Raw genomic sequence first — 144,179 nt, 5'->3', positions numbered from 1 at the left:
AGAAAAACTGCAAAGTAGCTTCAAAACATCCAAACCAAAGATTTCTTCATCTTTAAACCTGAAGAAAAATATCTCCCATTTTTTTTTTTGCTACCTTACAATTAATTACCAAGATTTAATGATTCATACCTATTCTTTTTTTTTTTTTTTTTTTTTCCACCAGGGAAAAATATAAATGTTTATTTAAGGAGAATTTTCACTCACATTTTAATTACAGGAAGAGCACTATATGGAATGAAAGTTGGGACATAAAAACAAAAAACATTATACTACATGCTAGCATTAAATTAAACTTGATTTGAAGGTACTATAAGAGACTTTTTTCTCCTCAATTTGAAAACCCAAGAGTTGTATGCTAATGATTTCCTGAAACATACTACCGTAGCAGTGAATTACCAAAAATTTCCTATCCAATGTGCTTAAAGTAAGAATTGCATAAGCAATATTTATCCATTGATTCCAAGTTGCAAAAAACCTGAAACGCAACTTTTATGATGAACTTTCAGCATAGAGACGTCACAGAATCTGGCCTGTGCTTGACATATGCATGCTTTTGTAAAACTTTTAATGAAAGAGGAAACACTTCCCTATTTCTCTACCTCTTGCAAAATATTATCTTTCTTGGAAAGCAGCCAGAGGAACCATGTGGCGGTTACGACCCACAAACCACATCCCCAAATGTTAGACATAAAACAGAGCATATGAAATACACTTCTGCAGGTGTTTGGGTCCTTCCACCCACTGCTGCATTCTGGGTATTGTACACCCGTGTAAAATGCAAAATCTGATTGAGAAAGATGAGTTACTTCACACCAAATACTGTATCTCTTAGTATTGAATATCTCAGGTTACTGCATGGAACTCAACAGAAGAAAAATGTTCCTATCATGATTAAAGCCACCACCACATACCAACAGATTATTTCATAACTATTATCATTAGGATCAGTCAAGAAAAATAATAAAAAAATTAATTTCTTTCATAATTTAAGACATATGAGCAGTTACATTAATCTCAAGTTACTGTAAGAGAAAAGGCACTAGAAAGGCTGCACTAGCAAAAGGATATACTGTCACAAGAAACTGTTCTGCATTCAGTCCTTGCTCTGTTCCACTGTCAGCAGTCTATTAGCAGTAGCCATGCCAGTATTTCAAGGCATTTGACTGACTTATAGTGATTAATGGAATTTTAAAGAACATGCTGATTTGCATTAGCTCTCATAAAAGTTTTCACTTTTTTCTATCCAATTCTTGCCTTTCAATTTAAGTTTTTTCCCTTGGTTAATTTCTCTCTCTTTTTCCAATCACAGCCCTTAAACACAGTAACGTTTTACCATGAATTGTCATGGCAGATGAAAAACTGAGCAATCTCCTATTCTTAAACATTTAATGTAAAAACTGCCTGAAAATCTGTGGAATTTAAGAAAAAAAGCCATGCCAGAATCCAGAATACCTCTGTTGCAATGATAATTTGGAGCCAATAAACATTATTTTTTAAAAATCACCACAGAGATACAAACTACCCAGCATGTTTCTGGAAAGGAGAGAGCAATTTACCCAGAACAGCTTCTATTTAACAGAAACCAGTCACCATTTTAGTACTTGAACTTCAGTGTTAAAAACCAAAAATCTATTGAGACCAAAACAACCATGGTCCAAAGAGCAAGACTTCAGCATAACAACGAAGCACATACCTTATTTAGTGTACTTATTTTCTTCCTTCAGTTATACATTAGTAACTTTCCCTTACTCTAAGAGCAATTTATACAGATATACACAGAGCACTCAACTGTTCTGTCTTCCCACCCCATCCCGAATCCCAGAAAACACAGATGGCATTTATAGGTAAATTTAGCAGAAAAGGATACTTTTTTAATATCTGACTGTGCTAGAAAACACAAATATACACATCCCTCAATCCTTACTGTATCCACAGATAAAATAATCCAGAAGGAGATAAAAAACCCAAAGTGGATCAGCACAGTAACCAGCCACACAGGCTTACCAATATTCGGGCAAGGAACCTTTGAAGAATATTGGAGCTAATTTAAAACATCAGCTCAATTTTCTGGTTACTGTGAAGATAAAGAGGAATCTTTACCCAAAAGGCAATCATTATCAAGGGTAAGTATGGGCGTTAAATATCACTGTATTTTGGAAAAAAACACAACAAAACAAAACCCCCACCATGGGCTTCTGTAACAAATAAACTACTACATTATATTATGTAAAGACTTAAAACCAAAGTGTATCCATTCAAACAGTATTTATTTAATTACACCGTAATGCAAATAAGTTAGGTCCATATAAATGTCATTTTGTTGTATGTACAACCTATGTCATTAGCAAGCTGATTGATCCAGCTGGTCTAAGTGTCGGCCTCATCCTCTGGAATGTACGTATCTTCTGACACTGTCCATCGGCTGCGTCTACAACAGGACCACCACAGCCTTCAGCCCCAAAGTAAACTGAAAGGGGAGGGGGAGGAAATGAAAGTCAGATTTGCAGCACATACTTGTCTTTAAATTGGTATTTGTAAAACACAAATCTGGAGGAACGACCCTACAAATATACAGAATAAACACTAGCCCCAAAAATACTGAAATAATGCCACCTTTAAAGTAAAATTTAAGCCTACAGAGCATCAACACATGCTCTCAAAAATGAGCATCTGTAAGCTTCAGATTAGACCAAACATCTGTTTGTAGCATCCACATAGATATATTCTGGTACAAAACACATCATGCACACCAAAAAAAAAGAAGTCTCAAACCACCAGCAAAGTTAAACATAGAAACACTGTCAGCAAGAAAACAGCTGCCGGAACTTGGTTATTAAGACAACAGATTCCACTGAAATTTTAACATGATCTTACTACTTTTTTTCCCTTATCTTCTACTCTTTCTACTGAATTACTCAGTCCTAAAAATGGGATTTCTAGACACTGTAACTATGTGAAGCCAGAAGAGTTAATCTTTAACTTTGCAAACAATACAGTCCATCAATTATTTGTTTTAGGAATACCTGGTCCTGCCCAGTAATCAAAGGCATTTCTTGAAAAACAGAACCACCCTTTCTCCAAAACTTTAATTAATTAGACCCAAGGAAGGCCTTCAATAAAACTTAAATGTCACTAGAACTTAAGCATTATTAATGCCATAACACTGCAGCATAACAAAGAGTCCCACAAGAAAGAGGCAATATGAGCCTAATGTACTTTGCCTCATGACAGTGACTAATACTGAAGGATACAGCCCATTATTTCATGCACCTTTTATGCCATGTTATTCCCTCATTTGCAAAGGCAGAAGGAGATTGGGTTTTGGTTTCAAGTTGTGCTAGAAATCTGAGAAGTTATTCTTCAGTGCAGAAACCTGCACAAACTAGCTCTACAAGAGATTAGAAGGGCAGCTGTAACACAAAAGACACAGGAAGTTCCATATCTTAAAAACTATGCAAAATTAAGGTCTTCCCAAGAACTAGAACTTTGCTGACTTGTCATTTGAATTTCCAAAGAAACAAGAACCACAACAATTAAAAACAAGGGATGGAAGCATCATTCACAACCGTTGCTGGCCAGAGATAACACCCAAATCAGTAACTATCTGCACTGAGTTTGTATGGACATTTGGAACCAATACATACCTCCAGATAGTTGGCTCAGGCATTCCAGGATCTGCGCCTCTTTTAAAACCTGAAGTGAAACATACATTAATACATCTATAAAAATAAACAAGCATGTGCAGATTTGTATATAATTAAATCTTTATCAAATTATTCCAGCCCATTAAATAACAATAAAAAAAAACCCTACTGAACAGAGAATTGTGATTAATGAAGCTGTGCACTAACCTGAATAAAAAGTGTGTATTCTTACGAGGGATAGAAAGCAAAGAAAATAAATACTAGTGTAGACTTTTCCTTTTTTCAAGAGTCTTATCTGCATCTTTACCTGACTTAAAATTCAGGGTCAACTAACTGTATGAGATGAAGGAAGTCATCTATCCCAGAGATCAAGACATATATACTTTTACACACACAAACCCACAGGTTTTAAATGCTGTTCAGAAAGCAACCTAGCAGGCCTCTACCAACAAAGGCACCTAAAACTGGTGTAGAGTGAGCACCTTGAGGCCTAACAGCCAATTTTCCAATGATATCTAACACACAACTTAAAAGCAGTTTTTTAGTAACAGTTCACTCCATTTAGCATGACAGAATGCTAAATGTTTAATCAATTAAACCTCAAATCTTCTATTCTAATTGGCACTTTTAGGAAAAAGCTACATAATACTAAAGCTTGCAAAGAAACAAGTTATTTTCTAATACCCAGGAAAATGAAATGAAAGTTAACTACAAAGAGTTCATCCCAAGTCCCCAGTGACTCAAGTATACCAACTGACTAAAGTATATGTATGCTAGGGAAGCAACTGAAGGTTTAGCATATGAAGTATCTTTGCTCTCTGGACTGTAAAATGAAAGTCTTGAAACAGAACTGTGCAATTCAGGGACTGTTCAACACTGCACTGGCTATCTAGAAGTGAATGTTTCATGAAAAATATATTATTTCCCTTGTTTACAGAAAATAAATAACTAATGTCATGTCGCCCGAAACACAGGCCACAAAGGTTAATGGAAAAAGTTCCATTAACTTCACAGGCACTGGAAAAGCTCTTTGAAGACAACCTTGAATGATTTGAGACTATTAGACATCCTGACCTGAGTTCTTTGGCTGCCATACTGTCCAGCAACACAGCTTAAAAATTCATTAACTGCAGTCACGCTGTGTGTGAATGTTTCTGGCTCCTCCCCTCACCCCCAGTATTTTTAAATAAGAAAACCAGATAAATTTATAAGGCTATACAGAAGTGGTGCAGCCCACTTATTTTGTGGAAATATGAACCTAAACTACTACAACTTAAATTTCTTACTGCTACATAACAAAAATATACTAGCGTATAAAAAAATATACCCTGGTGTTAGTGCAACTGTAAATACAGTAAGGTGGCTTTATACAATTTGAAGTAACTTACTGAATGTCACTAATGTAACTTATTAGTGCCAGTAACATGACACTCGGATATCACTAAGAAAGAAGAGCATTTTTCCCACATCCACAGATACTGTCATGGAATTAAATCAAAACAAAACTTCAACAAATTACGTCACAAAACTCTGCTGAAATTCCAACCCAAAACTTATTAATTTAAAATCATTGCTAAACTAAAAATGGAAATGCAATTAAAGTTCAGACCTAAAAATGATAATTAGTTTTTCCATAGCTTTTGAAGTGACTTCTTTTGCTTGTAGTTGATGTTAAAGCACTTCTGTAACAGCTGAAGAGACCAACATTTCCCTGGTTGTTATCTATAAACAGTCAAAGCCCTTCAAACCAGGCACTGCATTCCCTTCAATTAATCAAAACAACCTCTCAGATTTGACTGAAAACACACTAAGCTCCCAGCCCTCTTTCATGTTTGCATTCAATGCAAAGATGCCTGCCTGATTTAGGTGCTTTTCCCAAAAAGCCCAACAGTTTGGGCAGAAAGTAAGCCAAATGAATTCCAGAGATCAGCCTTCCTGGACCCCAAAAGAAATGAAGAAACGTGTCAGGCCTGTGGCACATGTGCCTGTCCTAAGTGGGTCAAGCTCTTTAACAAGGACAGCTGATGGCATACAACTCTAACTCAGCAGAACTACCATGTGGCAGTAATGCCTGGCCAGCCCGATGACAGGAGCAACACATATCCTGGGCACCAAGCACAACATCAAGGCATCCTCTTAACATTCCACTGCAGCTTGGAAATAGGAGCCACACCATTTTTGGTGGGAGAGAGACTGTAAGCTGTATTCCTGTTGCAGGAAATTCAACCTCAGCCAGAGGGTGGCATTGCCCTCAGCACCATGAAGAAGTGCTCCCAGCATTCACCTCACCACAGACTCCCTAGAGCACAAAGCACAGCCTTGACTACTACAGCAGGCAGTCACTGACACAGGGTTAAATCACAGCCCCATGTGCTGTTTGGCAGCTTCAGTGCTCTGCCCATACCCCAGAGGGGCCCTCACACAGGATTGCCCTCCAGGGAAGAAAAGGGGCAAAAAAAAATTATTCTTACAGAATTGTTAGGTTGGAAGGGACCTCTGGAGATCCCCTAGTCCAACCCCCAGCCAAGGCAGGGTCACCTTGAGCAGGTGACACAGGAACGAGTCCAGCTGGGTTTTGAATGTCTCCAGAGGGGGAGACCCCATGACCTCCCTGGGCAGCCTGTTCCAGTGCTCTGCCATCCTCAACACGAAGAATTTCTTCCTCATGTTGAGGTGGAACTTCTTGTGTTTTAGTTCATGACCTTTGCTCGCCGTCCTGTAGGTGGGCACCACTAAAGAGTCTGATTCCAATCTCTTGGAATTTGTCTTTAAGATACTTCTACGCTTTAATGAGATCTCCTCCCAGTCTTCTCTTCTCTGGTCTAAACCGGCCCAGCACCTGCAATCTCTCCTCATAAGAGAGATGCTCCAATCCCTTAATCACCTTCGTGGCCCTGTGTTGGATCCTCTCCAGCAGCTCCTCGTCTTTCCTGCACTGAGGAGCCCAGAACTCAACACAGCACTCCAGATGTGGCCTCACTAAGGCCGAGTAAAGTGGGAGGTTCACATACTTCTTCTTTACAAAGAAGGGGGGGAAAAAAAACAAACAAACCCCATACAAACAAACAAAATACCCAACTATAACAAAAATCCCTGTCCCACAGTTCGGCCAAGGGCAACCCCGCCCTCCCCTGCGCACATGCGCGGCGATGGCCGCGGGCGGCGGGGGGAGCGCGGCGGGGCGGCCCTGGGCCCCCGGGCCCTTCCCTCGGCCCCGCCGCCCCCCGGCAGCGCCCGGACGGGCCCGGGGGCGGACAGCGGCCATCGGAGCCGCCGCCCCAGACCCCGGCCGCGGCAATGGCCGCCGAGGGCCCCCGCGCGTCCCCCGCCCGGCACTGACCGAGATAGAGCACTACGGGGATGAAGCCCCAGCGGATGGCGAACTGGCCGCCCTTGAACAGCTGCTGTAGCCGCTGCTTGGCCTCCTTGCTAAGCTTCGGCATCCCGGCGGCGGGGCAGAGAGGAGGAGGAGGAGGAGGAAGAGGAGGAGAAGGAGGAGGAGCGCGGCCGCTCTCGTAACAGTGCCGTGCGCTGGGTGGGACCCATCGCTGGGCTGCGGGGCGGGGACCGGGGCTGGCCGTGCCCTCGGGCGGGTGAGGAAATGGCGGCCGCGGGCGGCGCTGTGGCCACCGGGTGTTCTCTGCCCGTCGCGACCCCGGTGGGCTCATCCCGCCCGCTTTCCAGCGCCGCAAGCTGAGGGATCGGCAGCGGGATCGGCACAGCGGGGCCGCCCGGCTGTGAGGGGCGCGGGGGCTACAAGCGCTGTGGGTCTTGCTGCGCGCCTTGGGTCCTGCCGCACTCTTGTGCTTGCTCTTTCCGGAGCTCTCGAGGTGTTGCGCACACGCCGCCTGTGGAGGGTAGGAAGTACCTTTGGTAAGTGAAGGGTAGAGATGGAATGCTAAGAAAAAGTGTTCCCGGAGAAAATTAGAAATGCCTCTCCGTGAAGCTCTCCATAAGGCTGTGTCAAGGAAGGTTTAGTCTTGATGTTAGAAAAACGTTCTTCCCCCGGGGGGTGGTTGGGCACTGGAACAGTTTTCATTTCATTTCATCCCCAGGGACGTGGTCACAGCACCAAGCCTGACGGAGTTCAAGAAGTATTTGGACAACGCTCTTAGGCACATGGTGTGACTCTTGGCGTGTCCTGTGCAGGGCCAGGAGCTGGACTTCGATGATCCTCGTGGGTCTCTTCCAACTCGGGATATTCCGTGATTTTTGACACTAGGCTGTGTGCTGTATCCAGTCCATGGAAACGAGGAATTCAAGGAGTGAAAGCTTGACTACAAATATGGGGAGAGGGAAACCTGATACCTAAAAACTGCCAGCACAGCACTGGGAGTTTGTTGTCCTTAACCTCAGAGCCCAGATAAGCACTGAGGCATTTTCTTTTTTAACCTATAGGAATGGTCTCTGACCTTGCAGTGCCCTGACCACCGACTCAACCAGTTATATCATGTCTTTACCATGTTTTCATTATTTCTCAGGTAGCCTCCTGCCTTTTGCTGTAATGCCAGATCCACGCCAGATGCAAGTCTTCAGGTTCCTGTTATTACTAATGCAGCTGCAGCAGTTAACACCATCAGGCTGTATCATGTCTGCTACCTATAGCAAAGTTCTGCATGTTATTTGTTGGTTTGTCTACAGCAGTTACTTGAAGTTCTGTAGCCAACTTGTCACATTAAGAATAGCAGCAAGTCAGTGCTTTTTAGAGACAAGAAAGAATCCAGGGATATAATAAATATTACTTGTTCAGATATACCATTTACTCTTCCAGTGTGTGGATGCCCATTCTGCCATTTCAAGATAGAAATAGGAGCTTTTAGTTCACTACTTGCTCTCAAGGTAGAGGCAGGTAGAAAACTGCAGGCAACATGAAGGGTTCTGGCAGCCCATGGCATGCTTTTGCCATGGTCTATGAATAATCAAAGTGTGGGGTATGAAAGAACATGTTGGGTGAGGTCATGGCACAGACATGCAGTCATGTTACAGAATGCACAGCTTTTCATATTGTACACCAGTCCCACTGCCCTGTGCTTCCATACACATTAAACATGGGATACACCAGTATTTCTAGTCATATGATTGACACACATTTATTGATATCTGACAAGTAGAGGCATACAGTTTGTGAGTGTCTCCTTTATAAACTGAATAGCTTATCCCTATGGAAAGGTTAGGCATCAGTGCTGTATTCATCATGAGCATCAGTATGAAGCTCATAGGACTAGGAGCCTACACCTTTCCTAAAAGAATATGCCTTTGGGGGGGAAATTCTGGGATTCTGACTGCAAATTAAGAGAACAAGTCTTTATATCTACAAGTTTGTGTTGGATTTCAATTTTTTTGGTATATCACTGTTGTCAAACTTTTCAAATTAGTACGTGTAAGTAGAATTGTACAAACATTCAAGATAAAAAATTTACTTTTCTTCTGAACCAGTGTAGTGCAAGAGACACATCCATTAATTGGTAATGGCTTGTCATACTTAAAAGAGAACTCAAACCATTGAACCTGTTTTTTTTTGACTTGCAGGAACATATTTTTCAGCAGTTTGTATTAAATTGTTTTTTCTTTGTAGATGGGGCTGAGTGAGATGTGTTTTCACACTGTGGTTACTGTTACAGCTTGTTCTTTCTAAACATACAAAACCAACTGTTCATTACAGTGCACAGCTTGTTAATAATCTCTTACAAAATATTGCAATAAAATATGACCCACTGTAGTGGAATAAAGTTCAAAAGGTATTTTTCCTTCCTGTAATTTTAGTGCAAATGGGATTCAGAAAGTCGAATGTACAAATCACCTGATATGAAGTGTTGAACAGTTGCTCTGTCTCCTTTGAGAATTAGTGTAACACTGACACATGTGACACAGTGCATGTAGTGTTATTGTGGGTGTTCTTGACAAAGAATACTCACCAAAGTGTGCCACATGTACCAGATCTTTCCTTCACACATTGAGTCAAGGAATAATTTTCAGAGCACAGAAACTTGGTAGCCTTCATTTGTCATGTCTGCCAATTTGAATGTTTGACTAAAACCTTGTAGGTTATTTCATTGATTTAAGTAAAAAAGCCAGGAAATTAGTAGCAAGAAAGTTATATTACTTTGCCAGTTTTCTCACAGACAAAATCAGTGCTAGAAGAGCACAAGGGTGCATGTTTGTGCAAATAAACCAGTGTTGATTCTGTATAGTTACTGGTCAAGATTTACACAGTCTTACATACTGAAGCTGTGAAAGGATGTGTGTAAACTAAGAATTTTGACAGAGAAGAGCACTTATTTCATCATAACACATATCCATAGTCTCAAACTGTCCAACATATCATATTTGCACTGAAAGACCTCAACTAGCCAACCAACAAACCCACAAAACCTTGACAATGAAAAAAGAAACCAGTAAATGGTTGTGCTGACCCCAGAAGTTTTCCATGCCTTTATTTGGCTCCTGTGTCACCTAGAATGTTAGAAGGTCGAAGAGCTCAGCAGTTCTTTTGTGATCTACTGACTCACACAAAGGGGGAAGGAGAGCAGCAGTCATACTTCCGAAAGTTCTGGGACAGCACTAATCACATAATTCAAATATTGACAATTAGCCCATAAAGCAAACGTACCTGTGATTGGGCATGAAACATTGAGCTGTTTTGAAGGGAGAAAACATAATACCCAAAGAAATGGGGACCATAAAATGGAGGAGACTCTGTCTGGAGAAGACAGAAGTTTTGTGCTATGAGTACTCATGTTTGTAATTTATTGTGATAACACTTCTATGAAGGATTTTGATTTTATTTAATTTTTTTCTTGTGGCTGATAATGAAGACAAACTCACTTGGAATAGTGTATCCATTAACTAAGAAGAACAAGAGCTCCAGTTGCTGGAATGACAAAAGAAAATTAGTGATACCATAGATGTTGAAAGTCTTTTGTGGCAAAAACTTCTGAATTTCTTTTGCCTTGGAGCTTCATGTGATCAGCAATAACAAAAAAATCAGAAACAAAATTGCAGAGGTTTCAACCAGAACAAGAACATGAATCCCTACTGTTTTATTAACTTGATTAGCAGTAATTCCACAAGTGTTTTCACAGCAAATAAATATCACTAATACTCATGGTAAAATGGCCAAATACTTCCATTTTTATGGGCAAATGAGGGAATTGAGATTGTTTAAAGATATGACTGAAACAGTGAATTGTCAGGTTCAGGGAAATAATACTTGGTCAGATGGCTTTAACTTGTCTTTTTGAGTACCAAGAGTGCCTTTCAGGTCAAAGAATTCCAGACCTCTAAAGTTTAATCTCAGCAAACCACAAAATAAAACCATGCAACAGTACATGCAATTCAGAGGCTGATGAAGGAGACAAAGTGCAGTGACACATTGAAGTCTCTGAAAAATCACTGTAAACTTGATAGGAAATCCCTGCAGGTTTCCATTATGCACTTAAAAATCTCACTTTTGAGATTTCCCTGGTTTACTGACAAGAAGCTGCATTAAATTCATTTGCTTGGGAGCAAAGTTTGAGTTTGACCCTATTTAGGAGGAACTTAGATTTCAAAGACGCTATGGTGGATGTTTCATACTTTGGTATTATACCATAGATCAGTATAAATAGCACAAGAACATAAGGAAGAGCTCTTCAACAGATTTCCACTGCAGGATGAACCTTTACAATGTCAGTAAAAACAGTAGTCTATTATGACTAGACATTCTATTTCACTTCATTGTTACGACTAAACTTCCTATTTTTATTGTGCCCTAGTAATGATGTTCCTTCTGTTACATTTTAGTATTTCTATTCACTTAGTCTAATAAATCCCTGCTTCTCTGCAGTACCACTGATCTGGGAAATGTTCCTTCTCATTTCACAAAGACCAGAAAAGACAGAGATAAAGAAATGGAAAGTGCTACAATCAAAATAGCAAAGACAAAGGCTGTCCAATTAGGTCATGTGCAAAACAACCAGAATTCCAAAATGTCTCCTGAGTGTTATTGAGACATGGATTACTTTGGGGTGAGTAAATCTGAGTTTTTGCATTTAGCATAGTTTCAAAATATGCTTGGAATGCAGAGCTGTAATGCATATAAAAATTTTCTGTCCAAATTAGAATCTTCTTCATAGGAATTTCTGTATGTTACTTGTTGGATGTATTCTGGTCACTGTCTGATACAGGATATTTCCAAGAAAAGTGATATAGCCAGATGCTGTGCTGGGTTCACCTGAGGTAATTTTCTTCACAGTGGCTGTGTTTTGTACTTGTGCTGAACACAGAGTTGATAATACAGAGATGTCTTTGGTGTTGTTGAGCAGGGTTTGCACAGAGCCAAAGTCTCTTCTGCTTTTCATACTGTAGTGCTGGTGAGGCTGGGGGTGCATGAGAGGCTGTGAGGAGACACAGCCAGGACAGGTGACCCCAACTGGCCAAAGGGATGTTCCAGACCATGGGACATCATGCTCTGCATATAAAGTGGGGGGAAGAAGCAGGAAGAGGGGGACATTTGGGGTGATGGTGTTTGTCTTCCTAAGTAACTGTTAGATGTGATGGGGCCCTGCTGTCCTGGGGATGGCTGAACACCTGCCTGCCCATGGGCAGCAGCAAATTAATTCCTTTGCTTTGCTTGTGTGCAGCTTTTGCCTTCCCTATTAAACTGTCTTTAACCTGTGTATTTTCTGGGGGTTTAAAAGAACTTTACACTTCTGATTCTCTCCCTGATCCCAGTGTTTGTGAGGTGTAGTGAGTGCGTGGCTGTGTGGGGCTTGGCTGCTGGCTGAAAATTATTGAAAATTAGTAGGATGATCAGAGTGGGAGGAACAAACAGCAAAGTATAGTATTTTTTTATCTTTAATACAGTAACTGTACAATTTATTTAAACCAAAACTGACATGGTGACATGGAGTTATAATCTCATTATTCTTCATTACAGCTTCAGAGGCCAGGGAAGGAGAATCAGCAGTCTGAGGTAAGACAACATTGAAAGAACTTCATCAAATGCTTTTAGAGACCTCTGAGAAGAACTGTTGATGTTCTTAAAAATTGAATATTACCTGCTTCACAACTGTTGTTCTGTTTGAAGCGTTACTTTCCCATTCTACCCATTTTTACTTAATAATGAAAATTAAATGTTACATGTAGAGATTCTGCTGCCTTTTACCATAGATAGTTTTTCTAAAAATACAACAGTTCTTCAGTGCATGCTTTTATGATTTCAGTACTTGGCCAAGGATGAAAACAATAATCTGATTCCTTACATACTTTCAGTGATACGCAAAGTTCTGATGGATAAAAGGATTTTCTGAGGCCAAAGCTAATACCCATATTTACTCATTCATTTTTTTTAAATTAAGCTCTCTTTTTAGCAGCTGAGCATCAATGGTTTAACTCTAGGAGGATTTTCTTCTAAAGGTATTTTATTAATGTAAACCATTTCTTTGTCAGCACATCTCAAATAGATTTTTGTTGCTGAAGAATATGTTGTTTTAACAGCACATATCTATAAAGATTTTAAAGGACCTAAAAGATGCTTATTTTAGGCAAATTTTTACTATGATTTAAACAAGGTGAGGAAAACAAATAATATATTCTGATTTTCCAAAGTCTTTGCTTGTATACGTTCTTTTATATCAATTCCAACCTTAGTAAATTGTATTGTGGTGAAACAACCATGAAATTGATAAAGTAAGTCTGCAGAGAAAAATGATTTTTTTCTCTCTGATACAGGACATAGAATTGCAGCATTTGAAAAATAAATTCTAACTATAAGTCATATTCTGCTTTCTCTCTTCAATGAGTGTTGTAATAGCCCTTCTTAGCATCCAACTACAAAAAAAAATGCTGCTGAAACAACTTTTTCTGACAATTAAATATTTGAAAATGCAACTGATTGATGCACAGCACTCGCTTTACTGATTTACAATAGAGCTTTTGGATGCACTCTCAGATTTTGCAAGATAAAGGTGTACAACAAGCTACTAATTAACTCGGGTTACAAGCTAGGAGAAAACATGTAGTAAAGCAAAAAGAAAAACCTCTGAGTTGAAATAAGCCAGGCAGAGCTGAAAAAGGTCCGTGTGGGTTTTTTGCCAGTTTGTTCTGGGTTTTGTCTTAAGTCCCAGTAAAACAAATTATATGTAATTTCAGTTACTGTATATATCTTTAAGTAACCTTTTTTCTTGTAATGTCCAAAACAAGAAGGGTGTTTGGTGAAACTAAGATTTTTTTTTTTAAGTGCAAATTAAAGTTTAATTCAGTACAGCTTTAATTTCAATAGAATTTAAAGCATAGCACAGTCTATGTTTTACTGATGTCATTAGAATAGTTTATAACAACTTGTAATACAAATTTGAGTCCAGAGCATAAAAGGAAAGGTAAAAATATGTGTATTTTCAGATCTTGAATAAGATTGCCCAATCAACAAAGGAAATGTGTCATGTATATATACAAACTGAATAATTCATAGTAAATCTAAATGTTGAACTAATTATTTAGTTAAACTGAACATAGGTATTGATTTAATCTTCATTGTTCACTTAGGGTGAATTGACTTCAGAAACTTAAGGACAAACCCATTGTCTTACTCCTAATTCAGCAGGGCCTAACCATGACCAAGAAGATGAGGAGCAGTTCACACCTCCTCTGGCCAAGCCCAGTCAGGGTGTTCTGCCTGAGCTTCCTGTTGAGGGTGATACTCCAGCAAGAGCTGCCTTTCAAAATTTGGAAATTCAACCAGTGTGGACAAAAGTATCAACGTTTATGTTTGTCTTTAATTTTTGCATTTCAGTAGTTCAGATTTCACTGAAAATTCATTGAGATCTTCAGCACATGGAAGATTAGAATCAGTAATATAGTATCATAATGAAGAGTAATTAAGGTGTTTCCTGGATACCAGAAGGCAATCAAGGAAAGCTCTTGTCTTTTTTTCCCAAGTCTCATCTGGTGCTATTAAGATTAAATGAAGCGCAACTCATGGTTAATGAAGTTTTTATTATTCTACTACAAAAAAATTTTGTCTCTTAAAATGCTTCCATTTTGCCTTTCATACACAGTTTCTGTCCATACTTTGTCTATTTTAGTGGAGTCATATGCCATATTTAGCCTAGACAAACGATTTTAGATTTTACTAATTGCAAAATAGTAATAGTGTGTCAAGTAGACACACTAGTGTGTCTTCTCTATATATTGTCAGCCTGCTTCACATGGCTTTAAGTTCATCTAAGACTCTTTCCACTACTGCACAGAAAACAAATGGCCTTTCAGGGAAATACCTATCAGTGTTTCAATCACTGCTGCTGCTTTTCAGTAAGGATTATTAAAAATCTCAAACTTTATTCTCCTAGAAGTACAGAACAACTGCACTTTAGTCATTTTAGATGCTGAAATCTGGTTTAAAAGGGTGATTTGTAGCAGTAGGTACTACAGTGATTAATGAGATTCCAGTAGCTTTTCCCTAGCTTCCTGCCTAGAGAAAAAAAATAACAAACAAATAAAAAAACCCACCCCAAACCCATAATGGCAGGTTAGTTGTGTGCCTTTTGCTGCTTTTTGTGAAATGTTAATAGACTCTAAAGGTCTCATTTTTGAATGAGAACCATTTAAGCAAGAATTTTAGCAGATGCAGAGGACATTCAAGGAACTTCTGAAAATTCCTTATGTTCTGCTTTATAAAGTCTGTTATGCACATTTGGCACAAGCTGTGAATCTAACCTGATTTCCAAGCATTTAAACAGTCCAAAAAAAAAAGCCATTTCTGTAATACAGTTATATTTTCCCTTTTTTTTTTCAAGTGCATATTAACTACACATCTGAAGAAACAATATTGTACTCCTTTATTTTAGATGTAGGTAGCAGTCACAAGAGATTAAATGCAGTTATGTGTAACAAAGCATGAAGATGACAAGATGCATGAACCAGAGGCTTTTTTAGCTCAATCACATCATCCAGTACATAATGATTCAGATTTTGTATTTCAGACACCAATGTCACCTTGGGGTTGAAATCACTCTGGTTGAATCTGTGTAAGTATAAATAAGATAGTTCCCCACACCCCAATTACCTTCCTACTTTAAAAATAGAAAGGAAAATGAGTCGTCCTGAGTTTAGAGATGAGTTATTTGTGTGTGGTATTTGTGATGGAAAATTCTTTCTAAAATAAACACAGTAATAAATGGTCGTCTTTTTTCCTCTCATACTTAAGGGGACAGGCTGCTTCTAGTGACAGAGTACTAGACTAGACTGATCCTGGTCTCTTTTAGGGTGTCAGTACATGACTAATACATACAGCACTATATCTTAGAGTCATTAATTGTGTAAAGAAGAATATTTTTCTGTAGTTTTTCTATTAAATTTCTTTAAAGCCGCATGCAGAACGTTACTTCCCATGTTGTATTTTAGTTCCAGCAACTCTAATATGGATGATATGCTGATGAGCTTTTGAAATCCTGAAAAACATGAATTTGACAGGGAGCCTAGATAGGACTTTAAAAAATATTACAAATAATTTAACTACTATTACAAAATTTTTATAAATGCTGAATAACGGAGTCATTTAATAAATGCATTAGCCTCTATTAATTTAGTTTCTTCATTACAGAAGGATACTATTGATCCAAAATTTATTAGCAGTGTTCTGCTAAGGCCAGCGGAGGGCAGGCTTGAATTGGAAACTCTTTTTATTACTGCAGTTACTCGAAGTTAAAATACCAGATAGTGCCTCATCACTTCTCTACTATTCTAGTTACCCATGTGCTGGATAAAAGCTTCTTTGCAGTTGCTGTTTGACAAAATGAGTGTTTTGCGAATGTTTAAATAAAGATGCTAGTATGAAAGTGAATAAGTCAGTGCTGTGTCTTACTCATGAGCGATAATTCACATTGCTTAATCCTTAACCACATATATCTTGAAATGTTTTTTAAAATCTAGTGAATATAATTATCCCCATTTTACAGATTAAGAAACTGAGAAATAGAGTGGTAACCTTGCAGATTACCCATCTGGGTGGCCTACAGAAACAAGAACAAAATCCACATTTCTGAGATGTAATCCAGTGCTTTGCACACATAAACTATTTTAACTCTTGGAAACATTATGGAAATTATTTCTAGCAGCCCAAATTGTGGAGTCTGAAGAGCTTATACTGATGAAATAGCAGGCAACCTGACAGTCAGGTTGTAGATCTTAAGAAGAATATACTTCCCAAGAAGATGGGTGGCAGTCAGATCAAATGCCTAAAGATCCACTTTAAAGTAGTATTTTATTATTAAAACAAGTACTTTGCATTTTTAGGCATATTTATTATTCATTAAGTTAGGCTGTAGTCTTTCCAAAAACCTTTATGATAGCCTGTGTCTGATTCTTGTTATGTGTAATGTGCTATGGCTTCACACATTTTTAAGTGCTGTGTGAAGGTTTGTAAGAATGTATTATAAAAGAGGCCACTTTAAGCTTCTTGGTCATTTCTCCTTGTACCTTGTGGAACTGTACACCTCACAAAGAATTGTTACCTCCAAATTGTCATCACTTTCCATGATTCACAGAGGCCTGAATATGCAGTTATCTCAAAAGGGAAAAGATTAATTTGCTCTTCTGCAGAATATAAACTCTCCTTGAAATAACCACTAATTGAAGGCATTTGTATACAGGCTCATAGTAAACCACTGGATGCCTTAGCTCAAGAAGCAGAGAGAAAGATAATGATTCAATTAACAAAAACTACTGCTTTGAGAAATGTGGTTTCCAGTGTCAGAGTTATTTTATTGATCCCTAATTATACATTGCTGGAAACTGTTAACCATTATTAGGGGCAAGTAAGTCTGAGGTTTGGGGGTATGGCTGGTTTTGCCTGCTGTAAGTTTCACAGGTTTACACCTCTACCTTCATAATGATCTTTTCTTTCACTAGTCCTAGATGGTGTATATTTTATTTGTACCCAACTTCCCCTTTTAATTGTAAAATATGTGTGAAATGTTCACAAGATTAGTGATTCAAGAGCAGTTAGAATATTACTGCCTCAGAAACACATCATTGTTACTTACAGTGGTGTTTGTTATGTTGAGCCAGCCCAGCTGAGTTACAGAGGGCAGGGTTAACATTACAGATAATAACTGTATTAGAGTAGTAGCTGTTGCTATAGGCAGATTGGCCAAAACCTGTCCCTGTGCTTCTTTACAAGGAAAATAAGGGGTGGATGGATGTTCTGTCTGAATAGAGAACATGATGTTGTTGTATGCCTGTGCCAAAAAAAAAAAAATAGTATCTTACTGGGAAAGTAAACTTAGTTTTAAATTAAAAAAAAAAATATTATACCACGTATAAAATACGTGTTTGATCAAGATCAGTTCATCTGGTAATGTTCCTTCAAAAGTGAGAGTTTTAATGACAGGGGAAAGATACTTTTACATCTATGGAACTTAAAGCCTGCTGCTGTCAAGTGGCCAGGACCCTTAAATGAGTGTTGAAGTGTCCTTCTCTTAGTAAATCAAAAATGTTTATACTTACTGTCCCAAGTAGTAGAACAACACCAGCAATTGCTTCCATGTTTAGAATTCTGTGGAGTCTGCTACCTGTGAGCAGACTCCACTTTATTAAATAAAGTCTCTGGAATTACTGATTGCTAACCTCATTCTTGACATACTTCAGCCTCCAACAGCCTGCTGCAACTTCTGTTACACCTTCTGGGATTCTATCTATAGCACTACTTTCTCTCCCCAGTTGGCTCCAAGCCAGAAATATATCCATTTGCACAAATGCTACTTAACCTTGTTCACACTGAGGGGAGGTGGGGAGAGTCATATTTTTCTCTTTCTATTTCTCCGGTTGGTGGATACTTTTAAATAAATTCACCATTTGCCGTATTTGCTGTGTAAAGAACCTGTGGCTACAATGCCTTCTCTAAACTATAGTTTGTTTCACTTTAAATGCACTGACTAAAACTATTTCTCCATGGTCATTTCATGGGCATCTTACTGTAACATGGGAGTCCTTAGCAAACACATTTAACCAATTTTCTGATAAGGTTATATTCTTCCTCCTCAGTAGGGCATTCTCAGTTAACAGAGAAAGTCTTTAAGACTTGCAGAGTAACCAGCACTTCTGAAGGCTGAAGAAAACATTGAGGCACAAACATTTCTCACCAGCTACGTGGCAAGTTCTGGTGTCCCTGTCATGAACAATTGCTTTATAATTGACGGGGAAGATTGTGCTTATCACAGGAATGCTACTGGTGCCCAAACTAACTTGTCTTCATTCTAAAAAACCTGTAGCTCACACACATACATGTACAGAATCCAGCTCTGGGGTCCTCAGTGCAGGAAGGACATGAGCAAGTCCAGAGGAGATAATTAGAGGGATAGAACACATCTCCTACAAGGAAAGGTTGAGAGAATTGAGATTGTTCAGCCTAGAGAGAAGGCTTGAGGGTGACCTGATTGTGGCCTTTCAGCACTTGAAGGGAGCCTACAGGAAAGATGGAGAGGGACTTATTACAAGAGCATGTAGTGACAGAACAAGAGGGAATGGATTCAAACAGAGTAGGGTTACATTAGATAACAGGAAAAAATTATTTGCGGTGAGGGTGGTGAGGCAGGGGAACAGGTTGCCCAGAGAAATTGTGGATGCCCCATCCCTGGAAGTGTTTAAGGCCAGGTTGGATGTGGCTCTGAGTAACCTGGTCTAGCAAAAGGTGTCTCTGGCCAAGAGAGGGGGTTGGAATGAGATGTTCTTTAAGATCCCTTCCTACCCAGGCAATTCTATGATTCTATGTACATGTGTATAGACACTTATGCATTATATGTATATAAATGTACACAGAACTGCAGGTTTATCAGAATTAACTGAAAACAGCTTGGATATCAATACCAGCACCATTTCAGAGGATGTATGTGTAGACACATATATCAAACTTCAGCTGCAGCTTGGAAGCGCTCAGTGTTTCAGCTACCTAGGACCACCTATGCAAATATTTGACATTAAAAAATTAGGAGCACTTTGATTGGAGTAATTAGGTTGATACATAGGAGTTCTATAGTAGAGGCAGGAACAGATAGTTCTGATTTTTTTTTACTCCAATTTCCACAACAAATTTTTTTAAAAAAATGTTTTCATGCACTTCTGTACAATTGTGTTGAGCTGTACAGAACAATTGTTTTGTACAATTAATTAATTAATTGTATTAATTAATTTGTTCTGTACAATCGTGTTGGACTGGACCAGCGTCCAGTCCAAGCTTTGAAAAAGACAGAAAGTGTGTGGTTACAAAAATAGTCACAGACCATGGCCCAATGTTTGCATGCTAGATCATGAATGAGTATTCTGCATTAAGATTGTACATAGGACAATGTGTGGCATCTCTTACTGCATTCTTCTGTGGCATCTTAACCACATTTAACTTCCATTTTTATTAGATCTCAATGTTAGGGAAAAAAAATGCAAGTTCTAGCTTGTGCAAAGTTTGATTTATCTCCAACTCTAATAAATCCAGCCTTGTACCTTTAAGTCCTTTCAGGTCTTCGAGTACCTGTCCCTAGAAAGCATTCCTCTGTGTAAGAACTCATAGGGTAAACTGCTGGATCAGTAATGTTCTGTTCTCTCTAAGGTACTGTATCATGCATTTGCAATTTTATTCTCTCCTTAATTCAGCTGAAGTTTTCAGGCTATCCCATTTAGCTGCATCTGTGTCATAAGTCACTGACATCAGGAACACATTTTAGCCTCGCTGTCACAAATTAATTGAGTTACAGAATGAAGAAAAAGGCTACTAAAAGAATAGGTTTTAAGATTCTACTTTCAAATAATAGTGAGTAGCTAAAAAATGCTAAAAGCCACGAGCATGCAAGCTCCTACTGGTCAGTTTTCAGTTGATTACCACTGGCTTTTAATAACTATCTGCAAAAGACTAATTAGTAACTTCACTGTGCTATCCTGCATTTCAAAGTGTCTAACGCTGTCATGTAGCTGCACACCTAAAGCTGACTGCTAACTCAACTTCATACCCAGCACTGGTCAGCACTAGCAAACTTCAGCTTCAAGGTTTAAGGTAGAGTCAGCATTTTGCCTCCTGTCAGAAATAATCTATAAATTCCATTGCTGGGAACAAGCGAAAAGATATTAAACCAGGAATGGTTTGGTTTCCACCTATTAGCAGTAAATTTAGAGCAGTAACTTCATGACATCAGTGGGAGCAGTATGTTCAAATCTTCCATCACGTCATGGGAAATACAGACTATCAGTTTTCCATTACTATTTTGGCAGGTGTAATTTTGTTATTTTTAAAGCTGTTTATATTGGCCACCTCAGTGTTTTCATTATTTCACACATATTTCAGCATTTCAAGAAGCCTGTGCTTCAGCAGATATAGGGGATATAGTGTGTGTGTCCCCAGATTTTAGAGTTTCTTTCACCAAGTATGATATATTACATTTACAAGCTTCATTTACACTTCAACAGAACATTCATCTGTGTGCTGTCAAAGGCTGGGGGCAGGGCAGGGGCATTACATTAGATATTTTAGAGAGGTTATGAATTCTATTTAAAAAGGCATCAGGAGTGTGTACAGCAGCTGTAGTGATCTGTAACAGCAAAGTAAAGGATGATGGGAATTAAGAATGAATGAAAATGTTTGAAAGCACCAGCAGGCACAGCAGAACAGAGGGTTAAATGGATGGATACCTGTTAACACAGAAAACCATTCCCAGCAGGAAAGTTAAGGGATTGCTCTGTTTATGTCAAGACAGAGACCTGCACTTTGAAAACAGCCACAACAGAGATGACCTGACAGCAAAAGACCCAGGATCCTGATGCCAGGAGAATTGTACCAAGGCTGCAGCGTCAGATACGCCCTGCCTTTCCTGTTGCGCTGTCTGGAAAACACACGTGTTGAAAACATGGAAAAACAGGCAATGGGGCAGCATCCTGGCCTATCAGTTGTGGAGACCAAAGTAAACAGGATTCTGAGGTAAAAGATACCAGCTGATGCCTCCTAAGGGAAATGACAGATCTGGCCAGAGACCACTTTGTTGGCCCTAGTGAAGGACTTGTAGTGAGGACATGGAAGCAGCATCCCCATTCCTTTGTGTCAAGCTCAAGGGATCCTGGCCAGGACACTGGGACTCTCTGAGTTGATCAAGAGAGTCCCAGTTGATCAAGAGAGTCCCATCAAGAGTTGATCTCTCTTGAGGTGATCAAGAATATACAAGTGTCAGAGTGTCAGAGAATTAACTCTACAGCAGAATGAGCGTGAGTGCATAAAATCAACTTGCTTAAAGATTCTGTAAATAAATACCTTCTCCCCTTTCATAAGATCTCACACTGAACTTTCTCACACTGATTCCTGTGTTACAACAATTTCCCACTGCTACACAAATGAACAGTCATGCTTTTTGAGGACCATATCATAATTCCCCAACAGAGAGAGGGACAGAGATGCTCATGACTTGATCTAAATATTGCATTCCTTCCTAGATGTGGCATAGTAACAAACTCTGTGGCAATTTATCTACAAGTACATAGATGATCACTTCCTCCTACAGCTTTTCCAGAAGGCTGGTTTGCCCAACACAGATGGATTTTGTACAGCATTCCATCACATGGAATTTAAATTTCTTTGAGGAAATCCATGTACTACTGGAGTAAAATAACCATCAGATCATAGCTGAGTAGTTATTGATAAAAAACAAATTACTCCATGGAAAGCCACATGAAAAACAAAGGATTGGAAAGAACGTGAAGGAAGAAGGCTGAAAAAGTGTGCTCTAAGTTCTGGAACAATAAAAATGAGGAAACAATGTGTTGGCCTGATACAAGGACAATAAGGACTTAGCCAGAGTCACAGTATTCCTCAAAGTTGGTCGGACACGTGAATAATGCCTTCCAACACCCCACACTATTCTGTAGTGCCAGAGAAGGGTACTGCTAGAAGGGCTCAGTTACAACAAGGCTGGGCTGTAGCAGGCAGAAAGGGAGACTTGGATGTGTTTTCTTTCACCCTAGCTTTGCTAGGGTTCACATATCAACTTCTGTAAATTACGAGATTAGGGCAGCAGGCTGTACAGCCCTTTGTACCTCCCAGGAAAAAACTCATGGAGAAATAAATATCTTTGTCCTTCTCCCTCACCATAGTAACACCAAAATAAGCTATAATATGTATGTCCATTTACCTTGTCAGCCAGATGTCAGTGAAGCTCAAAGTCCTTGTGTTAAGTACTGCAAAAGCCTTTTCCCAGAGGACTAATCAGATGTTACCTGGGAGCTGGCTGTATTTGATCTTAGACACGTTTTGTGTTTGTTCTGACACAATTATATATTTATTCTTTCAAATTTAGGTTGGACTTTTGCAGCAAGGAGAAAGTCCACTGGTAGCTCACCAGCCAGTTGGCCTCTGCTGTAACCTTGAGCAGGGTCTTTCTAAATGTATTGAGAATGTTACACCTGCTAATTTAGCAAGGACTGGTGACATGCTCAGTGCTGCATAAAAGAGCTGCTCCCTCACAGCAACTGAAGGGAAAAAGGGCAGGTGCAATAAGGAATTGCTGCTACTGGCAGTAGACAGCAAGGTAAGAGAGAAATCTTTGAGATACTAAGCTTGTGTCCAAACATTCAAATGTTTTATCATTATTGACATCACAAACTGGATTTTCTACCCAAGTAAAATCTCTTAAATCCAGCACAGTCTCATAATTGTCCTCTCTGGAGTGCCTCTAGATCTATAGAGCTCCAGAGCAGAAATTCGCTCTGTATTTCTTCTCTTACAGTTGATCACAGAAGGCTTGCCAAGATTCTGCCTAGATATATATTTGGCACTCAAATCAAAAAATGAGCTCGGGGGAGGGGGAAAGCCTGGTTTGCTAAGAACTGTGTCTGCCACACAATAAACTATGAATTTGAGGGGTGAAAAAGGTGATGTGCAAAAATAGGTTTAAACCAAATTTTCTCCCTCACACAGCTAGACCAGGGTAGGTGACCTGAGGGATACTCTCAGTTGACTACCAAGACTTGCTGGAGGAAAGAGATGACCTGACTGGAAGATGTCCAGCCTAGCCTGTGGTGACAACAAAATCTGCTCCACTGGGGGTTCTCAGGACTTCCATGCTCATAGCTGACGACATCAACTTCTGACTTGTCAGGCAAGACAGGTCACCAGAGCCCAGAACAATGAATAATCCACTTGCTAGATCATCTTCAAGGATAAAGAGTCTTAATTCAGGCATTACTAAATTACAGAGTTTCAAAATTACACTGCTGAAGCTTCATTAAGCTGTGAAAGCAGCCAGGCACTGTGTGCTGACAGTAATTCAGCCACGCCACAAGCACTCAGGAGCTCAAAAAAGGAGGTGCATGAACCACTGCCAAAATGTAATGAGCTCTCATTCAGCTGTGTAACAGCTGTTTTGAAGCCATCACATAAGCATTTTCATTAAAATACAAAGAAGCTCATTGGAAAACTCTAAAAAAAGCCTCATGAACCTGCCTGCATAGAGGCACAATGCAAAGAGGCCAGCCCAGGCATCACTTGCAAATGAAGCTCAGACTATCAAATCTCCAAGAAGATGGGACACATGCTGAGGAAAAGGTTTGGTGTGTTTCTCTGGCTACAGAAGGAAAGGGTGCTCTATCATCTGCTGATAGGTACATGGTAAATACTGTTTTGGTTAACTAATTGCAAGAGAGAAGTCTGAGGGGAGCTGACTGAAAGACTGGCACCTCTAACAGTTGCCTCATAAAGTTTATGTGACAGTAACACAAAAACAGGCATGGGCAGATCTTTGACAGTGAGGGCAGAATTTAGCTGCATGCACAGTCTTTGGAAGCTGTCAGGAGTAGACAGAAGATGGAATAGGATCATAGAATCATAGAACTGTTTGGGCTGAAAGTAACCTTATAGATTTCCTAGTTCCAAGCCCTCTGCCATAGGCAGGGATACCTTCCACTAGACCAGGCTCCTCTAAGTCCCATTCAGCCTCACTGAGATAATTTCCTTCTATATATTTTATATACAACACATAGACCAGCAATGAAAAAGACACAAACTAGTGTTTCTGACATGCTTTCCTTGTAAAAGTCCCATTTAGGAACAGAGCATTTTAAAATGCTGGCATTTCTGTGTAAGGAAATTCTCATGCTCCCTCCCAGCCCTGTGCAGATGGCAAGTGTTTCTCTGATTGCAAGGTCATGATTAGGTCTAGCAAGTGAAACACAAAACATTAGACAAATCACAGTGTCAACAAGCAATACTGTCTGCCCTGACCAGCCCAAAGAAGAAACTGAAATTATGGAATAAATGCCTTGAAACCTAAACTATAGAATACCTTTAAATGGTGGGATAGGCTCCCTTCCTCCAGAGCCAGGTTTGCACCTCTCTGGTTTGCTCTCACTCACCTCAGGGCAGCTGAGTTCCTGTTAACACAGAGGAAAAGCGAAAAGTCTGATAAACACTGTTAGAAGACCATTTTACCTGAAAACATGCATTCCATCATGCAAGGAGGACAAACAAATTCCATTTACATCAAGCTGTAACACTTTGATGTCTGTGTCAGCTGCCAGTGGTGTCAGTGCTGTTGTGTCTTGTTTAACTCTTTGACAGAGATATTCCATTTCCCTCCTTCACAGGAATCATAAATGGTAGCTGTTCCTTATGCAGAAGGACTCCTTATTTCTTACACTACAAAACACCATCTGAGTAAAAGGGAAAAGGTGGAATGGTATTTTTGTTTCTGCCTGAAAAAGAAGATCCATACCATAACTACACAGACAAATGCAGGAAGTGGGACGTATAAACACTTACATTTTCAACTCAAATGCCAACATTTCTGGGCATGCTGCCCCAGTCTGGTGTTTGAGTGGATACCAGCTCCTGCATAGATTTCTGCACTTTGTGAAGTAAAAGTGCCTCTCAGAGGCACTTGGCCTTTTGGAGCAGAGAGACCACTTGCTTTTCTGCTCATGTATTCCTACGAGGGCCAAGGTGAGAGGGAGCAACCCAAGATCAGAGATTAGATTAGAGAGGGTACTTATGCCATAGAGGCACACATGACTGATACACCTTTTGAGCAGACACCACATGTATGACTGAAAGGTGGCCTCCAGAGATGCTCCAAAACCAGGGCCACAGCACTAAAGAACTAGGACTGAACAGAGAAAGCCACTACAGAAGCTCAGAGCTTGTGTGTTGAAAGCTCTGGTTCCATGAGGTATCTCAGTGTTGGCCTGGGAAAAAAACAAATTTGAAAGCCATTGATTTTCAAGTAATAATCTGCATGCATGTGATGTTCTTCTAGGAAACTGTGGACCTAAAAAACGAAGTTTAAGGTAGATGCAATAAAAATACAGTCCGGGATGGAGGACATTCTTCTCTCACAGGCAACAACACTGCCAGGCTCACTGAATTCAGGAATCAAGATGTTTGCTGATAGAATACAGAACATCCACTGTCATTCCAGGCAATTGGAAATATTTTGAAAGGATGCTGGAGACACCCATGAAGTGCTGTGAATAGTGACAGAAGAAAGCAGTACTGCAGCTGATCTATTGAAATCTGATCAATGCTGTGCCCTCCTTTTGGAGCAAGCCTTTCTGGCTGCAGCTGTCACGAGGAGCAAGTGACATCAAAGGCTCTAATCTAAATTGGCAAAGCATTAATTACCCTTTAATCTTCCTTTAATTTCTTATCCATGCTTTGGAGTCCTCCATGTAGGTAAGTGCAGATATTCAGGCAGATATGCAATTCCCTCTTTTCCAGACATAGGTGAATAAATAAAGGTTTAAGTAGCGTGCTTTCTCCTTTAGGTGAGGGTACTGGATACTTTCTTACCTTCAAACAACTACACATTTTAAAGACATAATTCCCCTTTTCAACACGTTTCTCACATTTTTTTTAAGTTATTAGGCAAGAAAAATGATTAAACACACTGGCTAATGCACAGTCTAATAAACTGAACTAATAATGGTTTTTCTGCCATCAGAAAACATGACATTTTTGTATCCCATGTCCAACATTGAGCTACCTGAAGCAGAATGGAAGACATAATCAATCTGTGTTGGAAAGTGCCTCCCTTTCACTGTTAAGCCACCTTCTCTACCATGCTGAATTACTCTTCTTACCTCATACACATTGTTAGATTCTGTTTGATCCTCACAGATGAAAAGTGCTTACTTCAGGGGAAACTTAGAGGAATACCTGGCAATGTATTCTAGGGCATTGCTTATCTAATTGCTCATTACCTTTTTAAAACTGTGATAATTATGCCATCATCTCCAGTTCCAGGGGCTGCAGGTTACGGGTTTGGGCTCTACTGTACCCAGCACTCAGACTCTGAGGTTTAAGGCTTAGTCTTCATTCCCACAGTCATTAGTAGGATCTGCACCACAAAGACCAGTCCTCGAGCCTGAAAATCCATCAGGACAGGAGAGACAGGATCAGTTTCTATGGGACACTCATTTGAAGACCACGCTTGGTTTCTAAGAAGTGTTTTAGAGCAGGCACAAGTAAATCGTCAAACAGGCAACAGACTTTTGAGAAAAACAGTCCTTTAGACCACCAAAGCCTTTATAGATTAAAAGTAGCCAATTTCCAGATAACCAGGAACATTAAATCAGTTTGGGGCTGCTCTGCTTAGTTTCAAGAAGTCTACAGAAGAATTGCACTTGGCAGTAGCTCTCTTCTCAGTAATTCTGTGCCTGCTCCTAGGAGATCTTTCTGCCACTTCATCTATTTTATTTTGGTTTTCAGCCCAAAGAAGGGCAGTGAAGCTGGTAAGAGGCCCAGAACACAGATCTTACAAGGAGCAGCTGAGGGAGATGGAGGTGTTTAGCCTGGAGAAAATGATGCTCAGAGGGGACCTTATTGCTCTCTAGAGTAAATGTGGGGACCAGTCTCTTCTCTCAGGTGACAAGTGACAGGGCAAGAGGAAATGGCCTCAAATTGTGTCAGGGGAGGTTTGGATTGGATATTAGAAAAAAATTCTTCCCCAAAAGGGTTGTCAAGCGTTGGAGCAGGCTGCCCAGGGAAATGGTGGAGTCACCATCCCTGGAGGTACTTAAAAGATGTGTAGATGTAGCACCTGGGAACATGTTTTGGTGGTGGGCTTGGCAGTGTTAGGTTAGTGGTTGGATTCGATGATCTGAAAGATTCTTTCCAACCTCAATGATTCTTTGATTTTTTTACATCTATTTACCATTCAAAAATCAGACTAATACAACGTACTATACCTATGTTAGATTCTGGTAGGATATATGGCCTAATTTTAATTCCTACACTTTGAATGAAGATTAATTTTATGCAACACTGAAAGCAGTCACCTCTCTGTAAGGCATTTAGCATGGGGGTATAGCAGCTCTCAGCTCCTCCAGTGCAGTGATCAATAACAGCGACATGTTACTCTTATGCCACAGCAAGTGACATATGGCCATGTAGCTGCACATTATAATTAACCACTGATTAACAACAGAAAGAGGATTGACTGTTACATTCAATTAACTTGCCTTCCTTTCAGCTGACAAGCAGCTGAATGCTGAACATTTAATATACTTTTTGCAAATTTCCTTCTCTGCAAGTATTATAATTGCTGTAATTAGCACAGATCAACTATGACAGCAAAACTCTCATTTCATCTATACAATGCAGTACCTTAGAAAAAGTTAGGTTTTATCTGTTTTATTAACTAATCAGTATTTCACTTCTACCACAAGTTCTCATACAATTTTGTATGTCATGTAGTTATTCAGATATATTCAGATAATTCAGTCAACTTCTAGATAACTCTACAGAAAATTTTCACAGGAAATATGATTGGGGTGGGTTCTGTTGATGACAGTCATATGCACATTTACAAAAAGGTACATCTGTGTACCTGTGTGAAAAATGATCCAGGTGTCTTACATTTGCTGTTGAATGAGTCAGTATTTTCTCTCATGCTGTTTCCTTTCCTTTGGACTGTACATTAGTCCATAGGGAAAAGGCTGCCAAGGCACCCTGAACCTCCCCTTTTACTTTCTTCTGTTTTCCATATGGTGGCCTGCTCATATTCCCTAACAGGGACCTGATGTTTTATTTGACTTAACATTTTGATTTGCCTGTCAGAATAGTGTAGAGGTTAGAAGTGACTGGCAAGATGAGAGAGAAGTTTATGCTAGCTAATAACCTGCCCACTGAGCAGATACTGAGAAATTTGAGTAAAACTGGCCTAGTCAGACCACACTTCTGACAAAAGGACCCACAAAGTGCCTTCAGGACTGTAACCCTGCTGAGCTTCATGTCATCCATTCAGGCAATGAAAGCCACAAAGAAGAAGGTTAATGCAAGTACTTTGTATAGCACAGTCCCACAAACCACATGAAGATTTCTGTTATGTTTGCTTAAGCCTCAAGGAAATGTTATCTGCTGTGATAACTGAGAGCAGATCAGGCATTGATCTTGTGGGTCAGGGGGTTGTTCTCCCTGGCATAATGAGTCCCCTCTATTCTGAGCTGGTGCCACGTAAGGGATGCTGTGGGGTCACCGTGGTGCCTGTGGAGGGAATGAAGCACAGCTTGGGCTGTGCACTGCCCAGGGTGCCCCACCTTCCACCAGCGTTTCCAAGAAGCAGTGGCGAGTGACACTGAGCACAGGAACCTGTGGCCTTTGGATGTGCATCACTGTCCTTGTACTGACTGGCCATGGGGTGGCAATGTCAATCTTCTGGAAAATACTTTCTTACACTTGCTTCCTGCTCCTCCCCCTTTGAGTCTTCTCCCTTGTTCTCTTTCTATAGTGAAGGAATCTGTAGTTACATTTTAATTTCCGTTACAGAAGTTGAATTCAGCTTCTTCTTCTAGCAATAGTTCACCACAAAGATTTTCTGACCCCACTAGACTGGACATTCTATACTGCTCCCTCTTCATTTAGTTCCTTACAGGTGCTCAAGTATATTTCTTAAATTAATTTTATGTTCAATGCCAACTTTCCATACAAGTTTCCTCTCCTTCTTAACATGGTAAATGCCAGGGACTCTATACTTTGGCTAAAACTTCATTGAGCATTTAATTTTGTGCTTTCCAAAAGGTACCAGCCACACATTTCTTGACAGCAAAGCATGACAAGAAAATCATCAGCACTTACACTTATGTAGAAGAGCGCAGCCACCAGCACTGCCCACAAATGTTCTCCCAGCCCGTGCTAGGTTGTTTCAGGACTGAATTCCCTGTATTTGTTACTGTGGTAGTTCCAGCACTTTGCTTCCTCTCCAAGAAGGAAGCAGAGGCAGGGAAGGGGAGAATGCCACAGCACAAGTTCTGCCTGATGCGAAGACGCCTGCCCTGGCAGTCAGGTGGGAGCCAGGGAAGAAGAGATTTCTTCCAAAAGCTCTCAGCTTTATATGTGTCTCATTGTGTGCAGTTTCTTCATTCATTCAAAAGTGCCCAGGGACAGGCAGAGAGGAAGCGACATTTTGAACTGCTCTTAAAGCTTCTGCTTTTGCCTCCCATTCACCTCTTTTCCCACAGCTCAGTACAAAGTGTGCTTTGTACGACACGCTCCTCCTTTCAAGCATGAAACAGAACTATCCCTCAGCACTTGTGCTGTACACTGCCTACTCTTACTGGAGTAGGAAGGAATAATTACAGGGATTATGAACGTGGTACTGAATGTCAAGGTGTATTAAAACTGTTCAGTATCTCAAGAGCAAATCAAGATTCTTCCAAGAGGCTGCTTTTCTGCCTGAAACTGAATTATGGCATCGAGCACCTTATAAGTACATCTACCTTGTAACTAATTTTGTTGGTGTATTTAAGAAGTTACTCATCTCACCATTACCAGAATGCATCAAAACTCTCTCTGCTCCCAAACATCCCCATTTTTGTCCAGTCTGGCTCCTAAGGCACAGTAACACCCTGCCATTCATGGAGAATGGGGCACACATATCGTGCTGCAGTATGTATCACACGTGACAGGTTTTATGAAGAAGGTGGGTCATACAGTGTGGATCTTGGAGAAATCCATTGCTCAGTAATTTCTTATTTGTCCATAAGCACACTTTATTTTGTGCAATGATGCCAAAGCAGGGATTGTTCAGTGTCTTTGTAGCATGGCTTCCCGTGCTGGCAGCAGGAAAAAGAGAGTTCTCATGGATAACCAAGGAAGCTTAAAGATATGAATTTGATACAGGTTGCAAGGGAGTCAATGGGCTCTTTCTCAACCCAAATAGTTAAGAACCAAGATTTGTCAGAAGACTCAGCTACAGCTGAACACGTATCATCATCCCCTTGTAAGGAAGCTTTAGCAGCCTTGCTGCTATCCTACCTTAAAATTTGAAAGCTGGTAAAGGTATTTTTTCAAGTGGCATCATAAAGCAAGAATAGCAGAAAGAATGATATAGAGAGATTTGTGCTCTATTTCTTTCCTCCTTTCATACTTTAGACATTTGAAAGTGGTTGAAAATGCAACTACTTCGTGGTTAGTCATATAATCTGAACAGATGCAGTTTGAATCTTAAATCCCAGCACCTGTCCACATTATTTCAAGCTGATCTTCACAGCCTGGCCAGAGAACCGCTAAACCAGATCTATTCTTCCTAGACATCTGTCTGCTTTTAAGGCCTTTAGCAAGAGGGACAGCTGCTGACATTCAGAGCTCTGCTGAAACCACTGATGCTATGCTAAAGCTTCTTTTGGCTTAATTCAGCAAGAAAGGGAATGTAGGGATTCAGTTCAGTCAGAATCAGTAGGAAGGCAGCAATGCTAAGCCAGTTGTTCAGGGTGAGAAGAGAGGGAGACATGGGATAAACACCTCGTGGGTGTCAGAAAGGATCTCCCTGGCTCAGGATGTCCTAAATCAGTTTGGCAGTGCCTGTATCTTTCTCCAGTCAATACAGGGAGAAACAAAATCAGTAGTTTTGCTAAAGACCAGTTGAAATTGGCATTTTCTAATGGCTGAAATGAGGAATATAAATCCCAGTGAACTAACAAGTAAACTATTTCCTAGGAAATATCAGTGATGTTACCTTGTGAAATTAGTTTTACTGATTTATTATAGCAGATTTCATAAACACCAACATTTTAGGGGTAAGACAGTCTGCTGAAAGATGACATTTGGTATGACAGTTGGTTCACAAAATGTTATCATATATAACATTATACCAATTCCCTCCCAATTATTAATGAAGTCTGAACTGCAGGTTATTAACAATAATGAAAACACAATGCATTTTACCAACTCAAAAAAGCAAAAGGAAAAAATAGGAGCATTGTGATTTAAAAAAAAAAAACCAAAACATCTTTAAGGAATAACTTCGAGAGCCTTTAGAATTTATACTCAAATGCATTTACTGCTGGCAGATAAAACCATATGACAATACAAGCTTTCAGTGCCTACTTTCGGTGGTATCTTAGGTCACTGACAGCAGTGCTGGTCCAAGCTTTTGCCAGCTCCAGGAGTCTCCAAGGCACTTCTACAATCTCCATACCCTGATAGCTGAAGAGGAAAACAGTATGTGTAAAATACACACATACATAACATGTATGTCTGATATGCAATTTTTGAATTAGTGATATTCAGTGATTCAGTGAAATCAAGGATGATGTACAAGAGCACGTAGTGACATGACAAGGGGTAATGGATTCAAACTGAGAGTAACTTTACATAAGATATTAGGAAGAAATTCCTTACTACGAGGGTGGTGAGGAAGCGGAGCAGGTTGCCCAGAGAAGCTGTGGATGCCCCATCCCTGAAAGTGTTCAAGGCCAGGTTAGATGGGGCTCTGAGCAACCTGGTCTAGTGAGTAGCATCCCTGCCCATGGCAAGTGAAATGAAACCAGATGATCTTTAAGGTCCTTTCCAACCCAAACCATTCTGTGACTTCATGCATGAAGAAAATATCTTTCCAGAGAAAGCACCGAACATTCATTATTCTGGTTGACTATTTGTATTGCAAAAATGATATCCACACCAAGGACTTCTTCTGCCAATACATGACATGCCTTCATTTACTGTGTGTTGTGGAGGCAGAAGCTGACATATCTCATCACCTCTGAAATGTGCCCTCTCACAGCACAAAAACCTACCATTGTACTCCAGACCAAGCAAGTCTGTGTGGAGGACTGCCAGTATTAGTCAGCACTGCTGATGAGAACAACAACCAGGCAGCTTGTCAGAAGTGCTGTGTGACTCAGACTGACTTCCACAAGTCCTTCCGCACCATTAAATTGCTGTATTGTCCCTGCACAAGTAGAGTAACAGATGATTAAACACCACCTTATTTTAGGAATCGAGTTAACGAAGCAAGCACCGTGAGAAGTGAAGGCTTGTTTCACAAAGGCTTCTGGAGTTTCACAGTGACATTCTTCCCACTACCCTGAATTAGCAGGTGTATTTATTACCTGGCAGCTGTGGGCTGGGAGAAAACCCCCATACTGAAGTCATCTTTAATACAGAGCCAGATTATAAAACATGAAAAACAACTATTACAAGCTCAGTGCAGGCAGCCAGCTGTGAAGTCTGTAGGAACAAATGTAATTTTTTTAACTCATTACTAATTGCCTGTAATACCTTCATACACCCCTTTCCCTGTGAATTGTCCAGCAGGCTCTCACCTATACTCTCATCTTTCAAATACAGGCAGTATTTTGGAGTACCAGATTTTGGGAAGAGAAAATACCTTGAAATTTATGTTTTTTCACTAATCAATAGCTATTCAACCTTCAAACGACCTAAGAGCCCATTTAAAGCACGGCCTTTTACTCATTGTAACTGAAATTGGAAATCCCACACACTTACAGGACAATCACAACATCAAGTCAAATTTGTACCTTTTGCAAAGCAAAACTTTTACCTACTCTGATGCTTGGAATCTATTTCCTTTCTCACCCATTTAAATGAAGGGAAATTGAGTTTTGTCCATTCAAAGGACACAGTCAAAGATTGACATTTGAAGAACAGGAAACTGTGCAGTGAGATTTCCCACTGCAGCCCTCTACTACAGCTCTTTCATTCATCCAGGTTTCTCTACAGCATTGCACCAGAGACTACATTTGTAAGGGCAATGGAAAAAAACCCTGAACTAAATGCAGGATCACAACCCTGGACCTACAGAACAGAGCTTCCTTTCCAAGGAATTTCTCTGCAGATGCCCATGGGAGAGCATCCTAGACAGAAAGGCCCAGGAGAGCTGGAGGATGTTCAAGAACCATCTCTTCCACATTAAAGAATGGTCTACGGCTGCAAACAGAAAAGCAAGCAGAGATGGCAGAGGGCATGGAAGCATGAAACAGGAGCTCCTGACTAGACATAAAAAAGCAGCACACAAGAGGTGGAAGCAAGAGCAGGCAACCTGGGGAGATCCACCATCCAAGCATGCACAGGTGGGGTTAGGAAAAACAATGCCCAAATGAATTTGGATATGGCAAGGAAAGTGAAGTGAAACAGAAAAAAATATTTAGCAGAGAGATCAGCAGCAGCAGGAAGACTAGGGAAAAAGAAGGCACCACAGCTGAGTGGGGCAGAGGAACAGAAAAGGCCAAGGTACTCACTGCCACCTTTGCTTCTATTGTTGCCAGCAGGAACAGCCCCCAGAGCTACCCTGGACACAATGCAAATAATGGCTGTGGATCAAACCACTGTTAATATTCACACCACCAAAACCACCAAGCTGCACAAGTAGTGCTGCTTTACTGTCAGGATTCACCATCTGCTTCTGCCAATTTACAACTCATCTGCTTGAGCTCACCCTTCACCCATCAGCGTTTCTCAGCCACGGTATCCTTCCTGACATGGCTGCATTTGCAGAGGCTACGCTGTATAAAATGGGTATTCAGCATATTTTAAATAATGCAGTCAACCTTACTATGACTTCTGGATGTGCAGAATGAAAACTGAACAAATATGTTGCTATGTAATGTGTATTTCAACAAAGTCTGCAAATAGGTAAAATTTTCTGCTGTACGAAGTATTTACAAAAGCATACAAACTTCAAAAAAACCAAATTTATTTTACTGCCAAAATTATTAAACACTAAAAAGACAATCTTGTAGCCTATACATTAGGAATGTAAGTTCTCATGTACAATCAACAGAACACTTCACTGCAAAAAAGGTGAAAAACTGTGTTTCCAAAACAGTGTCACATAATGAATTAAACAATGAAAGTGTGGCAGTTGCTTAAATTCAGGTTCTCATGTGAAGACAGACATCTATAGACTGATGCAGATATTCCACAGACTTCAGGGAATATCAGATGTACACATCTAGTCTTAGAAGTAGAATTATACAAATACAAAAGGCAATATATTATACATCTATATACAGCACTGTAAGCATCAAACACCAACAACAGGTATTGGACAATTCCATTAGAAATTTCTAGAATTTCTCATAGGAAACCTCCTTAGTGAGAAGTGTGGCTAAAATAGCTCTATTTCTGTACCTTTCAATTCTGTAAGATAATCAAGGCAATTCATGACATTTAAATCCATTCAGAAAAGTCACTGCAGCTCTACAGCTAGTGGTTAGAGGCCATACTCTTTCAGCACAAACGTTACACATTCTCACAACAAAAATAATTCTTCTCAGCTTCAATGAGTTTTGCAAGTGTTGCTGTTCAAAGCCACCCTTGGAAACACTGCCCTCTGATTTGGAACAGTAAGGTCAGTTATAAACGTCAGCATTGAAACAACTTCTCTTATTACAATGTGAGATGATTCACTCCTACATAACATTTTCCCTGCAGAATGGTGCAGCTGTGTATGTTTGGAAGGTATTCATCAGAACTACCCACTCCCAGGCAGACTAATATGTGGTGTCTTAATAGGTTTCCTTTACAGTGTTAGAAGACATCTTTAATAAAGATTTTCCATTTGACAGTCTGAAGTGATTGGATAATGCTCAAACCCCCAGAGTTTGACAATTTTAGAAATATCTGCTTCCTGCCCTACTTCCCCCATCACTCTTCCCCTCTCCTAATCCTGCACCCTGGATATATGGACAACAAATAATTCTGCCCTCACTCTCCCTTGTTGTGCCTTTTTTTTTTTTTTAAACTTTTCAATGTTTAAGAAAAGAAAGAAGCAAAACTCAAAGTTTTGGTACTCAGGAAAAATGCTTTAGACTCGATCAGTATGAAGGTGTGATGTCAACTCACAAAACACATTCACTGAGTAAATCACTCCAGAGACCAATACAAAAGTGTTTATATGAAGCCACATATGTATAGACAGAACAGTCTTTAGTACCAAGAACCTTTTCTTTTATCATTTCCTCAAAAAAGAATGAAGATTTATGTTATTTCAGTTGTACCAATATAAGCCTATGTTTTGGGTTCGAGCCAGACCAGCTGGATAAAATAAAAGGATAAACTAACTTCATTTCAACACCATTTGGCTTGTAGCCAAGAGTACTGGAAACATTATGTTACATATCTACACTTCATGGCATTTTATATTCTAATTTGAAATCCTAATTATTTAGCGCTAAATCTTCCCAGTATAATAAATATATTTTATACCAACACCCAGCTTGAAAGAGTGTCTACCATGGAGGTAACAAACAATCATGAATTAAATGAAACATAGCAAAACCAGCAGAATTCTCAAAAATTCTAGCCCTTCAACACTACCTTGGAACTAATACCATAACAAATATTTGTCTACTGCAATTTTATTTATCTGTTCTAGTTTTATGTCAATTTAAATTACTGCCAGTTTTTTTCTAATGAGTTCTTTAAGATCCTACATTGCAAAAGCAGATTAGGAAACTGCTGTAAATTCTGCAGGTTATTTCTTTACAACATCTAGATCAAATTTCAAGGGAAGGAAGAGCTCTACATCCAGCCTGTGTAGAGACAGCCAATGCCTGCTAACAGCTGCCTAACACCCTGCTGCTGCTTGTGGTTATGCATGTCCAGCAGCCAGATGCATTAGCCAACGTGCAACAAATGTTCTGTCTAATGCATATTGCAGAAAAACCTATAAAAAAAGAGGCTAAATTTTCTTCTGTAGAAAATACTTACAAAAACCACCTCAACCAGTTTTTCTCACTGTCTAAAGTATTAAAAACTAAACAGGGAAATTTGTAGTTTATCCATCAGGAATACAAGTTTTCATGTAAAATTAAGAAAATACTTCACTGTAAAAAGGTGAAGTACTGCATTACTAGAATAGTGTCACACAACGAAATGAAGAATGAGAAACTGTGGCATGTTCCTTTAAGCTCAAGCTCTTGGGTAAATATGAACACCTACAGACTGAGGGGGTTATTCTGCATACTCTGGTGAATTCTCAGGAATTAACACATCCAGTCTGTGGTCTTACTAGTACAATTATACAACTTATGCTTTTCATTAATTGCTATAAACCTGAATAACGTTAGCTGTTTAAAAGTTACTTGTGCTTCAGTTTAAGTCAAAAGTATCTAAACTTGTCTCTAAGCAAATGGGAATGTCTACCAGAATTTTAGTGTTTGCTTTTTTACAAAGTTCTTGAAAATAATGGATTAACAGCTGCAGAAATCTGGACAGCTGGGAACAACTATGCCTTAGATCTTCATCCTACTTCCCAACTCATAATAAGATATTGTCTGTTCATCAGCTAATAACTGCTAATGGAGCGGTTTTGTCAGCAACTGCTTCTTCAGATTTCTGCATAAGAAGTTTTAATGTCCATTTTTAATTAAAATCTTAACATTATAAAAGTTGTTGTCAAACTCACCAAAGGTTTAAGGTTAGGTGAAACCTTGAACAGGCTGCTGGTTTAGAATTTCAAACTAGAAAAATAATAGCTATAAAAACCCCTAGGAATTACAGTGCTAGTTATATTTACATCATAGTTTCCCTTTGTGCTTGCAAGTTACTCAAAGTACACATCCTTTGGTAGTATTCTCTTAGTCTCAACCACAAAATTCATGTTCAGCACATTCACACTCCTGATTTGCTTGAGTTAGTGCAAAGGGCTCATATTCCTACATAACATTGCTACACAAGCACATCTCTTCCCCACAGACAATCAAAATACTTGATGGACTGACTTTTCAGTGAGTAGTTTTGGAACTGATATTTAAGAATACTAAAGAAAGAGTCTGTCACACAATTTTTAAGTCTAAAGAGTGACTACTACAGCAATTGATAATAACGCCCAGCCACAAGCACTGCTCCTTTATTACTTCAGGCCCAGTTTTGAAGACATACAGGTAAATCAAAATGCATCTAAATAAAATTGGTCTGATACAGGCATAAAGAAGTATGAACATTGTTACATGTACTAACTACAATACAAAAGCCACCAGAACATCAAACACTGAACTGATGCTTCTAGTTTAACCTTACATGTAAACACAGCTTACATGTAAGAGAATGTTTGTTCTTACAATGCTCTTCCAAAACTGCATGACAATACTGCAAGACTCCTCCTAAAAAAACCCTAATTACTTGCAGTTTTGCCTATGCCAAGTGGAAGACACAAAGTAGAATCTGGGAGAGACACTCTACTTGTTCCCACATTGTACATCTGTAAGAAGCCACATACCTTGGTCAGTGACAACCAACCAATTAATGCTTGTTCAGCTGGTGAAGGTATAAACTTTTCATGAAGCTGTAAAGCTATCAGAAGTTGACTCAAAATAATTATAACTGTTGTCTATTCACCATTACTGTCAAACATGAACCAAGTAAGGATTTATGGGTTTGAGACTTAAAGAAGTAATGTATGGCATATTAAGAACTTAATATACCACTATCAGAATGAAGTCTCAGTAATTTATTTTTTATACTGGCCAATTTAATATCAATCTGTTGACAAAGTTATGCTGATACTAGGAGGTCGCTGCTGATTAGGTTGTTTGCTTAAAAGAGGAAGATCTGCTCTTTCTGTTCCATATATCAATTTTTCCTCCTGAAGACTGCAAGCTGAAAACCTGTTCGCCTCTGTACCAGAGACACCACCACGATTATTTGGAACTGGGACACCACTGACCTGTTCAAAGGATTTACTAAACACAGTAGTGGTCGTTCTGGCCAGGCTGTGGCTGCCAGGCTTAGGCAGGGACTGGCTGGTTGTCAGTGTCAGTCTCTTCAGAGAGACAAGCTCTAGATTCTCACTCAAGGCTCTCTGAGTTTGTTTTCGTGATAAATGCTCTCTGCAGGTTTCCCCTTCTTTTTCTTTTCCTCCAGGTTTGTTTCCTCCAGACCTTCGTTGGCTCTTCCCTAAGAGGTTCTTGCTGCTCATGGTGCTGCTGTTGGATAGGGCAGACTGACTTGCACCAGAAGTAGCCCTAGAGTAAAACCCTTCATCGGTTTCAGATACTTCTATCAGTTCTTCTTCAATTGCTAAATCAGAATTATCTGCATGGTAGAAACAGAAATAAAAAATTAGCAATTGACTGTCTCACATTCATTGATTTTACGTATTTTTAAATTTTGATATTTATAAGCACGAAGCCATAAAGCAGTAGAACAGAGAACAGAAGACAACGCTTACCTATTCCATGACATTCTGGAATTAAGGTTCATTAGGATATTACAGCAAGTAATGCCGCATTAACTACATCAAAAGCATGCCCCCAATCTCATTTTGATGTGATTTTGAAGGAAACAAAAAAAAATAAAAATGCAGTCTTGTTAATTCATGCAGGAAATTAGAAACTTAAAGATTAGAAAGTACCATACAGAACAAAAATAGTGTAAATCTTATTTTGAGCAAGTGATCCACTACAGGATTTGGCAAAGCTTGTTAATTACAGAGGTACATGATCAATGCCCCAGGACACCCAATATGGCACCTGCACATTTAGCAACCCAAGGATGCTTTAGGACTGAAAGGTCACTTTCTGCATCACAGGTCTGGTGTTAAGAGTTGGAAACTCAAGCCCAACATGAGATCTCCAGTACACTGTGAAAGGTAGAATTTGTGAAATCTGAGTTACATAGCAAGATACTTTTAACATCTACTTTGATGGATTTTTCATACCACTGGTCACTGGATCTTGTAAACTCACAAAAGTATGCTTAATAAACTCAAAGGTATGTTGAGTCTTGGTGTATTTTCTCCAGATTAAATATATCTACTTGTATGTCATCATTGTCTGTGGCACAGACAAAAAGCTGTGTGCAATACATGCAACTGTGTTATTACACATGCAAATAGTAACTGCATACTTTAATTCTTGAAACATGCAGCAGTGACCCTTTCAATCAACAGCGGTACCTTTGAGTGCAGCTACAAGTGCTCTGCTAAAACTGCACTCTGCCAGATGAGTTTATTCCATCCTCCATCATTTTTCTTACAGATTTTTGCCTCCTGATTTCTGGCATGCTTTTGCTGTCAGTTCTAGGATCTGTAGCTGTTTCCTGTACTCCCTGTAAATGCTGAACATCATTCTCTGCTAGAGCTCTGCTCTTTTCCCCATTCCCGGTCCTCTCTCCAGCCACACTTGTGACACTAATCTCAGGTATGATAAAGTTGCCCAATTCAGTAGCATCATTACCATTCTCTGGTTGTTCTAGAATTAAAGATGGATAAGAAAAAAAAAAAAACAAAAACAAAACAACAAAAGATGTCTGAAACAAAATATGAAACAAAAGCCAATAGATACAGATGATTTAAGCATTATAAATTAAAGCAGATGTACACATATTAACCTCTTGTTAATTAGCAACATTAGCAAGTATGAAATTTTGCTTTATTTCTAAAATGGCTGTCTTCAATCTTCCAGTTATTGGCCTACACCACATACTGAAAAGGCCATCTTTCAAAACTGAAATTTCTAAGGATCATGAAACAGGTTATCAGAAACCAAAGAACAGTTCATAATTCTCTTTTATTACTATATTCTCTGTATCACCATGCTAGAGTGAAACTTACTTTTACAAAGAAATGGCATATCAACTTCATATATCATCATTCAAGACTAGAAATTCTACATATACAATGTCATGACGTTGTACCTTGGTCAGCTTGAAAAGTAACAGTGAGACAACAAAGCCAGCTCAAGCACACTTAGATTTCCATTCTCTTCCTTCATTTCAAGCAACTGTTTCCAACCAGAAAGATATTTCTGGATACCCCAGAAAAACTAGTGGAGAAGAGTGCTGTGGCACAGAAACTTGACAAGATTAAAAATGCACTAAAAGCACAGCTCAGAATAAAGCTCAAGTCCTGTTTCATTTGTAACACAGCTCTTTCAGACCAGAGGATTAAGTAAGGGCCACCTATACTGCACAGGTCTGCTCCTGCACATGACAGAAGCACACTGAACTGACAGTATGAAGTCCAAAACCAGAGGAATTCACAATGAGATGATTTTTCACAGTGGCAGCTCTAATGCTCTTTAATTCAAGGGGATCCCCTCTTCCTCCTGTCCCCTCACTGAAGAGTCTTGTGCAAGCACAGGGTACTTCTACGTCAAGTAGCTCCAGCATTGGGCTCTTCACTACCATTTGTGCTGTCTGATCACAACTCAGCTGGAAGGTTATTCTGGCAGGGATGGACATCAGTGTCCCCTGGGCTAAGGGTTATCCCTTATTCTACCTGAAAATTCTAATCATCCTAAGTCTTTCTAACTAATCCATGACCAGTCAAAATATTTATTTAGCAAGCTGCACCATCCAAATGAAATGGCATTAATAACTGATGCTATTTCTCACTAAATTCCTGGTATTTGGGAGGAAACTCAAGATAGAACTAGTGACTTGTAACAGCACTTTCTTCAAAAGCCTTCTATTTTCAGAAGCAAAAGTGACAAAGAGCACCATGAACTGCAATAGTAATAATAATTAATAAGCAATTGTTATAATGATACCACCATCAAAACTAGCCTTTTTTTTTTTTTTTTAAAAACACAGGAGCAGAAAGGCTAGTGAGAAGACCAATGCTCTGATTGGTCTTAGTGCTCTAACTTCACTGGAGTGAGGAACTTGTGCCTCTCCAATGGCAATCTTTGAAACTCCTTCCTGCTGCCCCAGAGAGATAAAAGAACAGAAGAGAGCTTAACTGTCAGAAAAGCACTAATTATCCAACTCCAAAGAAAGAAGACTCAAAGTACACAGCCAAAATCAGAAAGACAGAGGAAGATTTATTTTTTTTGTTAAAGGTTCTGTATAAAAGCAATGCCCAGTTATTGTTATTTGGTGGTATGCACTTCTAAATGTAACATCCAGCTGTGATATCAGCACTTTACCCAGTATTGCTGCATTCCCACAGCTGAGTAACCATTACTACAATGAACTGAGGAAACAAAACCTGAAAAGTTAAAAGAGTCATCATAATAACATCTAAAGGAAATATACCTTTCTCTGAATTTAACTGACTACAGAAGGAAACCTAATGGAAAACACAAGATACTGAGTATCTCAACTCCCATTAATACTGTCTACCATAGCATCTACAGTCTTGGGACAGGGACAAGACTACACAATCCACACCCTTCATAGCAGCATACCCTCCTTATTATACAACTTTTAAGGACACCCAAACTGAACCTTCAGCTTCATAGTGACTGGTGGTGAAGATAATACTGCTTTCAAGCTGGACAGCTCTGGGGGTCTAGTCTTTGAGAGGCAACCATTAATACCTAGTGCACAAGGTAATGTAACAGAAGAAAAAACCAAGGACACTGCTGAACAGTGTAGAGACAAAAATGATTAATTATGTCAGTTGGATTGTAAACATAGATATACTCACAGCAGTTGAATGAAAATGTATTTGGTGTCACATTTCTGAATGCTTGGAGCAGGACAACCAACCTTGAAATATGTATTTTGTGTTTACTAACTACTAAAACTTAATTCAAGATTATAGTCTACCTAATTATGGTTGCCCAGATCATTTACCTCAGACAGCACAGGCAAACTGTCCATTCAGATTGTAATTCAATTTTAACCCCCACAAATTGAAGCTACATGTCCTGCACAACTGTGTTAGCCTATTTAATTAGTCATAAAAGCACCAGGCTTATGCTCCAAGACTAGCATTAACTTCAGACTCTTGTATGATACAATTATTTCAGGAATTAATATTGCTAAAAAAAAAATTAAGAAAATTCTCTCCATGGAGAGGATTCAAAGACTAGCATTTTTAAACCTTGTGTACTACAATAAAGACAATTTCTGCAGTGAAGAAAAAAGAAATTTCTTGTCCTTCTTTGCTACTTGATGGCTTTGTTTTTGTGTTATGTATCTTACCAACATCTGGTCAGCTCCTCTCAGTCTGTTAAATCAGAGTATTTCTCCTACACACAAGAGCTAATGCTCCCCTTCAGGTGTGATAATTTATAGGCACTCCAATCTAATAGCACTAAATAATTTGTTGCTAAGTATCAGCTCACTCCATATACATTACCCATTTCCGATTAGATGGATTCATTTTGCAAATCACCCTCACCTTTAGCACCTCTGAAGTACCTGTCTGTGAAGTCCAAATTCACATTAGTAATTGAATTGAAAATGTCCTTCTAAGTAAGTGCTCCTAAATGAGCAAATTACAGGGTTAAGGAACACAATATTCAATGTTAACTCAACCTTTATTCAAAACTGACTTCAATCCAGAGTTCTAGCAAAGGCTAGCAAGATCTAGTATCTGAAAACTTTTGAAGTAAAAGAAATTTTTTAAAATATAAAGAAACTATGGCCCATGCTTCTCAGCTGTAAATGTGATTCACTGGGGTTCTTCTATTTTATTTTACACACATTAGTGATTGGAAATTGCTGCCTTTGCTTCCCCAAGAGATAATTTGATTCATCAGTTCTCCTAGTTCACATAATGTATAACAGCAAATACCTCTCAGCTGTCTCCTCTGACTTCCAAATCCATTTATACTAATTTTTATTACAATGAAAATAGAAATAACCCCCCAAATACATTTTTCGTCTTACACTGTGTGAGAGAGAGTGAATAATGGTCAAGAGGTACAAGGTTTGTCATCTAATTTCTACCAATTCCAGTATTAATTTTCATTTGAACAAGAATGTTTAAGCACAAGCCTTGATACTCTTTCTGCATGCCAATCCTGAAGTTGTATTTTGTATCTTTTTTTCCTCAGGAATTGTGTGGCACTGAATTAGGTTATTGAATTAGGTTATGAATTAGAATTCTGAACTACGGGAGACCATCCACTTTGACTTCAGAAAGGCTGTCTGAGTCACAAACAAAAGATTTGTTAGGATTTTATAATGAGAATTTTGAGGAAATTAGCCAAAGTGATTTATGCATGGAATATTTACCACTTAACACAATTGACAGTCACTTAGCTAGATACCACAGATTCAGCTCTGGACTCTAAATTAGCCTAATGATTGCATAGCTTTCAAATTTACAATTACTCCCACAACCTGCCACATATTCCATTCCAACCCACCTTACACCAAGTGATTTTCTTCCTCTTCATTAAATCCTGTACTGTTGAGACAAGTCCAACAGAAAGCCAAACAAAATGTTGACATGAGCTGTTTTGAAAAAGTTCTTAGTCTTTCAATCTTCATCCCTGAACACTGACGACTCACTCCTTGCTCGAGTTGCACTAACTAGATTATTGCTGTTTCTCTCAACTTGTCCTACTTTATAAGACTCTCATAAAACAGCATTCCACTCCACTTCTGAGTTCAACTGGTATTCTTATTTCCCTTTCACCTTACTGTTATCTGCTGCAGGGCAACTTGTCTCACACTTTCTTCCTTGAACTTCACCCAGTCACACTGCCTGCATGGAGGCAATAACTGTAAAAAATTCTCTATTTCTGTATTTGCTGAAAATTTTGCATTCTTATAAGGATGTATCCATACTCATTTTGTACCATTTCCGTCCCCTGTAAACACAAAGGGAATGTTTATTATAATACACTTTCAATTTCTCTGGATGACCTAGCACTCAGTATCCTTGATCTATGTTACTCTCCACCATCTCATTTGAATAAGCACCAAAACCACTCAAAAAATAATAGCTAACAAAACTGACAAGCTTTAGAGGGCATTTGTCCATTTAAAAGCTAAGATATCATACTGTTTTCTTGCATCTGGTCAATAATTCATGCTTAATAACTTTAAGGCTGAAGAAAGAAAAATAAAATGGTCCATAGCAGCCTTGAGACAACAGAAATGACTCATCTCACGAAAGACACTAATGCTTTGCTCCTCAGGTTTGTCTGACAGTTTTAAGCAGCTTTTAATCAAATGAAATGGAATTTGGTTATTTTACCTTTCTTCTCTGTCCTTCACCCCCTCTGGCACCTTATCATTGTAAGCTTACCACAAATGTGTTCTACCACCAAGTGTTTCTCAACACCTACCTGAATTATCTCTTGGCCTACTTATGACAAGTAACTTAGCAAGATTTTTTGAACTGAGCTGTCCGTATCCTACAAAAGCTCACTTCGGACATATCATACAAAATCTCCAGTGAACCTTTTGAAAAAACACTCTTATCTACCCTCCTCATGCTCTTAGCCTGTTACTAGGATTACAATCCCAAAAGAACAATTGCCAATTCTGATTGCTGGTCCAGTGGCTCTTCCCTCATCTGAAGATGGCAAAGATAGTGAAACACAACATTAAGATTCACACAATCTCTTGTTGGTACTTCTACTTCTGCAGTATATTCAGCACCATTTTCCCCCCACTTTTTGGCCCAGACTTGTGCTCTGCTTTGTGGAAGCCCTTATATTAGTTTGCCCAAATATACAGGCTTTGGCTGGAACAGAGACAATTTTCTCCACAGCAGCTGGTATGGGGCTGTGTTTTGGATTTGGGGTGGAAATGGTGTTGATACTTTATTGATAGAGGGGAATTTTTGTTATTGCTGAGCAGTGCTTGCACAGATGCAAGGCCTTTTCTGCTCCTCACCCCACCAAGTGAGCAGGCTGGGGGTGCACAAAAAGCCGGGAGGGGACACAGTTGGGACAGCTGCCCCCACCTGACCCACAGGGTATCCCAGACCATGTAACATCATAGTCAGTATATAAAGTTGTGGGAAGAAAAAGGAAGAGGGGGGGATATTTGGTGTTTGTCCTCCCAAGTAACTGTCAGGCGAGATGGAGCTCTGCTTTCCTGGGCATGGCTGAACTCCTGCCTGCCCAGGGGGGAGTGGTGCATGAATTCCCTGTTTTGCTTTGCTCACAGGCACAAGCAAAAATTTGATTTATCTCATTAACTGGATTTAGTTCAACAAGATTTCTCACTTTTACTCTTCCAGTTCTCTCCCCCATCCCATTGTGGGGAGTGCATAAGCAGCTGTACAGGGCTAACTTGTTGTGTGGGCTTAAACCACAACACCAAAACAAAGTAATTTATCCCTCTATCCTTATATCCAATTCTTATTTAAGTACTTTAAGACAGATGAGGTCTGTGGTAAAGTTGTTAAATATGTATTTTCCTTCAGAAAAAACTAGAAACTAGTTTTCAAGAGGAAGCAGGAACATAATTTTCTAAGGGAGCAGTAATTGTGTACATGTCCCTTTAACAAAAACGGTTTGTGTGCGCTGTGGGTTTTTTTAAGACATGGTTAAGGAAATAAAGAATATACTTCATCTGAATTGTGTTGAAAATCCCATCCATCAGTCAAGAAAATAAAAACCTCCAAAGTGCTGCTTGCCTATAAGCAATAAATATGTGAAATAATAAAATTCTCAGTATTATTTTAAAAACGTGGGAAAAGTTAAGAATTCATTGCAAAATGTGTTTCTTACCATGCCTTTTCCATCTATGCCCTCTTATAGACATGCTAGTCACAGCATTTCTTGATATTCTGGATGAAGTAGGTGTAATTTCAAATTGAATGCATCTTGCACCTTCTCTACTAGATATTATGGCACCCTGAGGCAGTGAAGCTTTTATTGCATTAGCAACCTAGAACAGAAGAGATGCACTTTAGTTCCTGTGACAAAGGTCCAAATTTTAGAAGAATTCTGTTGGGGGTTCTCACTATTTCAAGAAGAACACTATATACAGTTCCAATTTCTGGTCACCCTTTTGCATGGTATATAAAGAATGCTGGTTACAATTAGCTCTCAGAACTTACACTTGCCCCTTTCTTAATAGAAAGTTTCCAGTTTCAAGACATGACTACTGCTTGAGGGTTCTGCTGCACTATTATCTTAGTTCTGAAGACTTGGAAGTGCTCTTCTGAAAACAGCTCGGTCACAAGGAAACATGCCACCACGACTAAGCGCAGTGAAAAGCCCTGTGTAGTGTGCATTTACAGACTGAGCTGTTTGCACAAGCTCACAACATAGACTGGGGTTCCTGGTATCATCTTGTATCATGCATGCTCACAGCAAGGACTTCCCAGGCTAAAAATTCTACTCAACAAACTGCTGAAATAAAATACCTACCAGCAGAGGTTCTGGATACAGTTCAAGCTGTGCTCTATACAAAACGTCTTCCATAGCTTTACGAGCCAGATCCCACTCTCCATTATAACTGCAAAGGTAAAATCATGTGTAATAATAAGCACCTATGTCGACAGATGAACCTTCTTTGTCACACAACCTTCACAGCTCTGGTGTACCTTGAGAGTTCAGCTAAGAGGATTTGATCTACTTGTGTTTGTAAGCAGTAAGCCTGCTAATTAGAGAACTTAGAAGTAGCATCTATGGAGACAAAGTTTTATTTTCATTGGCCACCCCAAGCAGTCTAAAAATTGTATTAGCTGTTCATCAGCTAGTCACAAAATACTCTGAAATACAAACGGGATGTTTTAATATTACTCCACCTTTTGAGTATTCGTGTATTACTAGTCTCCAATTATTTCAGCTACTAAGTAAGCCTCACACATTAACATGACTACCAAAGGGTAGATAACACCAGCATTCAGAGAAAAAAACATAGCCTCTTTTCCTTAACTAGACTGATGTTAAAACTAACCATGCAAAAATGTGGACAGCAGACAATGGCTGGAAAAGGCTTTTTACAGTATTTTCTTCCCACCAGTAGTTACACCTATCAAGTGCTGCTCCAGCCGTCTTTCTCCAGTATGACATAGGTAACTTCATCCAACTATTGGAAAATGTCTCCTCCCATGGACCTTATTGCTAGACACAACATCTGCCCATAGGAAAACATAATGACTCCAAGGTAGCATGTCTGAACAAGTACACAAATTAGGTTGGCATTTCTCTATTTGTTTCCGTATTAGAAAAAACCCAACTTACAAGGAATAATAGATCCCTGTTAGCATTTGCACCATGAACTCAGATGAAACTGGAATCCTACTGTTGACTCCCTTGTACTTTCTCACTTGTTGGCGAGGATATCCACAGACACAAATTCTAAAGAAATCATACACTTGTCGTTAGTAAATAATGTGGAATCACCTTTGTGGTTTATATACCTTCAATACTTCACCAGTACTGATCCGTTTTAAGAAGCCCCAAGTTACTTCTAAAAATTCAAGAATGACATACAGGACAACTTTCTTATGAAGAGAGACTTAGTAACTGCCCAAATGCAAAATATCTGTATTTTTTAAATTTTTTAATCTGCATTTTTTTAATCTGTGAAGTATTTTGTGCTGTAATTTTCACATTTACAATCCATGTTTGTAATTTAAGGAAGTGATAAAAAATGAATTAGCCTTACTAGAAGAAAACCCCCTAAATTCCACACTGCTCAAACCAATTAAAAGAGTGATTCTATATCTCCAAATAGCAGACTATAGATTCCACCACATATTGAAAGATATAGATTCCACCACTTATATGAAAGATATTCTGGGCTTCTGACACATATTCCCCATATTCTAACATGCTGTCTATTCCAAAATGCTGTCAGGGTAAGATTTTCAATAAGCAGAGAAACATGAATGACAAAGTCAGTCAGGAACAAAAAATAATGAAAGAAGTTAAACTGTACAGCATTAAATCAGTATCCAAACATTCAACATCTTGAAGCAGAAAGACTTGCTTGCATCTGCTGGTAACTTGCTTGGGGTTTTTTGGGATGCTTTAAAAATTCCAAACACAATCAAAACCTAATCAAGCAGAATAAGCAACATCAGTCTCATTTCCACAATCCTTAGCTTCTAAGTATTTTTTACCTCGTATTTCAGAGCATTTTATCTAACAAAGATCTTGTAATTACTCTTGTAAATATTGCCAAGTACTCCAAACTCCTAAGTCTCTTGCCTCCTTTGAAGAGAAGGAAATCTCACAGGCATCCATTATAATGCTTTAGTTGTGAGAGAAGTCCAGGAGCTATCCTAGGAAAAAGTTGCTGCAGTTGGCTTCTCGGTCTCTTGGGCTTCCCAAGTTAAGGAGAGCATTCTAATTTTTTTCTTAACATTCCACTTTTGAAAATCCAGAGACAGACATGTTTACTACCCATTTCTCTTCTTTGAGAAAAGATACTGATCAAAAAATAGACACTGTAACTAAAGCTGAGGTAGGCTTGTTTTGTTTTGTTTTGAGGTCAGGAGGGGTGTGTTGGCATTATTGTTTTGGCTTTTGGAGCAACAGCTGATTTTGGAAATACTCAACGTATCCATAAAAATGAATGTATTTCTAGTTCCAACACCTACTATAATTACAAGAAAGTTTCAACCTGCACAGCATCTGTATTTAGCAAACCTGCAATGCAAAATATACCACACATCTGAAAGACACTTCCTGCTCTCTTTAGTTCACACAAATACAACTACTGTTATTAAAAACAAACAGTTCCCTTTGACTTCTCCTCTTAAAGGAGAAGCTTAACCTGCATATAAGCCAGGTTATTGTTCCCCATTTTGAGATCTCAACCCAAAGTTATGGAAGATATATTTAAAAAGCAAATAATGCAGCTGTAAACACCTATGAGAAAAAGTCAAGTTTAAAAGCAGCCTTTGGGAACTCAAAGCTTGTTTTTATAAAAAAAAAAACAAACCTGACTGTATTTCAAGCTGGAAATGCCCTTTTAAGAGTAAACAACCTACAGAAATTACCTTGAACAAATTTGACACAATGACTGAAGAGACATTGCAGGCATGTAGCTTAAGGCAGCATTGTAGCAGCGCAGAAGGAAAGTCAGCACTTCAAACCTGGGATTTGAAAGAAACATTGGAATTCCATTACCAACTTTATTTTTTGAAAGAAAACAAATTTACAGGGAAATTTAAGAGTCATTTGAACAGTTCTGGTATTGTATATCAATACAATCAACAACTGAGTAAGCTTTTCCTCTACATGTAGTAACGTGCCCTGCTGATCCTTCCTCATCTACATTTACACGTGTTTAGAAACAAAAAGGCACATGACAAAGCACAACATACACCCATCCTCCTTCAGTCTGCAACTATACAAAAAATTAGAAGCTCAGATCCATTATGGACTCTCAAGCAAAATCCCATGATACAATTTCACCTGTTCTGGGCTGTCAGCATCTCCCTCTGAGGATGAGGTCCACTGTACACAACCCTGGACAAACCGTGCTGTGACAAAGCTCCTTCAGTGAGAGCCATGGAGCCAATGCTGGAAGGCTAAAGGAAAAAGGGGTCATTCAGAGCATGTCCACCCCAAATCTTGCTCTAATGCAAGTGAAAATAGACAACAATAAGCATCACCATATTTATATATAAATTTTCAACAGGCTTAATTTTATCTGCCTGTTTAGATGTTATCTGTTTGTTTTGCACCAGATAAGGTACATGGTTTCAGAAAATAAAAGAGACATAATTGCTGTATGGGTATTATGCCATTATGACTATTCTACCTTGAAAAGGTCTCAGAGACCAGTTAGCAGCACTCAGAAATCTCAGAAGTACGCTCCTATGTCATCATACAATATATTAACACTACTTTTCACTTAGGTTCTAAACAAACAGGCCCCCATAGCATACTGCCCTTCTCAATCAGGAATTTCACTCTGTAGGTGTGAAACTTACTTCATGATAGATTGAAGGTTTGGACAAAGATGGAATTGTGAAACTCAGCACTTTGCTTTGTCCCTCTTTGTCAACTATCTCCTGAAAAATACAGAAGATATCAATGGTTACACTGTACTACAGAAAACAAACATCCTAAAATGTTAGATACTATTTATTATAGGGAGAGATAGGGATACTATAACAATCCAAGCTACAAGCTAGAAATTATCTCTCTATTTGCTTTCTATCACAGCATGTTTTGTTTGTTTATGAAAACTCTTCAAATAACTTAGCCAAGGGCACATCCATTTGCATGCATAATCCACTTTAAAAACATTAACAGGACACATCATGTTTAAAACATTATCTTTTTTCAATTATACACTATTTGCTAATTGTGAGGCTACTTTCCTGAAAGATACCACCACAGCAGTGGCTGACAGACTTCTTGTCCCTGTAAGTTAACAGAAGACTAATGGGTAAGGCAAAACGAGATGTGGTTTTGTACCACAGAAGAGCACTGGAGTATTTAAAATAAAAAATTTTTAAAGATCCAAAGCAGACCTGACTGAAACAAGCACCACACACTAGATTTTACTTTCCTCTTCTCTAAATTTCAGTAGCTGATTTCATGTATCCAGCAGCAGTAATTAGAGAGAAGTTTCAGTGTCTCCTAACACCCATGTGTTGGAAGGCTGAAGGTCTAACTTCACATAGTAATTATTAAAACTCCTGTCTTAAAATAAAATATAAAGCAGTAAAGGAAGACTGAAAAAGATCAAAAGGGCACACAGAGCTGCTCCTTCTGAAAAGCTGCACAGCTCTTCTGCTCTCCAAATAAACCCCAACACTTGAATTTTTAATATAGCCCCTGCATCAGTGTGGAAAACACGTTCCTCAATATGTCAGGAGAAAGAAAATGGCTACATCCAAACTTCTAAATTCTAAAAATAATATTTGAATTCTTCATTATAATCAGATTTCTAATTAAGTTTAAGGAGTACATTTCAAGATCTGAAGTGTATTAAAAAAAATCCTGATAACTACAGCTAGGAAAGCAAAAACTTTCAACCACATGCACTACCACTGTATGTCCCTAAGCTGAAGGTAGAACAAACCATTTCATGATCTCAGGGTTCAGCCACAATAATTCCACACCCCTCACAATGTAGCAATTTTTAAATTATTCTGAATAATATTTTTCATTTTCCTTCAGTAAAAAACTGCAGGACTCTACTGAACATGTTCAGCTTTCAGAGTCCATTGTACATTTTACACAGGAATTACTATTTATATTAGGCTTTGCACATCCTCTTGGTTTTGAAAACATAAAATAGTTGGTTGAAGAGAAAATAAGTACCTAAGCAGGTCACCTACTATCTTTTCAACCTGTATACTAAAGAACAATATCATCTTGATTGTTTCAGTTATAAATTTTATACAACACCAGCAGCAGGGAAGTCAGCTTGAGTACCCTGGCACTGTTTAACCATAAGCAGTCCTTATGCCTTAAAGCAATATAGGGAAAAAAGTTCCCAAAAGTCATGCTGATCTACAGCTTCCTGGAGAAGCTGGCTGTGAAAATCTTATGACCCCAGGCAGCTGAAGACAGAAAGCCAAGTTACTAATTGAGAAAGAAACTGTTCACAGCTAAGAGAGTATGTTACCAGACTGGTTTCAAGCTTAACTGTAAATGTAATCTCTTCTGGGAGAAGAACAAGTGATTACAGCCACATCCATGAACCACTTGAAATTACTTCATCATGGATATAAAGGAGTGAATTGCCTTAAGGCTTAAGATAAGACTAAATGCTTTTCAGGAATGTTCTTGTCAGATACAACTAAGCATACAGAAAAGGCAGGAAGCCTGTAGTCTGCCTCAAGAGGAGTGGAATGTAAGAGCTCAGGTCTTTTAAATTAGACTCCTGAGTGAAAAAGACATTTTCACTTCCTTGGTGAAGACACCTGTGATTATCTCTAGGAGATGGATAGCAGCTGCCTTCTCCAGATCTTCAGAATGAAGAGACTGGAAGTTTCATGTCACAAAAAGCCTTCCTAAAACAACCAGAACAAACTACAGACAAGAATCCCAACAGCCATAATAAAACACTAAGTATTTTTAAATAGCCATAAAAAGACTAAAATATGGTGCTTTTAAGGGTTCCTTATTAATTCTGTTCTTCAAAGCATATATGTAGCAACAAACAGGCTATTTTCATTAAAAGAATTTTTAAAATGTCAAGGTTACTTCAAAACGGATACCTTTCATTTCTCAAAGCTAAGCAAAGTGTTCAGCAGTCAAGTATTAGTTGAAAGTAATTTTTTTGTGATTTTAGTCCAGATAGTCAAAATACCCCAGAAAATACAGGCAACAATTTCAAAAGCAGTGCCTCGAAAAATTCTCAAGCAGAATGTGAGTTTAATCACCATACCAAGAAATAAGTAACAAAAAATTCAAGAACCACAGAAAGAACAGAGAAAATATTGACCAAAGAATGAAAGTTCATGTTGCAGACTTCTGACATACATCAATTTGAAGAGCTGAGACTAAAATAATCATTTCAATTCTAAGGCAAAATGTTGAAATACAAACCAAGTTATAAACTCCTAGGAGAAGAGCCTCTATGCATCCACTGCTCTGCAAATCTCTGCTGACTGAGACAGCAAGGTAGCACCACATCAATTCTGGCAGAAACTGCAGCGTAAACCGAAGCAATTCTTCATCACCACTGCGATAGAACTCAAAGAGCTGATGGCAAACTGGCTCCAGAAGCTGAAATACAATTAACAATCAAGAATGAATAAAACATTACAAAAATCTGCAACTTTGTCCAGATCAATCCTTTAGCCAAAACTGTAAACTGATAAAAATGACATTTTAGTTATTAGGGCATAACTGATACAATAACTGCCCAAGTCACACACTTTCATGCCTATAATATACTTTCAGATTATAAAAGCAGAGCCATTCATCCTACGTGAATAAAAAAATTCCAGTGGCTGCTTTGCCTCATTTTTGGCTCACTTCCTTCAGTCTCAAAGGCAAAAAAATTGAGGTAGTTATCACATAACTCATACCTCTGAATACATCTGTAATACACAGACAAAGTACCTGAAGAAAAGGTCTTGTTATTTTACAACTCCAACAGCATACAAAAAATGAAGCTAGAAGCTTTACCCATCTAGTGAGAATGAGCTTTACACCACTTAAATTCCAAGCATTACAAAAACTCAGCACACAATAGAATTAGTTTATTTTCCCACTCTCATTAAAATCTTCTAGAAGCTTCAATGTATTTATACATTTGAAACAGAAATGGGAAGCCTCAATAGTAATTTTAGAATCAAATTTGTTAAGCCGATCCAAATGGATGTAAAACACTGAACTGGAAGTAATATACTGAGCTAGATCAAGTTAAAAAAAGATTTAATAACAATTAAGCTATCAGCCTGCACTGTGTTCCTGAATTTAATGTGCCTTCTTGTGCTACCACCTATCTTTGACATAAGGATGAAACACTGTTAACCACCACGTGTCAGTGTAGGGAAATAAGGAGATTTCCTAATTTTCTCCAATTAGAAAATATTGTCAAAAACAGCAGGCACTTTCAAAGCCAGCTGAACTACTAAATTCAGGTCTGTAATTTGTCTAGATCACAACTTCAGTTTTAGTAGAGTAAGTTTTCAGAAAAATAAGAAAGCCAGTTCTATATTCATCCCTTTACTGAAGCAAAGGCAAAATCACCAGGGAGACCATGCTAGAAAAATAGCTGTTTGCTTTCCTAAGCTTTTCCTCCATGAAAAAAAGTCAAGTCAACATTTCTTACCTCCCAAAGTTACTTCTGAAACTGAATGATCTTAGCAGATTTGAGTTCTTTTTTAAGAAGTAATCTGGGACAATCTGATCCATTCTAAAAAAGAGGAGCTTTCAGCTTCTGAGATATAACTTCACTTTGCAAAAATCATCTCTGAAAAATCTACAGTAAAGGCAAAAAAGCCACACCAAGCCAAACTAGTCATCAGTTTTAAGAGGAGTACAACAAAGATCCTTCTTTTAGAAAACTTTACCAGCAGAATTGTGTTCCATTTTCAGCTTACATTTTGCACACAATTTGCATCCTTTCCATAAAGAAGTTTCAGTTCTGAACGATGCGCTTGAACTTTAAAAGGCACGTAAGTAGCTGTGCCAGGTATCCATGTTTACATCATTATCTCACTTGAGACAGCTTTGTATCAGCACATTTAAATGTATAATCAGTACAAAACCAGATTTTCTTCCTCAAAATGCCACCACATGCTATAACCTAATATCAAAACGCACTAATGACGGTTGCTGTTTCAAGATATCATTTTGAACTGAACAGTTCTGAAAGAACTAGACTGAGACATCTTTTAATGCTGGAACAGAAGACTGTCCAAGCAATTTCATCTCTCTTCCTTTTAAGCTGCACCCAAGTGTGTTAGACACTCCAAACACTTGCTATTTCCTAATGCAAAAGCCTGATTGGCTCCTATCTAAAAAGAGAGCAAGAGTGTTTTAAGTAAAAAGCAAAAAGTCTTCAATCTTTGAAAAAAACCCTGTCACATATTTATTTAATTCTTTTTTACCACTGGAAGTCTCTAGTGAATTTTAAGTCCCTTAAATCTTCACATCTTCTGGACTCTCCTTTCATTGAATTACATTTTTCACCTAGAAGTGGCCCTCAAAAGTAACTAACCAAGCCTTTACTAATACAGCTATGAAGCAGATTTTAAACAAGTAGTTCATACATCTGACAAATGGCTAATTAATTTTTTGGAAAAGCAAACCAAAACAACCAATATAAAAAGCAAACATGAACCAGGAAAGCAGGAAAATGCAGTTACAGCAGAAAATACCCATTATTACGTTTCAAATGCTTAAAAAACTCCTCATCAATCCCGCAAAACAAGATTAATCACAATTTTACAGTACTGATAATTATTATAAGTACATATATTCAAAGCTGTACAGATAAGGTTGTTTGTCCATTTTTTAACTTGGTGGTTTTATAGTGTTCATCATTAATCCTTCCCCTTTGCATTACACCCATGAGATAAGAGAGGACAGCATAGACCCTCCACAGTGCAGCAAGATGGCATTAAACAATGCAGCTAACAGATCTCAAATAGCAGTTAAAAGACATTAATTTTCTTTTTAACTGCTGGTTTGTAATTATTTTCACAATGTGGAAAGCTACAAGTAGCCTCTTCCACAAACTGACAGCTACTTGGAGAACAGTCCAAAAAAGATTTTAGGACTTTTTCTCAAGACAGCACAACACTCAGTGTCAACACTAGCTTTTAATTTCAATTAAAAGTCTCACTAATAGGGAAATCTTCAATACCTTGCCCCTGCAATTATCCCAACAACCTTTTCAAGCAGAAGCTGCAGCAGCAACCTGCTACTAAGGCCCCTGAAAAATCTAATGATAGTCAGAAGTAGTAAGAAATCAAAGAACATATGAAAGTATTAATTAGACTATCAACAGGGAGACTCATCAGATTAATTTACATTTTGACATGAATTCTGAGGACCAGACAGGCTTGACTCAGTAGTTGGAATGACTCACAATGCCTTTCTGAGCAGCAAATTAAAATTACACTTGTTCTTTGCTGGACAACCTGGGAGTTTCACTACCAGCATTCTCTCTAAAAGCATATGTACCGAAAGCATTTTATCCTCTGACCTCTAGTACTGGCATAATCTCAAACTTTGGGAAGATGCGTTATTTCTGGGTCTTTTCAGAAGAATTAAGTATTTGGTGCAATTTTAAAAGAATGTACAAAAGGATTTCTGGATGGTAGAAAGCAGTTAACAATACATTATTAAACCCAGATCAGGATGTTCTGAACATACCTGGACATTTTAAAGCATGGGCAGCCATGGGATACAAAACCTTCTTAGTACAGGTACTGACAAAACCTATCCCCTTTCCCCACGACTTTTTTCCTATTTTGCCCTCATTTCAGTAAGGGTATATCCACTGCATATATCCATGTCTTTGTATCATATACATTTCAAACAACAAAAAACCTAAAATCTAAGCAACAACTTAAAAAGGATGGCTAAACTATGTGACTTTGTTCTCTTGCATTGCAATGGACAAGCTTCCAACACCAAGAGATCCACATTCAAGTGATAATTACAGGAAGAGTTCTGTCAGACACAAACATCTTTTCAATCCGCTAGTGCATTTCTCAATTCTTCATCCAAGTCCTGAAACCTGTGAACGTGACCTAAGGCTTAGCTATGACCAATAGGTTACAAAACCTAAAATTTTTTTTCCCATGTCATTGCTAAGAACAAACTTTTTGAAGGAGACTCTTCATCAATTAACTAACATGCAAGGTCTTGGTTTCGTTCTGACGACGTTAATGCCAGATGTTTTGGGTGAGAGATCCAAAATACTCACTTCACTCTGTGGCTCCTGAATTACTCTGTAAAGAGATGAAATCAAAGCAGTCTTGTCTTTCAAGCTGGTAGCATAGCTGGATATGGATGTTTCTGGCAGTGTCTGAAATAAAGATATTATAAGCAATTTCGGTCATTAAAATATAACAGCTATTTCAACAACAATTTTCCATCACAAGTCACTATTTATCAGAGTTTACTATAAACTAAAGCTTGTTTCACAAAGAAATCCTCACATTTTCTGTTGCCAGAAGACACACTGCACTCTATCAGTCTGCAATTCCATACAGAATGTAACAACAGTGGATGGGAAATTGATAAAAAAAATAGTTACAAAAACTCAACCACCACTGAAATTTCACTGTGAGATGTGAAAACTTTTACACTTTTCATATCCATACTTCAGGGAGTTCTCGAGACCAACTGTACACAAGTAGTGAACATTATTACCAGATACAGTAGCCTCGAAATACACAAATTTCAGCTGATACAAGTTCTAGCTCTTCTCTAACACTAAACATTTTCTGTCAGTACTAAAGAAGGTAAAAATCTAACCTTTTTAACAACCCTTTGGAAGATGTACATTTAGATGTACATAAGTCTTAGAGAAATTATCATCTCCAGTCCTTCAAAGGACTCCACTCTACAGACAGGAAAACACATTTCCAGTGTATCTAAGCAGATCAGGAGCAAAACCTAGTCACATCTGGTACTCAAACCAATAAAATCATTCACCTATGATACACATTTTCAGTGCTCTCTGTCACGAAGTATGTCACCCCAAAGAGGCAAGGAAAAAAAAAATCCTTTCAAGCAGATATTTGCATTTATCTCATGATCTCAGCAAAATCCAAGGTTACTATCTTTCATCTTCTACAGGATGCAAGCACTCCTGAATACTTCACCAGCAGTGATTTAAATATTCTGGCTAAAAATCAGAGTGTATTACCTTGAACTCTGATAACCACTCCTCCACAACCCCAGTATCCACAGCTAACATCTTCCAACATCTGCTTCAAAACCTTCAGCCTGAAAGAATAAGTAAACACAGTTCATGAATACTCCAGTCACCACATTAAGCAGATGATGTAAATTAAGTCTCTGTGAATACTGAAAGAATCTTATCATGATTTTACTTGTTAACATTTTGCATGCTGACATTACTTTGAACTTTTATTGCACCTCACTTATGAACGCTGCTGGAAGCATTAAACACAGGAGTCTTCACATACAGCAGTTTAATAAATTCCAACTATGTACTGCGTGGGAAGTAAGCCAAAGATTTGCAGAAATGGCATTCTGAAAACAGAAAATATTACCTCCTAAATTTCAATTTCTTTTTCAGCTTACAAAACTCAAGAGCAAACTGCATGGACTCACTGCAGAGAAACAACTGTTTAGGTTTTTCCTAGTAAGCGCTATTCCCAGCTTGGAAAAGGTCACTGAAATAAAGGCAGATGGAAAACCTTTCGGTCCTCCCCCTCCATGGCAACTGCAAGACAATGAGCCTGCTGCCTCAGCATGGAGCCTAAGACAGACTCCTCAGCCCAACATTCTGCCCAGTCTCGGACAGAGAGAGGTCGTCAGCAGTAGGACTTGAACATGGGAGATGCAGAGTGGCTACTGAAATTAATTTCCAATTTCTCTTCCATTTTGAAAAACCACTTAAAAACAACTGTCCCTTGGGGCAGCTCATTCTGACACAAAAGACCAATATATCAAACAAAAGACCAATGTATCATTAAGATCTAAAACTACTAAAAGTTTAAAAAGCACGCTGTTAGCTTATCCAAATTGTGCCTGTGGATTTCAACCAGTAACAAAATTAAACACTCATCTGAGGAAAAAATTAATGCTGTCTTTGTGAAATGCTGAGTCATGGGAGATACCCCATCAAGTTTTACTTTGCCAGTTTAAAATTTGTTTTGAAGTATTGATATGCAAAGTATGGGGTTGGTCCATGAATGACAAGCAAGGAAAAAATGGGAGGCAAGACTTTTTATAACACAGACACAAATATTTTGAAATCCAGACTGTAGTAGAGCAGTATATAACACATATACAATATATAGTGTGTATATATATAGTATATATAGTATATAGTGTGTGTATATATATAGTGTATATAGTGTATATATATATATACACACATACTGTATATAGTATATATAATATATACAATATTTTAAGAAGCTTAAAGGGAGAAGAACCAGATATGGTAATAGCAAAAGCTCACTATAACCAAAGCAAGGAGAGTGGGGAAAGCCCAGACTTAAATAAGGCTTTAAGGAGTGACCAAGATATTTCAACACAGCACAGACAATGTTGTGAGGAAATTACTATTCAGACAAGAATGGCAAAAAGAATAAAATTCAACAGGCTGTCCACCAATTTAATTTTCAGAATAATTTTAATACACAATAATAACATAAGGCAACGAGAGACTTCTGTGCCCCCCACCCTCACTTGCATGATCATTAAATAATAGACCAGGATTGGTGAAACCATGGGGAACCAGCTGTGGTAAAGCCCTCTCACAACCCTAGAAAGACACCCAAGTCAGCACAAAGCTTACAAAACACTGTCTTTGGAAGATGAAAGGACAGCAAGGAAGGGCCAAGGAAGCATAAGCACTTAATTTTTGGAGACCAGACCACTGCCATGGCTGGAATATGGGCTCTTCAAGGACTGTGAGGGACAAAAGCTGCCCGTTATTTGGGAGAGCTCTATTTGGGACACCTGGAGCTCAGCCCTGCTGTGGACAATGAGACAGCTGGGAACTTATGGGTCACAGGTGAGAGGGCAGAACAACATGTGTGACACTATGGCAGGTGTTTGCTGCTCACCACCTGAGCGAGACAAAACAGGAAGCCCTCTTCATATACAGCAGGGGAAGTCTTGCATGAACAGGCACCTGGTCCTCACACGGAACATGAGCTACCCTCCTATCTCTTGGAGGGGAAACAGAAGAGGGAACAAGCAGCTCAGGTCGTTTTTGGAGTGCTCCGATTATCACTTCCTGAAACAGGGCACTGAGGAGCCAAAGGCAGGCCCTCTGCTAAACATCCTCATTACAAACATGGAAAAACTGGCCCGTGAGGTCAGGGTCAGGGCAGACACAGCTGCAATGACCATGACAAAGCAGATCACAGGATCCCACTAAAGAAGGATCAAAGCGAGGAGGAGGATCAAGTATATTCTAGAGTGGTTCATGGGCTTTTGCAAAAATAGCAGCAACAGGAAAACTAGGGCTCCATGACTGAATTAGCAGGGGATCTGCTGAGAGAAGATACAGAAAAGGCCAAGGTACTCACTGTCACCTTTGCTTCTGCTGTAACGAGCAAGAGCAGTCCCCAGGAACCGTGGATCTCAGAACACATAAAAAAATTGCCTCAAGTGCCAGAGTGGCTGAGGAGTCTCCATCCATGGAGACACTGAAAACCCAGTTTGATAAGATCTTGAGCAGCAAGACACCTGTTTTAATTTTCACTATTTTAAGCAAAAGAGGTTGGACTTAATGATAACCAAAGATCCATTTAAACCTCATCCATTCTGTCATCCAGTATCAACAAAGAAATGGGAAGGATTAACATGAAGAATATTAATTTAGCTAAAAACCAAGTCTTTCTGATCAGCACTGACAGTAACTGAAGGTGTAACAATGAAAATACAGAGCAACAGGCTGTGTGTGAGACCCTGCTCTCAAGTGAGGCTTTTAAGGGTAATATCATGTGCTAACAAACACAAAGACTAGTCCTACTACCATTATTGAAGCAACCACTTTCCCAATTCCTACAGAATCCCACAACCTACTAGCCCTACCTTCATTCCTGGACAGTGGACAAAGGTTTTTGCAGCATCTCATGCTTCAGCACATCTGACAATAGTAACCATTCCCTACTAAGACCCATTAATAGCACAAATACCTGTCCTAATACTGATTGCTTAAAGCAAAAATCACATTATTTAAAAGAGGCAAGAGGAGTCCTGCATATACCAAGTCCATAGTTGATACCACATTTATCCAAGAGATTTTTTTTTTCACCTTTCTCTAATGATCCACCAAGCATTATTTTCAGATTAAAGGTTCCCAGAGAACAGAGGTTTCATTTGACCAGTAAAAACAGTAAGAGAATCCTTGGATAGCATTATCCATTGGAATAATACTTAAAGTTTTTATGATTCATTTTATAACTATGTATTTAAAGATGACTAATTTTTTATATTTTTTTTTACAGAAGCATGAACTTTTGAAATTACATCTATAAAAAAAGAAATAGGACAAAGTTTTTGCTAATCACATCTTTTATATTTCTTTTTAAAGTAGCAGAGGCATTCCATTGAGACTTAAGGCAGTAGAAACTTACAGGAGATAAACTGTCCTTATTTTACCTTCATGCTTTAAAAAGTTCATATATTAAAACACAGCAATACACATTTGAGTATCACAAATAAGAACTCTTAACTTTGCAATTATTTTCCATGAAGACATGGATTTTGTGTTTAATTGATGTCCCCCAGAAGGAAAAAAGAGCTTTAATTCCATGTATCAGCTGTGTGGGATCTATTTAGACAGGCAGACAACCTACTGCTTTATTGAGGATTGCCTCATTTTGTCCTAGTTAAATAACAGATCAAGTTTGACTGGCACAATATTTGGACAGAGTTGGAAAACCCAAGACTGTTCCAAAAGAAGAATTAACAAGTTTCAGTTAACAACACTATGTTTTGCTGAAGCCCACAAGTTTAAAGAGAGTAACTGTAGAGTGGGATTTTTAACACCCATTAAGTGCACCAAAATAAGGCTTAATTTATAGCATCTGTTAACCTCTTACAGAAAAAAAAAGACCCAGAGGATTAAAAAAGCATGCCTTAATTACAGCTTTGTTTCAAAGGATATAACTGCAAGATATAGGCCACTGTAAGTATGAGATGTCCCAGTCACTACAGAATTAAAGCAACATAATGCGGATAAAATAAATACCTGCTACTCTGAAGATAAAAAAAAAAAAGGAGAAAAAAAAATTAAAATTGCATTAAGAATGTATTTTATAAATACCAAAATTGCAGTGGAAATTCAAATAAAACAGCAAACACCACACAGCATTTTTCCCAAAAAAGTACAGGTTTAAGGTACATCAGCATGTAATTCTCTTTAAATTAATATTTTTTTTCTTGGTCTCTTCCTACTAAGTCCCTGCAAAGATTCCAAATGAGTGGAATTTGAGAATTTCTTTAAAAACAACTTTTGTCACCACAAATCAAACAAAACTTTGATTAAACGTGAAGAGCAGCTTCAAATGTCCCCTTGCTCCTTGTTCATTTGCATATCCTGATGAAGATTGTCAGAGGAAAGAGAAGTCTCAATTATTTAAATACCACAAAACTACTTGTGATGCAGCTCAGTAACAGCCAGGTAGTTCAGCACTGTTGAATTTTTATTAGACACATACATGTATTCTTAGTTTATCTCACACATGAAGTATCACTTAAGGTGATATTCTTGCATTGCAGGTCTTATCTTCATATTTGCCACATGAAAGCAGGCATAGCTTATGCAGTCTAGCTAACACATAGCTAATTGTCTATATTTAGATGGCTAATATAAGCTGTACTCTTGTGCCTTGGGAGTTAAAAGCACTTCGGAATAGTTTCCACAAGACTCTCAACTTGGATTAGCAGCCAAAGATAGGATTTATAATAAATAATAATTAACAAGTTCCCAAGTCCTAAGCAGCCTCTGACAGCTGTTAATTGGTCTTGTTCTATTCTAATACTGTTAGTCTCCTTCCTTTGGAGATACCAATTTTTGTTTTGTTTCAAGATGAGTAGTACAACTTGAATAAAATACCAAGGAAATTTATCTAACAAAAGCAAGTCTCATTTAGAAGAGAGCTCTACAAAGACCCTAAAAAGGTAATTTTTGCCCCCCTCACCCTTTACAGCACAACTGCATCAGGAACTTACTGAATTTCCTGTTTTTAATAGAGGAGGGAGAAAGTTACTAGGAACTGAGTTGGTGGAAGGCCAGCCAAGACAAATTAAGACATATTCTCTGGCAAACTTACTAATGCATCCACCTACTCAAATGGCTTTGGATTTTCGTACCTGTCACACAAGACTTTAATATAATAGTATCAAATTATGTCTTTGAATGAAAACACAGACAACACAGCCACAGGTTTTTCTTTAAAAATAAATTCTCACAATAGGTGGCTTTCTTGCTCTTTACAACTATCCAGCATTTGCAGAATTCACTCACAGAACGCATGTGTGTCAATGAAATCTGGATTAAGTACAAGGAGGCTGGACTTGGATAAAGAATGAACACTTGAGTTCTGCAGAACTGACCTTCTGAGATCATAGTATTAGATATTTGCTAGGGAAAGTCACAGAGCTGGAAAAAACCAAACCAGGAGCCAGAAACTGCTCAAGTCTCATCCTCTGGGAATTGCTGGAAGAGGAGAGTAAGCATATACTGCGTCTCTACCTAATCTGTAAAGTATCTGCTTGGAAGTCTGTATTACTTGCTAAAAAAAAAAAAAAGAAAGTTAGCTTAAGGGAAACATGGAGCAGAAAGTGAAGCTATTTATGAACCATCAGCCAAATCTGTCAACTCACCCCAAAATAGGAACAAAGTAAACTGGTGAGTATTCCATTAGGATACATCAGACCTATAAGAGACCAAGCCCCTAGTAAATGTTCATCCTCTGTTCTATAGTCGTTTGCACACAGAAGTAGGGATGGGCCAATTACGACTCAACTTTTCTTCCCTTCTGAAGTGGTAGAAGAAATACTAAAAACCAGTCAGCTCTACTTGATTCATCAAGTTCATTTAAAGGACTACAGTCTACACTTAAAATCACTCAAAATCACATTGCTGAACCCTTTTTTCTCTCTCGTTTCAGAGACAAAGACACAATCCTTGTTAAACCACAGAACAGGAAGGAGCACTCTGGCAGGTGTTTTTTTGATTCAATTGCCAAAGAAGAGAATGTATTTTCCTGATGTTAATGCACAACTCGTTTTAGTGATACAGTGATCTGTTCATTTTCTATACTATTTTGAATATGATCAAGATGTTCTGTTCAGATACTTGTAGATGCAATAACAGGCAGCAAAACACTTGAAGTCTCTTGAGAAAAGAAACAGATGCTACTGTGGACTCCAAAAGCCACTCTGACAGGTTTCAGAAACCACAAAGGTCAGGTCTGACTTCTTGATATTTTTCAAACTTCCTCAAAGAAACAAACACCCCATTGTGCTGAAACGGTCACATGCTCTATTCAAATATACAACTGTAAACAGTGCTCAAAGACTTGGTATCAAATATTGTCTGACAATTGCCATCTTCAGCTTAAAACAAGATAGTTATGGTGCACCAAGCATCGCTGACATAGGCTCAAGCAAAGTCCTGAAATGAGAGATGGTTATTCAGTATCTTCTAACAGGAGAAATAACAAGTTTTAGGTGACAGGCTCAAAACAAACAGGAATTACCAAACACAATGTAGGAAGGAAGTATGCACTGAGGTCTGGATAATGAACTTTACATAAATGCACAGAAGAAAACCCCACCTGGACATATGCATGGAAAAATCTACCCAGAACCACTAAATAGATAAGCATTTCTAGTTCAGAAAGCTGGAGTCAAAGGTTCCTCCCCCAGCACACCTCCCAGTTTTCTCTCAGTTCCTTTCTTGGCCTCAATTAACAGCCACTGCTAGACAATAAGGTTTCAGAAACTCATCTGGTTCACTATAGTCACTCTGCAGTCTTCTGCCCAATATCACAGTGAACACACAAAGGTAACTGTTCTGAACATTTGTTTCCAGTGGTTTGTAAAGATTACTGAACCTTAGGAAGTGAAACTGCAGTCAATTTTAATTTCCTCTTGCCTAGGGCATTATTCAGTTTTGCTTCCCATTTTCCCCTCCCCTCTGTCAGTGACAGAAGCAACCTTAGACAGAAGTTCTGATCTAGAGTTTTCACTTTGTATCACAAGGTAGAACATCACCCTTAAAGAGTCAGGAGTCAATGGACTCTCCCAGGATAGAGATTTCAAAAAGATTTCCCCATCCTGTGCACATATGCTTCTTGAACAATTTACACTTGCAATATGACAAAGTGATAGATATTTGCCCACCAAATGGAGAAGTCCTCCTGAATGATATCCATTACAATTTTTAAAAACACAACAGCTCTATTAATATTCAGCCACAGATCTCAATTCAGTTTTGATGACAGCAGTTAAGGAAAAAAACTGTCTATAGAAAGCAACCAAATATCAACTAGACCATACAGGAACTATAAATAACTGTCTTAAATGCAGTTGTTTCTTGGGCAAAGTATTCAGTACCACAGAATACTGTGTGGAGGTTTCTGGGCTGTAAAGTATCAAATGCTTGATGTATCCAACTATAACTCATTCCTCTACAACCTTTCAATTCCGTTAAGAGGGGAAAAAAATAAAAAACAACAAACCACCTGTGGCTGAGTTCATGAAACCACAAGGCCATTTACGTTGCTGGTAAATAGTCACAAGGGCACACATGACTCAAAACATTCATGATGAAAGCTTTCTAAGAAGTCTCATGAAGGTAAGATTCCTAACAGCACAGGCTTTTGAAGATTTTTAATTCTGATTTTTGACTCCTGCCAAATCTATTTGCTCAATTTCAGATTAGTAATCAATTACAAACCACATCTGTATTCAACTACCCTTGTATTCACCTTTTACTACCAAGGGGAAATGGCTCCCAAGACAACCAAATGACTTATGCCAGTCAAACAAGTCAGCAGGACAGAGATATGAAACTACAATCACTGCTATATTCACTTCAATTTATACAAGCCATAATAAATCAGATCTATACTGTTTAAGAAGGACAAAAGCAGCCCTAACAGTACAGCACCAAATGAAATAAGAGGAAATAACTTCCACAGCTTGAATTTTATTTTTTCATCTTCCTCTTCCTCCTTGTTACCCTTTTTAATCCTGCTTTATTATTTCTTCCCTGTTGCCTACTGCACAAGTGCACACTAAGTACACCTGCCATACTGATAACCATAGTCAGTCAAAACTGACTGCCTGTAAATCAACTTACTCCAGAGTTACACCCCACTCTGTGGCAGGCAGAATCCCTACTCTTTTAAGTTATTTCATCTGGAGTACATCCACAAATAGCTTTTCTATCATCTGTAATTCATCAATAGTTTCATTATATGAAAATAAAGTAAGACTTATTACTTTCAAGGTGAAGTTTTTTAAGCTGCTAAAATATACTCACTTCCTCTTGTATTTCATGCAAACATTACTGTTTACATCTTATTGACTAAGAAAGAACAGATATATAAAAAGCATAATCTTAGAATAAAACACACATAATTGAAAGATTTTGTCTTCATTTAAGTCCTTATGTTTTCTGGATTCATAGAGTTAACTGTTCAACACATACGAAGAAAAATCAAGATAATAACTATATGTATCATACAGAAAAAGAAATTAGATTAAGTAACATTAAAATGAGTACAACCACAAGCTTAACCAAATGAATGAACTAGAAAGCTTCAAATATCTTGTCTTGTTTTCTGTGTATCAAGACTTCTGCAACTTGTGTTGAGAACATCAGTGAACTGGCAATTCCACAGTACATGGCACAGTGCTCTTATCACTACTCTAAGGGAAAGTGGTGCTGCACAAGTTCACCATGTACAAGAAATATTCTGTACAGAAGCCCAAATAAACTTACTGTCCTTTTACACCTTAGTTCCCTAAGCCCAAAGTACACTACATCCCTACAAAGTCAGGAAGCTTTCTCAAAACCCAAAGGCAAATTTAAAAGAGTGAAATATAATAAACTATAGAGAGAATAATTGTGTTACAGCTTTCATTTTAGTATTACATTACAAGCAATGGTCTTTCCAAAAGCACATTATTTTGATAGCAATGCTGTGACACATAGCTCCTTGCCTCCTCAACCTTCAACGGTACCACAATATTACCTTTACAGGCAGTTATTCACTTAATCTATCTGTGAAGTCTATTTGCTGCGAGCTAATTTTAAAAACCAAGTTTTGTTTTCTAAGTGAAAATTGCAAGTCATCTCATGTTAGAGTTCGTTCAGAACATTCAGTCATACGAAAAGAAAGGTGTTGGATAATTCAGCTGCTGAAAGACTCTCAGTGTAAAGCATGCACAGGCAGATGCTGCACAATAGCTTGAGTATGACTAAAAAGCATGTGGAGAACTGAGCAGGGGCTGAACTTCATCTCTGAGCATTGACTGTAAAAGACAATTTTAACACCTTCTACCATTACAGCACATAGTTTCAGCTAGTACAAGTCTGGAAGCATTCATCTGGCAACTAGTTTAGCAGTGACCTATCAAAAGGAAAGTGATGCTGTTCACAAAGCAGAACAGGAGTTTCAGAGACTCTTCACCTACTTTTTAGCAGCAACATTAAGAATGCAAGACTTGACCAAAACTTCCCAACTCTTCTGGCTGAGAATGAGATTTTAGGAGACTGTCTGTTTCCAACCCTGCTCTAAATATCTGCACCTCATTCAATCTGGAAAGCAGCAATGTCTACCTGCAAGCCAGACACTAACTTTAGAAGATGCCATACAAGCCACAAGAAGATGCCACACAAGGAAGGAATTTTGTAGCAGCTCTTGGGACTTCATTTCAACTGAATCTTCCTTCTGCCTTCATGAAGTGTGAGGAGCTCCACAAACTGAGAACTGGGCTGGAAAAGTCACAGGTGCTTCAGAAGTGACTTATGTCAGGTTCAGGCCCAGACAGGGTAAATTTTTGCAGTAGCTAGGAAGAGCATAGCCAAGATCCAGAAGCCATTCTATACCACCTCATCATTTCCAGGGGGAGCACTCAAAGTAGCCAGTTCTGCATGGTGAACTATCCTGTGTGCATTGTTTTGCCTATTTTGTACACTTTGTTATTGATAGGAAACAGTAACAGCTGCACTTTCTTATTCCATTCCTGTTTCCAGTAAATTGTTCTTATCTCAGCCTGTAATCTTTAGTTTTTGTGCCCCTAATTCTCCTCTCTATCTCTGCAGGCTGGGGAAAGGGAGACTGAGCAAGTAGTTGAGGTTTGGAAGGTTTCATTGGGAACATTACATTGGGGAATACCAATCCTATGCCAGGACAGACTTATCTGGTAAAGCACAGACCCCTCTTTCAGGCCAAACCCATTCCAGGACACCCAGCCCTTCACAAAGAAAATAGAACTCTCCCCAGGGCTTCCATTGGCTTCCCTGGATCAGCTGCGTCACCACACTGGCCTACCCAGGGAAGATCTACAGTAGAGCATAATATCAGACAAGACCAAATACTACTGCAATGGAAAGGTTTGATTTGGACTCAAGAGCCTTTATTTTAAGTAAGTGCTCTGATCCATCCCATCATCCTAACCCTACTAATGCAGCAACATTAGCATTCTTGACAGCTTTCTAACTGCAAAGTATTATCTCCACTATACCATTCCACCATTTCCTCAAAGATCATGAAAGAAAAGCAGGAACCTTGCTATCAGGAATACACACCAGATTTTATAGTAAAAAGAGGTTTATGATAGTCTACTGACAGGTGTTTCAGTAGCTCATTTTCATAGGGAAAAAAAACAACAAACCCTATACAATGGTATGTTTTCCAAAAGAGGGGTGCATCAATACTGCAAACAACCTTAGGCCTTGGTTTTAGTGGCCAATAATTACTCCCTGTTAAATTACAGAATTAAAATTATCCATCAATATATGCATGCAATGCATGTATTTAGCTGTGTTACACATCTACAGGAGAAACATGCTTTATCTATTCATGACAGTTCTCTTATTCTTCCTCATCCCTTCACATTCCCCCACCCCCACAACAGCCCATCTACATACACTCACAAAACTAGACACATCCATTTGAAAAACATTTCAGAGCAACTAAGAACAATTTTGTAGGTTCTTACATACTTTACAAGCTGCAGAAAAGCATGACTTCTCAACTAAAATTTTTAAGGGCAGGACCCACGCTTCTGTCTCATTCAGAAGATACATCCAATACATTAAATGCTCTACTGTCACACATAAATGCTTTAGTACAGACAAAATATATGCAACTCAAAGTTTCAAGAGAATTTACTACACCCTGTATGTCTTGCTCTGCATTATAATTTTTAAAAAAAGTCAAATCCCAAAAGCATAATAGTGGCAAAGCAGAAAAGGATTATCATTGTCTTACATTGAGAGATGTATTAATTAAGATTGAATTCATGTTAGATGAAAAAGCTTTTAAAATAAAAAGCTCCCATTTCATGAAAGCATTTAAAGGTCAGAATATTAATTACTCCAAGACATAGAAAGCTCATAGAATTCAAATTATACAGGTTCTGGAAGGACTGTTTATTTGAGTTCAGATTTCCAGGGTAATTGATATTACCAAGCAATCTGCCATTATTCCGAAGTCACAACAGAAAGTTTCTATTGAATTTATAGAAATAGCAGAAAATGGTTTAAGATTAAAAATTGATTTGTTAATCTTAATTAAAAAGAGCATACATTCCTTTTTTTTTCCTGTTTCTTTTATTTGCATTCTCATGAAATCACACAATGTCTTCTTCTCAAGACAGGCCTGATTTTTAAGAGCATTCTCACATATACTACAGACCTAGTAGTTCTAGAAGAAGTGAGCAGTGCTTCTATAATCAGTCATCAATTCAGAGTACTGGCTTAGACTACAGATTTGATGATTTAGAGCCAGGCAAATATTTCTGTAGCCTAACTACAAAGTGGTCAAAATTTATTTCTACAATAATCTCAAGTCTGTGAACTTGGGTACTTGATTTAATGTACTATGCTTACAAGCAGCAACTGAGAAGGCACTTGAATGGCAGACAGAGTAGTGACAATACATGAAAATTGGTCATTGATTGCACATGTATTTAGGGTGCAGTGGACTGGATGAACCAGAGCTGAAGGACATCAATACAGCCTAACAACCCTTGGACACAACATTTTGGGCTTGTAAAAAACTGTCATAAGCATATGAAAGAAGTGTCACAGTGAACCGAGAGCAAAGCAACCTCCAGCACATTGGATGAAAAGAATATAATCATGTGAATGGCCACTTTTGAAACAATATGACATTTGAGGCATGGGGGTTAATTGAACAAAACAAAAAGACCATACACCTATCATTCAACATCAACAGACACATTTAAGGAACTTCTTGAAGGGTAAGTGTGGCATCACTTGGTTCCTGTTTCATCACTCAGTTAACTTCCTATTCTCAGTTTTGTCAGTTCCTCTATTTACTGTAAAAGCAGGACCTTCATCTAGGTGTTCCTTCTTCCCTCGACATTGAATGTACCCACATCCTACTCCACCTACTGAATTTATTCTTGTATTCTACCACACCAAGAAGCAGCTGTAAACGGTTAAGGCAGTCCCTGCCACTGTGTCACAAGATTGGACTGACTTTGTGAGCACCGATGAGCTAGCATCCACTTCTTTACCAAAAGAGGACAAAACTTCTAAGGCACTTATGAATAAAATAGGAGTGACCCAAAGATTTCCATTACTTCCTTAAGGAATGAATAAATATGTGCATTATGTATGGAAGGGAACGGCACAGTTTAGAGATCTCCTCTGATTATGTTGTTTTGGGTGGAAAATCATTATCATTTTCCCCTGTGCAGTTACAGCCAGTAACAGTCTGGGAGAAAATATCACTGCACAAATAACCACTCCATCCTAGTAAAAACCCTTGGTAACCAATCCAAAGGCATATGCTTCAGATATTCTTAAATTTTAACCTACCAACAAAGAGAATAATACTGAAAATACATATACCAAACTAAAGTAAAGCAGCAAAAGAATTAAAAGTAGCAGAGATTGCAAATTTACTCAGCCAATCCTCAGCATGATGCAGAAGTGCTGGAAGAGTAGTTCTGCTATATTTGTACACATTACTGAAAATTCAACAAAACTTCAACCAATTCCAGCTGAGACAACAGAATCCTGTTACTTCAAGTTGTATCATTACAGAATAAGCAAAACAGATGTTTCCTTTATTGTGTTTCACTGAGTAACAGAACAAATTTGATTGCGTGAAGTGTCTCATCACAACAAGACTGTTGCGAAAATACTCCTCATTTACAGTACTGACACATAATGCTGCTGAAAAAACAGGTGAGGGGGGGTAAACAAACTCAAAAGCTTTTTCCTCAGCTTTACAATTAAATATAAATCACATTCTCTTAAGACAGGCAGAAATTCGTAAATATTATACCAGCACTCACAAAGCTACAGATGCACATGTAAGCAGATGTGCAGAATTACTGTCAAACGCCTCTCAGCTGCTCCTCTGGCTGCTGCACTGGGAATTTAGTTCAAAGCAGGGAAAAAAATGCAGGAGCCTATTAAGTCTTTCTACACCTGACATACGGAGTCAGTATAATTAGGAACATAAGAGATGTGAGCGGAAAGACTGAAGCTTATTGAGCCTAAAAGCTGTAACTGAGTCAAGACAGTAACACATCTGCAACATGTGACATCAAACAGGCAGGTATTTTGGCACAGCCTAAAGGAATTCAGTAAAAAATATTCTTTTAACTGAGTATACAGTAATTGGTTTAACCAGATGTGCTATTAAACACAAACCATAGGATTATACTCAGCATTTCACTGGCAAATCAAGTCTAAATTGACTGTAAGGAACAAAATTGTTGCTTTAGCACAAAGTACCAAGAGCTGAAGTACCCCAACACTGCTCCTTCCCTCACTTTGATCACACTTTTCTCCCCTTCTTCAGCCTAACGCAAAATACATGATGCTGCAGTCTACCTATTTCAAATCTGGAAGAAACAGAATTTCCTTCAGCCAGCAAATACTTCAAAGGAGTATTTACTGGGGGGGGGGGAATTAATTTTTGTACCTGAAGATCCTTTAGTCTACTTCCTCAGGTAGAGATGTGACTGTAGCATACCTGATGTGCTTTACACAGTACACTGAAAATATTCACAGTATTCTAAATGACAGAAAAGGTGGTTAGTGTTAAAAACCTGTCAAATGCAATTTTTTAAAATTTACTAGGTCAACTTAACACTTTTACACAGATTCCAGTCATCTCCTTTAATACAGTATTAAAGGATTGAAAAGAATTAAGAATAGAAAACAATTGCTTTTACTTATGAGAACAGGATTCAATTGCTTGAAAACAAATCATAATGATTTAGTACAGCCTTGTCCATTAACCAGACACTCACGGAGACCTTACATTATCCAGCACTAGCTCCTGTACAATACTCAGACTACTAGACAGCTTAATTGTTGAGTATTAGATATAATTCCCTACCACATATTTCAAGTGTAATGGGATTTTTTTTCCCCCTTCCTAAAAAAAAGAACTGCAATAAAACATAAAAACATAGCAAAAGTAGTGAATCATGGTGTTCAGTATTAGCAAAATATTAAAGCTGTATGCACCATTCGTCAGGTTGAAATTAATGCCTTGCTGAAGCATAAATATTTATCCAGTGCAAACAGCAGGAAACCTTAGGAGACAGCAAGGCTTTAAGCATCGAAGTGTGTTAATTAGTACCCAGTGCAGCTTCAGAGCATGCTATGCTATTTTTAAATAAAGGTTAGCTTCCAAATAGAGGAAAGTAGCAAAATGTAAAAGTAAGAGATAGGATAGCCTAAGAAAGCTGTCTTCAATAGCTATCAAAAGTGCCCCAAATATACATTTTTTTTTTGTCACAAAGTTTTGAATGAGAGCTCTTGTGCCAATCAGGATGGAATACAGATACTTAGCAACTTTTGCATCAGCAAAAGGCATGTTTTACTAGTATTACTTTCACCTAAATTTCTTCACTATGCTTCAGTTGCTACACAGCATTTCATATCATCAGAGGTAAGAGATGGAAAAACAAAAACATACATCTGTTTTGAAGAGATAACCCATTCCTAAGTCTTTGTCGCAACAACCAGATGATTCTTCAGCACTGCTGGTCATTTATAAATTACAAAACGTTTCATGCACACCCACACTTTCCATGGCATTCTCCATATACAAGGGTGACGATAATTAAATATCTGTCCAAAGTCTATGTCCTTTACTGATTCCAGTTCTATTAAATAATGCTACTAATAACAACTGTTTATTGAACCCATCTGTTTTTACATTTGTACACCATTTAGAAGTTACACTGAAGCACTGAAGCCTTATAAACAGAACCTTTAATTCATCACACTAACACGTACCCCAACATTCTCCCCTTTCTGGCATTACAAGATAAAACGGGGTCACATTCAGACAATTTCAGGACTCACTTGGCTGTAAGTTGTACTGCTTTCATTCACTGTCTTTCCAGTTGTTAGCAAAGCATGTAAGTTCATGTGGGGCTGTGACTAAAGAAATTGCCATAAATAACAGTTGCCCTCACAGACTCAGCCAAGATTCTATTTTTATTCTGCTCCTCTTGAACATGGTCCTGATTAGGGCAAAGGCTTCAAAACAGTTTCACCACATGTACAAGAAAATACTTCATATCCAGAACTAATTTAGAAATGCTATAAACTGAAAACTATTACAGTTGTTAGATTTTTCAGATGTTGGTTTTGGTGTTCTGGGCTGTTGGGGTTTTTTTTGTATCTAATCCAAGAGCATTTGAGTTTACGTGCTAGCAAAGTTCCAATACAAATTCTCATAGAAGCCTGATTTACAAAAAGAACAAATGCAGAAGCATTTCACCTGTCAGCCTTGTGCAAAACTTTTTACATTGTAAATGTTTTGAAGTAACTTTAAATAATTCAAGTGTCTGTTGTTTATACAGAAAATCTCAAATTCATGCGAAAGTACTTAATCTAAAAAGTGTGTGCATACACTTACACATTACAGAGTAGAGGAAAGAGTCTGGCCATTGTAGGAATAAACATTTTAATGGCATGAATGCAGAGCTGTAAACACAGCCTAGCAGCAATATGCAGTTGCTACACATTAAAAACATTTTCATACTTTAGTACTCCTTGTCTTCAACAACACTGACACAGGTTTCTGTCCTTATCCTGGCACCTTGTTGCTGCCTTCCAAGATTATCTCAGGAAGCATTTCAAATAAACTAATCCAATTTAAGTTTCTAAATAACTGATGCTAATAAAAAAATGCTTTAATTCCAACACATTCTCCACTTCCATGTGTGCGTTCCATACATCACCATTTCAATTCTAGCAACTGAGGACAGCAAATGCCAAAAGGGCTATTTTTCCTGGAACAGAAAGAAAACACAGATGTAAAGAAAAGACCTCATGCCCAATATTCTAATTTAAGTTGTCTTTTGTATATATATACTCGCATAATTAAACAGAACAGCATTAATAAAACAAAAGATGTAATTCTCCTAAGCAGGGAAACAACAAGTTTCCAGTAAATCAACTAACTCTTTCAAGCACATCCTACCAAGTACAAACCAACACACCAAAAGACACTGCATATAAACTGCAGGTTTTAAGCATGCTGTATTTCCATAATCCCATGGAAGTCTCAGAGATTAGACAGAGTCACTCCAGTCAAACTATTTAACCTCAGAAGATAATTACAGATGGGTAGTCTTCAGTTTTTATGAAGTGTATGAGATTTGGACTCTGGTTCTCTTCAAAGAAAACAGAGTATGCAGGCAGGGAAGGTCACACTGTCAGGCTTCTCATTTCCTATATAGCAAGCTCAGATCTCCGGTTTAAATTTCATGCACCTTGCTCTTGGCAGACTGAGGGCTTGGTAATACCGGATGTAACACACACAAGTTCAGTGATTCACAGGTGTAACTTCCATTTCTGCTAAGGAAACTACCCCCACAGTCCTATGGGAAACCTGAGGATAAGCTTTGTACCTAATCTTCCAGTTGTGAGAGAGGAAGCATGCCAGGTTATGCAGAGAGCGCATTTGCCAAAGGGAAGGGCTGGGAATGAAACCTGACCTGGCAATTCACCTAACGGATTTAAATCTAAGCTCTTCCCTATGGAGGCTTTCTATGTTTGCTGAGTGCACAGGTGATCTTTGTTAAGAGCCCAAGAGCTACTACATTTTAATATTCTCATCAACATAAACATTTATGCCTCATGAAAGTTTCATCTGAAAGCCTCAAATATTCCACAAGCTCTTAGTCCCAAAGGGTAGCCTAGGAACTGTGACTTTTCTCTAAGAAATCATTTTGCAAACTATGCATTCTCCATACAACCTGAAAAAACACAGTGTCAAATCAGACCATTTGTTTTCTAATTTAAATAACCAGACATTAGCCAACATTTATAACTAATAATTCAAACCTCCAGAATTAATAAGGCAATCTTCACATTGCATGCATTCAAGCCAGTGACAGGTTAAGAAGACGACCTAATATGTACCCTAAGGTAGGCTTTAATGAAAATCAGTTTCCTGACATGAACATGAGGAAGGTTCAAGATATTGGGGTTTTAGAGGAATGTGTACTATGAATGAAACCTTAACTCAGTGATTTACTAACAGGTTTGACCCACTCACATGCATCAGCAAATGCAAATTCGAGCAAATGCTCGTCTCCCAGCTTAGAGCCAGCCCCACTGTGCTAAGTAAAACACCGATGACACACATCACTTGTAGTGCCCAGCCTTACAATATCTCACACACATAAAATCAGAATCCAAGTGACTTAACTACTCAGCTATTCCTGAGAACATGTCTCCCATGGACTCTCTCAAGTGAAAGCAAACCCGCCCATTCAGGAGACTACAGCACAATTTCAATGTGATTCTGCCCAAACAGCCTTTTTCCTTGGAAGAAGCTTTCTGATTAAATTTAAAGTGTCCCTTTAAAACAGCTCACTGTTGCAAGGAAGTGAATTGTTACAGTCAATAAATCATCCCAAGTAGTACAAACTTCCTCCAAATTATCATCCTTCTGATAAAAGGCCTATTAGAAGTGCCTTGCCTCACAAAGAGATTATCACAGAAGAGAAGCAGACGGGTTTTGTATTTCAAAATTAAAGGTTTTATATTTTTTTCCTACTCTCAAGGAAAAAATACATCCAAAAATACTGCCAGAGGGATCTAAAATTCAACTTCAAAGTATATTACTTTTACCAAAACTATTTCACTGATGAAACTACAACAGATTGCAAATTAAATTTGACCACATTATACAACATTACTTACTTTTTGTAACATAAAAGAACTTGTTGAAAGGTGGAGAGAACAAAAGCAAGATGCCATTGGGGGTGTGAAACTATATGATCTTTAAGGTCCCTTCTAACCCAAACTTTTCTACGATATTGTGGAAAGCACAAACTTCTGAAAAACCACTGTAGCATGTAAGTCCATTACTGGAGGGAAAAACTGCAGAAAAGCCTTTTAGATGCCATGAAGTGCAGTCATCAATGTCACTCTATGCTTTACTCCAGAACACTGCTTTTTGCCTCTCTGCAGCGCGATTTGCTCAGCTTGCCTTAAAAAAAGAACTCACTAAATCTGAATTTGCAGCTAACGACCCTAACATCAATCATGTAACAGAAACTTTCATATTTTGCTCTTCTACAGGCGTTAAAATTTCTGAAAGGTGGATACTAGTAGGACTTCATGATCTTCAAATACACAAATCTTCCCCCTGTGAACCTAAGGCTGGGGAGCTTTTTCGGCAGCGAGCTAGAATTCAATTGGACGGGAAACAAACGTGATGGCTGTCGGGATTACATGGGACAAGACAAGTCCAGGGGCACTATCTCCGCTTTCATCGTCACATACATAAAGCACACGGAAGGTCACTCCAATTTAAGTGCGCCGAGTTAACCCGCGGAGGCACCAGCCCCGCAGCCCGCTCCGAGCCAACTCCGCGGTTCTAACTGTTGCTGCCACCTCCCGCATCCCCGCGGCGGGCACGCAACTCTCCGCGCCAGCGACACCGCCGAGCATACCCGCAGCACGGCTTGCGATGAAGGCGTTTCACAGCCCGCCGCCCAGCTCTGCCCCACATCTCCCACCAAGGTCTGCAGCGGAGCCGAGAAGCCCGCCGAGAGGCACGGCGCTGCCTGCCCTGCTCCGGGGACACCGCGGGAGCGGCTCCTTTGTCTCTCCCGCAGCCCCGGTCGCCTTCTCCCGGCGGCACAAGGCGCCGCTGCCCCGCCGGCCCCTAGACGCCCCGGCGATGTCGCCCCTTGCCCACCGTGCCCTGCCGCAGCCGGACCGGGCGCGGGCGGTGCACGGCGAGCGGGTGGCCAGACGCGGCCGGGATGCCGGCGGGGCCCCGGGAGGACCCGCGGGAAGTGGGGGAAGCTGCAGCCGGTGCTCGGTGCCGCCCCACAGCCCCGCACCGGGGGCAGGGAGCCGCCCTGCCCCTCCATCGCGCCCGGGCACCGGCCCTGACCCCGGCAACTCCGCCGCCCCCGTCCCGGCCTCCCTCCCCGCGCCCTTCACCCACCGCAGCCCCGGCGAGTGGCGGCCGCTCCAGCCGCGCGCCGCCGGCTGCCCCCGGGTGGGGCGCGGGGCCCGCCGCCTGGGGGGGCCCCGCTCAGTCGGCCGCGAGTTGCCCGACGGCCGCGGCCACCCCGTCGGGATGCGCCAGCCCCGCGCGGGAAAAAAAGTTGTCCCCGCGGGAGCGGCCGGGAATCGAACTCACCCTCCCGCCCGGCGGCTCCGCCGCGGCCGCGACTCAAACTCACCCTCCCGCCGGGAGCGGCAGCGGCGGGCGGACACCGCCCGGCCCCGCCGCTGCCTGGCGGCGGCCGCAGCCAACCGGAGCGCGCAGCGCGGTCACGCCAGCCAATAGCGCGGCAGAGCGGGCCGTGCGCGCGCCCCGCGCCCCGGTGGGCGGGGCCGGCCCGCTCCGAGGGCGGGCGGCAGCGGGGCCGGCCGGCGCGCTGTGAGGGAGCCCCGCGGGGAAGCCGGACGAGTCATGGGCTCTCTGCCGCGGCCGGGCCGGGTGCTTCTTCCTGGGGGAAGCTCGGGCGGAGTCCGGAGCGCTGGGCAGGGTCGTGCCCCGCGGGGAGATGCTCGCTGCGAAAACTGCCCTGCGAGCACGTGTGGCAGCGGGCCCTCGGAACAAAACGGGCGGCGGCGCTTGGGACGGGTTCGAGAGAGCAGCACCAGAGCCGCATGTGTTCTACCGCTGTCCCAAATCACACATTCCCCCCGGCCTGTCACTTGGAAAGAAGAATAAAGCTGGAGGCGAGAGCGGGGGGAGGCAGTCAGGTCTGACAGTGCCCCAGCCCGACAAAGGTACGTCTCACAGCTCCACGGGAGATGCTTACAGGCACCCTGACGGGAACGACACAGAATTAATTTTCATCATGTGTGTCTTAATCACTAGATACTGGATTCTTATCAGCCTTCCCCAAGTGAAGCAATTGTGGGCAAGTCTCATTCCACAGCAATCCAAGGCCTTTTCAAATGCAAGTACTATTTTTTCCCCTATATTTTTTTTTCCTACTGCCATCCTTGAACTGCTCTGAAGAACAATCTTGAAATAAAACCGCGTGTCCCACAAATAGCTACTTTTTATTTTCACATTTTTTTGTTACCACCAGAGTTTCTTTGTAAGTGTGCTTTTAGGATATAAGTTTTATTCCTCAGATGCACGCACTTGTGGTAATCCTTTGAATTAATAAAAATGAAGTTAATCAGTAATCTAATTACTCTGAAATAATAAAAAATTAAGTTAATCAGTAATCTAATTGCTGTGTGGTGAAATCAAGGCAAGGAGGCTTTGTTATGGCAGTGATTTGGTCTGTGTCAAGTATCATATAATGACAGCCTGAATTAACACCACCAACACTGTCAAAAAGTGCTGTCCCATATGATTACTCATTTAAAAGCCATGGTCTTTTACGCCTTGCACATGTTCATTTCCTTAATTACTCTGTACAGGTAGGTAATGTGTTCACATACAAGTTTATTGACTTCTCTGGAGCCTTGAACCTGAGAAAATACCAGGTTCAATGCACTTCTTCTTTCTTGGCCATCCTGCATATGGACGTCAGTATCATTCTGTCTGAGCTGTTTCTAGACTTGTGCTATTGTACCATTCATTTCCGTAGGTATATAGTACACTAATTTGTTGGCAATAAAATATGTGTTATTTTCAAGGACCTTTTAGAATATGAACCATAATACATAAAAATTGCTTTTAGAATATGAATGTCTTACTAAGCCATTTGTCTTTAGAATACTCCCACTGTATTATGGTCTAAATTCATGCTGTCATCAGTTTCTATGACACTGGGTAAAATAGGTCTGTTTTCCTGAAAAGATAGATATTAATTCCAGCAAAGGTTTACATAAGCTTTATTATTTCACTAAAATGAAGAGAGACACTTAAATGCCATAATTGTAGGAACAACCAAATGGAACTTTTAAAGGGAGATAATAAACTTTTACCTTTGAAAGAATATATGTCTGTATCATAGCCAGAACACTTAATAGTTTGGGGATTTTGGTTTTTTTAAAGCTCTTTACCTGACTAACTTTCTCTGCCTTCCCATCACTATTTCTGCCAACAGCATTGCAGGCATATACAGCTTCCATCGCAGTGTCTTTCCCACCTGCTGCCTGCAACTATTCCTGAGACCCGCTTGGTTCTTGTGACCCAACAGCTACAAAAAAGGCCAAGTCAATTCAGTCTGAAAAGAACCAAGTAGAAATGCCCAAGTATTTTTAAACATGATGCTGTCCCCTGAGCTGGTTTACTGCTCAGTTCTGCAGTTCTGAGAGGACCAAAGAACAAGCAATGCAAGGAAAGATACAGCAGTGCAGGAGGAGTTTATTAGCCTGCATGGTCAGACCCAGTGTCAGGAGGGAGGCTGGCTACTGATGTGGCATGTGACATACTAAGTGACCCTGATAATTGCAAACAGAGGTACTGATATCATGCTATCATTAGTTATTAATTTTACTGTTATTAATATGTTATAACTTAATGATTATTATCAAAGTAATGAATCGTCTGTGAACAAAAGGCAGGCAAATTATTCTCATGCAGCAGATAGATAACTGTCCTTCAATGTCAGGTCACATTAGCAAAAGAAAATAGTTCAGCTTATATTACTTCCACAGATTTTATGTTTTTAACTCCTAAATTCTTTTAGTGTTTCAGGCATTCTTAGCACATTACCCTTAAATATTCTAGATGCACAAAAAAATATGCAATACATTTTGGTTTTAATGTGTTTAGATTTTTGTGCAGAGATGGACACATCACTTACTGCAGCGTAGTCTTATGTTTAGGGCAGAGTTTTTTGCCATTAGCAATCCATTTCACACTGCCCTCTCAGACGAGGGCCACAAAGAATCAGAACTTTTGTTCCACTTTCACAGCAGTCAAGACTGCTCAGTGCTGTTTCACAAAAAGTATTTCCAGGAAGAAGATCTCTTCAGATTTCATAAAGCATTCTCATTTCTCAGAAATATAATTTGGAACCTAGAGCTTCTGCCTGCTTTATAATTTTCAATCTCTGCCTATTCATTACAAGTTCTTATATTTAGATATATAATGGATTTGTAAGCTTCTTTAAAAATAGAAATCCTTGATAAATAAATACTTAACAACCTTAATCTCTGTCATATGACCGTGTTCTTAAAGCTCAATTCAACACAGAGACCGTTTTTAAAAGATAATGCATCTGGACCATAGGAAAAAAATAGCAGTTATTTCCAGTCTGATCTCACAGAAAATCTGTAGCCTATGAGACACCAAGAAGGGCATGTTTAGGGAGAGAGACAGCATTCCAGAAGGGACAATTTCTTGGTCCTCTGTCCCAGTGCCAGCCTAGGCCAGGCTGGCTGTGACCACAGGAACTGCTGCATGTGCTGCTCCATGGACAGGAGCACCATTGTGGAGCAGCCCTTCTGTTTTGATTAGGATGGAACAACACTCACTGCAGAATTAAGGGCAGCCAGTACTCTTGATTAGAAATTCAGCTAGGATTTTCAAAGGTGCCCAGAACTCACATTGAGCTCCTACGGAGCCTTTGATTTACTCCCCTAATTGGGTCTTCGAGGAAGCATCGAGTCCTTCAAATCAGCTGAGGTCCAAGAGCTTTGTATAAAATGCAGCAGGCCCTTGAGACTCCTGGTCTGGCATTCTTCATGAAAACAATTTCAATAACCAAAGCATGCAAAAAGGGGAAAAAAAAGTAAGAAAATCATGCTGACCTAGGAAGAAAAAACAGATCTTCTGAAATTTCCTTTCTAATAGAAATAAGATGACAGCACTTTATGTAAAAAAACACAAATTCTGCAATTTTTATTTTAGGACCTCTGAAACAACTGACTATGATATTTTGACAGTGTCAGATGTTCAGTTTTGACTTATGGTTTTCTTCTTTATATTCTTGTTTCAGCCATAAATAAAGTGTTTCTATAGCTTTCTCTTGAAAACATAAAAGAAATCAATATCTTCCTACAAAATGTTACATTTTATCAAATCCATGTTTTGACAGAAAATTGCTGTAGCAGAAAGCTCTTTACCAGATCTTTCCAGAAAGTGAAAAATCACTAGCTAACATCTGCTTGACTCTGAAACACTGAATATCTCAGTCTCAGATTTCTCATATTATCACAAAATATTTTAAAGCAAACTGTTCAAGAAGGAAGGGTTCTATAAGCATTTTGTTGGTCGATTTTTTGAATAACAAACTGGAACTTCAAATTAAAAATAAAAATAATACATTAGCATAGAACTGCAGAGAAGTATCCTTTACTTATAATTTGTGGCAAGTTTTATGTATCCTAAATAAAGATAGCTTTTATCTTACACTTCTTACTAGCTGAGAGTTCTCCTGACAACCTGGAGTTCTCCTTTACTTCACTTTTCATGACAAAGCTTACACACAGACACAACTGTGGCTTGATTTGTTAATACTGGAAAGAAATATTTATTATGAAACCACTACAGTAGAATTAAAAATAAAAGAGTTAATTTATTATACTATGCAAAGGCTTTCCAAAAGTTTAAATTCATGCAAGTAAAATTTAGAACTGTGTCTGACTTGCTATTGAAGGCCAGTTATCTAAACATTATGTTCCACGTCAATATTTTGCACTAAGGGATGATGCTTACAGTACCTGAAAATACAGGATAATAGATTCTGATTTTTATTAAACTTTAAGGGGAAAATAGTATAAGGATTAGATAATAGAAAAAGCTTTTTCTTACTACACCACTAACATAAGGCAATATTTAAAAACATAGCAACCAAATCATCATACACATAATATATGAACTATCCTCACTACACAAGAGCTAGAATATCCATTAGTTTTTCTTCCTCACACTTAAAAAACAGAGGTTAAAAGCATGTATGTAGGTTTGTAAACACAGCAGCTCACAAGACTAATTGAGTGGAAAGATACAGGCATTGCATCAAAACCTGCGTAGTACAAAAGCTTAGAAATGAGCCCTCAAGGTAAGGGAGGGGAAGAGAGGAACAACGTGGAGATTGCTGTTCTGAGAAGTACAAACACACAGCATCATGACAGAACTGACGGCAGGAGAAGCTGTATTTGAGAGGGGGAAGCTAGAAGGCACAGATAAGGATCCACTACAGCTGATCATCTCCTGTGAGTCCTGGGGCACGCTCCCCACGCACTCAGCACTACAGTCCTTCCTGCTCAGCAAAGTACTGAAAGAAAAGCTGCTACCCACAGGCCTTCTATGCAACACCTCTACCTTGGTATTAGCAGCTCAATTAAAGTATCACAGCTATCTTAATTATCACGGCTGAGATGGGTTTCCTCTCCCTAACCACAACTGTTTGTAGTGCCTGGCTGGGGGCTGCTCCTTGCTGTATTCACAAGGAGGAACAGGGAGGGCTGGTGAGGATGCTGTGAGAGACATGAGGAAAAATGTTGCGAAGCAATTCAAGGATTTTAAAGTTTTCACGGTTCTTCAGATGCTTGCTAATTGTTACTCCTACAGAAAATTCCCGCCCCTGTGTGCCTGGGCACGTTGGTAGCATTCTGAATGCGTGCATTTATTGCCTTGCTGCTGAACTACGGAAAATTAGCAGCTCGGTTTACAAGGGGCCGTCAGACGCCCTGGCCAGCCCAGGAGCTGCAGTTTTCGTGAGAAACTTAGAGTCATGGAATGTTTCCCGGTGATGGAGCCCAGCCGTGTCCCCCTGGGGCAGCGCAGCCGCTCAGCAGCCGGGGCGATGCTGGGTGTGTGCGAGGCTGCCCGGCTGCGCTCACCACTTCCTCCCCCGCAGTGTGCTGAGCTCATGGAGGGTTGTACTCAGGGTTACCAGCTGACATTTCACTGCTTACTCTTGGGTCACGCTGTTCAGCTTTGCCTCTGAATCCCGAGAGCTGGAAACACATGCACACATTTTTATATAGGAAGCTCTCTCTTCTGATGTAAACCCATTAGCCCCAAAGTCAGGGTGCTAGAGCAAAGCCTACAAAGTTCATGTGTCCTTTGCTAATCCAGAGAAGCAGCCTGGACACCCTGACACCCAGCCAGTGTTAGGAAGCCCTCAGGACATGTACTGTGGTTGGCTCCACGCAGAACTGTGGAAGCAGCCCTGAAAAGCAGTGTCAGTGTGTCTGCACAGAAGCATTTTTTTGGTCTGACCTTCATTGCTGTGGCCGCATCCTACTCTCAGCTGTAGTTCTTCCAGTGTACAAGAACCAGCACTAGCTTAGAGACTCACATTTCAAGCAATTCCCCTGGAAAAAGTTACGTGTTCAATTACATTAGTAAATTTCATAATCCTGAGAGAGATTAATGTTTCTTTTAAAGCAGATAGGATGACAAACTGCAAGCTAAGCTGCAAGGGAGACAGAAGGTTGGCATTAGGAAATCATAGACTCACAGAGCAATTTGGATTGGAAGGGACCTTTAAAAGTCATCTTGTCCAACACCCCTGCAATGAGCAGGGACATCTGCAATTAGATCAGGTTGCTCAGAGTCCGATCCAACCTGAACCTGAATGTTTCCAGAAATGGGATGTCCACCACCTCTCTGGGAAATCAGTTCCGGTGCTTAACCACCCTCATTATAATAAATTTGTTCCTTATATCTAGTCTCAATCACCCTCTTTTACTGTAAACCATTATGTTTTGCCCTATTGCTACAGGCCTTGGTAAAAAGTTGTCTCCGTATTTCTTACACACCTGCTCTAACTGTACTGATAGCACTGCAGCTGCAGATCCCTGGAGAAAAATGTGAAATTACCACCAACTCGGATTTTTAAGAAGAATTTGGGCATATTTGACCCTGCTTTAAAACAGATACAGAGAACTGAGCGATATCTCTTTATGATTACTTTTCCAAGCTTCTGGGCTTTTATCTGTGATGCTTATTCTCTCCTCTCACAGCAGTGAGTTAGAGACTGAATGTTTTAAGACTTAAGTGAAATTAAATTACAGTGCTATTGATGCCTTGAGAAGGCTGACTTAGAACAGAGGCTAGACAGAATTAAGAATAAAGTAGGTGTTTATTGAAAGGCCTTAAAGGATACACCTTGGGCAGTACAAGAGTCTGGCCAGGGCTACATCCAAGATGGACCCAAAATGGTCACAAATTGGACAACTGGTCATGAGGTCTCACATTTTTATAAGTTTCGGTCCATCTGCATATTTGGGTTAATTGTCCAATTACAGCTTCAGATTATGAAGTCTTATCCTTCTTGTTATCTCTCTTCAGTCCACCATTTATGTTTTTGGGCCTGATGATTGTCCTTGGTATCAAGCTAGAAAAGGAATTGTTCTGTCAACCTGCTCTGTGGAGAGAGCTCACTTACACTTAATACGAAGCTCAAAACTACACACCTAGACAGCACAGCATCTGAAAAATATGAAAGCTAAAATGAAAGGCCTCACTATGAAATGCTTTCAGAAAATATGGAAACACTGTTAATGGGAATATAAATATTCTTAAATAGGACAACATATCTAACAAAAATCTTAGATATTTGAAGTAAAATCCAAAGTGAACATGAGCTAGGTAGCTATCTTTGTTACCTTTTCTAATAGATTATAGCTGAGTTTGTCTTCTGCTTTTATAGTTGATAGCTATATTTTCACAGTTCTTAAAATGGTACTCTAGGGTTTTTTAATAGTTTGCTTTCATTGTTAACTTTGATAATACAACATCCTACATTTCCTGAGAATAAAAGACATACTTTTTTTCCCATGTTCTTTGACAGTGCCCAGATGAGGTGGTAATTTATAAACAAGTGCATTCTTTGCAACCCTTTCATTACCCCATTTATTTTAATAGAACTTTATAGGGCTTTTCTGCTATTTTTGCTTACTCAGAACAGCCAGACAGATGTCTGTTCTTGTTCTGACAAAAGCATCAGTTGCTTTGTTTTTAATAAATACATTGTTCTCCTGCCAGCAGAGAGCCTTTCCACTTGGTCAAGGACAAAATTCCAGCCAAATTTTTTTTAAGAATGTGAACAATGACAAAAATCTTGCCAATAATAATTGCTTTCCTCTTAGTGTTGAGAGGTCACAAATTTGTTCTGATTATCTGGCCATTTCCCCTAGAATTTATGTTAGTCACAGAGACTTGCTTCAGTCTCAAAGACTGGACTAAGGAGGAGAAGCAGACTCTTAAGTTAATCGGGCCATTAGTGCTCTGCATTCTCGCTATATGCTTCCCCAAAGCCTGCCATTTTAAAAAATAAAAACTTATTATTCATAGGGCTATTATCTAGCCAAAAGAGAACATTCAAATTATATACTTATTATTTGATATAGCTTCACCTTGTTGATTTTTAGAAAGTCACATTTCAGCTCAACAGCTTGCTTCACTCAGCTCAGCTTGTGCTCTATTTTATCTGACTACATCTTACATATTGTCAGTCTGTCATGAAGAACACAAACGTAGCATTGGCTAAAATTAAAAAGGGAAATTAAAACACTCACTAAATACATATCAAACAAAACTTGGGACTTTCAAGGTGAAGAAAGGTGTCTGATAATTTTTTCTAATCCTGAACTTCATGACCTTTCTGAGAAACTCAGATCAACCACTGAACAATAGCAAATCACATTTTCAATAATCCAATATATTTTCAATACGTTTTTCAAATTATATAGATGTGTATGTTGCACCCTTGCAAGCCTTGTGCAGGTAAAACTGCCAGAGACTGACTTGTCTCTTGGCTTTTCTGGGGATTTGTTCTCTGTTTGAAAGATTAAAATCATACTGGCAATAATACAGGGTTGTGGATTTACTCTGCTCAACAATCCACTCAGGCAGCTACAAACCTTAAAACTGACTGGACACCCAGAGCTCAGGTGCCGATGGGTGTGGAGAGATTCACTCATGGTAAAAGTGAAATAGGAGGATTTGGGTGTTCCTTTGGAGAAATTATTGCTAAAGAGGATTAGGGCAGGCAGGGGGATATGATGGCTTTGAGCAACGGGTGTCATACACAAGAAATTGTACATTTGCAGAAAAAACACCAAAGATCAAAGAATCGACAAACTGAGTATTGCATTTCTTCCCATATATATCTATACTTAGGACCATCTTCAGAGCATATAGACACCACTGCCATGGACAACAGTCTGGTGTTTTACTAGTCAACATGTTTTTCAAAGCATTATAGAAAGGAAAAGCTCTCCATAAATGCAAAGCTTTGAGAGAATTACCTTGTTTCAACAGAAAAAAAAGTCTATTAAAAAAAAGTCTATTACTGCAGAGCTTTCTTCCTGCCTTGGCAAAGGAGATCTCGTTCCCAGTATCCCCAGCAGTATTCTCCATTGCCACAATGACATCTGCTGGAGGGGATAGGGTTGAACAAGGATTGTGCTGTCCAAGTGTGAAGGCTTCTAACGTCAGCAGGGTTGGTGTAATTTCACTCACTGAGAGCTACTACAGTATTGAAGAGTGTGAAGAGCAACACGACAATGTTAGTGTCTTCTAGATATTTTAAATTGCAATACCCTCAAGAGACACATGAGAAAAAAAGGATTAGAAGAAACAATTCAAACCTCACCTAATACATACAAATAAAACTGGCTCAGCCAGATAATTTTAAATTAATATTATATGAAAAGAAACTTGTTAAATGTCTCTTGAAATATTCAAATATGCGTTAACTGTACAATAATAGGTATTATTGTGGCACTCCAAAGACACACTAACCTGAAGCACGTTTGTTAAAACAAAGGAGATATTAGAAATCAGTAATGCAAAACAGTATAAATTAAAATGAAAATATATGCAATGCTCTACATATGAGGTTTTTACTTTTCTCCACAATAAAATACCACACGTTGGCTTGAAAAAATACTGTATATTCTTGCTACATTTTCACTTCATTTTGCAAATGCAAATAGATCCTCACAATAACTGAAAAGGAAAATTGAGAATTAATATGTCTTCTGAAGCATCATATCTAACTTCTTTTGTTGGAAATGAGTTTCTGCAACTTGTTTAAATGAAGTCACTACCCATTGTAGATGTGTTCTCAAAATAAAATTTTGCAGGGAAGCACATTTATTTTCCTTTAAGCCCATTCCACTGTCAGACTATGGCTGCAGCTTGGCTGCCTCCTCCCAGCCTCCAGAGATTCACCACCTGCATGAGGGGTGGCATGTGCCAAGTTATTCTGTTGTCCTCTTGTTCGCTCTATTCTGCTCCTTTTCGATGGACAGGAGCAGAGAATAATGGTGTGGGGCAAATGCTGTGTGCTAGCAGGTGGTGTCTGCAGGCTCAGTCTGTGTCTGGGATGGAGAGGATGTGTGTGGATTCTGGCTCTTGCTTCTGAGTAAGTTTATAGAGGAATTTCCCAGGAAAGAAATGCACACAAAAGGCCAGATTTTGCCATGAAACCAAAGCAAACAAAATATTCCTGATCAAATAAATTTGCAAATAAGTAACCCAAATCCTCCTGATTAAATAAACTTGCAAATAAGTCTGCACAATCACAGATTCACTGTAAAAGAGGGCTTTAATTAACAAAAGGGTTAGTTTGCCTCCTGGAGCTCCTGTTGCTTTCCTGTGCAGGAAGAGAAACGGTAACAGGTGCCTGCAGATGAGGTGGTAGTCTGAAATTAATGAATTCTTCAGAAAAAATCACTATATACAAAATGAGATAATTTTTTCCACATGAAGAAAATTCACTGTAATAAGGGTAAGAAGTGAGGACAGGAGTATAACATGAAGGAATCGTTCCTGTGGAAGCAAGAAGAGAAAAAAATGAGACTACAGTCACAAGGGTGTTTGACAGCAAGGCCCTGGATCTTGAACTTGGCAATAGTTAGAGACACTGAAGGCTTCAAATGGCAAAATTAGAACTTAGTATCAAGACAGCAGCGTGAGATAATGCAGGATAAACTGGGATGAAGCAGTGTCTGCAGCCAGCAGGCCAGCAAGGGAGAGCAACATGTCTGATATGTGCTGAGCAGCTGCTTTTTCTACAAATGGGTAGGAATCTTGATGTGCCCTTTGTCAAACTTCCTGAGCAGCCTGTCCTGGACTCCAACTCATCTAGAAATCAGAAGTGCATTGGCAAGGTAATTTGGCAGCAGATGACTGCTGCTAAAAGCAACCATCTACTGCCAAAGGTATTAGGGTTGGCAGCCTGGCAATGTGCTGTCAATGCCTGGCAGCTTAGGAACAAGTCACAAGCTGAAAAAAACCCAGTAGATACTATACCTCTATGAAAAAAATAAGAAGACACTTCTAAAAGATTTTACAAAAGGCTTTTTCAAACTACTCCACTTAACCGGATGATGTTAAATCACACTTTTAGGAAACACTAGTGCATTTTCTTAGAAAAATATCACCCACATAGCTGGAGGAATAGTTACAAAAACTACTAGTACATGCAACAATCTAACAGGCTCATTCATAAATGCTACCCTTAGCATTACACATACCAAAAGTGAGAAGACAGTAAAAGGTAGAATCACAGATATGGAGTAGGAAAAGGACATGAAGGGAAGAATATAGTCCTTTTTTTTTTTTTTTTTAGTGGGGAAATGTTGCTTATTAGCATTACTATACTTGAAAAATACCTCTGACCCAGTCTGAGCAGGTTTCTTCCCACATAACAAGCCTTTAGTTATCATCATTTTTTATGTGTGTGTGATGAAATATCATGATGCTTCTTCTTCCTGCTGGGGTCCTGTCTACACTTCCAGCCTATTAGTTACAACTGTCCTTGTCCTTCACACATGACTGTGCTTCTGTTTTCTCCAGTGTCAACTGTACCAGAGGTAATGAATGGACAGCTTAAAGCCACATCTATTACTTATATATGAAAGATAAAAATATCTCTAAAACTGTGGAACTGTCCACATGTCCAACTGGCAGGCTTGCTGTTCTCCTGGCCCAGAGAGGCTGTGTTAATGGAGAATGCCTGAGCATTCTCACACCATTCAAGGAGTTGCACATATGTGACCCAACACTTTAACTGACAGGACTGGAGCTCCTTTACAGAGGGCAGCTCCAGTGAGCCAATGGATGATCCCTTTTGACTCCTTGTTCACACACACATTTATTCTCAGGTGTGTTTCCTTCTCCTTCAGTCTGAACCCCAGGTTTCTTGCAGCAGAGTCTCAGGCTTTGGATTTTTTAAGAATAAATAATTTAATAGAGTGATACAGCAGCAGAGTCAGTTTGATCTGGGTGTCTCCAGAGAGGGACTGCAAACAAGGACATCCCTGGGCAATTACACCCTAATGATTTATGTACCCTTGCCTCATGTGCTCTGCACATGACTTTTTACTTCAATGGTGATTTGTGGTCTGGGGTGTTCTAACACCATATGGGATTCTTCCTTCACCTCCACACAGTCAGGCCATTAACTGTTCTTATTTCCTCCAGTTGTATCTTCTGCTGCTAACTGTGTCCTCTTTCTCTTCTGGTTTGTGCTTCTTGTGCACTTGCGCACCAATAACATATGGGAAAACTAAAAAAGTCCTAGACCTAGGGAAAAAACATTTATAAGCAACAACTAAATCATCAGTGTGTTATCAATATTATTCTCATGCTAAATCCAAAGCACAGCACTGTACAAACTACTAGGAAAATTAGTAAGAAAACAAATTTAAACCATCCAAAAGCATAGACGTCAGTGAAAGTTCACAGCTTGTGTCCTAAGACTTCAGCAAATCCAGTTACTCATGCTAAGAAAGTAAAACTAAGCAAATAGTATACTAAATCTGATTGAGTAATTCTATTTAAAACTTACTTATTTAATCTAAACTACTAACATCTCTCAACAGTCAGATATATTTAAATTCTCTTCACAATCTCTCTCCTTCAGTTTGTCTCCACAGGGAACTTCTGAAAGGTTATCTTCCCCTCCTGTGTCTTCTCAAAGGGTTTATAAGTCTATCAACTCCTTTTGATATTCAAGGTCTCAGACTGAAGTCTGTTTCTCCTTGGAGATTTCGTGCCATGTCCCTGAATCCTGCTAGTTTCACTCATCTTTTCAATGTAGGCTTGTCTGTTCTTGTGTGGGAACAATTACATGTTCTTTGTTTGCTCTTCCCACACCCTCAGGCTAAGTAAGATGAAGACGGGACACTCAGAATCCATCCTGTACATGAAGTGTTTTCCCTGGTGAGTCAGATCTGTATCTTTCACCACCTTGTTGCATCTCAGTGCTAATAATTTTATTACATACCCTCCTTTTTTTTTTCAGTAACCCATTGTAAGCATCCCAAACTGCTGTCATTCACACTGCTTGGATCAAAGGTCAGCCTAAATGTGACTCTGCACAAAGAACATCACCAACAAACCCTCGCTGCTGTCGCTGCATTATGCACATGTCAGCTGCTGAAAGTCCACCTTAGTAATCTGTAAATACTTCACTGTGTAACTTAAATGAAGGTTAGAACTGTGAGCATTCTTGCACTGCCAGAGTTCTTTACTTACACAGATGCCCACACAGAAACTCATGCTGACTAAATTAAAACCATATTTTAATTTCTCCTAAAAAGTCCTGTTCACTTATCTTTAACACTGAGAATACAAACTCCTGAGAAAGATGCAACTTCATTGGGAAGAACTGGAGTGCAACTCCCATGCAGCTGCCCTGATTAGGGAATGGGATCAGCACAATCTAATCTAATGTAGACACAGATTATCAGAAGTAATTTCTTGTACCAAAGGTCAAACAACTTGCTCCAACGTGATTCAGACACAGCAGTGCTGGTCTGGAAATTGGTGCTGAAGCCAGTGGAGACCATTGTCTGCTCCAGCACTTTTTCCATTCCCATGTGAAGTTTCCCTTCTTCTCAAGAAAACAGAAAAAAATAGTCCTTGCAACCAGGAGTGTCTGCTCCAAAGCTCCAACTTCTGCAGTTCTGGTTCCCTGCCTCACTCTAGATGTGTGTTACTCAAGGTCAATGGGACTAATGTTTTTAGACACTTGGCAAGATCAAGCCATGGCGACTGCCACTTGTAAAACTAAGACTATTTTGAGCAGCCCTTTGAACATTATAGTCATGCTTCTTGCTGGCCATGTAGTGCCTGCACTTCTCTGCTATGCTTCATAGATCCTGCACTGGAATATCAAGTTTATTGGGCCTTTGAGATCAGAAGTTTTATTTCTCCTCTAACAATCTCATACTTGTCCATGATGTAGCTAGTTCATCCAGCCAGATTCTAATCTGCTTCGTAGAGAGCTGCAAGAATCACTTACACGAGCAGCAGCTTGACAGAACACTCCTGCGCTACACAGGGCAGGAAAAAACATATCCATCCAAAGAAAAACTGAGCAGAATTTTAGATAGATAGATGCAATTTTTCCACTGAAATCTATCCAAAGAACCACTGTGAGCTGGACTCTCTGCTTTATTAAGTGGATACAGCTCTGCTGACGTCAGTGGATTTGCAGCTGTTCACAACAACATGAATTTGGCCTTGGATCTAACAATCTTATTGTTCGGAGGGAGGAGAGAGAAGGGTTGTTTGTTTCAGATAAAACTGGGTCAGTGATTGTGTCACAGCCCTGTTCACTGCCTGGTGGAAACCAGTAAAGCCCCTATTATATCCCAGTAGCACTGGGAAAACACTAACACTCTGCCACAGCTGAATAAGGGAGATATCGTCGGTCAGTGTGTATCAGGCACTGACTTTTACATACTCATAAAGAGTTTTATTAATTTCCTTGAATTTCAGAGGATTTTATAAAGGGATAACACACTACTGAAAGCAGCCATACCATTCCCATCATCCATGCAGCACGTACTCGGCACCATCTGGGCTTGGATACAGACAGATCACTGCATGCTGTAACCTCCTGTCTAGTGAGTCTTTCAACCCTCTCTTGGTCACCTCCTCTGTCAGCCCCCAGGGGTTCAGCTATCTGTAACAAGGATCAGGTCCACCATGTCCTAGCTGCATTACCTTGGCTTGTACTTTTGAGAGAATTACGAGGCTGGGAACAAAAGCTGTGAGAAAGTTCAGGCAAAAGGAAGGGAAAATTACAGGTAGAGGTGCTGAATAGGTGTAATCAAGATGTCCAAGAAAATCCAAGAGGACGAATACTAAAAAGAAAAGGCATAAAATATTATAGGTGGGGAAATACAGAGGTACCATTGTCACTGGAGGGCTCAGTGAAAGATGGCAATCCGGACACCCTCGTGATTGTTCCAGAAAGCAGCTGACTGCAGAACAGCTTCTTTTAATCCCCATTAATTGTTTCTTTCAAAACCAGCTTCTTCCTACCCACAAAACAAATGTGCAGTCAAATGAACATGACAAATACATCAGTGTCATTATAAGATGATTTCTCAAAGCTAGTTTCTCCCAATAGCACATGCATTATCAACACAAATGATCCCTACTCCTCCAGCAGTCATTCAGCATCCAGAAATAATTCCCAGCTCTGTGCTATGGAAAACCTCCAAAAACCTCAGCCTGATGAGTGACCGGAGAGAGAAGAGTTGGAGGGGCTAGGTACTTCATTTTCATTAAGTAAATGCTGAAATTACAGATCTTGTCTGTATAGTGCCTTCACTTTGTCAAATAACCAGTGCTTTCTAGGTTTCCTTCTACAGCCCTTATTCATCCTGCATCCTGTCAGCTCCTGGGAGACTGGATGAAGGTCAGCTCATCCTTGTGCTAGCCCCATATGGCAGAGGCATGTTAGCCCAGGAATGATGGACCTATTCTGACAGGACCTATTCCAGCAGTAGGATGGAACAACAGGAATAACAAGAAAGCGTTAGCACTGTTCAGGGTCCTGCTGGCTGCACTGTGGATTCCACAGTCCTTCAGTTGATGCATCAGGTCACACAAAAGGATCTTTCTCCTTCTGAGCAAGGTGTACCCTTGTTCCTATTTTGTGAGACCCTCTATCTCACACCTGCAACAAACAGGCTCTAGCATATACTTACCTCTTCTCAAAGCTTCCTTTTCTTGCATTAGTCCTCCCATACCTCTTAGAGTAGAAGAACTCAAAACTAGAGCCAAGGGTTTGAGACAGACAGCAAGCATTAAGCCCACGTATCACTGGGAATTTGTGAAAATCTATTTCATAATAGTATTTTCATAATCCAGAAAGGTACACAGAAAAAAAGAACAGTCCACACAAGTTTGTGTTATCTTACCTGCCAAATCCACAGATGAGTTCTTCATCTGCCCTAAGGTTCCCACATTAACCTTCAGAAGGTATCTTCTACATTCAGATGTTCAAATAAGCTTTTAATAAGGAGTAAAAATGTTATGCATCTTAAATGATCACAGGCAAATATTTCTTAACATAATCCAGAATACACTATCACTGAAATGGCATTTTAATCTTCATGTGATGTTATTCTAGCTTTTAACATCAACAACTCAGCATTATTTCTTACTGTCATAAAAAAATCCCAGATTGCTTCTAAGGCCATTGGACAATTATGTGAGTAACATAATACTGTTTATAATTGGATATTTTAGATGGATGTACATGGCTTTGTTCCAAAGGAGGTGCCTCAGCTGCAGGTCTCCTGAGGATGACTCATTGTTTCCTTGAAGGCATCCTCTTCCAGACAGCATTTGGACTGGAAAAATATGATTTGTTTAAAAACATACATATATATATATATAACTATCATTTATATAATATATATTTATATAATTTATATTTGTATTTATAATATATATATATATTTATAATATATAGAACTATTGCTGAGGCATAGGTGCTGTGAGGTCATTTAAATGATGGTAGAATTCAACATGACTATGAAGGCAGTTTTGTCATTTCCTCTTTTGCTGCTATTAAAAATTTTACATTTTTTCCCTGCTAAGAGTTTTCCTTACATAAGAGCAATCTTTTCTTCTCCTTTTTTTTTGGTCTGTGAACAAAATGTAATTAATTGGCTTATTCAAGTAGAAGGGCCTGAGGAATACCCCTTGTTCACCCTGGGAAATGTGTAAAAAAGCTGTAAATTAGAACTGCTGATACCAGCTTTTCTGTTTTGCAATCCTCCACTGGTAGGTGAGAGGGCATAAACTTTGCTCAGCTGTTAGTGTTATGCTCCTTTTCTGTACCTCAGTTTAGCTGTGGGTAAAGCTCACAGAGACAATCTCAGATAAACCCAGTCCTCGGTGTCACTGTTCCTACTTTAAAAAGTATTTAAAAAAATAAAAAATAAAGATACTAAGTATAAATTTATATTGCAAATAGATACACTCAAAGAGTTCATTTAGAGATTTTTACTGGAAGGTCAGATAATGTTTATTATTTGGCTGAGAACAAATCTCTGAACTGATGGAGCCCTTGTGGAAAGACTGATGTTCTCTGTAACACAACACAGCAGTTTTACCCATCCACTTGGACTTTTGCACAAACAGTTTCACTACTCTCTGATCCAGTTTCCAGCATGGAGGTTAACCTACTGAGAGCTTAAACAAGTTCAGACACTTAGGCACATGCTGCCTGAATTCCCCTGTTTAGCAAGAGGATTATTAACACTGAGAGCCACCCCCAAGAGGGGATATTTAGGTGTAAATAATCTTTCCTGCTAGGTTTCTCCCAAGAAAAGACTAGTTCTCAAAAGGAGAGCACGGCTCTTGGCAGGGACTGGGCTTGTTAGAACATGCTGAAGGGCAGAACATGCTGGAAGAAAACAAGGCAATATCCTATTTTATGTTGTCTCTTTAAGGTTATGGTATTTCAAACTCACTAAAAGAATGTATGTTTAAGTGTTCATCAAATTGATGCCCAAGAACTTTAAAGCGATAAAATCAAGAAGGCTGCTTTTTTCAATTAATTCCCTGGTACACTTAATTTATTTTATTTTTTTTTTAATCGTATGTTTATTATGACCTTGCTACAAAAATCTCCCTTTCTAGGGTTGCTTGCTTTTCCCTCTCATGGGCAAGGAAGTCTAGGCCATTTTGCAGTATCCAGAAATTTGTCAGCAGGTTCAGGCTCTGCAGGCCCATGGCAAGCTCCCATGGGTCCCAGAGGGCAGGAGTCTGTGCTACCAGCAGACAGCAAAGCCAACCCCAACTCCTTACACCTCACAGACAGGCTATGTTCAGCTGCTCTACTGCTATGTTGCTACAGTAATTACTGAACTGGCTTTAGGAGACATCAAATATTATTTTTTCCCTTGACAAAGGGAAAAAGAAGTAGGCTGGATTAGAAGCATTGCAGACAGCCTAAGTATTTATTGTTCTTCAGAGCGGAAAATCTGAATGAAGGAAAAGGTCTGGAATAAGTTCCAAATTACACCAAAGGTCTGGAAATACATTCATTTCCAGGAGATGTTAATGACTTTGTGTAACACCTCCTGTGGCAGAATTACTCACTGTCTGGGGTCAGCCAAACAGCAATACAGGAATCCTCTGCTTTCTGTGTCTTGTTTATCTGTTTCTGAAAGGAGATTGTTTTCAGAGTTTTCATTTGTCACAGTTACTGCCTTTGGCTGGCTCTGGCTACAAATCATTCCACAATAATCTAAAATGGAAATGCTGGCATGAAAAAGGACTGCTGCCTGACAGAAGGCACATCCTATCCTGGCTGCCAGGACAAAGCAGCCCGTCACGTCCCCAGCCTGACCAGTGAAGTACAGAGGAGCTATATTACAACAACAGTACAATTAAACAGCATTAAATTCAGCTTGGGAGAATGCAGGAGGCACACTTTCAAAACCAAATATGTCTGGCTGGAAGAACTTCCCTCACCCAAACTGTTGGAGCCCTGAGCACCCCGGCAGGCTTCAGCACCCTGACCACGCTCTCTCAGGGACTGCAGCTCCTTGTCACCTCAGCTCCTCTGGTGACCACTGGATCATCGGCAGGTCCTGTCACAGCCCTGGCTCTGTTCAGGTGTGGGGGAAGGCACCCTGCCCAAGAAGGCATTCATGTGCCAGGATGGGGTCTCCTCCACAGCTGGCTCCCTCCTGGGGCAGCCCTGCTCTTCCTGCTCCCTGGCACAAATGTGCTGCTTTCAGATAAGCATTGCTGCTTGGGTGAACAAGCAGTAAAAATTGCACAGGACACACAGAAGCTTCACAGAGTGAAAAGTGCTGGTTGTGGCTTCAATTGTAAATTATTTCATGGTCTAAGTTTTCAAAGTGGACCTTAATCTTTAATGCAAAAAGGGAGAAAAGCCCCACACCTACCTCACATCATGAAAAAACAAATAAAGTATCATTTCATTCTAGTCTCTCTTCCCTTTGCCTGTAAAGTTTTAATGCAACTGATGCATCTGTCAGAACAGAAAATTTGGGATGCCAGGGGACATTGCAAGTCATACTTCACATCATGGTAAGAAAACAAGATTCCTTTCATTAGCACTGAAGACACAAATTTAAAACTTGAGAGAAAGAAAAAAGGGAAGAATTTTGTTAAAAAAAGAGAAATAAAGCCATGTGAAAAGGGTCCTTGGATTCTAGAAATAAGCAGTGAGAAAATTTGCATTCAAAACATTAAAACAATTCTCCACAGAAAGAAATCTAGTAGAGGTCTGTGAAAGACCTCTAGTAAACTGTAGATAAGAGAGTATCCTGGAAATACTTCAAACATGAAGAAACCGTTCAGACCAAATTCCCCTCGTGCTCTGGCACAGCTTGGTGGGACAAGACATCCTTGCTCAATAGAAGCCACTGGCACCCAGTAAGACCGTGCTCCTGAGAAGACCAGCAGCTAAGAATGTACTGGTCAAAACTGGAATATTGATTTCAGGAAGTCTAAGTTCTCCCATTGCTCATGGGACTACAAGGAAATAAACCTTTGATCTTCTTAATGTACACAGAAAGACACCCTGGCTAATGTGGTGATAAGCTCATTTTCTCCTTGAAGTTTATGTCTCGTGTAAGCATCAATGCTATGACTTGTCCTGGCACTCCTTCTGGCATAACTCAGCTTAAATTCCTGTATGTAGCTGGATGGAAAAAAAATGACTGCTCTGGAATAAAGAACAGCCCTGAGGTTGTTTTTGTTAAAAAAAAAATATATATCTGGGATGGGCTAAGATGAAAAGAGTCAGAAACATTACAATTTGGAAAGTATCTTGCTACTGAGTTAGAAATAACCTGAGACCCACATGCAGTTCACTTCAAAAAGTTAAACCTGCTGACAATCCCTGGTTTAATACTGTCCCAGTCAAGCATCTATTTTCTTCTTTGATATCCTATTTCCACTAATCCAGTAAAGTCTTGTCTGAGCATTTGTCATTGATATTTTTGGTCTCTGCTGTGACAAGTTAGTTTGTATTTCTCTAATCCACTGAATACGAATCAATGACAAACTCAGGAGAACTGGTTTTAAATCCAGCGTCTGCTAAATGCATAATTCGGACCTCACCTGGGCAATCTTTCTTCCATGCCACATATGTCAGCTTCTCTTCAGTCAACATGCACTGAACACAGCCTGTTACTGATCCCAAGTCACAGGTTTCTGTTTGATTTCACTGCTTCACCTGGGCTGTTGGCTCTGCTCGTGACAGCAGCACTGCTTGGACCTGTCAGTCATCCACACCAGGTTAGCAGAGGGCACCCAACCTGTCACAAAAGCTGAACAAAGGCATTTGAGTCTCTCACTACGCTACTGCCAGAAATAAGATCATAGTACTGCTAAGTGTCATAATAGAATGAAATCTTTCAGAGAGCATCACTGAGCTTTTAAGCAAGGTGACTTGGCATGGGAAGAGTGAGTCCTCCAGATCTCTGTGAGAAGAGTGCAGGATTCTCTTGGCAGCTTTCCTTTCCGGGCAAAAGTGGCACTGCAAATTGGTCCAAGATGTCCTCTCTATCCAGCACAACCCTCCCCTTCTCACTCATGTTCCTACTAGAACACATAATTTTCCTCATCTTCCACATCTTCTCAAACAAATACACTTTGCCCATAAAAGACAGAGGCACTATAGGCAAGACAATGCGAAAGGAAAGGAGAGGCCTTGCAAGTGCTGCTTCATCTGAATGAAGGAAAGGCATGTGGAGATGAGTTACTAGTCACAGACTCAAGGGAAAAGACACAAATCTACAACAATGACAGATGAATTCATAGCAAGGCAGCAGATTTCATATGAAGTCCATATCATTGTGACATAATTGATGTCCAGGTGTCAGAAAGATAAATTACTCATAGGTAGAATTGCCTTGTTAAAGTTTAGAGCTTGAGATGCTTTAATGATCTCAGACCTAGTGGGAGGGTAACAAAACCTAAGGGAAAAGGATGTAATGAATGTAATGTAATGAGATGGATGTAATGAACATGAAGGATGCAGATTTTACAGGCTACTAGGACGTTTGGCAGAACCCCCAAGACAAGGGAGAAACTGACAAAACCAACTCAGCAACTGTGCTGAAACCAGCTCTGACTGGGTAAAAGGTAATTTCAGCAGGGAGCTCTGCGACCACTGACCCAAGAAACCCATGAATCGAAAGAAAAGAAAGACTGGGCATGCAGACTAATTAGCATGAGAAGTGAGGAAATCCTTAACCATAAAAGAAGGAATACTAATTAATAAAAGAATGAGATAACTTGTAGCCAATGAACATTAGCGCCTTTGTTTGCTAAAATGTATAAAGAGTGAAAAGTTTTCATAGTGGTAGTGCTGGCTTTGAGGATTTCCCACCCAGCACCCCTTTCCACACAGAACTGTCAATAAATTGACCCTGTGTGTGGACTGCTCTCTTGCACAATGGGTTAAAGAACTTATTTTGGTGACATTATGAGGTATCTCATACATTCACATTCAGAACTTCTACATCCTTACTTTTGAATCAGAAAAAAATAAAGTGTGGGTGAATTGTTACAATTTATAAACAGTATATTACAAATTATTAATGCCAAAGTAACTGAGTAGCCTTCCTCCCGCCCAAAGAAGCACATGCACCCCTGAGAGAAAAAGATACTGTAAATATCCTAACTTTCATTCCCAGGCTAGCATAAAGAGGTAAACATGTTATCTTGCGTCATTCTGGAGCTGTACTGAAAAGTCAGGACTTGATAATCTCATTTCAGTACAATATGTTTATCACTTGAGCTTCTAATGGAAAGATCTCTACCATAACTATGCATTAGAGACTATTAGATTAAAACAATGTTTACTAAACATTTCAGGATATCTATTTATCTTGCACCAGTCTGTTTAGCAGCATTAGTTGATGGCTTAAAATGTAATTTGATATGTTTTTGAAACCAAAATGGATACCATATTGTTTGCGTCGGGCCAATGGTTTTCCTGTCGTGAGCATTAGAGGATAATACCTTTTTATTTTTGATTTTAACTTCAGTTTGTAAATTGACGGATAAAATATCATTAAACTATTGGTGTTTGTAGAGTGCTTTGAAAATATCAATGTGCTTAGTAGAGACATAGTACATTACAATGCTTTCACTTGTATTAAATCTATTATAAACAACCTATTCATTTGAATTATTTGAATTTAATTTCTTAGCATTCACAAGGAGCTAACTCTTCTTTCCAATCCTCACCTCCAAATTTTGAGTAAGAGATTTCTGTCCCTGAGTTTACTGCCACTGTATTTTCTCCCATCCCTCAAAGACGGTGATTTCTTGGTCTTGAAATCTAGTACCTCTATATGTTTGGATGTTTTTTCATCATGACATGTTCCTGTATTTAATTACACATGGCACTGCATATATGCATATATATCCCAACATAAGAAGTCAAACATAGAACTGTTGGAGCAACTCCAGAGGAGGCCACAAAGTTGCTAAGAGGACTGGAACACTTCCAGGAACACTTCAGGCTGAGAAAGTTGGGGCTGTTCAGCCTAGAGAAGAGAAGGCTATGTGGGAACCTCATAGCAACCTTCCAGTATCTGAACAGGGCTTACAGGGAAGTCAGAGAGGGACGCTTCATCAAGAACTGTAGTGATAAGACAAATAATAATCAGGAGAAACTGAAAGAGGGGAAACTCAGGCTAGATATTAGGAATAAACTCATTACTGTGACAGTGGTGAGACACTGTAACAGGTTTCCCAGGGAAATTGTGGATGCCCCAAGCCCCAAGCCTGGCAGTGCTCAAGGCCAGGTTGAATGTGGCTCTGAGCAACCTAATCTAGTGGAAGGTGTTGGCACTAGATGATTTTTAAGATATCTCCAACCCAAGCCATTCTATGGTTCTACATACACACAATAACCGGTTTTCATCAAAAAGGTGGATATCTCATACAAAATGAAAAGCATTTCAGTTTAAAGTAAATCTAGAACTTTCCCACACAGCATGCCAGCTTCTTATTGGTAAGGCAACTGCTCCCACCTGCCTTGGTATCATGCTCTGATCCTGGCTCAAAGTTCCTTTCGAAGCAGGTGGCCCTTGTTGTTCCCTCACAAGCTGTCCATCTTGTACTATGGTCTGAAGTAGTGAAAACTTCATGAAAGAAACTGGCCTTGTGCTATGCTGTTCTTTAGGGAGTACAGGTGTCAAATCCCACTGAAGCTGCTCTCAGAATTTGGGTATGGCCAACCCCTCCTGATTTGAGCCTGATCTGGGTATGGACATCACGCTAGCTGCCTGCCTGTGTTACAGGCAGCTCCCTGGATATCTCCTATACACTGATGCTAATCGTTAGGGCAGCAATGCTGCCCACCCCAGACACAGAGCTGTACAAAGGGAGGTACCACACAGAGTGCTGTCAGGGTATCAAGTGTTGTTTCTCACTGTAAAAGGAACCAGCAGTAAATTCTCTGCTTAAAATCAACTCTCCAGGGAAAGGAGGGGCAGCACCTCTGCTTTTATTTTTCCTTGCCACAGCTCATGTCAGCAAAGGACCCGACCTTGGGAGCAACAAGATGAACTCCTCAACCTGGCCAACTAATCTTCCAGAACATGGCAGTGCACTCGGGACCCAGCACAGACATTTATCCTCCATAAATAACCTCCACAGTTACTTCTGTGTATCCCACAGATAAAGCAAGCATCTTATGATGCCTTCAAGAGGATATTAAAACTACAAGTAAACTCTTTATACCATGAAATCTGACAATGGCCAGAAGTACATTCCCAGTTTTCTTATTTTTTTAACTGTTACAAAATAAAATCTGGAAAGTCAAGAGATAGCTGTGTCAGTTTTGCTTATTGCAATGAAGCAAAGGTCAAATGCATTAAAATTCTTACAGATTCTGTGCAGCAAGAATTGTTAGATAGCAGAACCACAGAATATCAAAGTCTGTTTTTTTAAATCTTACCATATGGGATATGCTATCAGGAACAAAGTGGCTCATTCCTTTTCTTAATGAAAGACCCTCATGTTATTTCTGCAGGAATCTCTTTCCCTTCAAGTCATGGCATTAAGCTGTTCAACGCCTTATCTGTGGAATTAAAATTGGGAACATCACACAAATGCACAAACAGCAAACTCACACTAAAACGTTGTTTTGCCTGTCACTATCCTACTCAAAAAACGAGAATGAAAGCACCAAACATTTTGGCATTGTTTCTGGAAGAGGGGTGGCTGCAGTTGTCCAGACAAAGAGGTTTTCTCTTGGATCACGTTTATTTCCTTAGCCAGACCACGTGAGACTAGAGCGTCGACAAAATGGGACGAGATCCCTCCAGCGGGAGCTGCAGGAGCCATTCCTCCCCTTGCTCCCTCCCTCGGGGCACAGGAAGCCCACCCAGCCCTTGAGCAGGGCATGCTCCAGGGCACGGCAGGGTGTCCAGCAGCACGGCCAGACCCGGGGGCTCCGGGCGCGCCCGTCAAGGACCGGGATCGCATTTCCCGGGAAGAAGCCCCGGCCCCGCGCGGGACCGGCCGCGGCCCCGCCCCCTCGACCGCATGGCCCCGCCCCATCGTTCGCGCCCCCAAAGGGGCGTGTCCTCGCCGGGAAGCCACACCCCCAAGAACCCCCGCCCTTCAGGCTGCCGCGCACGCGCCCTCCACGCGACGCTGCCGAGCCCCTCCCCGCCCTTTGTTTACCCCGCGTGGGGCCGCGCGCCGGCCGATGGCGTCAGCGCGCCCGACCCCGCCCCCAGGCCGCGTCCGCCGCGGCGACAGCAGCGCTGCGGGAGCTGCCCGCGTCCCCCGGGCGTGCCGCTCCCCGCCTGCCGCCCCTGCCGAGCGCCGCCACACGCTGTGCGCCGCCCGGCAGCCGGCGGGCGCATGTTCCCGGGTGGGCTCGGCGCGCCGGCGGTGAGCGCGGGCGAGCATGGCCGCGCCCGGGTCGGAGAAGAGCAGCAAGAAGAAGACGGAGAAGAAGCTCGCCGCCCGCGAGGAGGCGAAGCTGCTCGCCTCCTTCATGGGCGTCATGAACGCCATGCGCAAGCAGGTACGGGAGGCGCTCGCTGGGGCCGGCGGCCCGCGATGTCCGTGCTGCCCTGAGGGCAGATCTCGCTCCCGCGCCGAGGGTCCCTTGGGTTTCCCGTCTCTTGGGCCCGACTGCGGGGAAAATCCCACCGGAACCGGCACTGCCGGTGCCTCAGGGGCTCCGGAGCCGCACAGGAGAGCGGCGAGTTGCGATTCCGTTTGCGCCGGCCCCTTGTGGGTGCTGGAGGCCGAAGACGCCGTGGATCTGTTTTTCCTTAGCTGATAGCGCCTTGCGTGTGGTAGGGCAGGAGTGAGGCTGGGATTGATGGATGGATGGATGGCCCAGTGTCTCCTGTCGGAGCATTCACGGAGCCCTTTTCGAACCGAAGCCTGAGGGCAGTGGAAAGGCGCTTGGTGCTGGATTTTTGACGAGAAACTCTGAACAAATTGACTGTGCACCCTGTGAACAGTGAAACTGCAGCGGGAGGAGAGGCATGAGTGGAACCATTGTTTGGTTTCACAGGTGGCATTTTTGTCTTGAGTACCTCTGCCCATCGCACTAGGAAGCCAGTGGCAGTGTAGGAGTTTGGTGGCTTCATCCGGCCTCAAATTCTTGGGCAGATAGTTTCCATGGTGAATACTTTAATGAGTATTAAAGATGACTCCTCTGTTTACCAATAGAGCAAGAGTGGTAACCAAAATTGCAGTTATACAGATACATGTCAGTTGAGCTGTCTAAACTGAAATAAATACTTGTTTTTTAATTATTTCTTTATAAAAACCATTAAATTAATGGCACAAGAGAAGAAGGATGGTATGTGTAACTTTGTGCATATGAAGAAATTCCTCTTCTCAGAGGAGGAGCTCATTGGTTGTGGAACTTTGGTTTGTTTAAAAAGAGATGTGGAGCCAGAGTTAAAGCTAATTCTGAAGCCAGACTACATAGGGGCTTCGCACTTGGTGCTGTCATGTGTTTTGTCTTCTAGGGTTTAGTTTCTTGTCCTCCAGTGTTAGTCTTGCCAGAGGCCCAGTCCAGCTTTTAATGCTGTCTGTACCAGCAGTCTGGGTCCTGACCTCACAAGTATTGGTGTTGGTTCTGCTTTTCTCTAGCACTTCAGCCCTATTCTTCTCTCACTAATAGCCAGTCAGTTATTTCGTCTTCATAAACCGTTTCACACAACTAAGCTGTTACGTATGAAAACCTAAATTTTTTTTCACTGACTTCAGGTAGTAGAATTAAGACTTAAAGCCTGTGATCTATGTTTATGTAGGCTTTGTTTCTGATCTAAAAGTGTAAACATATTCCAAGGTGTGGCTGAATTCATAACTTGGTTCCTCAGTGTTTAGTTCATACCTCTTCCATTATTTAAAAGGGAATGCCAAATGCTGTTATGATTTGTAAGCAGATAAAGGAAATATTACCCTCCTGTCCATATATGTGCAGTCCCCAGCGCAGAAATTCACAGTGCTTTGCTGTGTCCCTGTTCCAGTGTGTGGCATCACATTGTTCTGTGTAAGTGCCTCATCTTGCAGTGCAGTGGAGTGCCAGCTCTCATGTAGCTATAAGCCACTCCAAACAAGGAGTGAGAGGATCAGGATTAAGTGCTGTGAAGTTTGTGTGTACTTCTGATTCAGATTCCAGAATCTGTTATGCCCAAGGAGGTGCAGCTCTGAGTTTTGCCTGCAAAACTTCTCATCTGACCTCAGGTGAGCTTTACGTATCCCACACAGTGTTGACTGGTCCAGAAATTTTTGTTGATTTCATGAAACTCATGCTTCTTTTAGGAGTCATTTGTAAGAGGAGCTCATGTATCACTGAGGGGGTAGGAGGAGGTGTGAATATACAGGATAAATTTGGGAAATCAGCAGGAGCCAGAGGAAGGCACACTAAGTTTCAGCTCATTAGTCATGCTGAAGGTGTAAGAGGATTTGTAGTCCGCTCTTTCCTCTTATGTTTTCTAAGAACTATGGTGTAGTTACAAAACCTGAATATGAGTTAAAATATCCTGTGATAGAAATGTCAAGGTGCACATGCAGCTCTAGATATTTAGCTCATTAGTTTAATCCTACAGGAATCTGGGCCAATGGGAGCTTACAGCTCATTATAATGAGGCTGCTTTTTGTGTGAGCTGGGATGAAGAGGAGCCCTCCATGAGTGTGGGAGTTTGGAGTAAGCTATGTACATACCTGCACTCACTACAGGTGAGGTGTTGGTGCCAAGTGTGTTGAGTACTTGGAGGACTTTTTGCTTGTCTCCAGCACTGATGACCCACATCTTTGTGGGTTTTCTGGAGCTATTGGACAGCATGTGCGTAAAGCATTTGTTACAACATTGCAGCTCAGTGGAGGTCAGCCAAGAATGAAGTCACTGGGAATGAAGCTGGGATAGAGCTGCAAGGTGTTGCTGAACCTGTTATTTGGAAGGTGAAGTGCCCTGCAGAAGCTGGCGCTCGGGTGTGTCCTTTGGTTAGCACCAGTCACTTGTTCTGTCATGAAGGTGACCCAGTGACAACAGTGGGTCCTTCTGGAAGGAAGTGCAGAAATCCTCAGACGAGCATTAGTTGAAATTGAACTGTCACACCCACAGGGAAAACATCCCAGGGAAAGAAGTTAAAATGATGGTCTGTTTTGGTTGGCAAATGCACCCAGAGGGGCCTTAGAACATCTGAGGTGTTTCAAATGCTGAGCTGAGGCATTTAATGTGTTTTAGAAATGCAGCGTGGCGCTCAAGCAACAGCTGCAAGTCTTGGCAAAGCTTGGCCACAGGATTTTATGGTATCTTGTACTGCTAGTTTCCAATGCTTGTTTTGAACCAGAGGTGTTAGAAATTTCAGCTTTTGAAGGATTTCCTCTGAAACTTTTCCAGAATGGTCTCTTTTTTTGTTGTTGTTTCAATCCTAAATGGTTTAAAACTACAAAGGAAGGTATATGTCACCCACATCCAACTTCCACTTAGATAATGTTTTTGAAAGTACTATTTATATTTTATCTGGTATGTGCTTTTGAGTGTCCTGTAAAAAAATAAGAACAGGCATGTTTAAAGGAATTGTAAATGTGGATTATCAGCCCTAGATAATATTGTGTCCATGTGGAAAACACCGTCGCAAATATATATTTCCCACAGTGGAAATGTTCTTTTCTGGGGCTGGCCTTGGGATGGGTGTACACAGATGTTTTTGAAAGCAGTTCCATGAACTTAAGGTGATAATCCAAAATTATTTCCTATTTTTTGAGGAAGCAGTGCTGCTCAGCTTTTCTTAATAGATAGTTATAATTAACTGTAGTATGATATGCATTTATTTCACTCAATATGTTTTTAGAAGAGATAGCATTTTAGAATCTATTCAAATTATGTGTTTTTACCCCAGTCCTTCCTGGAAACTTTTAGAAGTTCTGTTGCTTTCCTTTCTTCTAGAACATGACAGTTCACATGTAGGGAGAAACTAGCTGCCTACATATAAACAGCAAACAAATGAGAAATAAATTATGTTTTGTTTGGAAGCTAGTTGCTCATCAGGTATGGCCAGTCAAACACTTCCACAGAAGTGATATTTTTTGATACATTTTCTTTAAAATGGTCCACTGAATGCTTTAAACTCATTCATCACTTTGACTCCAGTTGGGCAATAGGATGGCAGACTTCAGATATGAGGTTCCTGCGAATTTTTTTGAAAATCAGCAGCAGAGACACTAATAGATGAAAGCAGTACAATATACATGTAGCCCCTACTAGCTGCTGCATTATTGTAAGGTGATGTAAAAGCTACAGCAAGTACTTTAATCTGAGTTCATATTATTCACTACCATCTTGTACAAATTCATGGGTAAGCTGATGGTTGCGAGTTCTCCAGGCTACTGAACTTTGATTTTCAGAAAATCTTTTTATCACATAATGTTCTTGAGTTGTTTGTGTTACCAAAAACAATGAATTTCAATAAGCTGTTTCTAAAGAAATATTGTTGTAATATTTTTAAAATGGTGATTTTTGTCTTTTTCTTCCTCTGATTCAGAAAACTCTTTGTGATGTCATTCTTATGGTTCAAGAAAGAAAGATCCCAGCTCACCGTGTAGTGCTTGCCTCAGCCAGTCATTTTTTTAACTTGATGTTTACTAGTAAGTCTTTTGAAAGTTGATTAATTTTAAACTTTCATGATTATATCCTGTTTTGTCTGTCAACCTGTTTATCTTATGAAAGTGATTAATTTGAAGGATAAGTCTAAGTGAAGATGTCTCATTTTGTGTCCTTATTCCATTCATTTCTGTTCACCCCTCCCCTTATTTTTCCTCTCTTTTGATCAAGTGAAGTGTTACTTCATTTGTAAGCTTTCTTAATAATTGAGGCCTATACATTGTATTAGAGTTTATCTCCATTCCCTAAGCTGAAAATTGGGAATTTATTTGTCCCGTTACAGAATTTGTCTGCCATCAGGCACTTCTGCATATAAATTGGGCTTGTTAGAGACATGGTTTTGTGGCTGGAGTGGATGATCTTAGAGATCTTTTCTTACCTTAATGTGATTACCTTAATTCTGTGGTTCTGTAGTTCTTTCATTTGTGCTCTCTTTAAAAATTCAGTTATGTAGTATCTTATTTTTTGTATACCTTACCCATGAATTGTAAAATTACTGTAAAATCAAAGTTGAATGGAAGTAAAATAACCATTCATTCCAGTGGTCAATGGTAACCACCTGTGGGTAAAACCTAGTGCTGAGTCTGGGTGTGGGGAGCTCAGAGCTGTCTCCATTGTTATCAGCTTTAATGTGGCAATGGCTTTTGACAGTGCTAATGCTAACATGGCAGTCTGGCTGCAGTCAACAACGTCTAGGACTTTTCCTACTCAAGACAGTTTATCATAATTTAGATAACACAAGGATGTACTCACACCAGTTATCTTGTTTGTTCCACTGCCTCCTTTCCTGACTTGCATTAGCAATCCTGGGAAAACAGCAATCAACTCTGAGCAGTTTTTAGCAGGTTACCACTTTGTATAATTGCTTTATTTTCTACTGTTTGCAAAACATACAATAACTAGAGTGACTTCTTGATTAAAAGTTTGTCTTTTAATCTTTTTGCAGCAAATATGATTGAATCAAAGTCCTTTGAAGTGGAGCTAAAAGATGCAGAGCCTGACATTATTGAACAGCTCGTGGAGTTTGCTTATACTGCAAGGTAGTTTTGTTATTTAAAGCTCATGCTTTTCTAGGAAGCCTGCCGATTTTAAATTATAAAAGCTTAAAATGATGCTTCTGTGATTAATCTGTTTTGTTACCATTAAAATTCTTTCCTTTGTTTAAAGCCTGATATGACTAGACCTTCTATCCTTCCTCCCTCTTCCTTTTTATTTAACCAGTAGGAAGCCCTACAGACATAAGAGAGTGGTATTTGTCTCCAGAAAGCAATTCAAAGCACTTCAGGCTTTTGACTTCAGTGTTGGAGCCAAATGATGTTTCCCATGGTTCTGTAATTCAGGTCCTTATTGATATCAGCAGGGTCTCTCTTTGTGGCCATTGTAGCTATGGCACAGAACCATTTCCAGGTGTTATACCTTCATCTCAAAACAGGCAGGGTGGGTAACTCTCCTATGAACAGTGTTTTCCCCCCCGTCTCAGCTTGTCCCTGTATTTGCAGGTTTTGTGGTTGTTTGTTTTTTCTCTTCCAACCCCTCCCTACCCTGCCCTACTCTTGCAAATGGCTAGGATTGTAAACAGTACTTAATCAGCTTTAATCAGACCTATGGATGGCAGACCTTCCGTCTAATGGGGTTAACTCTCATTAGGGAGGCTTTCTCCTTTCTTTTGAGAGAAATCTTCTTGTATACTCCATCAGTGGTAGCAGATAGTCTGTGTCAACAGCCCACCCCAGCCACATGGTTGCATGCCCTGATACCCAAACCCTAGACTGTGGCTTCCATAACTTCTCTTGAAGCACTGCCAAACTGGTTATTCTGCTTATGCACTCTGGGCAAATCAGCCAGACCAGTCCTGACAAACTTTAGACAGGTTTTTCTGATGTCTTTTTGGGAGTTGAAAATGGTCATTAAAAATGGTTCTGGGTTTGGTTTTTTGTCTTTTCCTTTTGTGCAAGTGGTTAATCATACAACTCATAGCAAAGTACAGGACTGCAGAGAACCTGTGTTAAAGGCTTATTCTTCAGCTTCCAAGACTGGTTTTTCTTTGCACTGCCTGGGTAAAGTAGAGCAAACAAAAGCAGTTTGGAAAGATCATGAAGGATGTGTCCTTAGACTGTATGTGAAAGATTCTTGGGTAAATAGGAGGGAAATAATATTGCCATTTATGTGAATTTGTGTAAGTCGCTTTTTTTATTGCTGCAACATAGGTCATTTCAGTGATGCTAATTTTACACCTTCTGTTTTGCAGAATCTCAGTTAACAGCAATAATGTCCAGTCTTTACTAGATGCAGCAAACCAGTATCAGATTGAACCTGTCAAAAAAATGTGTGTGGACTTCTTAAAAGAACAAGTTGATGCTTCCAATTGTCTTGGTAAGAGAAATAGACTTAAATTTACTGTTTATTTTTTAACTTTGCTTTACTATCTATTCGTGGATAGACAGTAATATTTTGCTAAATCCAGGCATGTAAAAATAATTTTTCTCTGAATCTGAACTGTTTCCCCTTGCCACAGGACTGTGCAAGGTCTCATCCAGCTTGTCAGGACGCTGGGGCTTCTTGTTTGTTAGAGAGCTACACGTGTTTAGTGAGATGGAGCTTTCAGTTGTTACTGTACTTGCAGGCAGAATTTGACATATTTGTAACTTTTACAAAACTAGCATATCTTTTACAAAGATAAACAGAGTAAGTTTAGGCTACTTTTGGTTTTATTCGCTTTTAATTTTGACTGAAAGTAATGAATGTCATCTGGGCAGGTTTGATATCATGTTCCGTAGCTCTAATGTGAACTTGGTGTTACAGAAAAGATAAACAACAAGTAGAACTAAATACTTTTTCATGCTTAAGATTTGGTGCACCTTATGTAATCAGAAATTTAAGAGAAAATTTTTTAAATGTTTTTTATTGACATTGTTAGGTAATTCTTCTAGTAACATCTCAATCATTACTGATGTTTACAGCAGCAATAGAAATGTTTTGCAGAGTATATCTGAATTACAGTGACTCAACTGGCACTTCAGTGCAGCACACCTGCAGCTCTGAAACAACTGCTGGAAGATAGGCATTACCTAAGGAAGATGCCACTTAGGCTTGCTTTGAGGCATATTTCTGCCCTGTGGCTTCTGTTAGGTGGAAAATTAATTATGGTCTCTAAGACTTGCATACTTTGTTGCTAATTTATTGCAAAAAGATTAAAACAATTTTTCCTCAGGGCATTGTTTTTAAATTGAAACATGTTTTGTGCAGACTCACAAGCAAGTACACAGTTCATAAAAAGAAAAAGTATTTGAAAGAAACCATGGTTTAATTTGAATCTTGAAATTTTGTCATATATGTGGATTTTATCTTTCTAGTTCACATTTTACTACTCTGAGCAGCTCAGACTAATTTCAACCCATATGTTAGTGAGTTGCTCGTGCCACACTTGCCATTTCTTCTGTGAGAAGAAAGACTGTGGAATGATGAAAAGCTGCTGCTGAAGAGCTCTGTGCTTACATTGTTTTTAATGGCAAAGTTGGCAGTGGTGCTTCTCAGCTGCTCTTGCTGTTTATGCCTTTATGCCAACCTTCTGTTCTTTCAGCAACATCAACTTCACTTTGTGTGGTCTGCAGCTGACTGTGCTGTGTGTATAGAGAGGTCCCAGTTCACCATGACTCTTGAAGGAAAGTGGGCTTGGTTGGTGACAGATGCTGCATGAGCAGGTCAGGAGAGGTTGTAAAATGTGGATCCAGTTTCTCAAGCTGTTCTGGTTAGACGTGGTTAGTGTGGCTTGGCTCAAACTTGGTTAAGGTACTGTTGTGTGCTTTGTAATTGGGAAAGAAACAGTGAGGAAATATGCTGGAGAGACAGTTAATATAGCAGATGTTGCAGGTCTGACTCTCCAATTAGTTCAACAGGTATAGGGATCAGCAGCTTGTCCCTGTCTTAGTTTGCCTTGGATTGCAGGTGAGTCATGATAGCATGTGTTTTAATGGGGGAGAAAAAAAGCATGGTAATAAATATTAAACTGGAATTGTAAGTATCACTGAAATTACAGCAATTGTATTCTATTTTAATATGTTAAAGGTAATTGCAGTTCAAGTTTAGACGGGTTTTTTTCTGACTTTCCTTCATAGGCATAAGTGTGCTAGCAGAATGCCTAGACTGCCCAGAACTGAAAGCCACTGCAGATGACTTCATCCATCAGCATTTCACTGAGGTTTACAAGACAGATGAGTTCCTTCAGCTTGATGTTAAGCGTGTGACACATCTCCTGAACCAAGATACATTGACAGTGAGGGCAGAAGACCAGGTGAGATCTGTATTTCATAGCAGCTGAAAGCATTGAGCTTAATGATCTTCTTTTAATCAAGAAATGGCTTCAGGTATTCAAGTATCTCACTTCTGATGTTCCTAGAGGATATGACACACTTATTGCTTGCTAAAATGTGGAATAAAAAGGTGCATCCTAACTTGGTCAAAACCAAATATTAATAAATATTCACATTTCAAGTGTGGTTTACAGATGTGTTGTTTCAGCAGACTTGGAAGAAGTCATAGAGGGAATAAGCAGAACAGTTTCCTTTGTCAAGATACTTATAGGGCTTCTGATTCAATAGCGTATGTGAGCTAAATTGTTTTGTAGTGGATGCTTCTAGATTGGGATTTATGTGCTTTTGGTGAAAGTGGATCACTTCAAACCTCACTTCAAAGTGAAGCAAGTTTGCTTCACTTCAGTTGAGCAAAATGCACCTTAATGGATGCACATTTCTACCTGAGTATGGCCTAGCCCATTCCAGAGAGGAGTTTTCTGATGGAAACATAGATATACACAAACCTGGGGAACGGAGGGACTTGGAATTAAGATGAGTAAAACACTGAAAGCTACATGCATTGACAGTGGTGGATTGCTGGGCATAAAAAAGTTTAGGTGGCTGAAAGGAGCGTGGAGTTCACTCAATTAAAATTTGTAACCTGTGGTAGAAATTATATTCACGGCTATCCCATTTGGAATGCTTGATTCAGCTTAGAGCACAGCCCTGAATGATTATTGGCCAGCTTGTTCTTCCTACTGCAAGAAAATAGGAAACATATAGGTATCTACAGTTCAGCCCAGACAGGTGATTGTAGTCTTGTTGGAGCAGTTGAGTTGGCACTTGCAGCTGCTGAGCACTTGTAGCTCCTTAGCAAAGCTGTTGAAAACAAACTGAAATCTTGCCTTTGTAGCTCTGCTGTTCTGGTGCTTGAATTAGGTAATTTAAGTTTGTGTGGGTATGGCATTGTGAGTTGACTCAAACCTTTGAAGTGCAACAGAGGGATGTTGTAGCTGAGATGGTATGTATATCCTCTTAGAAATGGATGTTGTGCTGTCTGAAGTTTCCATTGACATTGACCTCCAACAGGCAGAAGAATTCGTTTGCAGCATTAAGGTTTAGTTATTTGTCTTACTGTATGGTGATGTAACGTATGAAAACAGAAGTTTGACTGTACTGCAGGAATCTCATTTCTCAGGAGTACTGTTAGAAATTTGACATTATACTCTAACTTTTGTTTTGGTGTGGAGCGTAGTTATATTTAGCAAAAAGAAAAGGTAGCATTAAGTACTCCCTGTCCTATACAGTGTTCCTGTTCAAGTCATTCTGTTGAATTTCCTTAGCTGATGGAATTGAGCCTTTAATTATTGTTTTCTTTTCTCTCCCACATTTTCTGGGAGAGAAACATTACATTTTGCAGAGTTACAGCTGGGGTCTAGTAGTCCTGAATAATTCTTCCATGAAGTTTCTTTCCATGTTATCTGTCACTCAGCACCAGTCACTGACCAGCTTCAGCTACAGGTGTAGACACTGTGCTATTGCTTGCAGTGAGGTTGTCCTGCCACTTTAGAGTCAGTGCTACTGCATAAGCTTGCTGTGTCTGAGAGCAGCATGGAAGTATCAGAATATACATGTAATCCTAGATTTATTTATTTTTTTTCATCCTGACCCACTGGACAATTATAAATAGAGCAGATTTCTTGATTATCTTCCCTGATGTACCTTCCCTGACACCTAAGAAAACCCAGTATCTTTTCCTGTGAGAAGGAGAAAAAGAGGAAGCACCTTGGTAAATTTACAGTAGTTTGCAGATAAAACTTTGATTTAAATGGTCCCCTAAGACACAACAATAGCACTGTATTTGGATACCCAACGTGATGATTGGTAAGAGAACCAGTTTATCACTTCAGGAGACTATATCAGATAGAAGTTACTTCATTTCTGTGCAAGCATTACTGGTGCTATGGCACAGAACTTGAAGAGTATTAGATTTAACCTGATAGAGGAGTTACCCACATAAATGTGAATTGCAGATTCATGTTTTCCGTTTAGAGGGAAAAAAGTTAAACAGCAGAAGTAGTAGGCTTTTGAAGTTTGTAAATGAGATTTATTTCAGTGGTTGTGCATTTTTTTTACTTGTCTGAGCATTGTCCTTTTATGGGCTTGGTTGACTTTTGTTGTAGGGTTTTTTTTTTTGGGGAGGGGGTTTTTGAAAGATGGCAATGGGATCCACACATAATAAAATGTTAGCATAAGTTAACCTCCAGCAATCATTAGAATCAATTCATAGCATTAAGGTTCTGTTGCTTGTCTTGCTCTGTGATGTACCTTATCCCTTTCTCTCCTTGTCTCTTGTTTAAGGTTTATGATGCAGCAGTCAGATGGCTGAAGTATGATGAGCCAAATCGCCAGCCGTACATGGTTGATATTCTTGCTAAAGTCCGATTTCCTCTAATATCAAAGAACTTCTTAAGTAAAACAGTTCAGGCTGAACCACTTATTCAGGATAACCCAGAATGCCTTAAAATGGTGATCAGTAAGTTGACCTCTAGCTGAAATCTTTATGATTTTCTGTATAATTAAAAAATTGCTTTGAAAATTTTTGAAAATTCTTTGCTTTAAAATGCTCTAACATTTTCACATTAAATCCATCTGTGTTCCCTATAGGATGCTGTGTTTAGTTGAAGTTGGATTGGCAGATTATTATGTAAATAAAACTCATCTTATGTAACAGTATGACTTTCATTTGTTTTCTCCTAGCAAATGGAATGAACTCCATGAGAAGTAATGGAATAGAGATTTTGTCAATGACTCATTAGGGTAACTGAAAGTTAGTCTGCCTTTGTGACAGGCTTGTAATTTCAATATTGTTCATGTTTGTATGTGCATTAATAAAAGAAATATGTCAACATTTTCAATATTTGCAAGCTTTCCTAAGCAAATTAGAATTTTAGGTGTACGTTTTACTGTTTTTATCTGTTGTATACTGACCATTAGTCCTACAGTGATCCTACATTTGCATTCTCAGTGTGCAGATGAAACAGGAAACAAGCTTTCCTGTTGTTTTTAGACACCATTTGTAAAATTTTATCATGTAAGAAAGAAAATCAATTTCAGTAGCAGTTAACTAGTTGGCTTCAATTTAGTGTAGATATAAAAATCAGTACACAACTGTTTTCCTTCAGACTCATTGAGCAGGACTCAAATTTACCCTCTATGTTGGTAAGTATTTGCTGACATTCGACATCACAGTCGTACTTCTTGTGTGACACCAAGCTGGGTGCATTGTATAGGAAATAAGGATTTTTGTCTGGTTTTAGTGGCTTGTAATGTCACCAATATTTTTGCATTCTTTGGAATGCTTTTGGGCTTGCTTCCTTTTGACTGTTTTAATGCAACAATCTTAATTGATTGTTAATATTGGGTAAATGAGCTGAACATTGGTAAATGAGCTGAGCATTGGTACATAACATGAGTCTGTATCTGTCCTGTTTTCACATGGAGCAGCCATTTTGGAATAGGGTGTAAATCTGGATGTATGCTCCCACCCTCACATGCTGCTGTGCATTCTTCCATTTTGAATCAAAGTTGTATAGGTGTAAAGTAGAAACTTGGTTTTCCTCCTTTCCTTCCCTTCCATCTCTCCCCCATCCCTGCCTCTGAAACATCCCTATCCATGTGTGAGCTACACTGGATCTGCAACAGTTGTTGTCTTCCTTGCAGGTGGGATGAGATACCACCTCCTTTCCCCGGAAGACCGAGAAGAGTTAGTGGAAGGTACCCGACCAAGAAGAAAAAAACATGATTATCGCATTGCTTTGTTTGGAGGCTCTCAGCCCCAGTCCTGCAGATATTTTAATCCCAAGGTAATCGTTACCTCAGAATGCATTAAGATTCACTGTTTGTAATCTTACCTGTTTTCTTTGTTGATACTAATTAAGACATAATGATCTACAGAACGGTATTAGGAAGGAAGTATTCCCTACCTCCTGGGTATACAATTGGAAGAATATGGTTAATTATTTTTAAGTCTGTGTACCTAGATGTAATACTTCATTTTGAATAGAATGATTATATTCGTTTCTTAGCAATATTAGATATGCAGAGCTGATCAATCTGTCCGAGTTGAGCATTGATTGGTATGTGCATTCCACAGCTGCAAATAAACAAAAGGTCACTGAAACGTTAGGAAATTGGTTAGGAATATATGTAAGTCTCTATGCATGTGCATGCACTCAGGTGTTTAGATATTAACTCAAAGCAGGTTTTTTTAGCACATGTTAAGTTACTGGCTAGTATGTTAGTATAGAACCTAGTTTTTGTAGGGTTTTTTTAGTGCATTTATTTTAAATATACAACCACTTCTAAATCCCAATAGTTCACAGGTTTTTTTTATTCTTAAGAGTATATAAGGAAAAGAATGGGGAGCCAAGTATTACATAAGTGGAAAAGAGTGAGTTTCTACAACAAAAAACTTAGAGGTGATCAATTTAAGAACAAGCAAGCTCTGCCTGAAATTTGTTCCCATGATTCTTGAATAAAATCAAGCCACAGGAGTGGTGTCTATTTCAGCTGTGCAGACTAAAGGGTCTAAAAATGTCAACTGCATACAGAAGGATTACCCATACCCTGTTTTACCAGGCAGACATATACAGTAACACAGAATAAATTTGCTACGTAAACATCAGGGTTCTCTTAAGTTATGAGATCCTGTGCATGTAATATTTTGTTGAAGCAATTCTGGTTCTAACTCGGCATATTAAATGCTTGTTAAAATTTCAAACAGTTTTGTGTGCTGTGTGAACTTTATAGTCAATGTGAGCCCTGTCAAATCTAATTCTGAATGAATGAGCCTTTGGGATGTGTTTTGAACTTTTCTTTCACATTCCTTTTGTAAGATAAAATTCAAGCCACCTTCTCTGACTGCCACTCAAGTCTGGGGGGAAAAAACCTCAAACCTACCAGCTTTGCTGACTTAGCTTGAGAGACACTTAATGTGTATTCCTATTGGGAATTGAAAATTCTTAACTGAGGACTGCCTTTTTCCTTTATACACATACTCAAGATAAGCAGCACTTCAACTGGGGGTGAGGAGGTGAGGGATGCAGAACAGATAATTCTCTCCTTTACAAGGTCTGAGTTCTAGAAGCTTTTGATCAGGGCATTCGTAACTTTTCAGTCAGTTGCATGGTTTTGGCAAAGCAATCTGTTCTGTAGACAAAAAGTAGTGTCTGTGAAAGTCTACATAAAGCGTACGATACAAGAGCTTTACCTTTCATAGACTACTTGTCCAGGTATAACACAAAAAAAACCCTGAATTTGGAAGAAACGTTGAAGAATTGCCTTTTAATCAAGACTTAAAGCCTTGCATGTGGAGTAAGGAGTGGGGGAAGAATGGGGCAGGGAAGGAAAATTTTAAAAGTGTGTAATTGGACATCTTTATTCTAACAAGCATGTGTTACTTCACATAGTGTTTTCCTAGTGCTTATATGCTTTCTTGGATACTCTTAGCTAGCCTGTCATGTCTTGTTGAACAGCTTTTACTTAATTTCCAACTCTTAAGCTATTTAAAGGTCCTTTTCTGGAAGTTTTGATTGAGTATTTGATTTTAATCTTTAAACTGTGACAAAAGCTTATTAAATGCAACAAACCAAGGATCCAGAACCTCTGCTGAATTACCATTTAACTCATTTTAACTGGTCTCATCAAAAGATGATGGGAGGGTTACAGAACAGAGAATTAAGTTTGTGTATGTACTTTTGCAAGGTTAGGACCTTGGGGAAAAAACTGGAATTTTGCTTGTCTGTTGAACTGATTGAATAGTGACCTAGTCCTTCACTTCTGATTTTAATTAAAACCAGAAATTTAATTAAATGGTTGCATGTTGCATAAATAATTTAAAAGAGGTTAAATTTTTCCTGAAAATATTTTCTTGGTTGCAATATGACTTTCCATAGCTGTTATATGATAATAAAAAAGTAGTGCAAAAATTTTAATTTTCACCATTTCCTTTGCACACAAAATTAGTGTCTAATGCTAATATTAATTTCCTTGTTGTCAGAAGGGTTCTTTAAATAAGACTGGATTGGATACTGTGTTTTATTTGTTGAGAATGTTAGCAGGATTATTTTAAGACTATATTTGCTATCTTTGTTGCACTGTAACTGGTATTTCTATTGATGCATGTACTTCAGCAAGAGAGTAAAATGATGCAACGGGACAGATGCAGATGGGCATAACACTTGTGGAGCAGTCTGGCACTAATTTGAGTAGACATACATGATTTCAGAATACTACTAGAAATCCTAGACATTCTATTAACAGTTGTGGGAAGCATTTTCTTGTTGAATTTTTCACAGAATATTAAAAAAAAATTCCTTAGGTTGGGAATAAAATACTTGGGTTTTTTTATGAATTCTCAGTACAGAATTTATATATGATTGAGATTTTGTGTCAGCAATATGCTAATTCTTTTGAAACTACTATCTATAGAGGCCAGAAATGGTTGGAAGTTTTAAATTCTCAGCAGTGCAAAATTCAACAATGGCAAAGAAAAAGTAACAGATGCCTGGCAATGCTATTTCTTGATGATTAAGGGAACCGGCATACCTTTTATGAGGAGATAGAGCTGTAGCCAGTAAGCTGTTAGTGAGGAGGTTGTCCACAGTGGGCATGTCTGCTGGCTTTTGTGACAAACATGGAAGAGGAATCAACTGAAAATGAGGAAGAGTCTTAAACAAAAAATGGTACTTTTTCACAGGGCCTATAATTGTATGTGTTCCATTCTTGTCATGGGGTCTTGAAGCTCTCAGGAGTTCAGGTAGTTTTAATAAGTGATTCAATAAATTGATGAAAGAGAAAAAGGTATAGCTTTTGCCTCTGGTGTCCTGCATTGCAATTTGATGAAAACAGAGATCAGCAGGGAAAGAGTCACCATCTTGGTCTGTCTTTCCCTACTCAGTCCCCCAGAACTGAGACTTGCACTGCCCAGGGCTGTGTGGATCTTGACTGTGGTGTAAAGCAACACTTCTGTTTATTTCCTAAATGTGTTAAATTCAAAAATTGAAATCAGTTCTATGTGGTACAGACTAACATCGAAGAGTATTGCAAGAAGATGACCTAAATTGCCTCCTGCTGAAAGAGGAGGATACTGCTGAGTATACTCAAGTTTATGGCTTTTCATTTGATAAAGGTATGGATGAAATGGATACATGAACAGAAGCCATAAAAGTGGGTCAGGTCACAGCCCTTTATAACAGTAAAGTAAAACAACAGGGATATTTTGTAAAATTGCCAGAAGTTTGAGCTAGAAAGTATGTTGATCTTACACAATGCACTGAGACATTTTCTTAAGATTTATGCAGCTATTTATTTTGCCATGCTGTAGTATGGCTTTCCTTTCTAGGATGCCCCAGGACCTGTTTCTCACCATAAAGGGCCACATGCAGCTGACAGCTCTTCTTGATATGGGGGATGCTACAAGAAAAGATTGTAAGATGTTCTGGACTATAACATGCTCTGCCTCTCTTTCTTTGAACCCCCATGTAGGAGTCGCTGTTCTTCCTCATTGACCAAGGTGTTTGAAGTATGTCCTTGCTAAGAAAATGTAATGATGTAACGTCTTGTGTGAACCATTCCAGTGAAGGTCATTCAGCAGGTTGAGGTAGACCTTCTTGAGGTGGCACAGACAACAGTTAAGGTCCCATACTTTCTTGTTCAGTATAGGATTCAAGCTATGCTCATGGAATATGTGAGATGCTATTACTCAAGAAGTGTTTCTTGTGCTGTATGCTATCCTGGTCTGCCATCAGTTGTCGAGTTTGGTGTTTTTAAAGGCTTTGGGCACTACTGCTCATATTTGATACTTGCTGATTTTGCCAATCTATGCAAAATCAGTTTCTAGGCATCATGACTGCCAGTATTTGTGATGGAGCATTACCCTATTTCTCATGCTATCAACTGTGGATAGCTATAGAACATTTGTGTTTTGTAAATTCTGTAAATAAGCTTCTAGTTGTCATGGTAATAAAGTATGTATCAGAGCTTTTTTACTGAGTTGCTTGTCAATTTGGATATTATATTCTCCTTTTTCCATTGTCTCTGTTTGGTATATTCTGTATTTTATTATTTTTTAGAAAGAATCTGTTACTATATGTAAGATGTATTTTTCCATTGCTATAAAAGAAAATGCAATCCTACTTTATTGATTACATGCATTGTTTCTAACGTGATAGCAGTAGGAGGTCAATTGTGTTGGAAAAAACACCAAAACTGTTTTTCAGGGAAGCTGTACTGGGTGCACACAGGGCATGAGGAAACAGAAATTCATAATGTCATGGTTCATTGCAGCTAACTATGTCTGTGTCTAAGAGAATTTTTCAAGAGTACGCCTGAGGAGTATTCTTCAATAAACAGTGTTCATGTTTGTTTTGAAAAGGAACTTAAAACTGACCATATCTAAATCTCTATGAAAAGCTCTGTTTGAAAAACACTCACTGTGCAGGTAAGTGTTATAATCTATTAGACATTACTTGTTCTTTGTAATGCAGGATTACAGCTGGACAGACATCCGATGTCCCTTTGAAAAGCGCAGGGATGCAGCTTGTGTCTTCTGGGACAACGTAGTTTATATTTTGGGTGGTTCCCAGCTCTTCCCTATAAAGCGAATGGACTGCTACAATGTGGTGAAGGATAGCTGGTATTCCAAGCTAGGACCTCCAACACCTCGAGATAGCCTTGCAGCCTGTGCTGCTGAGGGCAAAATTTATACATCTGGTGGTTCAGAAGTGGGTAAGACACTAAAAATCTTTAAAACAAACAAAAAAGCACAAAGAAAGATAGCTGGAAAATTTTCTGGTTTTTTGCATGATTTTGTTGACAAGAAACTGCACGTTGCCATGTTAGCCTAATGAGTTTATTTGCCATATTTAGGATTTTATCCCCTTTTGCCCAGTCCAACAACCTATTTCTGTTGTGTTTTGAAAATGGTTTCACTGATTGAAATTAATAACTGGAGTAAGAAGTACACTGCAGCTCTTAAAGAGTTAAATAGGGACAAGATTGGATGGAGCTCTGAGCAACCTGATCTAGTGGAAGGTGTCCCTGTCCATGGCAGAGGGAAATAGATGATCTGTAAGGTCCCTTCCAACCCTAAAAATTCTATGACGGTGTGATTCAATGAAATGTATTTCAGGAGTCCCACTCTTATCTTTCTTCTATAAGGCCACAGAATTCAGTGTAGTCTAAAATTTTCTGGAATGTGTGACCAGAATAGCTGCATTTTGACAATGACCAATATATGTTGGGCCTAATGTGGTCTTTGGAGGGTGGCGGGAGGACGTGGAAATCTTTTACAGCTACTGCTTTTGGTGGTGAAATTGTACTTGGTCCTGTAAAGGAATTTTGCCAATTTTTCTGTCAAATGACAGGAGTTATTTTGTTACTCTGTTGGTTTGCTTCCACAAATGCAGAAATGATACTTCCTTTAGATGCATTATTCAGCATAGTAAAGGAAAAAAAAAAAATCATTGGGATTTTTTTCTCTCTCGAAAAAGCTTAGAAGGGGACTTATGCTATGCTGTGGTGTTATAGGAACATATTCTTCTGTCTAAACATGATACATCATCAACAATCCAAAGGTTGAAATGCAGGCATGGTATAGCCGTAAAAACGGCTATGCTGATAAAGCTATGTTCTGGGGAATAAAAACAAATGGGAAAAAAGTCCTAGAAGGAAGATCCTTTTGAGGTCTGCCTTGCTGCAGAGGGAAGTAAACAGAGGAAAAAATTGTCATGATCAGTGCTTAACATTGAAAAGTCACTTAATGGAGGTTGTAACATTTAGGCCATGTTATCTGAACTCTAAAATATTTTAAGAGGTCTAATGTAACATCAGAATAAGCAGTTCCCAGCTGCCACCTCGTGTAGTGAATGTGAAATAGCACCTTTCCCATTACTTGAAATAGGCTTAGCTAAGGCCACATTGGGAAACTTGGAACAATACATCATCTCATTAATCTTCAGTTTCTCATGTTTCAATTCATGGGGAATAACAACAGAAACTTTTCATTGTATGTGTATTTTCTAATGCATGGTAAATGGTTAATGCAACTAGAGTTGAAATTTTAACATAGCAGTTTTCTTCTGGATACACCCTTGCATTACTGCAAAGTTGCACTTTGCTTCCATAAATATTAATCAAGACAGAATAGTAAAAGCTAAACATGAATAATGGAATTTATTTTGCCTGTACTTTTTCTTCAGAATTCAGTGAATACTGAAAGTTTGGAAAGGTCTGTCTCTCCTGAATCTAATATTTTCTAATTTGAATCAGACAGTTATGTTGAAAGCATTCATGTCATAAAATGCTGCAGTGTGTTTAGCTGTAAAGAAATCTAAAAATTGCATGTTTTTTCCATCAATTGAAGAGATTGGATTACTGTGCCAGTCCATTACAGACAACATGGCTCATTTCTCCTTCTTGAATTGATGGGAGTCCTGTTCTATTTGCAATAACTGACAGAGTCTGGAAGCCGAACACACCAGATTCCACTCTTGTTTCAGTGCAGGAGAAATACTGATAGAAAATACATTATACTAAATATATGAGATATGCATTATATTAAAAATGGAAGCTTCTACCTGGTTAAAAAAAAAAAAAGACAGGTCTGCTGGCTTTTCCATGGATGGGAATTTCTGCAACTTCAAAGCAATAAGAACATCTATTTACATCAAAGAAAACATCTATTTACATGAAAGAAAAAAATGTACACTCTTGTACAGTTTTTGGTGATACTGAGAATGACAGGGTGGGAGTGAACAAATGCACACTTTATAGGAGTGTTGATAGGAGTTATTTTGGGTCTGGAAATACAGCATCTCTTTGAAGGTTCAAATCCTCAGCTGATAGTAAGTGCTGCTAGTGTGACATGCTTAATTTTTAGAAGTAGAAAGCCAAGGTAAAACAGGCACAAGAAAAAGCACCTTTTACTGTTCTAGGTGAATATATCTTTTGAAACAAAGAGAAGGATGTTGTTCTTTTCTGAGAAAGTTGTATTCAGCTTTCTCTGCCCTGGCTATGATTCAGTCACTTAGCTGAAGTTTTAGGCCCCCATCTATATATTTTCATTAGAAAATTTGTTTTTTATTTCAAGAATAGTTTTCTTGGCTCTTGAGGGAAGAGTACACACACCCTGCATATCCAGACAATAAGTATCTATCAGTCCTCAGGAAGAAAGTAAATTGGGCAGAGGTAGCTGTTTTGTGGTTGCTAATAATTCCAGGAATATGTTATGACATAAGCTATCAAATTCCAAAGGCAGTGAGTATTCTGGGTATTGGGAAAGTCACATTGCTTAGAGGAAAAAGACTCATGAACCTGTAGTGAGTTTATAAAGCTGGTTTCATCTCCACATCTGAAAGTTCAATATATTTCCAAGCAGTAAGAGTAGCATGAGCTGATGACAATGGGATGGATAATTTATATACATCTCTATTTAGCATTTATTCCCCTCCAAGACAAAAAAAAACCTTTTTTTTTTCTTGTTGTTTTTAAGCACAAATAGCAGTTTTATAAACTTACTTGCATATTTTGGAACAAAAGAGTCAAAATAATTACAAGTATGTGCTTTCTGAATAATCCCAAGTTTGAAGGAGGTTAGTTCTACATTTGGAGGCAGGAAAGCAGCTTTCCCTTTTCCACTAACAAAGCATCAGTTTGATAATTGCTATTAGACTCTTCTCTTGAAAGACAACCATGAAGATTAATGCCACTTTGGTGGGTTTCTATTTTTTTTAAGGCAATTCTGCACTGTATTTATTTGAATGCTATGACACAAGAACAGAGAGCTGGCACACAAAGCCCAGCATGCTGACTCAGCGATGCAGCCATGGAATGGTAGAGGCCAATGGGCTCATTTATGTATGCGGAGGGAGCCTGGGAAACAATGTTTCTGGAAGAGTCCTGAATTCCTGTGAAGTTTATGATCCAGCCACAGAAACGTAAGTGTTAAGTCAGGTTGGCTTTAGTCACTTGTGTCTTTGCTAGCTCTGTAAATGATTGAAGTATAGATGACTACAGGAAAAACTCTGGTAAGGAGTTTTTCCTGAATCAGCATTAAGAAATCAGTTCTTTGTAGTTCTACTTGAAAGATGGTTTTTCTTAAGCAGCTTTGTTCCATATTTTATTTTCCTAATGATAGGTTATACTTACTTTCTATGAAGCAGATGGTGATTTGTCCTTTTCTGTTTGATTTATTTTCCCCAGGTGGACTGAACTGTGTCCAATGATTGAAGCCAGAAAGAATCATGGGCTGGTGTTTGTAAAGGACAAAATATTTGCTGTGGGTGGACAAAATAGTTTAGGTACTTTAATTCTGTTAATTCTCTAGCTGGTCACACATGGTTTCATGGACATTTTTTCTTTTTTGGAATGAATTCATTCCACTCTGTTCAGCTGAAAAGCTTTGAGCAGCACCATCAAACGTGTCCTGTTCTTGTCACATCAGTGTTGCCTTCTTCCTTTCACCTTCCCACTTCACTGTTATCTTACTTTTCAAATTCTCGTACTAATGACAGTCAAGTTCAGATATGCACCCCTACTGTAGTCCAGTTAATTGAAACAGTTAATATGGCTAAACCAGGCATCTGAGAAGATTTTTGGTTTGTTTTTTATTTTGGGTTTGTGGGTTATTTTTAGTTATTCATGTGTTTTCAGAGATTTTAGCATTCTTTTGAGAGACAGGTAAAGGTGTAGCCACTATTTTAGGAACTATAGTCTCAGACTAAATATAGTCTGGTATTGTAAAATGGTGAAAATGTGAGACCTCTTGAGTTCTTTAGTTTTGAAATACAATTTACTGTCATGGCCAGGTCAATTATGATCTGTCTGTTTCCTTGTCTTTAAAACTAGAAGAATACTTTACAAAGAAGAATTTAATTTTAGTTGCACAGGGTTTGTGAAATGCTTTTCAAAATGGAAAGTTCTCATTAATGAGGTTTTTTAATCGCTATTTATGGTAAGTGGAATACTTTATTTCAGATGAATTCTATTTTAGAATATAGCTTGATTTTTGATTGGCTATGGAAACTATTCCATCAGGATTGATTCTTAATGCAAAAGTAAGAGATACATTTGTTGCACAAACATTTTATCAATCTGTAATCTGCCATCTTGCAAAATACAAATGTATTCACTGAATGCTCCTCTTAGAAGTGTTAAAAATTGTTCTTACTGGAATAAAACGAAGAAAAGTTGTCTGGGGTGAAAAACTCTTACCTATTAATATATGATAGATTTCTTAATCTCTCAGATCTAATAATTCAGTACTGGAAGTGAAAACTGAGTTAAATAGGGACAGCAGGATGTGTGTAGCTATTGTCAAGTGTAATTACTACCATATTTCCTGAAGAAGCAAATCTTAGTCACCAAATCTACTCATCTCTAATAACTTTTGGTTCCTTTTGCCCTTTTCAAAGGGACTTAGGCTTCTACACTTTGATGATTTTAGTATCATCATGATGAGAGACCTCCTCTATCAGTCAATGGCCAGTTTTAGTAAAGGTACCCATGAGCCCTCTAGAATGAAATGCTATTGCTATAGGGAAGTTTCAGGTAATTCCTCACTTTTAGTCACTAGCCCCAAATCCACCAGAAATTCAACATATAAAATTCTTCTGTTCGTGAAATAACATGTTGGAATCTCTAGAAAGCATCTAGTGTGAATTTGTTAGAGTACATCTTACTTTCTATCTCCTTTTCACTTTGCTCATGTTTTCTATTTATTATACAAGGATAAGCTGCTAGTTTAGAAACTGGGGTATATTTTCAGATTTGCTTTTTTAAGTGTAGGGTTTTTGAAACCGTAAAAATAAAAGATTTAAGTTTGCATGCTCTAGTGCAGTCCATACAGTGCAACATAATCAGTTATCTATCTCATTGCTTTGTAGGTGGCCTTGATAATGTAGAATATTACGATATCAAGATGAATGAATGGAAGATGGTGTCTCCAATGCCATGGAAAGGTGTAACAGTGAAGTGCGCTGCGGTGGGATCTATAGTCTATGTCCTGGCTGGTTTTCAGGGTGTTGGTCGCTTAGGGCACATTCTTGAATATAACACTGAAACAGACAAGTGGATAGCCAACTCCAAAGTCCGTGCTTTCCCAGTGACAAGTTGTTTAATCTGTGTTGTAGACACTTGTGGGGCAAATGAAGAAACTCTAGAGATCTGAAGACTGTAGGAGATGCCAAGGCATTCTTCAAGGACTTGGGAAAAGATGGTTATTGGTGGTTTGCTTCCATGTTTTACTGAATCATGTCAAATTTAGTAGCAGGAAAAGAAATGAGATGCAGTCTTTCAATTTGTATATACAGCATATTATATAATGTGGATTTTGTCATGCCCATTTTCTTATCTGTTTTAAAGAGATGGGGATGTGTTTTGAGAATCCACTTACATAGGTGATATCACATGGCATCTTCCTTTAAAAGGACTGTGGGTGTGGCCTTGTCAAACACAAACTCAGTCCAAATATTTAGAATGCCTCTAAAGCATTTGATGAAGAAAAAAATTCTGGTTAAATGACATTTTACCAAGATCAGTTGCAGAGACACTTCCTGTAATGAAGGTGAGTAAATACAGCTTGGCTTATTGAGAAAGAGGAACAACTATTTTTTCTCCTTCGTACCTACCTGCAGAAATCTTACTGGGATAAAATGAAGATATTTTCTCAGGAAAGACCAAGGACTGCTGTCTAATAAAGATTCCCAAGGTTTTAGCAGCTCTCTAGATCATGATAACTGCCCTCTTCCAGTGAGTTTCTTCCATCATTTGCATGACTGCTTATCAATTCTTTAAGGTTGGAGAGGCCATACATAGAAATTAGAGGAACACTTTAATGGTCTCTTTGGCATTTTATGGAGCTTTCTCAAAAAGACTTTTTGATTTTATTTTTTTTATTACACTGAGGTAGGGAATGTGGGTCAAGTCGACGAGAATTGTGCACTATAATTAGCAAGTTGGAAACTTGGAAAGAATTTTCAATCTATCTTCCCAGGCATCAGACTGTAGATGCCAAATCATTAGCAAACATGGGAACAGGAATGAGAAAAGCAAAGTCAATACAACAGATATATTGATTTTCTTCTTGAAAATGACTGTTTTTAAAATGGCATGAACCAAGTCATTAAAGGTACTTTACAGAAGTCTTCAGAAGTTGCGCATGGTTATTCATCTCTGGTTAAGAAGCACAGAATTTTGTAAATGCTTCCAGCCCACATGATGGTAAATTTCTTCATGCAGCCTCCCAAGTCCAGCCTCTCAAGCTCTGGGTGTCATCGATGTGGTGTGCTTCTTCCCAGTTCTGGAAAATGATACAAATGATATCTGTCCTGCTCCCGTGCTAGTTTATTCATAGCTGCATCATAGTTACATCACCTCTCTTCTAACCTGCTGGTTTTTTCAGGTCTGTTTCTATGAGACTAGTGAATTAACTTCAAAAGTTGGTGCTTGCCTACCTCTACCTCGCTGGTGCTGTGGATGTTTAGTCTGTTTTAGTTCTGAAGTTCCTCCAGCTTCTCCTAAGTAAATCCTGGTTTTTCAAAGTCAGTGCTTCTTTATAGGCTTGTTCCTCGTTTCCTTCCTCATTCTGACAACTCTGCCTGTACAGACAGGACTAGATGTACTCACGGCCTCCATTATGGTTCCTGCAACTCCGTTCTTTATTCAGCAGTAAGTGAAGGGCATGATACTTTTTTTTCTGTTTTTCCGTATCTTTTCAGTCGTATCCATGAAACGCGTCCCTGGTGTCTCCACTCCTTGATTCCGAACTACTGGAGTCCCGGGGGCAACCGTGTGCTTTTTAGACTGGACAGGCTCTTTTATCTGTTCTACATCCGCTTTTAAACTCCAGGCCGCCGTTTTCCTGAGGAGTGAATAATAGTCCCCGGCACGCTGGGCGGCGGCAGCAATAGGCGGACGCGCTCGTCCTTCGGTTCTGCGGGGCTACGGCCGCCTCGGGGACCGGCGCCGGGAGGAGCGTCCCCGCGCTCCGGGCACCGGCACCTCCGGGCCAGGAGCCCCGAGCGCGGCGGGGCGGGCGGGCTGGACGCGGGGGCTGCGGGCGGCTCCCGGAGCTGCCCCGGTGCGGCCGCTGCCGGCGGGAGCTCCGCAGCAGAGCGGGCCCGGCGGGTCTCGGCCGCGGCTGTCGGCGGCAGCCTCTGGTCCGGCACTCGCAGGGTTGAGCTCTGGCCAAGGGACTGCGGGATGGGCCACGGGGCCGTGGGAAACCAGCTCGGGGATCTTTGCTGCCAGAAGCAGCGTGCAGCAGCTGCGTGTTGTTTCCATTCTCACCGGCTTCGGTGTTGGGGAGCTTTGGAAGGCGAGGGATTAACGGAGAGCTGAATGCTGCAGTTGCTTGTCTTTATTCCCGTTTTGAGAGACCGTGTTTGCCAATTCATTTGAGGTGTTTACACCCCTGAAGTTGTCTTATGAATCTTTCCTGTGTCCGACTATAACTGTTTCAAGACAGACAAGATAATGTACCAAGGTCCATGTCTTTGTAACTATGCAGGGTGGTTAGAAGTATTAATCTGTTTTCTTGGAAGTTTTTGCTTTTTCCTTTCCTTGCAGGCTTTTCAGATGTCTTTTCAGAAGAACTGCATCTGGAGCACTATGACAGCAAACAATATATTTGGGAAATATGTAAGCAGTTTAACAATGACTCATGGGGACAGTCTTTGGGATAAGACTTATTAGCAATCCTCAGGTGGCAACTCTTGACCTATTTATCTCACAACTCTAGGAGATGATCAGAATGCCAAAATATCCTTCAATTCCTGTGCACCAAAGAGAATGCCAAAATTGCAGCTGGTCTATATGATCTACCCTGACATCATCTTTTTGCCTGAGATCTCTGGCTCAGACTGTCCAATCTGATATTGCTCTTTATGTAAAGACATAAAAAATTCATATAAGGGTAATAGTAAGAGTATTTAAAGAAATCTTGTGTTATTAGCAAAAATGCAATATTTTCATCTTGAAGTAGAAGGAAAGCAAAATTCTTCTGATGGATTAGTGAAGTTTATTTTCTAATTCAAAATACCTTTGTTTGGTTCAGTTGACAGACCAACTTCCTTTTAATTTTTTTTTCAAAATCTTCTCCAATAATAAAAATATGCACTTTTTTCTCTCTCTCTTTTCAGATAGATGCTATTGAACTGTTAGCAGAACAGTGGGAAAATTGGTTGATTCAGTGGAAAGCTTCAATACAGTAGCAAAAACAGCTTTGGTAAGTGTTCACAAATGGCAGCGTGTCTCTGTGCCTGATGTAATTTTTTTATGAAGTAATTTACACTGATGTTTTTTACAAAGACCTCAGAGCTGGGGTAATTGTGATGTGCCACCTGGGCATCTTCTCTGACTCTGGAAATTAGTGAATTGCAGGTGGTATAATAAACCCCTTCAGTTAACTGGGAAAAAAATGTATAGGTATGGTTCCATGTTAGCGAGGCAGCAGCTGATCCCAGCTTTGGAACACTCTCATTGCAAGCCACATGAAAGCAACTGGAGCTTAAGTTTGGGATCTGGTCGTGTGCATGACCAGGAAGAGGCCAATCCCCACTGCACCTTTTCACCCATGTGCTGCTGCTGGTGTTGGCTCTTCCAAGACAGAATCAGCAGCCTGGAGCAGAATTGCTCTCCAAGAGACCTTAGGATAAATGGAGCATTTGGCCAATGCCAGAAATGAGAGACAGGCGGGAGAGAAGCCCTTTGGGTAACACTGGAAGATAGAAATGAGTCATTGGTCCTGGGGAGGTGACAAACACTTGTGAAGGAGATGGGTTTTCAGAAGCAAAGAGTTCAAGCCCCTATGAAATAAATAATCAGAGAGACAGAGGAAGTGGCTCTATTTGAGTGCAGTGTGCATGAAGTGCAGTAAAGGTTGAGTGATACGATGCCAGCCCTTGGTCTGCTCAGTGCTGAAGGTGGACAAGCAGGATTTGGGCTTTACCACAGGAGATGGGATGTGCCAGGGAGACAGAAGAGAGTGAGTCCGAGCTGTGCTCTAACTGCAGTTACAGAGCACAAGCTGGAATAGTAAGAGGTGAGAAAGAGAGCTCCCAGAGATGATCAGGTCAGTGACTGATAGGCAAAAATGGATCAGTTGGAACAGATTTGCATTTCTGGAGGGTTTTACAGAGAAGCGCATATGTGGCCTTAGAGCACTTAAAGCACTGCAAGAACAGGCAGTTGTGAGGAGTGATCACTGTCCAGCACGGTCTGAGTCTGATTCAGTAGGACTGGGCAGCTCTATTTTCCTTTCAAATAGTTACTGAGAGAGAGTTCCTTGTTTTGGAATCTAGTTTTCTTGTATGTCTCTGGAATTTTTTCAGCTCTCTGCTTTCAAGGCCATGGGCACTCAACCTGTACCTGCCTTTGGAATGGGAGGACAGCAAACCTCAAGCTTTGGGCTGTCAAGTAAGTTCCTGTTCTAAGAACCAAAACATTTAAACCTTTTCTGTAGTTTGCTGCTGCTGCATCTTTGAAAAACAGCAGTGGTTTAGTGTCCCTGGGGTAAGCCATTCTGATACATTTGGTAAATTCTCTACTTGCAGGCTTTCCTGTCAGCAGCAGCAGCAGCAGCAGTACCAGTGCCAGCAGTTTCTCCTTTAAAACTAGTTCCAACCTCACGAATTCCACATCATCTGGGAGCAGCCCTGCTGCTGGGAGCTCTCCTGCTGCTGCAAATCCTCCTGCATTTGGGACAGCATCCTCTCCTAGCGCACCCCAGTCCGTCGGCTTTGGCAGCCCGGCCGCTCCATCCGCAGCCTCCTTCTCCTTTAAAACAGCTGCCACAGCTGGTGGCTTTGGGACTTCTGGCTTTTCAGGCTTTGGCAGCGCTTCTGCTGTGAACTCTGCAAGCACCACTCCACTCCCAGCCTTTGGAGCCTTCAGTGCCACCATAGCCACTTCTGCCTCGCCTTCGAGCGGTGCTTTATTTGGACAGAGCGCCAGTGCCTCTGGACATGCTGTCACCTCAGCCTCTGCTGCAGCCAGCAGCTCCAGCCCTGCCTCCGAGAAGTTATTCACACCCAAGAGCGAGTTATCAGCTGAAGAGTGGCAACAGTTTGAAGCAAAGGAATTCACAATTGGAAAGATTCCTCTTAAGCCACCACCATTAGAACTTTTAAATGCTTTCAACCTTTTAAGTTTTTTCTGAAATGTTGTTCATTTTTATTTCCTTTCTCAATTCTCTTCTGCAGAAATAAATGTGCAAGTATAAACTTTTGAATGTTAATTTGGGACAGACTTTTTACATCTGAGAGATGAACTGTTGAAACTAAAATGGAACATTTCCTTCTATATGCTGTCCTGTGAACTTCTGTGCAAAGACTGTGTGAAAAATATGGTGTCGAAAGAGAGAATGTTTCATTGACGTGTTTAAAATCTACCCTTTGATCAATTTATTGTCTCCAAGTGCACGCTCCATGACTTGTAGGACTGGCCACAAAAGCTTTTTTCCCCATTGCTCCAACAATTGGTATTGTAACTTTATTGGTGAGCCCATTGGTGATAGTTATTACTGAATGTGTGCCTTTGCTGTCTATCAAAAATCTGTTGCTTTATTCCCCAGCTTTACTGAAACATGAACTGTGAGGGATGCCTCCACACTTTCCTCCAGTCCCCTTCACTCATTATCAAAATCATCCAGCATCCTAATGTTTATATCTTTAAGTTGACCGTTCCTGCCCATAAATGGCATGTGGATTCAGGTCAAAAGGAGGGGCCATTTCTGACCCCTCAACCCCTGCTTATCTTTTTGCCTTCCCTAATACCATTCTCTTTTCATACACATTAAAAAGGGGTTCAATATAGCCTGCATATCCCACCGGTTAGGATTATGAGTCAGCATGATAGTTTCCAAAAGCTGATACATTCCTTCAGGATTCTCTCATTATAAACAAGCAGATCATTTCCAATTAAAAAAAAATCAAAAGCAGAACAAGGAACTTGTCCAGAAAAAAAACAGCTGTTGCTCTGCACCCACCCAAGTGGTTTGTCTTACCACTGGCTCTGAGTACAGGCCACAACAGGACTAAAATCCTCACCTCCTGTGTTCTCTTTATTTTGATCTATATCCTCTTTATCCATCTCCACCCTGCTGTTATAGGGGTGTGGAATGAAAGGAACTAACATTTGCACATAAACCCTCATCCCATTTTCCAACATCCACTGTAATATATTAATCTGCAATTACACATTTTCCCCATACTTCAGTTTATAAAGCGGCCACCAGTGATGACAATATCTCTTCATTTTATCTTTAGTCACTGGATCTCCCCTAAACATATTCTGTTTTTTTGGGATGCATCCTAGACAGCTATGGGGAGGAACTGTTAAATCTACATTAAATATAATAATATAATTATAATTAATATAATAATATAATATATATAATTATAATAATATTCAAGATCCCAAATTCCTTTACCCTTAGGTTCAGACCTTCAATATTTACAAGACCCCAGTCCCCCTGATTGGTTACACTGCTAAACATATACCATTTGAAAGAGGAACACTAGTGCACCTACCAATCTAAGAATTCTGTTCCCCTTTTGGCACTTTCTTGACTCTCTCTACGGCACCTTTGAGTTGCTCACCACCTTGGTACTGGAGAGGATTTGATGGAGTCCATGATCAGCTGGTCAGTAGATGCATGTACATGTACAGTCTCATCCAATTCTCCATTGCCAGAGGAAGCAAAGTAGTCTAGTCAAGGCTTTTGGCCACCCCACCTGGATACCCAGAACTCCTAGATATGGATTCTGTTGGGTGCAAGAAGCAGATTTGCACACAGAGTAGAGTTCATAGAATATCCTGAGTTGGAAGGGACCCACAAGGATCATGAAGTCCAGCTCCTGGCTTTGTACAGGATCATCCCCAAGAGCCATACCATGTGCCTGAACTCTGTCAGGTTGGTGCTGTGACCACTTCCCTGGGGAGCTTTTCTACAGTGCCCAGCCACCCTCCAGGTGAAGAACCTTTTTCTAACATCCAACCTAAACCCCCCTGACACAACATCATGCCATTCCCTCAGGTGCTGGCACTGGTCACCAGTGAGAGGAGATCAGTGCCTGCCCCTCCACTTCCTGTGACATTGCAGACTGCAACTCAGTCTCATCTTCTCCAGGCTGAGCAGACCAAGTGTTCCTCACACAGCTTCCCCTCAAAGCCCTTGATCTTCATTGCCTTCCTTTGGATGCTCTCTAACAGCTTTATATCCTTCTTGTACTGAGGTGCTCAAAACTGCCCCCAGCAGTGGAGGTAAGGCTGCCCCAGTGCAGAGCCAAGCGGGACAATCCCCACCTTGCCTGGCTGGCAGTGCTGTGCCTGATGCACAGAAGTCTTTGTTACATGGCTGTACACATGGGTGCTAGGTGGTGAATCCCTAAATGCAGCACAGCCTCTGTGTGCCAGCCACCCACTTTTATACACTTCAAACAGCAACAGGTCAGCATCTGCCATACAGACACAAGAACCTGAAGCTATACTGTACATACAGCGGGAGGACTAGAGAAAATGGCCTTAACCTGAGACAGGGGAGATTCAGGTTAGAAATTAGAAAAAAGTCTTCCTCTGTTAGGGTGGTCGGGCATTGGAATAGGTTGCAAAGGGAGGTGGTGGAGTCACTGCAATATGTGGTACAATTTTCTTTAAAAAGGGTGTTGTTTAATGCTTGATCTTTATCTACTTTCAAGCCCAACCAACAAGAAGGGACATTAAATTCCCGAAACAGATAGCAGCTGGCACGCTCTAAATAATGCTCATGTGTTAGAAAAACAAATTACCTGTAGGTAGAATTGCCTTGTTAAAGTTCAGGGCTGGACATGCTTCAGTGATCTCATACCTGGGTGAGGTTAACAAAGCTTGGGAAGAAGGATGAACCACTGATAGTGGACACAAAGAATGCAGAATTCACGGGCCACAAGGACATTTGTCAGAACCCCCAAGACAAGGAAGAAACTAATAAAAACAACTCGACAACTGTGCTGAAACCAGCTCTGACTGGGTGAAAGGTAATTCCAGCAGGGGGATCTGAGACCACCAACTCATGGACTACTATCCCAAGAAACCCATGGGCCCACAAGAAGAGAAAACTGAGCATGCAGACTAATTGGCATGAGAAGTGAGAGAATAATTAACCAATAGAAGATAGAATATGAATTAATAAGAGAGCTATGTAACTTGTAGCCAATGAACTCTAATTCCTTTGTTTGCTAAAATACATAAATAGCAAAAAGTTTTGATAGTTGGTGTGCTCGATTTGTGGAATACTATCTAGCACCCAGGCTTGTGCAACTCTGAAATAAACAGTCTTTCAAATTCATAGTTTTTGGCTTGTCACTTGGTAACGATCCAATTTTTGCAGACAACATCACCATCCCTGGGAGTGTTTAAGAAGCACCTGGATCTGCTGGGTGATGTGGTTTAGTGGATTACAGCGGTAGTGATGGGATGGTGGTTGGACTGGATGATCCTAAAGGTCTGTTCCAACCCTGATGATTCTGTAGCCATGGGCTGTACCTTTCTCAGTCTCCCCATAAAGACACAGCACAGAAACGTCTTACCGCGCAGGCTGCGTGAAGGGCCTTAAGTGAACGACGGGCCTTCACAGCCGAGGGCGGCTATTTTACTGTGTAGCTGAAGCCTTGGACAGCACAAATCAAACCCGTGTTTGGCTTTATCAGCAGCTCGTTACTGTTATCCCTTGGTTTGACTGGATGTACGTGCCGGCCTATTCCCGCCTCTCGGTGGCAGCCCGCGTTTGCCGCCGGCTCTGCTGGGGCCGAGCTCCGCGCGGCCTCACGGCGCGCTCCCGGCACGTCAGAGCCGCGCGACGGCGGGGCGGCCATGGGCGTCTGCCAGTTCTTCCTGCGGGGCTACTGCCGCTTCGGGGACCGCTGCTGGAACGAGCACCCCCGCGGCGGCGCAGGCCGCCCCGGCCCTCCCCCGGCCCACGGTACCCACACTGCGCCGGGACGGGGCGGGAGGGTGCGCTGGGCCCGTCCCGGGGCGCTCCGTGCCGCCGCTGCCGGCGGGAGCTCCGCAGCAGAGCGGGCCCGGCGGGTCTCGGCCGCGGCTGTCGGCGGCAGCCTCTGGTCCGACACGCGCAGGGTTGAGCTCTGGCCAAGGGCCTGGAGCACAAGTCCTGTGAGGGTGCTGGGGGTGTTTAGACTGGAGCAAAGGAGACTTGGGGAGGCTTACCGCTTTCTATAAGTGCCTGAAAGGGGCTGTAGCCATGTGGGGGTCAGTCTCTCCTCCCAGACAACCAGCGACTGGAGGAGACGACACAGCCTTAAGCTGCACCAGGAAAGGTTTGGCTTGGGCATTCACAGAAAGGGTGACGAAACGTTGGAGTGGGTCCCCAGGGAGATGCTGGTGTCACTATCTCTGGAGGTGTTTAAGGAAGGCCTGGATGTGGCACTTGTGCCCTGGTCTAGTTGACAAGGTGCTGTTTGGTCATAGGGTGACCTCGATGGTCTCAGAGCTCTTTTCCAGCTTAACTGATCTTGTGATTCCGTGACTGTGGGATGTGCCACAAGGCAGTGGGAAGCTGTTCTCGTGGGCAGCGAGCAAGTTTGCAGCAGCTATTTGTTGTACTCAGTGAAATCTGTTTCCATTCTCATCAGCTCTGGATGTTGGGGAGCTTTGGGAAGGAAAGGTGCACGACAGAGAGCTGAGGGCTGCAGTGATGGCACGGCAGGAACTCACTGCAACCACTTGTCCTTCTTCCTGCTGGAAGGAGGGTCGGGGCTTTGCCTGTAACAACATGCACGGGTGTGTCTCAAAACGAAACTCAGGAGTTCCCCGTGCTGGAGCAGAGCCCCTGCTGTAGTTATGGAGGCAGGAGCCCCTAACATAAACTTATGGTGTGTTAAATTTAATTTTTTTCTGCTGGGGTAGTTACTTCATGAAACAACCTAAGCAAACCTGAGCCAGTGTCTTTCTGCAGTGCCACAAGTTGTTGCAGGCACAGCGATCTAGTTGAAGGTGTCTCTGCTCGTTAAGGCACAGGGCAGATGGAACTAGATGTCTTTTAAAGGTGCCTTCCAACCCAAACTGTTGCATTTGAAAACTACCCTGGATAACTCACTAGCTAAGCTGACTAAATGATGAGATTAACTCATTAGGAAAAAACCCACATTTTAATTTCAAACATTTTATTGTCATTGTAACACTAGTAATACTTACAGTTTTTGTTGGTGATGTTAAGTCATATAATGGTTAAAAATTTCTGTTCTTTGCTTTTTGTTTGGTTTTTTTTTAATTTGAAGTTACTAGCGGAAGAGGAGGAGGAGGATGGGGTACCTCTAACCAGAGATACAGTAATGTTATCCAGCCGTCTTCGTTCAAGTCTGATACATGGGGTGGCAGCAGAGATCATGGAAGAGGATTCTTTGGCTCCTCTGACTTTGGATCATCAGGTGGCAGCAGCAGAAATGCAGACTTTTCACAGAACAGGTTCTCTGCCTTAGCCAACAGTCAAAGTGTTGCTGAGGGCTCCAAAGATGAAGAGGAGAGACTTCTGTAAGTTATAGTCCTGTCTTACTAAAAGCATTTAGAATGAGGAGGTTGAAAGCTTACTGACTTCCTAGAGATAACGCAGAGGACAGGATCATGAGGAGAAAGCTGGGACACGGGAAGAAACATAGCGAACATCATTTGATTCTCTGGAATGATGCTGTCATAGGGAGGAAGTGATGCTTGTTTGGGAGCTGGGCAGATAGTCAACTGTGATATTAGTAAGATGGTGTGGTATTTAAATTGTGGTCAGGAGGATAAGGAAGGAAACAGAAAATAAGAAATCAGAGCCCCTTTAAGAAAACTAATTTTACTTGGTTTTTTGACACTTAAGACTTAAGATTTTTCTGCCAACAGTATAGCTATTGAAACCAGGTTTCACAGAGGTGTATGTTCCAGTCAGTTACAAGTGACCAGCACCTGCAGCTACAGGGCAGGAACTGAGAACAGCACAGTGTGATTTCCCAAAGAAGCAAGGTTTTGGAAAGACTTTCCATTACTTTCTTTAAAATGACATTAAGAAAAGACCTGGTTTTCATGACAGCAGGTTTTTGACTCTGGATTAGGATCCAAACCAGTTGTCTGAATTGGCTGTTACTGGCATTTTTTGGGTTGACCATGCAATTTCCCCTTCATCTGTGATTTTGTTTTGTTTGTTAGTGAATGTGTAGTGAAAGACATGGAAATTTGGGAATCTTCTGGACAATGGATATTTTCATGTTACTCACCAATGAAAGAAAAACTGAATGTCTCAGGTAGGTAATGTTTTCAGTGTTGTGTTCTGCTGCTCTTTAGGATGTTTCTGTGATTTGCCCACACTGTTGTACCTCTGTGCAGCCATTTACAAGGTGATGATTTGCCTTGTGATACAACAGAAAGGAATACTAGTTGATGGCAGTTTAATTTTGGACATTGACATCTCTGACACTCCGTAATGAATATTTTTTTTTTTTGTCTCTGACTGTAAGTCTCTTAAGACAGACAATGTATCAATGTCCATGTCTTTGTAACTGTAGAGGGAAGCTGGAAGTATGAATCTGTTTTCTTGGAGGTTTTTGACTATTCCTATCCTTGTAGGCTTTTCAGATGTCTCACCAGAAGAGCTGCGTCTGGAGTATTACGACAGCAGAGCAAACAATATTGTTGGGAATTATGTAAGTATTTAAAAAGTGTTGGCTGGTGTGGACACTCTTGGGACAGGACTTGTTACTGTTCTTCAGTTTGAATTATGAACTCTTGATTCATGTATCTACCAACTCCAGGAGATGATCAGAATGCCAAAATCTTTTTCAATTCCTGTGCATCAAAATGCAAAATGCAGAATGCAGAAATAGCTGCTAGACACTCCTTGACTTAATCTTGTCCCTGCTCCCTGTGTGTTATTTGTAGAAGTTACTTGAATCCGGTCTCAGAAGTTTAATACTTTATAAGCTATTAGTCATTTTGATTGTTATAGGTGGCTATTTGGTGCTTTAAATAGAAGATTGGGCAAGTTCATTTGACCTTGTTCTTTTACATACCTTTGTTGCAGGGAATTAATGATGAAAATAGCAGATACTTATTTTCTAGAAACAGATATGTATATACTCATTTGGAAGTAAGGTGTATGTTTTTATATAAAACATCTCCCAATATATATATATCATTCCTTCCTTGTAGTCCTGTCAATACCAAGGAAGCTAGCAGAGTTTAATGTTATGCCAGGAAAGAGATTAGGCTGTTGGATATATGTAAAATATATGTAATATATATGTAATATATATAAGTAAAAATTAATTCCAACTACATTGCACTCATTCCTCTTCTTCCTGGTTCTTCCTACAGAAGGAATCACTCTTGTCACCACTCTTGCTTCATATGTTTAGATTTACCAGAATTGCATTTTAGAGGCAGGAGGCACGTATTTTTTTTTTTAAACTTCAGTTAAAATAATAAACCAAAATAATAATAAATAACAAGTAATAAACAATATGCTATACATGGCTATTTAAATATATAAATAAATAAATTGTGATCTCATCAAAGCAGTAAATGCAAGTTTGAGAGCAGTAAATACAAGTTTTCCAAACTCTCAGTGTATAGATGATAACTGTATGCTACGGTTCTCTTACAAAATGTTTAAGTACAGCATGTCTTTTCCGTGTTTCTATTCTTAAACTGGATCAAAAATCTGAATTTTCCAGTTTGTTGTATAGGAGCAGATACCAAACAACATGATCTTCCAACATGTGACTAGACACAAAAGAATTATTGATGTTTGTGATGTAAGACTCTTTTGAAAAATTAAGGAATTTGTCTACAAAAAGCTTACTCATTCAATTTTTGCAGGCATTTGTGACACTAGGTGTTTTACTTGTTTAGATTTTAAGGAAAATTCAATTAGGCCAGGCATCAAATTAGATGTGTTTCTAAACTTAAGTATAAATGTAGGAAATTTAAATTTTAAATTCTTGAAAGGTTATTTGAAGACTTTTCAGGTTTTTGCTTAAAACTGAATCACAGTTATCAAGACACAGATACCATTTATTGCTGCACTGTTCTGTGCAGTTATCTGATGGATCACACTAAGGGGGTTGATTTAAGTCAAGGAAGTTAATTTCATCAAAACTAACTATTTTAGGATGGTACTGTTAAACTGTTCTGAATTACAGTGTCCTGAGAGTGGGTATTTTTTTTCTGAAAATATGGAAGAAGCTAAGGTAAATCTTAGGACTTCAACTTAGTGTGTGAGTGCATAAGTAGAAAAGCCAAATTGAAGAGTCTGTTCTCATATATATAGAACATATTGTCTTGTGTCTTTTTTTTTTTTTTCCCCAAGCATCTCATTCAGGAAAAAACTTGATTTGAAAAATCCCAGAACTTGTTTGAATATTACTCTTATGTAAAGTAAAAGGGTTGATTTAAGGACAATAGCAAGTGAGTTTAAAGGAACTCTGTTAAAAACAAAGACATCAACTTCTCATATTGATGTTTCAGGAAAGAAAATATCTTCTTGGGTTAATGAAATTTCTTTCATAATTCTAGATATCTTTTTTCATTCAGTTGTCAGATGACTCTTTTGTTTTTAAGTCTCAAGTAATAAAAACATGCATTTATTTATCCCTTTTCAGATAGACGCTGTCCAAAAGTTAGCACTACAATGGAAAAATCGGCTAATTCAGTTGAAAGCTTTAAATGCAACAACAAAAGCAGCTTTGGTAAGTGTTCACAAATGGCAGCGTGTCTCTGTGCCTGATGTAATTTTTTTATGAAGTAATTTACACTGATGTTTTTTACAAAGACCTCAGAGCTGGGGTAATTGTGATGTGCCACCTGGGCATCTTCTCTGACTCTGGAAATGAGTGAATTGCAGGTGGTATAATAAACCCCTTCAGTTAACTGGGAAAAAAATGTATAGGTATGGTTCCATGTTAGCGAGGCAGCAGCTGATCCCAGCTTTGGAACACTCTCATTGCAAGCCACATGAAAGCAACTGGAGCTTAAGTTTGGGATCTGGTCGTGTGCATGACCAGGAAGAGGCCAATCCCCACTGCACCTTTTCACCCATGTGCTGCTGCTGGTGTTGGCTCTTCCAAGACAGAATCAGCAGCCTGGAGCAGAATTGCTCTCCAAGAGACCTTAGGATAAATGGAGCATTTGGCCAATGCCAGAAATGAGAGACAGGCGGGAGAGAAGCCCTTTGGGTAACACTGGAAGATAGAAATGAGTCATTGGTCCTGGGGAGGTGACAAACACTTGTGAAGGAGATGGGTTTTCAGAAGCAAAGAGTTCAAGCCCCTATGAAATAAATAATCAGAGAGACAGAGGAAGTGGCTCTATTTGAGTGCAGTGTGCATGAAGTGCAGTAAAGGTTGAGTGATACGATGCCAGCCCTTGGTCTGCTCAGTGCTGAAGGTGGACAAGCAGGATTTGGGCTTTACCACAGGAGATGGGATGTGCCAGGGAGACAGAAGAGAGTGAGTCCGAGCTGTGCTCTAACTGCAGTTACAGAGCACAAGCTGGAATAGTAAGAGGTGAGAAAGAGAGCTCCCAGAGATGATCAGGTCAGTGACTGACAGGCAAAAATGGATCAGTTGGAACAGATTTGCATTTCTGGAGGGTTTTACAGAGAAGCGCATATGTGGCCTTAGAGCACTTAAAGCACTGCAAGAACAGGCAGTTGTGAGGAGTGATCACTGTCCGGCACGGTCTGAGTCTGATTCAGTAGGACTGGGCAGCTCTATTTTCCTTTCAAATAGTTACTGAGAGAGAGTTCCTTGTTTTGGAATCTAGTTTTCTTGTATGTCTCTGGAATTTTTTCAGCTCTCTGCTTTCAAGGCCATGGGCACTCAACCTGTACCTGCCTTTGGAATGGGAGGACAGCAAACCTCAAGCTTTGGGCTGTCAAGTAAGTTCCTGTTCTAAGAACCAAAACATTTAAACCTTTTCTGTAGTTTGCTGCTGCTGCATCTTTGAAAAACAGCAGTGGTTTAGTGTCCCTGGGGTAAGCCATTCTGATACATTTGGTAAATTCTCTACTTGCAGGCTTTCCTGTCAGCAGCAGCAGCAGCAGCAGTACCAGTGCCAGCAGTTTCTCCTTTAAAACTAGTTCCAACCTCACGAATTCCACATCATCTGGGAGCAGCCCTGCTGCTGGGAGCTCTCCTGCTGCTGCAAATCCTCCTGCATTTGGGACAGCATCCTCTCCTAGCGCACCCCAATCCGTCGGCTTTGGCAGCCCGGCCGCTCCATCCGCAGCCTCCTTCTCCTTTAAAACAGCTGCCACAGCTGGTGGCTTTGGGACTTCTGGCTTTTCAGGCTTTGGCAGCGCTTCTGCTGTGAACTCTGCAAGCACCACTCCACTCCCAGCCTTTGGAGCCTTCAGTGCCACCATAGCCACTTCTGCCTCGCCTTCGAGCGGTGCTTTATTTGGACAGAGCGCCAGTGCCTCTGGACATGCTGTCACCTCAGCCTCTGCTGCAGCCAGCAGCTCCAGCCCTGCCTCCGAGAAGTTATTCACACCCAAGAGCGAGTTATCAGCTGAAGAGTGGCAACAGTTTGAAGCAAAGGAGTTCACAATTGGAAAGATTCCTCTTAAGCCACCACCGTTAGAACTTTTAAATGCTTTCGACCTTTTAAGTTTATTCAGAAGTAACATGTTTTGAAATTAAACAAAATGCTACTGTTAACTTTTTACATTTTAGATTTTTAAATTTTACATTTGAGAAATGACCTGTTGGAAATAAAATGGAACATTTCCTTCTATTTGTTGTCCTGTGAAATTTTGGGGAAACACTGTATATAAAAAAGTTCTGTCAAAAGAAACAGTACTTCAGTCAAATATTCACAGCCTTCTGCGAATGGAACCCTAGAAAGACATATGCAGTGCAAGTGCCTGTTATTGGATAGCCTTGTCTTTTGCCTCTTCAAAGGTTTGTGCAGTGTTTAAGGATTGTGTGTCGAGAGAAGGAGGTGGCTCCTTTGTGGTCTGTGCCACTCTACACCCTTCTGTCCTTGTCCTGCACAGTTCCCTGTGCCAGTTGACACAATTCAGCTGTTAGTAGTTTTGCCTGAGGTCACCAAGCCTGTAGTAATGTCATATAATGTGGAGAGGATGACCCTGAAAGCATTCATCCTGCTGAAGGAGCTTGTGGGTTGTTATTTTGATGCCTCTTAGGTGAAACTATGCAAGCAATAGCAAAACTGTCTTTCTGTGAATGATGCCATTTTGTTGTCAGGTTCTCAAAACTTGATGGGTGCATATGCTATTACCTCTCCTGAAGTCATGATGTTAAGGGATCCATTTTGTTGCCAAGACACTCTAAAGCAGGAGTCAGGAGTCTTCCAGAGGATGTCCTAAACTCAGGGAAGGAGAACATTTGCTATCAGGACTCAGGAGAGACAGGACCACTGGGAGACATTTTAAAGTGTGATTTATTATTCTTTTATGGTCTCATGGAGGCGTGAGTGTCTTCACCATGTTCACAAGACCACAGGTTACAAGATCTCTGAAAGGTTAATTAGCCAGTAAACTACTGCCACAAAAGAATGTTTCTACTTTCACACCAATAGTTAATTATTTTGTTTTATACATTCTTGCCGCAGTGTAGACACTTTTAACCAATCAGACAGGGACACACAAAACTACTTGGTATACCATAAACTTCTTATTACCTTTATAACTACTCCTATATCTTAACTTCAAAACCTTAAAACTTTCTACTACTTAGCTTAATGTCTTTCAATCTAAACTACAAACCCACATTTTTGCTCACAGTATCTAAATCTGGAAGCCTTTTCCAGTGTCTCAGGTTGAACCCTCTGTTCATGTCTGTGTTTAAACCTACATTCACAAGATTTTGAGAACTTTCTGTGCTTGGAATTCCCACATTTGCTGTTGACCAGGCCCTTCCCTTAATAGTCTATAATAACCAAACCTCATCTTTAAGAGGAAATCAAATGTTAACTTCAGGATACACATAACTAAATCAATGGTTTCTTTCACACTTGTAGATAACATTTCAGTTCTCAGTATGGACCTTGTGGTTCTCTGTAAAACTTCACCTGTGTCATGTATCCGACTACAGGTCCATCAGATATTGGCTTGCTAAAACAGTGGGAATGACTGGAACAATATCTAGAATGGTGGGCTGGGGGGAGAAGCTCTGCAGCCTTCATGGAGATCCAGGTTCCTCAGTGTGTGTGCTCAGTGCAGATGTAGCAGAAATTTGCAGGTGTTAATATCTCGGCAGCCTGCTGCTGCTAAACTGCTCTAAGAGCTTTCCAGGCTTAAAAAGTGAGCATATGCTGTTTTAAACTGAAGTATTTTGCTTTAAAAAAAAAAAAAGGAATTGTAAGGCCATAAAAATCTGGATATTCTCTTGCACACACCCAAGCAATATTGGCTAGATGTTCTCAAACATCCTTCTGACACACAGAGACCTAGAGGAAGAAGGGAATTTTTAAATGCTAGGTCACACTGCCGTTAATAAACAAAGATTAGGTGAGGTGTTCCTAATTCCAGTGACAAGAAACAAAAAAGTTCAATCAAATGTGTTTTCTTAAAAACAACTCCTCACCCTTAAAAGTTTTTTTAAATTACTATTACAGAGGTACTAGGTTTTGGTGTTTTCACAAATGGGCTTCTGAGCAGCTGAAAAGATGGCAGGGAGCAGTGTGGTATGACTTACCTGGCAAAAGGCAAGCTGTGTGTTTGGCTGCAGAAGTAGGGATAAGGATAGGATAGGAGAGAAGAGAAAGGAATAATATTACTCTAGGGGGCTCACGAAACTGCAGAAAATAGGCAACAATTCGTTAGACGGAAGCAATCTATCCCAATATTTTCTCTGTATTTCTTTTCTTTTCTTTTCTTTTCTTTTCTTTTCTTTTCTTTTCTTTTCTTTTCTTTTCTTTTCTTTTCTTTTCTTTTCTTTTCTTTTCTTTTCTTTTCTTTTCTTTTCGTTTTGTTGCTTTTCTTTTCTTTTCTCTTTTTTGCTTTTCTTTTCTTTTCTTTTCTTTTCTTTTCTTTTCTTTTCATTTCTTTTCTTTTCTCTGCATAGCTTTTCTATTCTTTTCTTTTCTTTTCTTTTCTTTTCTTTTCTTTTCTTTTCTTTTCTTTTCTTTTCTTTTCTTTTCTTTTCTTCTTTTCTTTTCTTTTCTTTTCTTTTCTTTTCTTTTCTTTTCTTTTCTTTTCTTCTTTTCTTTTCTTTTCTTTTCTTTTCTTTTCTTTTCTTTTCTTTTCTTTTCTTTTCTTTTCTTTTCTTTTCTTTTCTTTTCTTTTCTTTTCTTTTCTTTTCTTTTCTTTTCTTTTCTTTTCTTTTCTTTTCTTTTCTTTTCTTTTCTTTTCTTGTCTTTTTAATGTTTGTTCTTTTCTGCTTTTGGTATACTTGATATCAAAGTTGCAAGCACAAAAAATAATACCTTCTATTAGCTACAATTCTTTCTTTTTTTTTAGCTTCTCCTTTTTGCAACTGGTTTTTTTTTTCATTTTCATAAACTAAGACAGTTTGGTATATGGCTGCTCCCCAGAAAATCAAAATATTGTAGTCTGGCATATAAAAACATATATAGGGTGGCATCAAACTCACAGATGTCACTTACTGTATTTTGATTTAGAACAGAAAACATGAGGTGAATGTCCAAGCAAAGATGTGTAATGTCCTGATTAGCTGAAAATCTTGCTCTGTGAAATAGGCTGGAACATTCAAGCTCCATGTGATACTTTCAAGTACTTCCCCTACTTTGAAATAACAGGATTTATGAGTCACTGAAATTCCTGCAGTGTGGTGCAAACAACTAATTTGAAGAATGAAGTTTTGATTTTCAAGAGATCATGGATTAATCCCCAGACAGCAGCACTTGAGGCTGGCTGTATACAGGAGAGAAATTCTCCACTGCCCCAGCTGAGGAACCAACCCAGCATCTAACAAATGGAATTTTCTCTGCCCTTTTTCCTCACATACTAGCAGCACTGGCAGATCTTAAAATGTGATTTAGCAGCTGAGAAGGAAAAAAAAAAACGACTGTGAACCTCAGAAAGCATTACAATTAGGTCATAAAAAATGAAACATCACAGTAGCCCCATGCTCTGGAGTTTCACAACGTGCAGCAGCAAGTGGCATGGTAGCCTCACACTGAATGAGGGAAGATGGACTGCAAATAATCAGCTGACTGGATTTAAGCCTCAGAGAACAAGCTAAGG

The 144,179-nt window shown here is 39.8% G+C and overlaps 4 protein-coding genes, 1 long non-coding RNA gene and 1 other non-coding gene across 13 annotated transcripts; 4 read left to right on the top strand and 2 right to left on the bottom strand.

The window, feature by feature from the left end:
- Positions 1 to 2,250: 2,250 nt before the first annotated feature.
- TOMM7 (translocase of outer mitochondrial membrane 7) lies at positions 2,251 to 7,157 on the bottom strand. Its single transcript, XM_005518870.3, has 3 exons — positions 6,985 to 7,157; positions 3,645 to 3,693; positions 2,251 to 2,467 (listed from the first exon to the last, which is right to left on the bottom strand). Exons 1-3 carry the CDS (start codon positions 7,085 to 7,087, stop codon positions 2,452 to 2,454), a joined length of 168 nt encoding a protein of 55 aa, XP_005518927.1. The 5' UTR covers positions 7,088 to 7,157; the 3' UTR covers positions 2,251 to 2,451.
- A 150-nt stretch (positions 7,158 to 7,307) lies between these two features.
- LOC106628021 (uncharacterized) lies at positions 7,308 to 16,467 on the top strand. Its single transcript, XR_001331211.2, has 4 exons — positions 7,308 to 7,517; positions 11,470 to 11,650; positions 12,562 to 12,597; positions 14,224 to 16,467. It is a non-coding gene; the product is annotated as an uncharacterized LOC106628021 (long non-coding RNA).
- On the top strand, positions 12,852 to 12,939 carry LOC148185212 (small nucleolar RNA SNORD93). Its single transcript, XR_015774578.1, has one exon. It is a non-coding gene; the product is annotated as a small nucleolar RNA SNORD93 (small nucleolar RNA).
- A 21,853-nt stretch (positions 16,468 to 38,320) lies between the features above and the next one.
- On the bottom strand, positions 38,321 to 93,408 carry HYCC1 (hyccin PI4KA lipid kinase complex subunit 1). 6 transcript variants are annotated; one of them, XM_014248641.2, is made up of 12 exons: positions 77,486 to 77,534; positions 57,784 to 57,863; positions 56,836 to 56,937; positions 52,995 to 53,174; positions 50,420 to 50,500; positions 49,899 to 50,014; positions 49,481 to 49,576; positions 47,715 to 47,831; positions 46,896 to 46,983; positions 46,251 to 46,410; positions 39,782 to 40,076; positions 38,789 to 38,919 (listed from the first exon to the last, which is right to left on the bottom strand). In XM_014248641.2, the coding sequence occupies exons 2-11, from the start codon at positions 57,832 to 57,834 to the stop codon at positions 39,808 to 39,810; spliced, it is 1,260 nt and encodes a 419-aa protein (XP_014104116.1). In that variant the 5' UTR covers positions 57,835 to 57,863; positions 77,486 to 77,534; the 3' UTR covers positions 38,789 to 38,919; positions 39,782 to 39,807. The 6 variants fall into 6 exon arrangements, with proteins under 6 accessions (XP_087914566.1, XP_087914550.1, XP_005518928.1 ...); XM_088058440.1 differs by lacking the exons at positions 39,782 to 40,076; positions 77,486 to 77,534 and adding an exon at positions 93,391 to 93,408 and having other exon boundaries at positions 38,321 to 38,919; XM_088058424.1 differs by lacking the exon at positions 39,782 to 40,076 and having other exon boundaries at positions 38,321 to 38,919; positions 77,529 to 77,553.
- An 8,879-nt stretch (positions 93,409 to 102,287) lies between these two features.
- KLHL7 (kelch like family member 7) lies at positions 102,288 to 130,208 on the top strand. Of its 3 annotated transcripts, none has more exons than XM_088058086.1 (15): positions 102,288 to 102,518; positions 106,507 to 106,609; positions 107,572 to 107,665; positions 108,874 to 108,998; positions 110,741 to 110,916; positions 113,279 to 113,453; positions 114,641 to 114,783; positions 119,467 to 119,707; positions 122,715 to 122,916; positions 123,182 to 123,279; positions 124,864 to 126,380; positions 127,547 to 127,618; positions 128,119 to 128,204; positions 129,310 to 129,394; positions 129,532 to 130,208. In XM_088058086.1, exons 1-11 carry the CDS (start codon positions 102,399 to 102,401, stop codon positions 125,145 to 125,147), a joined length of 1,761 nt encoding a protein of 586 aa, XP_087914212.1. In that variant the 5' UTR covers positions 102,288 to 102,398; the 3' UTR covers positions 125,148 to 126,380; positions 127,547 to 127,618; positions 128,119 to 128,204; positions 129,310 to 129,394; positions 129,532 to 130,208. The 3 variants fall into 3 exon arrangements, with proteins under 3 accessions (XP_087914212.1, XP_087914172.1, XP_005518929.1); XM_088058046.1 differs by having other exon boundaries at positions 124,864 to 126,646; XM_005518872.2 differs by lacking the exon at positions 127,547 to 127,618 and having other exon boundaries at positions 124,864 to 126,646.
- A 3,610-nt stretch (positions 130,209 to 133,818) lies between these two features.
- Positions 133,819 to 140,743, top strand: NUP42 (nucleoporin 42). The gene is made up of 7 exons (XM_014248460.2): positions 133,819 to 133,937; positions 135,253 to 135,505; positions 136,160 to 136,254; positions 136,577 to 136,653; positions 138,610 to 138,696; positions 139,802 to 139,886; positions 140,024 to 140,743. Exons 1-7 carry the CDS (start codon positions 133,829 to 133,831, stop codon positions 140,641 to 140,643), a joined length of 1,326 nt encoding a protein of 441 aa, XP_014103935.1. The 5' UTR covers positions 133,819 to 133,828; the 3' UTR covers positions 140,644 to 140,743.
- The last annotated feature ends 3,436 nt before the right edge of the window (positions 140,744 to 144,179 follow it).

This window comes from Pseudopodoces humilis, chromosome 1 (genome assembly GCF_049639895.1).
Source record: "Pseudopodoces humilis isolate 2021_Gansu_Grassland_sample_001 chromosome 1, ASM4963989v1, whole genome shotgun sequence".
NCBI classification, from domain to species: domain Eukaryota; kingdom Metazoa; phylum Chordata; class Aves; order Passeriformes; family Paridae; genus Pseudopodoces; species Pseudopodoces humilis.
This window is presented reverse-complemented; position numbering and strand designations above follow the sequence as displayed.

Excerpts from the sequence above, each read along its gene's own strand:
- HYCC1 (XM_088058440.1), bottom strand. The coding sequence starts at position 57,834 with ATGTTAGCTGTGGATACTGGGGTTGTGGAGGAGTGGTTATCAGAGTTC. Across the intron at positions 47,832-49,480 it reads TTGTGTCAAATTTGTTCAAG|AATTTGTGTCTGTGGATATC; the intron begins GTAATTTCTGTA and ends TGATTTCTTTAG. Across the intron at positions 46,984-47,714 it reads ACAGGGATCTATTATTCCTT|TTATAATGGAGAGTGGGATC; the intron begins GTAAGTTGGGTT and ends TTACCTTTGCAG.
- TOMM7 (XM_005518870.3), bottom strand. The coding sequence starts at position 7,087 with ATGCCGAAGCTTAGCAAGGAGGCCAAGCAGCGGCTACAGCAGCTGTTC. Across the intron at positions 3,694-6,984 it reads CCCCGTAGTGCTCTATCTCG|GTTTTAAAAGAGGCGCAGAT; the intron begins GTCAGTGCCGGG and ends GTTTCACTTCAG.
- NUP42 (XM_014248460.2), top strand. The coding sequence starts at position 133,829 with ATGGGCGTCTGCCAGTTCTTCCTGCGGGGCTACTGCCGCTTCGGGGAC. Across the intron at positions 135,506-136,159 it reads GATGAAGAGGAGAGACTTCT|TGAATGTGTAGTGAAAGACA; the intron begins GTAAGTTATAGT and ends TTTGTTTGTTAG. Across the intron at positions 139,887-140,023 it reads CTCAAGCTTTGGGCTGTCAA|GCTTTCCTGTCAGCAGCAGC; the intron begins GTAAGTTCCTGT and ends CTCTACTTGCAG.
- KLHL7 (XM_088058086.1), top strand. The coding sequence starts at position 102,399 with ATGGCCGCGCCCGGGTCGGAGAAGAGCAGCAAGAAGAAGACGGAGAAG. Across the intron at positions 110,917-113,278 it reads CAGTGAGGGCAGAAGACCAG|GTTTATGATGCAGCAGTCAG; the intron begins GTGAGATCTGTA and ends CTCTTGTTTAAG. Across the intron at positions 123,280-124,863 it reads GGGTGGACAAAATAGTTTAG|GTGGCCTTGATAATGTAGAA; the intron begins GTACTTTAATTC and ends ATTGCTTTGTAG.